Raw genomic sequence first — 144,179 nt, forward strand, 5'->3', positions numbered from 1 at the left:
GTGGACATTTTTGTCCAGGACATAAAGATGATAAATCCCTGACCTTTGACTTGGATCCAGATTTTGGACCTGGCAAGAGGGCTTTTCAGGTAAGAGATTTTGTTGTGCAAGTATGAGGACCTGAATTCAAATCTGCAGGAGCCCACATAAAGAATTGGGCATGGCTAGAACCCCTGTAACCCCAAGCGCTGTGAGGGGCAGAGATGGTATTGCTGGCCACCACCATAGCTTCAGGTTCAATGAGAGAACCTGATTCAAAAGAATAAGGTAGAGAGATGATAGAGAAGGCTATCTACTATCTTCCTCCCACCTCTGTGTATGTGCAAAGGCACACACGTGTGCACGCGTACACACACACACACACACACACACACACACACACACACACACACCACAAATAAACTGCATGATAAATAAATAAAAAATAAATGTAATGTAAATCCTGATCTTCATGATTTAAATGGCAGAACTCTGAAACACTGGGTCCTCTTAATCTATTACTTTGGTGCCTATGAAAATATCAACGCCTCTGATTTCTACTGAGTATGTGTCAAGAACATTTTCATCTAACATCATCCTCAATCAAAGTGGCTGGATTTGAGTATACAAATCAGGCTTTCTAAGCACTCATGTAGACAGAATTAACCCACACTTATGAATCAACATGAAAAAGCACAAAATCAGTCCCTGAGGGGGTGACACATACTGGCTGGCTAGAAAGAATATGTTTTGATAAATGTGTTTCTGATGAGTTAAACTTCCCCTGCATGGGAGTTGGAGAAGAGCTGTCAACCTTTGATTCAGCACCAAGGTCTTGTACATTGGACAGCCCTGGGTTCTAATCCCCAGTCTACCTGTAGTATAATCTACCACTTTACCTGTTGTGTAAGTCTGCAAAGGCAATTTATAGCTGAGAGCCTCAGTTAACCCCTCAACAAATTGCAGATTAAAATCACTCCTTCTTAGAATGGATTGTAATAACTAAAACCAGATCCTGGGCATTAATAGACTATTCCATGATGTCTTGGCTTTTTTCTCTTAAGATGCTTTCCTCACTGCTGTGACCAAATGCCTGATAAGACTTGCCTGAAGAAAATGTTTATTGTGGTTCACAACTCTAGGGCATACAGTCCATCATGGCAAGGAAAACATAGAAGTAGGAAGATGTGGCTAATCACATAGTATCTGCAGTCAGAAAGCAGAGCAAATGGAAAGTGGAGCTGAGATAAAAACTTCAAGCTCCATCTCCAGTGACCCACCTTCTCCAGCTAGAGCCTACCTCAAGCCCCACTACCCACTGGGGACCAAATACCTGTTCAGACACATGAACCTATTAAAAAATTCTACATCCAAACAACAAGACTCTTGCAACTTCATCCATTATTCTGCAATCACATAGGTATTTGTGAATAATGTGTTTCATAATTGTTTCCCTTGTGAGTCTGAAAGTTCTGTGAATGAGAGACCTTGTCTCTTTTATTGTTCAAGATCTCCTCTGGCTCCCAGCTCAGTTAAAGTATGTCCAGTGAACATAAAAATGTATTTTTATATACTCTTTCTGTATTCTCACCTAATACAGTGAGTATCCAAATAGTAAAGCATTTAAACAATAGAAAAATTAGATTCTCTCTTCCTCTATGCTTGTTCTTCTCATAGCCCTTTATGATCATCTTAGCTCTTGTACCTATCACATTGTTTTGTAATTACTGTTTCTATGGCAATACAATCCTTCAGAGCTAAATATCTCATTTTCCAATCCCTTTAATTTTATTCCATTACCTGTACTCAGGGTGTGATACACAACTGAGTCCAATAAGTGTTTATAGAATAAAAAACAAAGATGCCTTAGGGATATCTGTCCAATAAGTTAGAACTCAGACAAAATTACCTTTCTCATATCACACAACTCATAAATTCTAACTACTGACAATTCTACCTGTACAACATCTGAAAACCAAGAACCAATGGGGGAAGTGGAGTTATTTTGTTATCCCTAAAAAAAAAAAATAACCAATCACTAATTCTGTATTAAAATAAACTGCATGCTTTAAAAAAAAGATGTGTGAGCCAAATTTCCATATCCAACCAGTATCTCAAGAGTTGTCAGTCTCAATTGCATAGGCCCTTCCCCATGTGTCTAGGTTGAGAGAGTATCCCTCCATGGGAAAATGGGCTCCCAAAGTCTATTCATGAACTAGGGATAAATACTGGTTCCACTGCCAGAGACCCCATTGACTGCCTAGTCCTCCTAACTGACACCCACATTCAGGGGGCCTGGTTCAGTCCTATGCTGGTTCCACAGCTGTCTGACTGGGGTCCATAAGCTCCCATTTGCTCAGGTCAGCTGTTTCTGTGTGTTCCCCCAGCATTGTTTTGACTCCTTTACTCATCACTCCTCTCTCTCTACAACTGGGTTCCAGTAGTTCAGCTCAGTGCTTAGCTGTGAATCTCTACAGGGTGGTTGTTTAAGAGGCATGAGATGCTTAACATTCTAGTTAAAGTTTCTTGGGTCTTTGAAGACCTCAAGAATGAGGCTGGAGAGATGGTTCAGTGGTTAAGAGCAGTGGCTGCTCTTCCAGAGGATGCAGGTTCAATTTCCAGCACCCACAACATGGCTCACAAACATTTGTAGCTCTAGCCACATGGTATCTAATGTCCTTTTCAGGCTGATGACCTCTTCTGGCCTCCTAGGTTGTGAGACATGCATGTGGTACACATACATACATGCAGGTAAAGCATTCATACACATTAACTAATTCTCAAAAAAGTAAGCTTAAAGGGGGATTGTTAGAGCAGTGTTCTAATTGACCAAAAGTAAATCCCAGCTGTTTGTATTGGATTGCTTGGAGCAGCTGGTGCTAAAGCCCTTAAGAACCTGTGTGAGAAATTCCCCTTCTACTGGTCTTGGAACCGTTGGGCGAGGGGAACTCTGATACACAAAGGAAATGGTAGTAAATAAAGTTCAAAATGGAATGCTTAGGAGCTAGAAAGATTGGTACACCTGTAGGTATCATATCCCTGACCAATGGAAACATCTCTGAAAACAGGAAAAGCTGCTACTTCATCTGTTACTGTTCTCCACAGGAAGGAAGAAGGAAACTAGCTATTGTTGCAGCTGGTCTAGCCGTAGTTAGGAGTGTTCTACATGGAGACCTGTCATGAGTTCATTCTGACACTAAGAGCAAGATGGATCTAGTTTCTTTGCTTCTGTTCATCATGCCATTTTCTTCTGAGTTTTCTTCTAAGTGGTGCATAGTAAGTTTACTTTCACTTGTGTGATGAGTTGTCTCCTTTGCCCACTAGTTTATTCAGGAATCTTAGATGGTCCAGGACATTTAGGAACCATTTTCTGCCTTCTTCTGCCCTTACCATGTCAGAAATCCTCATTGCCTGGGCTGTAAGTCTAGAATTAAGCAGGTCTGCTCCCTCCATACCCAGCTATGATGTTAGGATTTTGGCAAAACCTGAGAACTCCCCTTATAACACAATCTCAGGATGCATTACACTACACACACATACACACACACACACACACACACACACACACACACACACACACACACACAAAAGCCTCCTCACCTATCAAGGTACTCAATATATTGCAAGTATATTGCAAGAAGATGCCAGCTCCACATTTCATAACACCTACAATTCCGCATACACGCTGCCACATGGAAAGTCTGTTGAATAAATTTTGCCCATGATCATGTATGTTACAATATGATATTAACTTCAGGCCTATCCAATGTGAGCTATTTGATATTTGTCACAATTTTCGTCTTTCTAGCTGATTGCTAGATTAGCATTATTCAAATTTGGAACTAGTGACATTTTGAACCAGATAGTTCTTTCCATGAGATATCATCCTGTAGATTACAAAGTTTTAGCAGAGTCTGTCCACTTGATGCGAAAAACAACTCAAAACTGTGGCAGCTAAAATATCCATAAGTATCACTGAACATCACTGGGGGCCGGTAAACCCCTTGTTGAGAAATGTTCTTAAAGATAAAATTCACAAGGAAAGAGATTGTGTCTGTCATGCCTGAAGCTGTGTTCTCAACATCTACTAGGAATTGTGTGTTCTCTCCATGTGTATAGACTGAAGACACAAGTAAGTGAAAGAATTAATCAATGAAAGTATTATTGTGTCCTCTCCCAGTTTTCCTCTCAGAGAGAGAGTTGTAACTAATGAAGACATAGATAATATTTAGGAAACCATAAGAAAGGGAGTCCTACACAAAATGAAGAGTTTTAGGTCCTCTTCATACAACTGACACCAGCTATGGTTATTCTTTTTAGTCAAGTAACCTCTCTTCCTTGGGTCTTCATTAAAAATAATAAAGATATTTATTTATAAATTTGCTATGAAAAGTAAATCAGTTTAGTGTAAGTAAAATTCTAATAATAAAACCAGCACATAATAAATAACTAAAAACTTAGTATTAGAAGTGATAAAGAAAAACTACTTTCCCCTTTTGAGAGTCCCTTTCTAAAGCCACTACCTTCACATACTTCTGAGTTTTCCCCTTGCTCAATGTTCATCTCCCTGGCTTCCTAGAGCCTATGCCTGTCCTTTATACTCAATATTACCTTGTAGAATCTCCTTGATTAGTGTACTATTAGTATCTTCACATCATTATAAAAAGATGTGGCTGACACAAACTATTAATGAAGCAAAGAGACATTTATCTTGGTTTATACTTCCAGAATTGCAAGTCCAAGACTAGACAATATCTTTGGTTTGGACATATACCCAAGATGGATAGGATGGAAGAAAATGTGCAAGAAAAGGACCCATTATCTGTGGCTATCAGAAAATTATTAACCAGGGCACCTCACTGGTTTTTTAGAAGAGTACCATGACAAGAACGAGAGTGGGCAAAGTCTCAAAATTAGTCAAAGTCCAACTGTGGAATTTAACTTTGTCACAGATTTGTTGATATAGCTCAGAATATACTAGGTCTAACTATGTTCTTATGGGTCAAATAAGGCTGTTCAAGAGTAATTTCATATGAGTTACTTATTAGATTAATAGTAAGGTCATAGCTTGCAAAAGAACCAAAGTTCTTCCAGTTGCTTCAAAAGCAATCATTTACTACTGACTTCAGAACTTTATACCAGGCTCTTAGCGGGTCTTGCCTGGCAATGCTTTTCCACTTAACTGAGCCCCTGATGGAATCCACTTCAAAGCAAGCCCCCTTCAGTTGTTCTTACCATGCAGCTGTCTCACTGATTCATCCTGGCCCCCATCCCTGCCTGTCCACAGGGATTATCAAGGCTTTGCTGTAATTTCCTTATAAAGTATTTCCACAAAGGGAAGCTTCTATCATCATTCTCAGTGAGTCATCTTTCTATACCCACTTCAGAGCACTCCCGTGTACCATTCATCCATTAAGTCAAGTATAATGCTGGCCTAGACAGGTGTTTCTGAGGATCCAGAGACTCTTCATACTCCCTGAATGAAGGGTGCTCTACAGCATGCAAAGCTTACTGAGAGTCTAGTGAGCTGATCCCCAGATACCACAGCCACATCTGCTGAGGTTGCTGATCACAGAGGAAATCAGAGAGAAACTGAAGAGAAAGATCAGACCTGTAAGCTATTTTCAGAAATACTAAGGGAACAAGGAGCCTGGCATGGTTCCACTTGCTATGCTCAAACCCCTTTTGATGTTTTCCCTGTCTATGTAAGGGCAGCCAGATGTGTGAGAAGTTCTGAAGCAATTTAATATGTCCATTTTATATACTTGCATGACTAAATCTAGACTCGGTTCTTTCCCCAGGTGGGATGCTGAGTCAGGATAAGCAGACTTGGGTGCAGGCCTCAGGCATCCCACAGTGTGTGGGACAGGCAGGCAAAGCTCTATGCCTCACTTTCTTACCTTTGGCTAGAGCATAATCATCTCCTAGCTCTTCAGTTTGACAAGGCATGCTGTAGATGAATCCTTACAGTTATTGATGAGCATCCATCTTGACAAAGCCTGACACATATTAGAGTCAGACTGCCCCTGAGATGATGAGGATAAAATGTATCGGTCCAGATTTCATCTTCTTTTCTGATCTGAATCACTCAACACTGGGAAGCTCCCACATCAACATCAAAAGCTGTCTGACTGAGGACGAAGTTTACAACTCCCAGGCAATTTTCTATTCCCCTGGACCACCCCACAAAATTAGCTTAAATCAGATGCAATTAAAGAAATGTAGAAATGCCATTCCAAATTTCAAAGATTGATACTATCACTCAATGATAATCTTAAATGATCAAAAAAAAATGACCAAAGCTCTGCTGTGCAGAAGACAGAAATAACATTCTGTCCTTATATTCATCTCTATTAGTGTTCTATCAAATTATCCCCAAAGTTAGTGGATTAAATACAACTGAAGAAATGTATTCCCTTGCAGCTATGAATGGCAGAAGCACAGAGAGAGTTTAAGTAATGAACTTAAAATGACTAAAGTCTTTCCAGACACTCTACAGAGAATCTCACCTCTTTCAGCTTCTGGTGACCACTGCCATGACCTGTTTTGTGACCACAATGCTCTATAATCTATGTACCCTTGCCATATTGCATTCTTATCTCATGTAGTCAATACCAACCCATCCACCTTCACTTCCTCCAGTTGGTACACTTGCAATTACATTAAGGGCAATTCTCCCATCAAAAGGTCATTCACTTCTCTACAACCACAAAATGCCCTTTGTCATACAAGGTAATACTCATGGGTCTCTTGGATAAAGTCTTTAGCCCCATGGCCTGAATACCTCTCTTTGGGTCCCATCTCCCAACACTGCCTTGATGAAATCAAATTTCAGTGTGAGTTTGGGATCAGGAATGAAGAAACCATATTCAGACAATAGTAGATAGGTAGGAGGTACAAATAAGGATTTTTTAGTCAGAATAGAGGGCCAGCCAAGGGTGCTTCCCATAAAGAAGAGTATTGAGTCATATAGCTATCTTCCTTCCTTTCTTCCTTTCTTTCTTTCTTCCTTTCTTTCTTTCTTCCTTTCTTTCTTTCTCTCTTTAGAGACAGGTTTTCTCTGTGTAACAGTCCTAGCTTTCCTGAAACTCACTTTGTAGACCAGACTAGTCTCAAACTCACTGAGATCTCTGCCTTTGCCTCCTAAGTGCTGAGGTTAAAGGCATGTGCCACCATCACCCAGTGAGTCATATAGCTATATGAGGCTAGTGCACCAACCCCCAGGTCCCGCTGAGGTAGCTTCTGTCTCTGAGCTGGCTGAAATTAGCTGACTCTAATGGGAGATTCATCCTACTTGAGAAACAGAATGTGCTCTCTTAGAAAGCAATGAAAGAACGTTGATATTCTTCAACATGTGATGTTGGAAGGCAGGCAAAGGGAGTTCTACTTTTTGAAGGTAATTAATAATATTCATTCCAAGCATTAATCTCTCAGAACAATATTGAACATCCCTGCATGAAAGTATTCATTTTTAGAAGTTCTTGCCTCTGGTACATTGTGTGAATAAGCATGAGCCCATGAGAGAGAGAAATAGAGAGAGAGAGAGAGAGAGAGAGAGAGAGAGAGAGAGAGAGATCTTATGTGTAGTACGAAATGTAGTATTTCATGAAAGCTGTGTGAGCAGAGTGAGTACTACAAATTGACCAAGCAGGGACTTCCATATCCTGTCCCAAAAGGAAATAGGTATTTTTTCTTGTTTTTTTTATTAACACTTCTTGCTTGAACGAGCACACTTCTAGAACATATGTCCAAGATTATCTTTTCTCGTTAAAAATGAGTAAAATAAAAAGAGAGGAAACACTCAGAATAGACCAATTCCCTGATTTCTAGTGGCAGACAGTACCAGAACGCAACAAGAAACAGCATAAGTATTTGACAAAGGGTTGTTCCTTAAACATTGAGGATAATGTCAAGAAGTATCAGTCATTTCTGTTACATTTACATCCAAGGAATTCAGGAAAGATGACTAACTCATCCTATGTTCCCTCCTTACTCAAACATAGTGATTGAATTAGGATTAGAATCAAGAGCATGATGGATAGCCATTCAATGTCAGAATTAGCACAGTCATTTCACTGCCTCCAGCTGCTACAGAAGCCAAAGCAACATATCCTCAAGGCATCCTCACGTCATTCTCAGCATCACCATTCTCAGACTCCATAATCACTCAGCATAATCCACTTGAGTCTAAGTTATTTTTGCTGCTGGGTGATTATCAATGAACATGACCAAAACCTGAGTTATGGAATACATAACTCAGGTCTTCTGACTTGATTTTGGCCAACACTGGTCTACTAAAATCTCACTCTGTCTCTTCACTCTAAATAAAATGTTTGTCTTAAACTGTGATCAACATAGTACCATGGGACATCAATTCCCTTCTCCCCACTGCTAATCCATGCAGACCTCAGAAATATTTCAGATTGAAGATTGTACTAACATTTTCATACCACAGCTATGCCAGATGGTGCCTCACCTGAATTTTTACAAGAGGATAAGAGATTGAACCATCACTCAGCATCAACATCAAGAACCCAGCATAGGGCATCAGTACTCGGGGTTTTAGTTTTTATCTGAGTCTCAGTTTTGTCTTGAGATGATTCCCTTCTAAGTATTTGAGCTTAATGGAACTAAATACTGACTGTTCCAGCCTTATTTCTTTACCATATTTGCTATCACGAAGCCAGCCAATTGGTGTGCCAGTCTTTTTTTTTTTTTTTGGAAGTATGAATAGATGAATGGACTTCTTGTGGTTTGGGCATGTGCTGTAGGAAAAATTCTGCCTGCCTTCGAGGAGCTGTCACAGAATGGTTGAGAAAATGGAGAAGGAAATCAGTGATAAAATTCAAGGCTATAATCATCAAGGAAGTAATTTAAAGAATGATTTTGTTGTTTGCCTCCAAAATATGTGCTATTTTGAAAAAGAATGACATTCAAAATTATTAACCAATATCAAGGTAAATGCATTGACCATAAACAGATGCTAGCTATAAACAGTTCTGCCAGGAAACAGACATGAAGACACAGGACCAGCCATCAGGTGCCCATTGCCTAGTTAGAGCAAGGAGGCCAGGGAGACTTGGGGTACAATGTACTAACAATGAAAAATGGTAGAGTAAATGAGCACACAGGAGGATTCCTTCTGTCTGGATGTGAGAATTCTGGAAACATTCTCAGAAAATAACACATGAAATAAAACTTGAAAATATAATTTATCATGATGGTAAACATAGCTCCTCTTAGCAAATTGGTTGGACAAAGGTATTCAGGCTTCTAAAATGTTTCTTTAATTCCAACTTTTATTTGAGCTTGTAATATCCTTAGTAAGTCCCCACTTGATATCAAGACACAGACAGCTAGAAGGTGGAAAGGACATGTCCAAAGTCACACATTCAATAAACCACCCCTGGAACTTGAGTTCAATACCTAAGTTCTTTTTATGCAGTTTAAACCACAAAACTGACCTGGTTAACTGTGTACCTGACTTATCCTATTGTGCCAGGCAAGCTCCCATCTGTCTTGTTTTACATTCAATAACATCTTTAAGGATGGGGGGTTTCTTTTTTATTGATTGGTTGCTAGTTTTCTTATTAGAGAAATCAATGAAGATGGTTAGACATGATGGGAAAAGTTCACTCTCAGCAATGACTCTAATTGACTGACACTCTGTGTTGGATCTAAGCTATTTCAAATTGTTTGTGAAGACTTTTGGCCACTGTAGAGTCACATGGGACTTTGAAATGAGTTCTGGCATGTTAAATGAACCTCAAGAGGAAGAGGATGAAGATAGGGGAAGCAGAGGACAACATTATCAGAATCAGAAGCCAGAGATGCTGACAGGAAATGATCATTCGACTTCTTCAAGAAAGCTAGTCCTGGCCAATATTCTACTCACTGTCTAGTTCATCTGGGAAAAAATGTACTACATGTAATAGACCATTAAGAAAAATGAGAATGATCTCACCTAGGGCAATCCTCTATACTCTGGCCTCCAACCACAGCCTCCACCAGCAACTCATGAATGAGAAGAGCAAACAAGCAAGAACAAAGTCAGTCCTTGGCAGGAGCTGATGTGTGGAGGTGGTGTTTACAAGCCTTCATTCTGCCCTTTCACATGGGAAAAATTGCTCATGGTACCGAGAAGGATATACCCATGCAAGATCAGATGCCAAAAACCATGATGCACTTTGCCAAATGGGAAGATGATTGGCTATTAATTTATAAGAGCAACCTCTGCTTTAATGCCAGGTAGGTTTCAGAGGCCCAGTTCTGACTGCAATGACCACCTGCATAGGCAGCAACCATGCTGGCCTATGGCTAGTCATTTCTCCTTGCTGAGGCCTGATGGGGGAGTCCTTCTGTATGCTGTGAATATATGTTTCTCTTATTGGTTTATGAATACATGCTGATTGGCTAGCCAGGCAGGAAGTATAGGTGGGGCTGCCAGACTAGGAGAATTCTGGAAAGAGGAAAGGAGAGGAGTGCCCAGAAAGACACCATGTGGTCCCTGAAGGAGTAACACGCTAGAGCATTACAGGTAAGCCACAGCCTCGTGACAATACATAGTTTAATAGAAATTTGTTGTTAATTAAGTGAGAGCTAGCCAATAAGAAGCCTAATCCATCATCCAACATTTTATAATTAGTATAAATATCTGTGTGTTTATTTGGGACTCAACAGCTGCAGGACTTGGTGGAGCAGAAACTCAGTCTTCAGAGGGTCCCTTCCTCATCAGTGCAATGTGTGTGTTGGACATTATAATCCCATATTCCCTTAATTTCTGTTTATATCCCTTACAATAGAAAAAGAAAAAGACTAATTCTAAAACACAGCATGTCAAATATTGATATCCACTACATCATATATTCAACATTACATCATATATTCATCATATATGCCTGAGCTCCTACAATGTTCAAGTATCTTTACTAGGCATAGAGACAAACAGCCCTCATCAGCGGCCTACAGAAAGTCTAAAGTCTAGGAGGGAAAATTAGACATACACATATAAAACTACATCTTGTGGAACTGATGAATATGCTAACAGAGCTGAGCTATGTGCACTGAAGCATTTTTGTTGTTGTTTATTTTCTTTTGTCTGTTAGTCTTTAGAAAATTTACTAGTTGGTTTTGTCAACTTGGCATAAAACTAGACATATCTGAAAATCTTGAGACAATTCTTCCATGAGATTGGCCTATAGGCAAATATTTGATATGTTCTCTTAACGATTGATGTGGAGGACCCATCTCACAGCAGGTGGTGCCAGTGCTGAGCTAGAGGTACTGTGTACTATTAAGAAAGCCTACTGACCAAGTGGTGGAAAGTAAGCCATTAAGCATCACTCCTCCATGGTGTTCAAGTAAATTCCTACTTCTGTTCCTGCTTTGACTTTCCTCAGTGATATGAGTGTGACCTGAAAATAGTAAATAAAATGAACCCTTCCTTCCTTTTAGCCATGGTGTTTTATTAGAGTAACTAAGACAGGCAGAATCTCACTACATAGCCTAAACTTGCCTGGAACAGTGTAGACCAGGCTGGCCTTTAACTCACAGAGATTTGTGAGTTTGTGCCTCCTGAGTGCTGGACCAAAGGGATAAGACAACATACCTGTCTTGGAAACATTTTTAATAAATAAATCTACACAGGAAACTTCAAAGTGAAATTGTATCAGAACGAGATGACAAATGGTTGTAAGAGATGGGCATGAGCAGATTTAGTAAAGTTCAGCATAAGCAAAGCTCGTGTCTTAAAAAGCACATAATCCATATTTCCATAGCAAAGGCTGCAAAAGGAATTAAAGGCCACTAGATTACCATGAAGAAGCTCTGCATAGCAAATGGAACAGTTAGTTACCCAAGGGAGTAGACGACCTATGTTGTGGGAGAAAATCCTCACTAACTACTCATCTTATAGGAAATTAATATCCACAATATATGAAAATCTTAACCATACATGACAATTTCAATCAGCAAATGAGCAAAGGAGCTAAACAGATAGTTTCCAAAAGAAGTAGCAATAATTGGGACTGCTTCACCTCCTTCACCACCAGGAAAACAAACACCCAAACTGCTCTGAGAATCCCTCTGACCTCAGTCAGAATAGCTATCTCAATAAAACAAAACCCAACAGATATTTGCAAGGGTGTCATATACCTAGTGGGAATGTGAATTCAATTGTCCAGTAACCATGTAAATCAGTGTGTGGGAGGAGGTATTCAACAAATTGAAATTAAACCTGCCATGTGAGCCATGTGGCATGTAGCACAAAATATCAGAGTCACCTTACTGTGGAGATACTAAAATACTAGAATAGTCACATTGATCATGGAACTATTCACAATCCACCTAAGTGTCATCAACAGATGAGAGAATAAAGAAAAGGTAGTAGGTATGCCCAGTGGAGTTTTATTTAGTCGTAAAGAAGAATAGAGCTACGTCATTTGCAAGAAAATGAGACTGGAGATCACCATGCTAAGTGAAACATAAATTAGGAGAGAAGAAACAAGTAAAAGAGTAATATCATGGATATTGGAAGACAAGGATAGAAAAGGCATAGAGGACTAAATATCAAAGTATATTATATGTAAGATAGAAACAGCATAACAAACACATTATTTGTATAATATGCAAATAAAATGGTCCGAGGAGACTGAACAAGGTTTAGCTTGGGTGGTCTTCCTCACTTCAAGGGCAAGGTATAGCTAGAATAAAGATGTTTCACTTTTTTCATGACAACTCATTTTGTTGGTGGTGAAAGGGTTTCTTGTTTTTGTTTGTTGTTAGGGGTTTTGTTAGATTAGTTCTGTTTATTTGTCTTTGAGAAAAGGTCTCATTCTGTAGCCCAGGCTGGCCTCAGACTCATAGTGATTCTCCTGCTTGAACTTCTTAAATCCCAAAATTACTAAAGAGTGAGCCTCCACATCCAGCTGAAACACATTTTGCAAGTAGACCACACTAAAGTTGTGTGTGTGGTGTCATGATGTACCTCTGTGGCAGATGAAGGTTATGTTCTATGTGTCAAGGTTACTGGCCTTTTCCCTCCTCAGAATGAGCCTGGTCACATTTGGTTTTACTTTTATGTTATTGGTTAAATAATTTATAGTAGCTGTGAACCAATAATTGATTATAGAAGACTAAGAGTAGTTGGAGGGCATGGATCTGGGGTCTGGAACATTCTGAAAAGAAGCCTATTAATCACGTAGCTTTGTTTTGTTTTGGTTTTGGTTATTTTTTGGCAGACTCTCTCAACTTGTTTATGCTCAAATATATGTAATTAATTACAAATAAATTGAGTATATATTGTATGTAAACATAGCATGTAGGGCACATGGCATAATACACTTCCAACACTTCATTTGCTGAGAAGATGTAGTTTGGTCCACTTAGGAAAATCTAGAGGCATGGAAGCATTCACTACTAGTGGAAGACAGGCTCTTGCCACTGAAATATGTTTTGGCTAAAATAAAGGAAGACAAACTCCCCAAACCAGCATTTGAATCAGTCAAAATGGCTTAAAAGTTCAAATGAGTTCAAAAGTTCAAATGTTTTATGACATGAAGATTTATGGGCTTTTTTTGCTGTCTGGGGTAGGGGGTGAGGGGTCACTTAAGCAGAAAAACCTAGAATCATGGAGTCAGTGGTAATGTAAGGAAAGCTTATTCTTGTTTGCCTTTTTCCACTGAGGAAATTGAGACCAACTCTTGTGATAAAGGCTGAAGGGTGGTATCAACCAGTGTTAAAGGTAAGTCGATGGCTGAAACCTCCATTACCAGTCATTAATTAAAATATCAGAAGTCTCTTGTAAATTACAGAACAAAGAGATTCATTCTCCATAGTACCACATAACAGTGGTGTGTATACTAACCTGTGACAGTCTCTTACTTAAGTATCGCCATTCACTATTTCTGGTTAGTAGTGTGTCATGGAGCCAAGAGTTGATAATCCTCAGGCAGAGACCACGGATGGCATTAAACCACTTCTCTGAATTGTGAGCTACAAGTGCTGTCCCAAACAAGCCCAGATATACTTCCCTTGAGATTGGCTGTTCCTTCTCTCTCTCTCTTAAATGCCCCCATGTGCCCTGTGGGTACTCTGACTTGCTAAACATCAAACCCAGAGATGACTCAGTAGTGATCTTCGACATTAAAGACGAAGTTGTTACCTTTGGGAAAGTATTACTGATTAATTTTTAAAGAAAGAAATCTATGGGCACTGGGAGCTCATGAGCCACCCCCAAGTAGAAGGCACTTAGTACTGGGCATGAACATTATCAAAAGTGACTCCTGCAGGACGGATCTGGATAATGATTCCTCCAGGTGGCTGGGCATGGCTGGCTCCCACTTCAGAAAAGGCCCCTCTTCTAAGCTTCCAGCATGGTCCCCACCTGCTGAGAACTGATCTTGGGTTATCTCCATGGGGCCAAGAGAAACCTGAACTGCCTTGGGCTTGTGCAGCCCCCTATCTCCTCTTTCCAGGAACTGGGTTCAGCTCTGGGGCTTTCTCTGAGTGCCACCCCACAGCTGCTGCCCAGAGCCCAAGGGAACCCAGGTCAGGTTTCCAGCTTGCTAGAGGCCAGGAGTGGAGCCAGGATCTAGTTCCCTCTTGCTCAGCTCCAGAGGCTTCTGTTTCACAATTAGAATACTTGTTTGTGGAGCAATACAGAAAATCACACTTCGCTAACAGCTAGTCTGCGGGGGTGGAGGGAGCTGGAATTCCTCCTTTTTTGTTGTTGTTCACAATAAATTGTATGCAAATGGTCCGTTAGCTGGCTGGGTGCCTGGAGTGAGTGTGTCTTTCATGAGCTAACCCTGTTCCGCTGGGAGGGCTGTTCCTTTAACTCGCTAACTGAAGAGAAAAAAAAAGTAGGAAAGGATGTCTGGAGGCGAGGCGTCCCATTACAGAGGAAGGAGCTCCCTATATAAGCCAGCCAAAGCTGGCTGCTCTGGCCACAGCCTGTCTACTGCCACAAGCCTCTCCCGCGCTCACACACACACCCCAGCCTCTTGCTGGACAAAGACAGTGGCTGGGGAGACGCTAGGGACTGAGCCCGTGGGAACTGGCCAGAGGCTCAGCCCAGGTACTTCACCGGAGCCTGTGCCCCCAGCGACCTAGATTTCCCGGACCTGGAAAAGGTGAGTTTGTTGATCCCATCATCCAGGGTCTTTCGGTGTGCCCTTGGCGTTCCTGGTACCCAGTAAGTTGTGGGTTTGTAACTACAAAACTTGTTTTATTTCCACTCCCGGTAAAAGAGTGTTTGGGGGTGTGTGATCTGAATCACCCTGATTATTCCCAGTTTGCCCTCCTTTTCTCTTACATTTAGTGTTGATCTGTCAATAATCTCCACTCAGAGGAACTTTTTAGTAAAGTTTTTGTCTCTGCCTTTTTTTGAAGGAAGAGTAAGACTTTTTCTCTTAACCTTTTACCTAGCTGATTCACACCTTGTGGGTGTTTCGCCTGTTGAGCTTTAGAAAAGCAGTGTGTGAAAGTGGCGTTCATTCACAGCCAGGAGTGAAAAGGTAGAGGATTGTGGCAGGAAGAACGCAATTGTATATCCTAAGGGTCTCAGCACTTGACAGTTTTCAGCCACCCCCATCCCAATTTGGTCCTCATGATGTGCACTCTGTGGAAAGGTAAATGTTGGAACACCAAAGTTCTAGGCATGGATGAACAACCCAGAGGCTGCAAGGTGACTGGTGGGCAAGCCCATGGGTTCTTGGAGCAGTGTCCCAATCTCTGGTGAAAAGCTTCTGATTCACCGACCTCAGGTGGGGCCTTTCTGTGTTTAGAAGTTTTGGGGGCTATCCAAATCCCATATTGCTCCCAGATCAGGCTCCCTCTTCTTATGTCATAGCCGGACTCACTGTTAACATCTTCCCTAGATAGGGGAAGCTAACGTCCCCTGGCAAACTTTGAAAAGAACACAGAGATTCTTTGATGCCATCTGTGAAACAGGGAAATTAAGAGGTCCGATTTTGTTCTGAGAAATAACTCGGGCTTTCCCACTAGTACCACCACAATACTTTAGCTCCAGCAAAATATGTAACCTCTGTGGACCTTAGTTTCCACTTCGCTAAATTGGGGCAACAGTAGCCCTTATAATGAGGACCAAATGAGGAACAAAAAGAGAAAATTAGTAACTGGGCAATCTCTGCCATCACCCTGGAAGTGAACAGAACAGCATTCCAATTTCAGAGTATTTCTGCTTACACCACCTCCTAGTCTTTGTCTTTTTATCTTGCACAACATGAGAGTGCCTGCTAGCCTGGCAGGTATTTTAGAAGCAAGGGGTTATGTTAGCACCACTAAGAGCAAAGGTGGCAGCCTGGGACTGGATATGAATGTGGAGTTTTGGCTTCCGAGCACCCTAAGGCTCAAGCACTTGGCAATGGAGTGCTGTGTGGCTGGTGATTCTTTGGAAATGCTTTGCATCAGAGAGCAAGCTGGACAGGGCACTCTCTTTAAGGATGAATGCCTCTTTTTTGTGTTTCTGTGGACCTTTTTCCTTGCTTTTTAGAGCTTTCCCATATGCACCTTAGAAATGAAAGCTGCTCCCCACCCCAGCACCTTGTCCTGGGGCAGAACAAGCCATGTTGGTACTGGGGAGAGGCTTGTTCAGTCTAAATTAACTGATGGAAAGTGTTCCTGTTATACGAACCAAGCCCTTTGCAGGGCATGGGAGGCAGTGTGCCTTGGCCCTGTGCATTCCAAGAAAGAGACCACATCTGGGGAAAGGAGGGAGTACAGAGTCTGAATATTCTCTGGGTTGCTCAAGTGGTATGAACAGGATAGAGAACTGAAAGGGATGTTCCAGAGGTCTCTGATCACCCACCCATCCCTTGCTTTGTTCAAAACACCCAGATTTATGCTCCTATCCACTGGTTACCCTCTCTCAAGAGGTGACAAAGATTCTCACCATCAGTTTTGTCATTCATACAATGAGGGTGAGGAGTTCCCTCTATGGCAAGAGGGGTCTTTCTGTTTACCTGATCCTCAGTTCACAGACACCTTCAAGATTAATGTTCTAAACAAATGTTTGTCAAGTTTAACAATGGAAGTATTTATTGATAGAATGTGGAGAATAATGCAAGTTGCTAACAGGTAAACATGAGACTGCTTGAACTGATGTGGGCTAAAGGGGCCAAACCTCACCCCATTGTTTATCCCCTGAAATATTTTCACCAGAATGCAAACCACAGGACACACCGCTCCAGATCTCACAGCCTGGCAGTGCTCATTCATATTGGGGTTCTAAACTCCAGCAGCTATGGGAGTAAGGACAGTTCCCCAAGTGAAACAATAGATAGGGATTTTAGAAGCATAAGAAAACCTGGTTATTTTAATCAATGTCAGTGATAGCCATCACCAGCATATTGTTAGCCCAGTGTGTAAACTATAAGCTCTTGATGCCTCCCTGGACATCATGGTACCAAAAGACCACAGCATATCTGAAACATGGGTGTACTTATGAGACAAAGAGAATGAGAGTGCAGAGAGATTGGGTCTTACAACTCAAGTGATGCTGCCACAATCTAAGGCTATATGCGCCTCTGCTGTGTTCCTTTTCAATATGTCAGCTTCTTGCATAGCCCTCAGAAGGAAAGCACTTCCTTTCTGACTAAACATGCTCCTCCAGTCAGACTGGCCACCCATAAATACAGCAATAGCCTGATCATATAACCAGAATAGAATTTGGGAAGGGTATTCAAGCTGACAGAATGAAAAGCACACATCTCCCCCCAAACCAAATCCTACCCTTTCTAATGCTCACAATGAACTAAAAACACCTTTTGGTCTCTCTTTCGGTGTTTCCATGAACTTACGAACTAGAGTTTCTGATGGAAAAAAATATATCACCAACTTGCACAAAGCACAAAGGCTTCTCCATACTGAGGCTATTTCAGTCTGAAAAGTAGAACATGAGCTACAAATATTTACTTGGTTCTCAATATAAAGCTCCTCTTTGACAATCAAACACAGATACAAAGTTGATAACAGTCAAAATAGCTAAAATGATGCATGTGTGATGGGGAAGACTGTCTATGGTGTCTCACCTAATTTTCTAATACTGCAAATTATGAATTAACACCTCCACTTAATGGAAGGAGAAATTAAGGCTCAAGGAATCTGAGTGGCTCAGCTCAGGTCTTTCTATAAAAGAGTCAGAATTGGCTGCAAACCCAAACTTTCTAAGTAAACCCCCACTGTTTTGTCTCTTGTGCCACACTGCCTCCTGACGTCAGGCTTGGCTAACCAAGTACAGAACCCTACATGGTGTCCTTTGGGGAAAGGCCAAAAGAGTACAGAAGACTCCAGCTGGCATCATTGCCTCTTGATTTCATAGAGAAGCCCTGCAGCTATCACTTTTCATGGTGCAGGAAAGGTTAGCTGGTGGTGGTGCAACTCACTCCCGAGAAACAGAAACACTCACATTTCAGCTAAGAGACAGAGAGTGGGAAGGGAAGGGAGGGAGATATGGCATTCATGTCATTTCTAGTGACTTGTAGATCAGAAAAAGTCAGCACACACTTTCCCAGGATGTGGAGGTGGGAATCTTTGAATGGGAGAATGGGAGAATAGAACACAGCTGAATCTGAATCTCCTAAGGTGTAGTTCTGCTGACTGTGTGCTCTGAAAGGGGCTGCAGGGGAGAAAAAATGGGGCTATGCCTCTAAGAAATGAATCCCAGGACAGTGAAGGAGTAGTTATAGGCTCCAAACTACAGCTTCTGCCAAAGCCTCAGGGAGGAAGGTTCTGATTCAACCACTTTTCACTGTGGGAAGATAGTTGGGAATCCCCTTGAATCCCATCCCAGACCAGTCTGAACACCTTCAACATGTGGGAAACATTAGATGGAGGCCCCTTTCCAAGAAGGAAAACCCCCTTAAAGTATAGTAAGACTAGCCTCCTCCAAACTCCAATTCTTTCCAACACAAAACACACTGGTGACTTTGCCTACTAAAAAAGTCTGCACACACTGTATGACTTCTCATGGAGGATAGACCACTACATAGTGACCTGATTCTAACCCTGGTGACCAGACTTTTGTTTAGTTATTCCGTTAAATCTAATACTCTTTGTTCTATTTCCTTCTCCTCTGCCACATACATGTCCTAGACTTTAAGAGCCACCTAGAGTTCAGGGCTCTCATTGCCATCTTTGACCCTCCACTATGGAACACAAGCAAAATGCCCACAGTGAAAATAGATTGTGAATGGAAAATCCTTTCCATGTGTATTTTCACTCTATTTGTGAGTGGAATTTTTTAAAACATTATTTCATTCCAAGTCATCTCAGATGTTTGAAATTTCCTGAAGTTCACAAGCACTAAAATGTGGGCACTATAACTCAAATAGCTTTGGCTGGCCCTTTAACCTGTCTTGAACAGAATGCCAAGAGACAACGGTGTTTCATGAGGTCAGCAAGTAAATAGATTGCTCCAGAATCAGCCAACGGTCACCTCTTACCCCAAAGGAGGGAAGGTGGCTTCTGCTAATGCTCTAAGAATATTCCAAAATGTCCTCAATGGAGACAGATGAGAGATAATTGGAAAACTAACTACATTAGTTTCTTTGTCCTTCATCACAGAGGCAAATAACTGTCAGTAAGAAACTTGGGAGAGAAGGATTTATTTGGCTTAAAATGTGCAGAGACATAGTCCATCATGGCAGGGAAGACATGGTGGCATAAGCTTGGGGGTGGCTGTTCACACTGTGTCCATGCTCAGGAAGTAGAGAGTGATCAAAGTTGATGCTCAATTGGCTTTCTCCTTTGTGTGAAGTCCACAAACTCCAGTTCATGGATGGTGCCACCCTCACTTAGAATGGGTCTTCCCATTTCAATTAACCTAATCTAGAAAATGACTCACAGATATGCCCAGAGGTTTGTTTCTAGACCAGTTTTCAAATTCTATCAAGTTGATGATCAAAATTAGCAGCATACTAAATGTTGCCATGTAATCTACCAATACTGTGCCATTTTACCACTGCCCATTATTTCCAATATCATTGTCATTCCTCTATTCAAATGGTAGGGACCCAGACCAAATCAATATCATGCAGATAATGATAGGGAAGACCTCAACCCAAACTCAGTTTGAAGTCTCTAAAAGATGGTATTGAACATTAAGGTAAGCAGGCTATACCAGGCACCATGCCTCTGTTCATCCTGTCTTAGGGAGTTCATTATCTCCAGAGTCTATGTGTCTTTCTCAGGCATCAGACCCTCAGAATGTAATGTCTATGAAGTGCCCTACTATTCCCAACACAACAGTGTTTGGCTTTTAAAGATGTGGTGTGCATTTCTTTCACAAGTCTGTTTCATGACTTACCAAGTTTCTCCGTGAGTAAGACAGATCTTCACAACATGACATACTCATGAATTGATACATTTATGAAGTACTTCCATGCACATCAACTTCATGAATTCCCAGCATGTAAATAAGAATTTGCAGGAAGGTAAACTGAGGCCTTTGTTTCTTGCATGAAACAAAAAGTATAGGCACTCAGAGTCCTTTCCAGTGTTTCCCTCCCTGTGCTACATGGATTTGAAGGAATGAATCCAAGTTTCCAGATAACAAAAACAGTTTAGAGACAACAGGCTATTTGCTAGACAATTATTTACATTTTTAAGATTTATTTTATTTTTAATTATGTATATGTGCATCTGTCAGGGTAGGTGCACAAGAGGACAGTTTCCCTTGGAGGTCAGAAGAGGGTGTCTGAGCCCTAGAGCTGGAGTTACAGGCACTTGTGACCATTCCTACTTAGACTCTGGGAACTGAACTCAGCTCTTCTGAAGAAGCAGCAAAGGCCATCTCTACAACCTCATATTCAATTATTACAGAACTAGTTAGGTAAAACAGACAATGCTTTGAGTAGGGAGTGAATTATGGATGAAGGACCTTAGACAAATCTGTGGATAATGTGCAATAGAAGAGCCAAATTTTATCACCCAGCGCATGTGTAAATGAGTTATGATAACACTTTATGGGTTAAAAAATGCAGGAAACTCAAGACTGTGGGAAAAGCATTAGTTTTATTCAAAATGTTAAGACTACAGATACAAGGTGGAGGAACACTGGATACAAATACAGTGTTAGGGGAGCCTGGAAAGCCATGCGATATGACACTATTGCATGTCACCTACAGAAGCAGCATACAGAGACCAGAAGGAGACAACTCAGAGCTCCACTAGACCATCTGCCAGCAGAGACTCTTGCAAATACTAAATGTAAGCACGACTATGTGAAATAATAATATTTAAAAAGTAGAAACATGTACAGTGGGTAATAAAGCCACCTAGGGAAGTAGGAAGTCTGGTGTGGTTAACTACAGAAGGTGCTTTGGCACAAAAGTGGGAGTCTGCTTACTGGAGAGGATAGGAAGCCAGAGAAGCTCCAGAAGTGGGCAGAAATGTTACAGGACAGTGCTCTTGCAAACAATTTACTTCACTAGAATTTACAGAATGTCCAAGCTGAAGAGTCTAATTGATAGGCATCCTCAAAACCAGGAGCTTACATAATGACCCTGAGGTGATTCAGGTTATTCCATGGAGAGAAGGGGAGGTGAGTCAAGGGGTCACATTCAACCTTATTTCAAGTAAAGCCTCTCTCCATTTATTTGTGTGTGCATGGAACTTCCACATGAGACATGATTTGGTGAAAAGTGCAAAAAGAAGAAATGGGGAGGAAGAGAGGGAAGATGAGGGAAATGTTTGTACAAATCGCTGGCCTAGTTTAACATCTTATTATAGATGGTGAAACTTATTAAAGATGGTGAAACTGATACATGGAAAAGAGAGAGATTTTCCTAAGATGCCATGCCAAGTGGCAGTGGGTCAGGGAAGAATCATGAGTCTTCTCACTCTGCTTTTAGAATCCAGGGACAATATAAAACCCTGCAGTTTAACACATTCTCTCACAAAAGAAAAATGAACTGTCTTATTCTCTAAACAGTATAGCATGTGTGGAGTGAGCTAATAACATTATTAGTTATTTACTCACCACTAATTTTAAAACAACAGTAATTGCCCTATGGTTTCTGTATCTCTAGAATCAGAGCACAGCTGAGCTGAGCCGTCTACGTTCAGCCTTCATTGCTGTTGGCCTGGGTTTGGGTCATATCTTAAGGCTTCACTAGGGAATGGTCAGCTTCCAGGCTATATTTGTTGGCTGGGCTCTATTCCTCAGGAGTTTCTAGACTGAAGGCTGAAGTTCCAGGCGGTCTTAATTCTTTCCCATATAGAGAATTTCAACAAAGCCATTTATCTAATCCAAACCAATGAGAGAAGAAGAAAGAGAAGAGGAGGAGGAAAAAAGAATACAGTCTTTTATAAATGGAGATAATTGTCTATTTAGATGTTTAGTTTCAGCTAAAAGAAAAATTGTTACGCTGGACCATAGGGGCAGTATCAGTGCAGTAATTTTTGACTCAGTCTGCTACAGCCTCTAACGATCCAGTGTCACCATTCCCTGCATCTTATTACAGATGACAAATTCCCTCATCCCACATGCACTTCCATTAATGGGTAATAAGTAATTGTGGTAACTACTAAGGTGAATTGTATATTAATTTTCCAGCCATTAATTATGATAGATCATTTAAGTAGCACTAATTTCCTTCAAGTGTCACACAAGCTAGCATTTTACCTGACAGTATTAGTCAAAGTTCTCCAAAAGAACAAAACTGATTCAGTATCAAAAAGAGATTTGTTATATTGACTCACAGGATGTGGTCTGAGTGGTCCAACAATGATTATCTCACTGTAGAGAGGCTGAGAATCCAGTAGTTGTTGAGGTCATAAGACTGGATATCTCAGCGGTCCCAACTGGTACTGAAGGCCTGGAGGATGCCTGGAGAACTTCTGGGTCTCTGTCTGTGTTGGAATCCCAGAGAAGTAGATTCTACTATTGGTAAAGGAACGCCTCAGCAGCAAGATAGATGTACGTGCCGGGAAGAGTGAGGACATGCAGGCAAAAGCCAAGTTTTCTCCTCCCATGACCTTTCATGTGGGCTGCCACCAAAAGATGATGCCCAGATTTAAGGTGGGTCTACCTGTCTCAAATAATCTGATCAAGAAAGTCACTCACAGGAGTGCCTGGTAACTTGGATTTTTAGTTGATTCCAGATTCAGTCAAATTTACAAGGAAGATTAGCCCTCACACTAAATATATTTTATCGAAAGGCAAAGCATTCAATGTGACAAATTACTTGCTTTCCTTCTTGTCAGCCTAGGCCTTTCAGCATATAAATTAAGACTAAAATGTGGCATAATTATTTGGGATTGGAGAAAATCCTGTACCAAGGACAGGGGACATCTGTCCAGGGATTTAGACTGAGTCAGAGATGGCTGTTTCAACCACACAGATCAGTCAACAATTACTGGGAGAAATGGATGTTCTTGGAAAGAGGTGAAGACAAGGATTTCTTTATCTTTGAACATGAAAAATTCACAACCCACGTGAAGGAATGACTAAGAGTGTGGTTTTAGCATCTGAAAGCTCTGGGTTCAAAATACTTGTGTTCAAAATATTTGTTGCAGAATGCAACAACACATGTTTTAGAAGATCATGGAAGTTATTAAATGATACTGTGTATTATATTGCTTATCAAAAAAACTGGCATGTGACATAGATTATCATGGTCATGGAGGTTGACACCTGTTTTTGAGACGTTCTTGGTACTAAGATCCCATCAGGTAAGCAGGTGAAACAGATATTTATGATAGTCACTTAAAGAGTGTTCTGTGGACAGTGAGTTTGGGAAACACTTGACAACATCCTGGAAATTAAGGGCTCATGTAATCATTTCATCTGTAGTGCTAAAGACTGATGATACAGTAGCAAAAACAATAGGGCAATATCCTATAATTCATTATAAAGGTATCCTATTCTATGTGGTCTTCTATGACAAAATTTTGTTTACTAGGTAGTGTAGAAACAACAGAAATCTACTTTCCTGGAAACTTGGAAATCTTTAGAACAAAGCACTGGCAGATTCCTTATCTTGGAAGTGCCCACATCCTGGTGCATAGATTAAGATTTACAGCTGTGCCTACTCAGAGTGAAAGAGAGTAGGAAGCTCCCTGGAGCATCATTTTGAAGGACATTGAGCCCTAAACTGATGGGACCTCTGACACCCTAATCCATGTGACATCTGCCTTAAAATGTGTTGGACCACAGTCTGGAAAACCCTACACCTAGAGTACCAGGCTCCACATACTCTTAAGGGAACTGTAAATTTGCCCTCCCACATCTAAATTGACAGTGAAAAGCCAAACAACCACTTGAGCCAAAACAGGCATGCCCGGGTCAGGAAACCTAGCTGGAGAGGCAGAGACATGCAGAGTGTCATCCCAATTAGCAACTCTTTCTGGCTAAGGTACCCAATGAGCACAGCCAGACCTCAGCAGATTCTGGAACCCTGTCTAGGCCAAAGGGAACTTGCCAACACGTACCCAGGAACTAATAATCACTTGTAAACAGTGCACCTTGGCTTCAGTGTCCTCTAAAGAAGTATACAAAATAGAATTTCCAGCCAGAGCTCAAAGAGAAAAGCAGAAGTCAAATGCTCCAGGACTTACACGTGGATAACCAGTACATAGCTAATGGGGGTCTGGGAGGCAGAAGATAAAGGAATCCTTTTGCATGTCTAATCTCTTTGCTTACTGAGCAGCTCATATTTTAAGTTTGCACATTTTTAAGAACTGTAGTAAGCTGTAGGAGGAGCTACCCAGTGTAGCACAATGTTGAAATTTCATACATGAGAGCCATGGGGAGGGCTTCAAATGCTGCTTCTGTTTCATAGGCTAGTTCTTGAGGTACCCCAAGTCTCAGTTTGACTTCTAAACATACATAGTGATACTCACCTTGCTGTATGCTTAGAACAATGATAAGATCAATAAGAAGCACTTAGGCATGATGTATGGAACAAGACAAGTACGGGTGTGGACACATGAGCAGTCACACACATTTGTGGAAGTCAAAGTACAACAAGGGAGTCAGTTATCTCTTTCATGTGGATGTCAAGGATTGAGCTCAGGTCATCATGATTGAAGGCAGGTGCCCTTATCCACTAAACTATTTCACCAACTCATAAAAAAAGGTTTATAGTAGGGAAAAAATGCTGGCTTTCCTGACTATCTATTTGGTTTTATAACAACAACAGTGATAAACACTATATTCTGGCAGAAGTCGGCAAACAGAAGTAACAGCCTATTTTTGTAAATAGTTTTGTATTAAAACAAAGTCATCTTCATTTGCCTATTTTCTATAACAACATTCTCTACAGTAGTAACGTCAGGTACTTGCAAAGCCTATTAGTCACTTTTCTATCTATGCAACCAAAATATTTGACAGAAACAACATATAGTCAGGAAAGTTTATTTGGAATCATGGTTTCAAAGCCATAGTCTAGGATGGAAGGATAGGCCTGGGGTTTGCAGCTCAGGGCTCAGTCTGAGGTGTCAGAAGCATGCAGGCCTGACTTGAGTACCTGGACGACACAGGGCATAGGAAATTAGACTGGAAAGAGAAGTGGCTATGAACCTACAATGGTCCCTCTCCCTAGCTTCCTTCCACCAGCCAGTCCTTGCATCTGCAAAGGCTACACAGCCTTCAAATTAGTCCCACAGTTGAGGACCAAGTGTTTAAACTAAACTAAAGCAGATAGTTCAGATTACAACACAAACCCTAGTAAAAAGAGGTGATCACACAGCACATTTACCCTCTGGTCACTTAAGGCAGTGTGACGGACCCTTCCAATTAGTATACTGAACTTCTATGCACAGTTCCAGTCGCTGTAACCTTGGTGAACTGTATATTATTACACACACAATAAGAATAGCACAAAAATAAAAGTTTGATAAGTCTTCCTGAAGAGGTAGAACACAATGCCAAACTCTATACCAGAAGGAAGTTCAGATGAGTGATTGATAGACACTCCTGTCACCCATCCTCCCTTTATCCACTTTGTGCTCTCACACTCTCTTTTGTTCTCTTTCCTCCCTCCCTCTTCTCCTCCCTCTTTTACCTTCTCCCTTTCCTTCTTCCCTTCCTTCTTCCTCTCCCCTTCCTTTTTCCTCCCCCCTTCCTTCTCCCTATGGTCTTTCTCAACTCCACTTCCTTAGGTTAAATATTCTGGCTTCCCCACCATGTGGCACTGAGAAGAAGGTATGTTCTTTTGTATTTGGATGGAATGTTCTATAAATATCTGTTAAACCAATTTGGGTCATAACTTCTGTTGGATCCTTTGTTTCTTTGTTAAATTTCTGTCTGGTGGTCCTGTCTAGTGGTGAAAGCGGGGTGTTGAAGTCTCCTACTATAAGTGTGTGTGGTTTTATGTGTGGTTTGAGCTTTAGTAATGTTTCTTTTACAAATGTTGGTGCCTTCGTATTTGGGGCATAGATGTTCAGGATTGAGACTTCATCTTGATGGACTTTTCCTGGGATGAGTCTAAACAATCTCTAATTGAGACTTTCTTCATAGGTGATTCTGGATTGTGTCAAGTCAACAAACCTAATTTAAAATTTCTTACTTTCAGAAATGTTTTGTTTTTGTTGTTATTTGTTTATTTGGTTTGTTGGTTTTGTTTTGTTTTGTTTTTGAGACAGAGTTCCCCTGGGTGTCCTAGCCTCAAACCAGACTGGCCTGGAATTCACAGAGATCTGCCAACCTCTGCCTTCTGAGTACTGGAAGCTTGGATTAAAGGCATGCACCACCACCACCCAGTCCAGAAAAGAATCTTTTAAGTGTCAAGAGTTTCTAAAATACTCTTATAACTTGACTGACTTCTTGACCATACATAGTGTGAGGTCTAGTTTTCCAGAACTCTTGGTTTTGAAGCTCTCCTGTCTGGTGCTTCCCATTTTATCATCCTCTCATTTATTAACCACCTCCATGAACCAACTGAAGCAGGGCAGGCTGTTCTCAGCAGCTCTAAAGATCTACCGGAGATTTCAACATTTTAGTTCATTTGGCTTCCTGCCTCCTCCTCCAGTCCAAAACGGTAAATGAAACCACCATATGCACCCTAGTTTCCCAAGTTCATTCTCCCTCTCTATGACTCAACAAATGCATTCACATTAATGAAACTGGGTTTTCCTCTGATACATATTACATGAATGTCACTTCCTTAAACCAAATAATAAATATTGTTTCAAAAAATCACCTGGTAGAACAAAAGGAACCTAAATATTGGCATCATGAGACAGTGCCCTTAATTCTGATTCAAGTAGCACTGACCTGATACTTCACTCAACAGTCTCAAGCCTGAGCTTCTCGTAGCAGGAAAATATGAATAGTGTTCTCAGATTGCCTAAGCTTGGATCATGATGAAAAGGTATTTGTGAAGGACCAAGAACCGAATAAATAAAACTGATGTGTCCCACTTTAGTTTTAGTTGCTTGGGATCTTTCATCCTGGAGTTCTACCTTTATTGATAGACAGGTTCTGGCTAGGAAAGAATCATTTCTAATATATGAGGGACTAAAGGAGAGAGGGTCTGAGTGTGTTATGTCCCAGTACTTGCCTCCCTTGTGTGCCATCAAACCCAGTCCTGTGACGTACTTCAAACACAAAAGAATCAAGTATGTTTGGGAAACACACTATAAACTATCTTCTTGGAGGTTTCCACAAACACATAAAAGACCCTGGAAAATCCTGAAGCACGATGTGTAATTTGCTTGGCTTAAAACAACATTGGCTTTAAAAATAGCCTTTTCCAAACATGATTAACGAGGAAATGCTTTTTGCTCAACATTAATACCTCTCAACATGCCACAGATTACACATTAGGAAATCAGCTCCTGCGTTTAGTGAGCCTAAGTCTGAGCTTAGACTTATCTCTGTTTTTCCGGTTCTCGAGTAGCTTCATAAAGGCCTTTTCCACTGTCAATAGTTATTTCGGGGGTGGGGGCCCAAACCCTGGGTTCTTTTGAAGTTATTCCTTTGAACTTAGACATGCAAACCAACCTTTGGCATCACTAGATTGCTGCCGGAAAACTGAGGGTTCAGAATGCTGCTCCTGATGGGTGAGCCACTTCACCTGAACTAAACTCTGCTGTCCCCCTTTCTAGCTGTGTGACCTTGATTTTCTCATCATTGAGGAGTGAAAAATAAAGGAAGCTATATCAGGGATCTTAGAGAGGGGCCAATGAAATAACCCATATTGGGCACAGGAAGTACAGATGCTTTCAATCAGTGCTGCCGGTTATTATTGTAGCTTTTAGGTGATCCCATTTTGAGAGAGGAAAAGTAGACACTGTCTGTCTCCATACCTTTTCTGGGACCACACTGATTAATTACTGGAGTGGACTTAGTTTTCCATAGTGTCTGGTTTCTTGCTATCAATCTTAGAGTGTATCAAGGCTGGTAGATCTTAATGCCTGGGTTTGGTCATTGTCAGTGTTTCTCTCTGAAAGCAAACCTCAATCAAGCAGAATTCTACTCATTCAAATACCAGGACTATTATTTCAGAAAAGGTTTCTGAGCAGTCTAGTTCCCAAAATGCCAAATAACTAGCGCATGTGTTCACACTGGCCTACTCCTGTGTCACATTCTGTCTATAACCCATGCCTCCTGAATAAATATCTTTCATTTTTACCCTTAGCTCAAGTATTTGAGACCTGTGAAAGAGCAACTGGATTTTTTAAAATTCTGGTGAAAATAGAAAATAGAAGACCCTATTGTTCCAGGAGAAATGAATTCAAATTTGATTTTGAAATGATTTTCCAGTATTTTATAGGAATCTATAGCATTGCCATTTGGTCAGGCCCGGTTATTTTCTTTTATGTCTAGGCAAGAAGCAGAAGAGAGAAAACTACTGCTCTGCAGAAATTTTATTTCAAAAATTAAAACCAGACCATAGCAAGGTTGCTTGTGGTCTGAATGTATCAATGGATCTAGTCATTTTTCATCGGAGCTGTTCTTAGGTATACTAAACCACAAATATGAACCGCCTTATTGTGTCTAGATGGAAATACTTTATAGATTAAAATTTGGGGATTTAATTTGGTTGGTAGTGAAATTTCGTTTCAAGGAGTGGGAGGAAAGGAGCCACAAAATACCACTAATGAGTCGTCCAAATACCTTATGAAAGGAAAAGTCAATATAATATCTAGGTCCCTTTGTATTTAATATCCATTTTGCTTGAGTCTAAAGTGGAACGCTAAATTTGGGTAGACAGAACTATTGGCAAATTAGCAGCAGTTCACAGATCATTACAACCAAGAGCACTCTAAAACTGGGGTTGCCTTTATTCAAGGTATAGTCTTTGTTGTTGTGTATACAGAGCTGGATGCATTATATAGCGGCCTTGCCTTCAAGGAACCTAAACCCCAGATAGACTAACTCTATATTGACAAAGCATAACTAAATCAGCGTATTGTAAAAACAAAATAGAATTGACACATTTCTAAAGACACTAATGTCTCTCAAAATCTTTTAAAAACAGTACTACTCAGTTCAGAAGAGTGGATGGAAGATAACTAACTTCCAGTAATGGAGGTTACTTGAATTTCACTTGAAGGACAGATTAAGTCTACCCACTCAAAAGTGGGGCAAGTGCGCTTTCTAGAAGTCTTAAAGACACCAGGAACCCTCTCCAAAAATAAGTTAGATTCAGCAGCATCTCAAAGGTGTCCATCAGCTTGCTTCACTCCACAGTTGCACCATAAGTTTCTGATTGCAGGGGACTGACAAATTCCCCTTCAGCCTGCTGTCGGAAAGTCAGATGGTCAGAACATCAGCTGCTCTCAAATTCTGACTCCTTTCTTTGGCCTTCAGTTCAAAAGGCAATGAAAGATGATGGACTCTGAGGAACTTGGGTTCATACCGCCACTCCTTAGTGACAACCCAGTTTGCAAATGTGACATAAAATTATACTTCAGTTTCTTCATCTGCAAAATGAAGATAAAATTTTTGCTTTGTGTTTTGGAAAGAAATTGAAATTGTATATTCAAAATGCATAGTTCAAGCTCTATAAAAATAGAGCCAATAGCTAAAACAATCATCCTGTGTACTTCTATTATCATCATTGGTATACCTCTTTTTGATCTTCCAAGGCTGCTTCAATGAGTATTTGATTCATCGAGGCCTTTCCTCATCCAGTAAGCCCTCCATGAGCTCCTTAACCATGAGTACCACTTCCTTAACACTTTCATTGAGGCCACTACCCTTATTCATGCATAGTCTCCTAATTTCCATGATGACCTCTGAGAACAGGACACAGTTCTTTACTCAGCCCTTCTTCCCCAGTATCCTCCACACTGTGAAGCCCACGATGAGTAAGAAGCAATTATCACTGGAAAGAATCTCATCATGCCTGCTCTTTCTGTTGGCCTAGGACCATCCAACATGTTCCCAGTTTGTAGCAGCACTTGATAATAGCATGACCCTTTAAACCAGCAATGCGTGGGTTGAAGGGTAGCTACAGTTGTGACTGTTCAGGAGAAGATTTTAAGTACTCTTATTATAGAGAACACATTTGTCTTGGCTACTATCATCATGCTTCACTAGGGGCATGGCACATAGTGGGTATTTGATGAGGAAGGGTGGAAGGATGGAAGGATGGGATAAAGATATACAGAGTCAGGAATTCTAGAAAGTTCTTAGCACACTAGTCCTCCCAGTTCCTTTCCTTGATATTTCTCCTGGAGACCATTACAATAGACTCAGGCTAGGCATTAATGGAAATTTTTCATTGTACTTCTTTGTTTTCATTGTTTTTATTGTATTTTTGAGATACAATGTAATTATATTATTTATCCCTCTCCTCTTCTCCATTTAAGACTTCTCCTATACCTCTCCCTGATCTCTTTCAAACTCATGGCACTTTTTCACTATTATTATATATATATATATATATATATATATATATGTATGTATGTATGTATGTATACATATAAATTCCTAAATATAACCTGTTCAGGCCATATAATAATATTACTTATATGTATGTTTGCAGCATGACTTTTTAGCACTGGACAAACAATTGGTGCATTCTTCCCTGGGGAAGACCACCTCTTTCATTCCCAGCATTCTTCAGTTACTTGAAGTTTTTTGTGTAGGGTTGAGGTCTTGTGGGCTTTCCTGTCCACTTTTTCATGTTCATTGGTGTCATCTTTATTCAGCTCACATTTGGTTAGTCATGCTGATGAGACTTTATGGGGTATAGCCTCTGATACTACTAAGGGACACAACCTCAAAGCAAAGTTCCCTATTCTCTGATTCTTACAATCTTTCTAACCCCCACCTTTCTGCAATGTTCCCTGAACCTTATTTGTGGGAATGTTTTGTAGATACATCCATTATGACTGGAATCCACAACTATGCATTTTGATTGGTTGTGGTTTCCTGTAGTGGTCTCCATCTGTTGCAAAGAGAAATTTCCTTGGGCCTTTTATTTTCAGTTTTACTGAGGTAGAACTGAAAAGCATTGATGTAGAATATGATCATTAAATAGACACACAGAAATGTTACCAGTTTAAAGGTAACAAACAACATATCTACCACTTCACATAGCTGCTTTGTTTATAACACCAAAGATCTACTATCTTAGCAAATTCCAAATACTACCAATCAGTTTCAACATAATTGTTCTCATAAAAAATATATATTTTGGTAACTGTATATGGCTGTATATGGCTGTATACGGCTTCTTAGAGTAATATTTGCAGTAGAGTAATATTTGTAATCCTACAGTGGGACTTCCCACAAATATGTCACTATTTGTCAGCAATATCTGCATCCACACAATGCCCATGAGTACCAATGATTTCCCACCTCTGGCCTCAGTGATCCTCAACTGTTGGTTGTAATCCCTACTCAAGTGTGATTTTGATTCTATAATCTGATTTCTGTCTGCATATGGAAAGCACTGTGAGTCTGGGCCAAATGTTTTCCATTAAGAGAATAGTTTTGAAAGACTAAACCTCAGACAGTCTGTTATGAAGAAATCGCTGGCCCAGTATCATGGACAGCCATCCCAGTAGCAGCTCTCTGCCTCAGAGAAGCCTTGGCCAAATTTCTGGCCTCCCAGAAAAGAGCTCCACCCAACTCATTCACTCTCTTGTTCCTGCTACTGAATTAGACTAAGGCTTAGGGAATCCTGGGTCTGTAGCCACAGTCTTGCTACTCTCTTACGGGTTTCAGAATGTTGCTGATACCAGGCTATCCAAAACCCTGAGGATTGTGCACTTCCATAGAGGAAGCCACAGTGAGCGCTAGAAAGGTGATCCAGTAAGTAAAGGTGTTTATACAATAATCTCGGTGACCTGAGTTCAAGTCCCTAGAAACCATGTAACAGCAAGATGAAACAGCAACAGTATGTAACCCCAACACTCCTTCATCAGAATGAGAAATGGAAAGAGAATCTCCTACAAGTTCATGGACCAGCTAGTATAGTATGTTCAGTGCAGCAGAGAAGCAAGAAAAATCTTGCCCCTACAAGATGGAAGATGACAGCTGGCTCCTAAAAGTTGGCCTTTGCCCACCACATGTGCACATATGCATGCATACAGGCACACATGCACAATTAAATATTTTTAATGAGGAAAAGGAGGAAAGATAAAGAAACAGTGGTCTTAAGGAAAAAATGAATAGACTTTTGGAGAAGGAAGGACTTCTCAACAGTTCCTTAAGAATTTGAGAGTAGCCTTTTGCTAACCTTCTCCAAACAAGACACAAACAATCATGCTTACTAGGTTTAAAACCTATTTTTCTTTTACATGATAACTAAGAAAGAGTTTTGTATAAATTATCTCATTTCTTCTCACTTGAGGTTGTTATTGATGTTGTCATTTCACAGATGTTAGCATAGAGGCCCAGACAAGCAATGTTTTACATCCCCTGCCATAGATGCTATTCGGAATTATATAGAATTGCTACCACCCAGTCATTTTTTTTTATCTAAAGACAATTTCTAATATCTGTGATGGCCTCAAGAACAGATGCTCTCAAACATCATATGGTCTTTTCTAGGATATTTTCCCTTTTTATCATTTGTAATTCCTTCCAGTAAAGATCTGCTTCTATGTCTGTTTCCTTGACTGACCTATGACTTCATTAATGGCAAAAGAGCTGTCCATCACTGGTCTTTGACACTCTGTTATCCCAAGGCTTATTATCACACCATTCAACTCATCTCTATTGAAAGAAAGAAAAAAAATACAAATCATTTTACATGAATTAAGTGACAAGCCTCTGGGATGATTGGCAGTCCCTCTGACAAGTTCCTGGGCACCAATTAAGGTGCTGAGACCCTATCTCAAATAGATAATGACTAGACAATGCTGAAACTGAGACCCTCAGGATTCAGAAAGGTCTTTCACTTGTCAGTTCAAGTTTTTTCTGTATGATTTTTCACCCAGAGTGTGCTGGACTCACTCAAGTGAGAGGGTCAGATGTCCTTGGAAAACAAATCCACACTTACGGCTGTTTCCTGGCTCCTGATTCTTCCTGACACATTCCAGGAAAGAATTTATGGATGTTGGGAGGGACAAGGGGTGAGGAATTTGTAGACCATTTTAGAAACCTGTGTTAGCAGCCCCATGCTTGACCGACTGAGTACAATAAAATTCTCTTCTCTGTAAGCCAGAAGAAAATTTTACTGTAATACCTTAGAGTTGCCAAAATGATGTGGAAACAAATTTCATCTGCATTAAAAAATGGTATCATTGTTTGTCTATCCAAGTCAAAGATATTCCATGTATGTACCTAAGTCAAAAAAATAAACACATTCCATGAGTTACTAATCATGATGTCATCAGTATTAATTCAGAAGTATGACTCCAACCACATAAGGCTATCCACAAAATGAGAATACACGTCTAAAACTGAAATCATGTGTTGCTTATTCTCCAGCTGTGACCAGGGAAAATATTCAAAGATTAAATCCTTTATCTCACAACAGTCTCTAGCCTATGGTGAGATGTCTAAAAATAACCCCTTAGATTATCTCATGCTGCTTCTTAAAGGTTAAAATTTCCATGTGCTAATGTGTGCATTCTTGTCATCAATTTTGTTATCCATAAAGTACAACAGCACTTGTTCTTTTGGAGACATGAAGACAACCCCACATCTGCTTCCGTGGGATTGGTATGTGATAGTGCTGCCCCACTCAATGTTGGTCAACACTGGCATTCTCAGCTATTAGTAAAGAAGCACAAGTCATCAGTCTCCTACAAAATAGTTTCAGGCCCTTTATTACTAGTCATTTCCCATAAATACAGGAGTCTACTGGGCTGGAGAAATGACTCTGCCATTATAAGCACTGGCTGCCCTCCAGAAGAGCCAGGTATAATTCCCAGCACCCACTTGGCAGCTCAGAACCATGTATAATTTGAGTCACAAGGAGCATGACTCCCTCTTCTGGCCTCCACAATCAACAGGCATTCATGTGGTATACTGATTCATATATGTCATATTTTTTCAATGATAAGAATCCATGTTTTTAAATGTCTGTCCTGAAATTATAAAAGTACAGTTATCTGAACTTGACTCCCCATTAGCCAAAACTAAATCCCTCAAACTGTAATATCAACTACTTTCCACAAAGTCTTCCCTCAAAGGAGACATAAACCAGCCAGTTTATGGATGCAGGAGAATATTTTGCATTGCTTATGTCATTAGTTCTCTCCATTTCAACCCTCCCTAGAGCACGTTTCTACTTCTAGTAAATCGATCTTCTCAAACTTTACTTTCTCATACTCCAGAGATTTCTATGCCTTCTCTGACCTAGGTCCAAGTTGCCTCTGAATTTGGAACTGGATTCCATTGAGAGGTCAAGTTGTTGCTTAAGCCAAAGGAACTATTGGCATATATTCTTGCTAGGTTGTGATCCCAATAGTGCAAAAGAATGACATGTCCTGTTGATTGCCTATAATGGACCAGACAACCTACTCAAGCTCTAGTATAGATCGCTAATCCTTAATTCCTTCTGGTGTGTGTGTGTGTGTGTGTGTGTGTGTGTGTGTGTGTGTGTGTGTCTTGTTGTTGTTGTTGTTGTTGTTGTTGTTGTTGCTATTGCTATTGTTTATGTTTGGTTTTCGTTTTGGATTTTTGTTTTCTTGTTTGTCAGTTTTTGAGACTTTGCCTCTTACTTAGTGTGGAATTTGCAGATTAGGCAGGAGCCTCAGGTATCTACAGGGATGTGCTTCTATGCCCAGCCTTTTATATGGATTCTGTGGATCAAACTCAAGTCGCTGTGCTTTCATGACAAGCACTTTACTAACTGAGCCATCTTTGAAATTGTTTTGACCCCTATTTTATAAATGAGTCATGGATTAGGGGATCAAACATTGCCCAAGTTACTGAGCTGGAAAGTGATTACATGTGTCTTCTCCAACACTGAAGAGGCAGTTGATCTTTCCCAAATCACAGAAGAATCCGCAGTCCTCAGAGCACCATGAGCTGATAGGAAAGGTAACCCTCATGATATTGTTCCTCCCTTGTGTCTCTCTTAACTACACAATGAAATAGCTTCCTTCTTCCCACATCATCCTTAATTCTTATTTTGGGTCTCAACCAACCAACAGTTCAGGCAAATGACTTACTGAAAGAAAACCATAGGGAACTTTATATTAAGAATAGATTACTCTCATATGTATGTAAGTCACTATTTTGTAAGTCTTAAAATCAGCCTGAGTTTAGCAAGGCACTCATATTTTCACTCAGTAATTTATCAACCACCTTTGACAGTTCCCCTCTCCTGTCTCCTGTCTGTGCATATGAATGCCTATGTGACAGGTAAATAAGATAGCTTAGCAATCAGAACTACTTGGATGTACATCTTCCCCATATAATCCTATTTAAATCTCATCCTACATTGCATCCTTTCCAATAACTCAGACTGCCATTCTTTGGATACTGTCTTTGCTTTTTAAAGCCATAAGCACCTGACTCTTATACCCAGGAAACAAATCATCTGCATTCTTGGTTTTTTTTTTTTGTTCCCTAAACACTGAAGGAATTATTCCATTTTCTCCTTAGTTCTGTTGATAAGTCCCAAAAGAGTAGACACTGGTCTTGTATTTATTTCTACCACCCACAGACTTTGGTTGATAAAGAAAATTCAGTATAATTTCTCAGTACTGGTCAGTCTGAAGCTCATGAAGCTCATGGGCATCTCTTAGTTTAAATAGCTTATGTAAAGTATTATGTCAATTTCTTCTAAACATGAGACTGTGGAATGTTATGGATAGATAAATTAAGGAGAAGGGGATCTGGGGTGCAAAGAATGAATAGTAATAAAAGCCACATGACTAGGAAGAAGCAGTTGGAATTAAAACCTCATTTTTCCTCTGAGTTCTTCCCCTTCCTCTCTGTCTCCCATGGTAGAAACAGCAGTGCTTACCTCAGCTTGGAGACTCGGTAATTATAGTCAGGAGAACATTTCCTCAGGTGACAAGCCTTCACAGCATCATAAACATTCCCTCAGAAGGCTTGACTAGTAAATACTGAGAGACAATGAATGATTTCTACATGATGTTTTCATTACATCAGTCTTTTAACGCCACCATGGGCCATGATTTCACTGTAAAAAGTGAAATGAGGAAAATTAAATAACTTACCCAAGTGCCTGGATCTGAAGGGGAGATACAAACCAATGCCACCAGATTCTAACACTTTGCCATGTTTTTCTCTTCTCTACTGTCTCCCTATATTTCCAAAAGCTTAGTGATGAGTAACATTCCTTCAAACTTGCAAGATTCTTCTAGAGGATCTAAAAAGCTTCATACAGAGAGACTTTACCCAGAATTACAGCCACTCCACATTATGCATTAGTAGTAGACACAAATAACTATTGTTTTTCCTTTATTTATAGATTTGTCTTCCAAGAAGATTGGGGACATACACCTATGTTCTATTAAGTACATCTAAATATCAAATTCTACTGGAAGTTAAGACACAATACAGATCTAAAGACACCTAGCCAATCCAACCTCCACGATGGGGGCCATGACCTGGTTATTGCCAGGCATCTTTCTAGCTTTGCTTGCCCTCAATTCCGAAGGTGCAGTCCTCAAGAAAGTCATCCGGCACAAGCGACAGAGTGGACTGAACATGACCCTTCCAGAGGAGAATCAGCCAGTGGTGTTCAACCATGTCTACAACATCAAGCTGCCTGTGGGCTCTCAGTGCTCAGTGGATCTGGAGTCAGTGAATGGGGAGAAAGACCTGACCCCGACGCCAGAGTCAAGTGGAACCTTCCAGGAACATACAGTGGATGGGGAAAACCAGATTGTGTTCACACACCGCATCAACATCCCCCGTAGGGCCTGTGGCTGTGCTGCAGCTCCTGATGTGAAGGAGCTCCTGAGCAGGCTGGAGGAGCTGGAGATGCTGGTGTCTTCTCTACGGGAGCAGTGCACCATGGGTACAGGCTGTTGTCTCCAACCTGCAGAAGGTAAGAGCCAGAGTTGGTTGCCTCTGATTCTGTCCAAATGGGAAAAATGATGAGCAGAAAAGAATCCATGAGTGGTTTCTAAGGCTGGTTTTCTGAGATACTAGACAGTCAAAGTGATCATTTAAAAAAAAATTGAGGTCAAGTAAATGTGGAGAGTGTAGCCATGTCTTCTGTTTTTGAAAGAGTCATGGTAATAATAGTTCTAATACCAATTTTCCAGCTTTTGAAAAACTATGCTCCTTAAAGCCCCATTTAGCTTTAATTGTATCTTTCAGATTTATTGGTCTGAAGAGTTGGTTCAGCAGTTAAGAGTATTTGCTCTCCCAATGGATTGAGGTTCCATTCCCATCACCTACATGTATACTCATATCCATAATTCCACTCCCAGGGGATCCAGACCTTCTTCTAACCTCAGCATTCACCAGGCACACAATATGCACACACGTAGATAATGCACTCATATATACAACATAATAAAATAAATCTAAATACTTTAAGATTTATTTATTTTACTATTTTTGTGTCTACCAGTGAGTGTGTGCACATGTGTGTGTTACAGGCATGCACTCTTGTATACGTATGCTAAGGCCAGAAGAGAGCATTGGGAATCTCTCTCTATTATTCCTTTGAGGCAGTACCTCTCCTTGAACCTAGGGCTCTCATTTTCTTAGCTAAGCTATCAACCATCAACTCCCAGTGATTCCCTTGTCTCTACTCATCCAGAAGATGAAATTATAGGCACATGTGAGACACATAGCTCTTAGGCACCGGGATCTGAAATGCTGCACCTCATGATTACACAGCAAGACTCTTAAATGTTGAGCCATTATCTCTCATTGCCCACTATAATTATCTTAGTCAAACATGTTTGACCCTGAAATCTAATTCTTAGTTACCCTAAAATGTCTGAGAATAACACAACATTCCTTCTCCCGAGGGCACTCTCTCAAAGAGACTGCTGTAGCCATGTCGATTTGTTGTACAATTAGGGTAGCAAAGGGCCAAAAGGGGGTGAGATTCTCAGTGCCCTGCTGAGTTAGGTCTTAACAGGAAGGACCTTCCAGTTTTGTGTTCTTACAAATGCAAGTTTCTGCCTGGGTGGTGCTGAGTCTGCGGAAATCAGAGAATATTGGAATGTGATAGAACACATTGTGATAATGTAAAGGTGGTCTGGTCAAGGATGATACATACACCAAACACTGTGGTTGTCTTGTATGACCCTCCAAACAACCATTGAGGTTACGGGTTAACATTCCTCTCTAAATCTAAGAACTGGCATTTAAAAGTTGGCCAACTATCACAGGATAAAGGAGGACATAGACTTTGGATGTACCTGAATATCTTCACTCTCCTTGAGGGATATCCTGGACCCTTGTGCATCCATTCCAAGAGTTCTGCATCATTGAAGTTACATTGTCTCCATTCTTTGAGGGCCATAGCTCTACCAAAGCTTTAACTTCCCATCAGAAATGAGTGTCTGTTTCTACCACTTAGAAAATACTACCAGAAAGAATCTTGATAATGACTTGAAGAGTGAACCTGACTGCCATATGCAAAGATAGCTATGGGACTCTAGGCTTCCAAGGAAATCTTAAAAAGTTTATCTTTATTAATAAACCAATTCATTTTCTAGCTGTCAACTCTCTTGGGGGAAAATGTAAGCGAGAAGACACATCCACAGTAGGTTTAATGATAGTGTAGGTTGAATGTGAATTCCAACTTATTTCCTCCACTAACCACCTGCTCTCCAAGCCAGGTGATGACTCAGATGAAGCTGAATTTGCATTCGTGTTTTTCATGTGAGTACCAAGAAACTGCTCTGATAGAACTCAGCTAAGTACTTTTATCTTCACTGCAGGCCGTCTGGACACTAGGCCCTTCTGCAGTGGCCGAGGCAACTTCAGTGCCGAAGGATGTGGCTGTGTTTGTGAGCCAGGCTGGAAAGGCCCCAACTGCTCTGAGCCTGAATGTCCTGGAAACTGCAACCTACAGGGCCAGTGCCTTGATGGACAGTGTGTCTGTGACGAGGGTTTCACTGGTGAGGACTGCAGTCAGCTAGCCTGTCCCAATGACTGCAATGACCAGGGCAGATGTGTGAATGGAGTCTGTGTGTGCTTTGAAGGCTATGCAGGGGTTGACTGTGGCCTGGAAGTCTGCCCCGTGCCCTGCAGTGAGGAGCACGGGACCTGTTTGGATGGCAGGTGTGTGTGCAAAGATGGCTTTGCTGGTGATGATTGCAATGAGCCCCTGTGCCTCAACAACTGCTACAACCGTGGGCGATGTGTAGAGAACGAGTGTGTGTGTGATGAGGGCTTCACAGGCGAGGACTGCAGTGAGCTCATCTGCCCCAATGACTGCTTCGACCGCGGTCGCTGTGTCAATGGCACCTGCTACTGTGAGGAAGGTTTTACAGGTGAAGACTGTGGTGAGCTCACCTGCCCCAATAACTGCCAGGGCCATGGCCAGTGTGAGGAGGGACAGTGTGTTTGTGATGAGGGCTTTGCCGGTGCAGACTGCAGTGAAAAGCGGTGTCCTGAAGATTGTCACCACCGTGGCCGCTGCCTCAATGGGCAATGTGAGTGTGATGATGGGTTCATGGGGGCTGACTGTGGGGATCTACAGTGTCCCAACGGCTGCAGTGGGCATGGCCGCTGTGTCAATGGACAATGTGTGTGTGATGAGGGCTACACTGGAGAAGACTGCAGTCAGCAGCGATGTCCCAATGACTGCCACAACCGAGGCCTGTGCGTACAGGGCAAGTGCATATGTGAACAAGGCTTCAAGGGCTTTGACTGTAGTGAGATGAGCTGTCCCAATGACTGCCATGGCCATGGCCGCTGTGTAAATGGCATGTGCATCTGTGATGATGAATACACTGGGGAAGACTGCAGAGACCATCGCTGTCCCCGGGACTGCAGCCAGCGGGGACGCTGTCTGGATGGACAATGTATATGTGAGGATGGCTTTACTGGCCCTGACTGTGCTGAGCTCTCCTGCCCCAATGACTGTCATGGCCATGGCCGCTGTGTGAATGGCCAGTGCATCTGCCATGAGGGCTTCACTGGCAAAGACTGCAAAGAGCAAAGGTGCCCCAGTGACTGCCATGGCCAAGGCCGCTGTGAGGATGGCCAGTGCATCTGTCATGAAGGCTTCACAGGCCTGGACTGTGGGCAGCGCTCCTGCCCCAATGACTGCAGCAACCAAGGGCAATGTGTTTCAGGCCGCTGCATCTGCAATGAAGGTTACAGAGGGGAAGACTGTTCTGAAGGTGAGTATGATCAAGCAGGCATCAATGGTCCTGATGGTGTATGTACTTGATGTCTATCAAAGAAGGATATTTGGATTTATTAACACAACAATTCTTTTTATGCATCCTGTTAGTGTATTTCTGATGAACACACACTCTTTCTCTGACCCTTTGAGGGGGTTGTGGTCAGTCTCTTGGAACAGGGCAATATGGACTCAAAGGCTCAGAGAAGTGATGTTATTGTCCAAATGACTCAGGACTGGTACTTAAACCTGTCTACCATCCAATGCCTGAGTATCAGCTTCTTTTCCTTCTCCGCTTTGCCTTTAAAACAACAGCAAACAAACTTCTTCCATTTGAAGGGAAGTGATAATTCAACTAGACTGCATAGACATTGCTATGAAATAAGTTATTAATGCAGTCTGCTATAGAATAACTGCTGGTCACCTGGGAATTAGACCTGTCCATTAAGTATTCTTTTCATGCTATCTTTATCCAAGGTCTGTGAGCATCTCCCAAAGGAACAATGTTCCCAGCAGTTAGCTCAAGCAGAGAATAGAGTATGTGTTTGGGAAACATTGGCTAAATGAAAACACAGAAAAGACAAAAACAGTCATGTTCAATGGCAGTATTCTCTGTATTTCTTTCATTCTCATATCATGATAGAGAAGGTCTGCCAAAGGTAGATAGGAACCAATAAACAGTCCCAGTGTTTAGTATGGCTGAATTATGCAAGCTTAACCAACAGATGTGAGTTCCAAACCTGACGTGGGCAACTTCAGAAAAACCTCTTGGCATCACTCAAATCTAAGGAACAAAAGAGTCTGGTTAGATTAACCTTCTAAGACTCCGACAAGGAGACAGGCTGAGATGATGCTTTCCTGTACCTATGGTCTTAGTCTGAGCTAGGACACAAAAAGTGCAAAAGTGGGAGGGACCAGGTCACATGCAGTGTTGAAAGTAACACTATTGGCTAGGGACTTCAGCATGAAAGCAATGGACTAATGGATTACAAAGCTACTTCTGATGGTAAAGGTCTGCAAACTCAGCTACAACAGAGGCAGGAGGAAGAAGATCTCAAGCTCCAGAAATAGAGGAAAGGGATTTGGTTATAGGGGAAGTCACAGAACTTTAAATATTATTTAAGATTTCTTTATTTCATTTTATATTTATTAGTATTTATTTTGCATGTGTGTATGTGTCCCACATGTGAGCCTGTGCCTGCACTTGTTAAAAGAGGGCATCAGATCCCCCTGGAACTGGAGTTATGGGCAGTTGTAAGCCACAATGTGGATGCTGGGAATGGAATCCTGGTCCTCTGCAAGAGCAAAAGTGTGTAATCTCTCTAGCCCCTTGACTGATAGAACTCTTACCTAGTATGCACAGGACCCTAGGTTTGAACACCACTAAAAAGAAAAAGATTAAGCACAGCAGGGCTCTGGCTGAGTTCAGAGTGTTAGGAAAAAAACATGTTCCAAAAATAGACAACTTCAGCTCTCCATTGCAAATAGAAGAGACTTGTCAATGGAATTAAACCTATAGGGCACTATAGGTGTACTCTTGACCCCCAATATCCTTTCTTATTCCTCCCAGTGTCTCCTCCCAAAGACCTTATTGTAACAGAAGTAACAGAAGAGACCGTAAACCTGGCCTGGGACAATGAGATGCGGGTCACCGAGTACCTCATTATGTACACACCCACCCATGCTGATGGCCTAGAGATGCAGTTCCGTGTGCCTGGGGACCAGACATCCACCACTATTCGAGAGCTAGAGCCAGGGGTGGAATACTTCATCCGTGTGTTCGCCATCTTGGAGAACAAGAGGAGCATCCCTGTCAGTGCCAGAGTTGCTACCTGTGAGTAGGCAAAGGATTCTGCATAGATTCACCTGGCCTTCGCCTAGTGCTGCAGCACAATACACACTCTATTTTACTAACAAATGTCACCCAATGAAACAGAAGCATTTTTATGAGGAAACTGAGACTAAATAGTTTGTCATCTCATCTCAAACCCCTCAGCTAACAAAGATGAAGTTGGGCTTTGACCTGGGCAAGCTTGGAAGAGCAGATCTTAACCATCTTACCACCATTATATGAAATTCTGTTCTTCCAAACACACTTTGTTTCAAATTGTTCCTTTAAGTGTCTAGCATCAGCATAATTATTTTCATGCCTGAAAATGAAGCTGTGGCTAAAAACCGGCCCTTACTTGCTAAGTAACAGCATCAGCCTCTCCTTACTGCATGCCAAGAGCCAGGCCAGCAGACTTCATGGAACATATCACTCAGTCCTTGGTGCATTCCCAAGGGCAGACACAGTTAGTTACCATCTTCTCCTTGGAAAGAAATCATCTCAGTGCTTTGTGTAAACCTTGTCCATGGTCACAATGTTATCAGTGGTGGAGTTAGATGCTGGCCTATATCTGTCTGATTGCAAATCCTATGCATGCTTTCTTAGTTTAACCACATAATACTGCAAACAGACAGCCATATGATTGTTCATAATCGAGATTTTCATATTTTCTCATAGTACACAGTATGCCCGAAGAGCCTTTAAGTAGACTTAGATCTGGTTATCAGCCTCAAAGTGACTGCTGCCCATCATAGGTTTAGTGGATCCATAGCTGCATGGCCTCTACCAAGGATCTTAACCTTCCTTGCATCTTATTTGTACTGTTCCTTACAGACTTGCCTGCACCTGAAGGACTAAAATTCAAGTCTATCAAGGAGACATCTGTGGAAGTAGAGTGGGACCCTCTAGACATTGCTTTCGAAACCTGGGAGATCATCTTCCGGAATATGGTGAGGGGCTCCATGGAGGAGGAGTATTTGACATAGAGGATCAGCAGGATGGTTAAAAGCTCCTGTAGACATTCATGTCACTTGGCTTTCTTAGCATTGTATGGAAGCGTGGGCACTATCAATTTGTGTGTACACACACACACACACACACACACACACACACACACACACACACACACACATATATATAATATATATTATATATATATATATATATATATATGTTGATTTTCCCTTTCTGTTAATAATTGAAAAACTATAGCACTTAGGAATAAGAGTTCAGATGAATGTAAATTAAGTCATCTATATGAGTCATATTGAAAAATCTATTTGTAGGCAACAGAAACAGAACCAGTCTATCCCATACAGGATCTCCTGGCATGTCTCAAATTTCAGTAGATCTCCCCAAGCCCCAAAGAGTAGCTAAAGATGGTTGCTGGTTGTAACTTAGGCCTTGTTCCCTATTATCTGAGACCACAGGACCATCTGACAACTTCTGTGATGTCAACTGCTTGTTTATCAAAGGAAGGGTTGAGTAGTGGCTCTCACTATATGCCATTTGATAGGGTAAGTGCAGGTGTGTGTAGGAGGAAGGAAGGAACTCAAGAAGCAGCCTTCACATCTCTGTATTCTGAGCATCAAAGTTCCCAATCAGCTGTGAGATAGGAGGGATACCCAGGGAATAAATGAAACAGAAAAAAGACATGAATAAAGCATGGGCATGAAGTGCTGTCACTGCCTCTGAATCTTAGCACTGTGCCTCCATCCTGCAGAATAAAGAAGATGAGGGAGAAATCACCAAAAGCTTGAGGAGACCAGAGACCTCTTACCGACAAACTGGCCTTGCTCCTGGGCAAGAATATGAAATATCTCTGCACATTGTGAAAAACAACACCAGAGGCCCTGGCTTGAAGAAAGTGACCACAACCCGTGAGTATCCCCCAAGATCTGTGATACAGCCGTGTCTCATTGTGCCTTCTGGCTTATAACATGGCCTCTGACACAGTTTCTGCATCAGTGAGAATTTGCTTACTAATACAAAGTCCATACAGAGTGCCTTAAATGCTAATGCTGCAGGTTTGTGATTTGGCCTTGGGTTCAGCTGTGTGGTGTTTGTCCTTGACTAGGAGAACTAGTTCATCATTGTGGACTGGGACTGTTCGGCCTAGGATTACCCCAGTCAATATACTCACCTGTAATCCTAGAACTCTGGAGGCTGAAACAGGAGTGCTTACATGAGCTCAAGGCCATCCTGGGCTCCATAGTCATAGTGAGGTCCAGGATACTGTAAGCTACAGAGTGAGACACTGTGTCACAAAACCAAAGCAAAGCAAAACATAACAAAATGATGATTTTCTATTCTGTGGGGTGTTAGTATGGCTGTGGAGTAGACTCCAAACTGACATTTCTATAACTCCTGTCAGAGCAAATTCTCAGGCTAGTCCAAGTGTGAGAGACATAGAAACATGCATCTCCTCTCTGAGGGTCCCCAATGTCACATTCTCAGACAGTAGGTGCAGAGAGAGAAATCACTTAATACTAATACCAAGTCTCCCATGACAGAAGCGAGACATGCATTTATGGTATTGTGTATGATGAGTAATGACTAAGCCTTGGAGAAGTTGAGTCACTTTAACGTCATGCAGTCCAGACAGTCAGGGTCATGACTCCAAGCATGGCTGCCTTTAGAGCCTTTATTCCACCAGCCTTGACTACACTCTGGTTTTACAGAATGTTTATTTCATGTCTCAATAGAAACCTAAATAAAATTGTACTTGAAGAGCTGGAGAGATATTTCAGTCCAAAAAAAAAAAAAAAAAAAAAAAAAAAAAACACTGGCTGCACAGGCATGCAGGCTTGAATTCAGTCCACAGCAGTGACAAAGAAGCTAGGCATGTAGATAAATAATGCAATCCAGAGCTGAGAGGTGGAGAGAGGAAGATCCCTAAGACTTGCTGGCCAGGCCAAGGCTAGCCAGAGCCCTGTCTCAAAGAGCAAGATAGATGGTTTCTGAGGAATGATGCCTAAGGTTGACTTCTAAGGTTGACCTCTGGCCTACAAACACACACACACACACACACACACACACACACACACACACACACACACACAAAACTCACACACATACATTCACATACATATAAACACACTCACACACACACACACACACACACACACACACACATATATATATATATATATATATACTCACATGCACACACTTTTGTAAAGTCACACACAAATGCACGCACACACTTGTACAGACTCACAAACATACATTTTCAAACATATACATAGCTTTCATTTAGTAGTAATACCCTTAGAAATTCTTGGTGTGGAATAGGACTTAATACAACTAGAGACTTCTGTGGGCTATAACTGAATTTGGAATCATCCTAAAAGGAAACATTTTTTAAAAAGATAAAGGAAAAATAGCAAAAACAATCCTGCATTGCTGTTTAGTAAGAAAACGTCTTATGTTCAAGAAAACAGATGTGCCAGCTCTTTGAGAAATTAACTCTTGTTGGCAGGGGGTGGCTGGGAAAACTAAATCTGTTGACGAATGGCAAGAAGAAACAGCTTGCACTTAGACACTTGCACATTCTGCATAGCTCAGGGCCAATTCATGGGACCATCTCCTTCCTAAGCAAGTGTTCCCATCAACCTGACAAGAGTTCTCTGTGGTAGGTACAAGGCAGGTACTGACAGGAAAAAAATCATTAGCTCACCAGCAAGGCAGCGAAGAGATCAAGGAAATGCTTATCCACAGCAGGGAAAGCACACTGAAGAGACACATGGCATTTCCTTTACCTGCTGTTTGCTGTTTACTCCAAATTTGAGGCTTGGCAGCTTTCTATTCTGCCTATTAAAGGGCAAATTCCCAGGCTTTGAAGTTCCAGAACATGTAAATACCAACATTGATGGACACACACTTTCCTGTTCCTTTTGCAGAAGTTTCTGAGATTTTTCCAGAATTAAAGGACCTTAACTTTTTGTTGCAAAACTCATTTGACTCTTTCTCTTTGGCACCTCAACAAGGTTCAATTGCGATCATTTTTAACACGTAAATGCCGAAGAGATCTGTTGTCCTATGAAAGTGAAAGGTTGCTGGTTTCAATTCCTTCTTCACCATTTTCTATCATTTTAAAATATCTCAGTTCTTTAAGTCTTGAATCCAACATTTGGAAAGTTGGGTTCATAGCATCTTTCTCAGATGGCCCAGCACCATGAGACACGACTAGCACAGAGTGATGTCAGTCTTCACTACACAACGGATCCAAGTTGGGATTGTCATTATCCTTAGCCACAACCCAACCTTAGCAGTTTAAGTGGCTTTGTGGCTGACAACTATAAGAACACAAGGCAGTGTCACCATCCATTTGTAACATTATTTTCATGATTTTGTAGATTCATTAACCACTGAATGACACATAACCACTTAAACTTCAAAAATGGAACATAAGGTATCCTCATAATCTACCAGAAACTGGTCCTTCGCCATACCCTACATGAATACCAGCTGCCTCTGTTCAAAAGTGCTTCTTAGATGGATGCTGAAAGCAAGACTAAACTGCTTTTAAAAATAAGAAACACACATTAAGTACCCAGGAAGACCCTAGGATAGCAAAGTTCAAAGATCATTTTCTGAATGAATAAATGAATGACCCTATCTAAATGGTTCCAAACTGTGAAAACATCTGTAACAAGATAGTGAAACAAGTGTTCTGTCACAAAACTCTGCAGGGCGGTAGCAGATACAAGGAGGGAGGATGTGTGTACATAGTTACAAGAGGGATGATGAGGCTCCTGGCTAGGCTGTGACTTATAAGAGACATTTGAAAGGATGAACAGGAAAGATTTAGAGGAAAGGGGCAATCTCAGGAAATGAAGCAAAGGAACAGCTTTGGAGATACTCAGACGTGAGGAATCATTGAGTCAAAGTGGATGGAGCAGGAAATGAGTTTAACAGGGCCACATAGGACACCCGGGATGAGGAGACGAAAACGGGTAAGGCTTGAAAGAGCAGTGACTCCTGCCCTAGTTCTTTTTGTCAAAAACACTTTGAGGCTGGCAAGGTGGCTCAGAGAGGATAGGGGGAATTGTCAGTGAGCCTGATAACCTGAATTCACATTCAAGTCCCACCCAATGGAAGGCAAGAACCAACCCCCGGAAGTCATCATCTGAACTCTACATGTGGGTTTTGTATGTGTATGCAACACACACACACACACACACACACACACACACACACACACACACACACACACACACACACACACACACACATCCTCAGTTCATGAGAACAGTAATTGCTAACAGTAATGGTAATGGTGACACCACCAAAGAAAGGACTTCCATCATGGAACTGCTGTGTGCCAGGCTCCATCCCAGATGCCTTATAGGCTTCATCTATTTTACTATTTGTAAGATGAAAAGAAAAGCCCTTGAGGTAGATGTCACGGTCCCTCCTTGTAGCTTTCCAGACAGAAACTGAGACTCTTAAGGGAAAAAGAAAGTAAGGGATCATTATGAACCAACTGTCTGCCATGGTCTGCTGTAAAGCACTCTCCACCCCCATGTTCAGCCCCTGCTCCTGCCCTTGACCTCTGAAGTTGCTGTTCCCTTTTCTGGTCACAGGCTTGGATGCCCCCAGCCAGATTGAGGTGAGAGATGTCACAGACACCACAGCACTGATCACCTGGTTCAAGCCCCTGGCTGAGATTGATGGCATCGAGCTCTCCTATGGCATCAAGGACGTGCCTGGGGACCGCACCACCATCGATCTCACACATGAAGAGAACCAGTACTCCATTGGGAACCTGAAGCCTGACACTGAGTATGAGGTGTCCCTTGTCTCCCGAAGGGTGGACATGGCAAGCAACCCTGCCAAGGAGACCTTCACCACAGGTGAGGCCTGCCCCACCCACAGACAGGTGTAGAAAAGACAGAGTCCCTTCCCAGAGAGTCCAGCCGCACTCTCTCTATGAGTCCTCCAGGATCATATGACACTGAAGACGGTTAAGAGGGCCTTTCACCTCAGTAATTGGTGACCTTCTCAAAGGGAAAAAAAGGCTCAAATAACATTACAAAACATACCCAGGAACACATATACACCTGTGTACATGGGATTGAGAAGGAGAGAAGAGAAAAGGGGGAGGAGGGACTGGTCTGATCCTCCAGACAAATTCCTAGTTAAAATGTAGTGGCTCAGTGGGTAAAGGTATTTGCCCATACATTAGCAAATGGCATCACTTCAAAGGTGTCCAGTGTCAAGTATTCATCTCACACATACTTTACAGGAGCTTAGTAAGAACCAGGCAGATAGCACTAAGTTATTGAGGATACACTGAACCAACAGAGCAGTTTTTATACTCCCAGTCTTATTTGGGGGACTTTGTGTTGTTCTTCAGATACAAAAAAAAAAAAAAAAGAAAAAGAAAAAAGAAAACAATGTGGCTGATTAAAATGCCATTTATCAATCATTAAGAATGAAGCCAGGTGTGGTCTCCAGAGTGAGTGCCAGGATAGGCTCCAGAGCTACACAGAGAAACCCTGCCTTGAAAAACCAAAAAAAAAAAAAAAAAAAAAAAAAAAAGAATGAAGCCATATCTGTGCACTTTGTTTAAATTTGTATATCAGCTACCAAGACAGTGACTGTGAGGAAATGCTGACATTTCCACCCATTGGCAGGGGCCCCTTGAATCTCTGATAGAAACATCAAATCTCCTACCCTCCTGGTGCCTGGCATGATGCCAAGTTTCCTTTGTCTTTCTAAACAGGCCTGGATGCGCCCAGGAATCTTCGCCGTGTCTCCCAGACAGATAACAGCATCACCCTGGAATGGAGGAATGTCAAAGCTGACATTGACAGTTACAGAATTAAGTATGCACCTATCTCGGGAGGTGACCATGCTGAGGTTGATGTTCCAAAGAGCCAACAAGCTACAACCAAAACCACACTCACAGGTGAGCTGTGACCAGAAGGACAGGGGCCTGCTGTCAGATGTCCCTGTTTTTCAAGCTGCCAAAGAGAAGGAAATAAGGGCAGCTTCCATCGTTTCCTCCCCAATCCTTTCCTCTCACTGTAAATGAGTCATTAGTTTGTAACAGTTGATGGGTGTACAGAAATCACACAGGCCAGCGTCCAGTCTGTGGTCACCCTTATAGTCCTCCAAGACCCTGCTCTCTTCTATACTGATCCTCATCTGCACATTCCCTTTCAGGTCTGAGGCCAGGAACTGAATATGGCGTTGGTGTTTCTGCTGTGAAGGGAGACAAGGAGAGTGACCCAGCAACCATCAATGCTGCCACAGGTGAGGTACATGAGAGTCCCACCATTGCTGAAGTAGACTAAGCAGGCAAGATGGGTCTGATGAGCGAAGTTTATGTACAAATTAAAAGTAGGAAGCCAGAGGACAAATGGGTCTCCAGTACCATGGAGCACACGGGAACTATCCCAACTCTCTACAGAGGAAAAAGAATACAGGAATTTGAAAGAAAACTTGGAATCAGACCTTATAAAATGCCTATATTTTTATTTTGTCAACATACTCTTTTAAAATAAGCCAGTTTAACTGGTATGTATATGAAGGTTTTCCCTTAGAACCTGAGAAAATATCTCCATCAGGCAAATATTCAAAGAGCCACATAGACACTGCAGCCCCAAAGTTCTTATCGTATCCTATAATGCCAGCCTTGGATGAAGACCAGGAAGGGCTAAAGGATTAGGGATCATTGCTTCTTTCCTAAAGTGTATTTCTGAAAAATCTGTATTTTGCAAAGAAAACTAATCCTCTACCTCCCATCAGCTTCCACCAGATCTCTCCTGGCACCTTGAGGAAAGGAGAGGCTATTGGGGGAGAGATTTAGATCAGATATGGTTGGGTTTCATTGGGATGCAAAATTTAGTGCTATACAAATGCATGCATTGTCTTTATGTATGTGTATTTATTACATATTCATGTGTGTACTATGATTTTAAAACAATTGGAAACTTATGTGAAGTTAATGAGATATCATCTAGAGACACTCCTGTGCCTTTCACTCAGTTTCCTTCCAAGTAATAGATTGCGTAGGTTTGTAAAGACATAGACAACAGACTCAGAATCATTGCATTGCACTCAAGGTACCCCTGTTGGAATACCCCACAATGGCCACTTCCCTCTTGCCATTTCTGTATAACCCTTGAATTCTATTAGCATCCTTCATCACAGCTGTAATTTCACCATTTCACAGTTAGTAAATAAGTGGAATGAGGCTGGATAGATGACTCAGTCATTACAGAATAGGCTAATAAACAAAAATATTAGTGAGATGTATCCATCCACCTGGGCTACAGCAACAAAATAGCTTAGACTAGGTGGCTTTATGAAGAAAAAAGATCTCTTTCTCACAGTCTTGGCTGAGAAATAAGGTTAAAGGGTTAGAAAATTCAGTGCCTATTGAGAGCACTTTGCTTTATCCATTGAAGTGTCTGTCTTTGCTGTGTCTTCAGGTGACAGAAGGGATTGGGGTCTTCCTGGGATCTCTGTGGTTAGGCCACTAAACCTACCCATGGGGCCTGATGATAATCCTCCCATCTGAATAGCATCCTTTTGGACATTAGTTTTCAATATATTAGTTTTAAGGAAACATACTCTACAGTCCATAGCAAAATAGATGTCATATTTTGAAAATGGCTTTTGTCCTGTAGCATTCTGGGGATCAACAGTCTGTTTCTTGCAAGTGCTTTGTTAAGTAGCACTTCATAGTTTGGATAAATCACTACATTTTAATTTCTCCCAAATTCCAAAAGGTAGTATGTAAAGGCACCTGTCTATGAAAGGTTGGTCACCTGTCTATCTGTCCTGCAGCTACACAACCCCTTTTGCCTTGCAGCCTAAAGCAGATCCCTCCTAATTCTCTCTCCAGAAATTGATGCACCCAGGGACTTTCAGGTATCTGAAACCACACAGGACAGTCTGACTCTACTCTGGAAAACACCACTGGCCAAGTTTGATCGATACCGCCTCAACTACAGCCTCCCCACAGGCCAGTCAATAGAGGTCCAGTTGCCAAAGGATGCCACCTCCCATGTCCTGACAGATCTGGAGCCAGGGAAAGAATATACTGTCCTCCTCACTGCCGAGAAGGGCAGGCACAAGAGCAAGCCTGCACGTGTGAAGGCATCCACGGGTAGGTCACCTTGAGCTCCCCTGAGCCCTCTTCTGACTCTGGGTGACAGAGCTTTGCATCAGCCAGCTGATCTGGAATGCGATGCCCAGGGGAGAAACATGCTCCTTTCCCTCCTCATGAAGCACTCTCTGCCACACTGAAATGGCAGCTTCCTTGTCTTTCTCAAAGATTGACTTTTCTTCCTGACAGTCAGCTAAACCCAAGTTTTTTTTACCCAGACCAGCTAACTGTTAAGCCTTTCTAACTGGGAGAATGTGAAGCATCAAGAGCTGTGTTTGCCTTACTCATAGTGCTCTTCTTAGGATGGTGTGCTCCATGGAACATCTTAAATTTCTTAGTTCTCTTCTTTAACCTAATGGCATCTTAACTTTTCATTACCTTAAAGATACCTGGATGTCGGAAGTCATTGTTTGGACATCTTCCTTGGAGTGTTTTTTATTATAGGTCTCTTGTTTTCCTCAGGGTAGCCCAGGAGAGTAGCACTTTTTCCCCAAGCCTGCCTCAGCATCCTTCTCACTTCCCCTTTATTTTCAGTCATGAAGAGGCTCCTAGCTCTCCTAGGCTGATCCGGAGTCCCCTCCAGCCATGTTAACCTGCTCACCAATCTTCCTTCCCATCGTATTTCTTCAGGAACTGAGCTGAAGAGAGAATCTGGGGGAAAAGTTTTGTTCTATTATGAGAAATGACACATTCAATTTTAGTCATTAAGTTTTCAGGATTGTTGAAAGTTTGGCAAATGATAGTCTTAGCTTCAATTTTCATTAGCAAGCATGTAACAAGCAACCACTGCATATGTTACACTGTGCAGGTGTTAGAGGGAAAATGTGTCACATGATCAGCATGGCCTGGTTGACTTCCACATTGCTTCTCAGAGTCTTTGGACAAAGGTAGAAGCTGAGAATATCAGAGAACACAATGGAAGAAAGAGATCAGGAGGGCTCAGGAGTCATTAGTGTTGGTCACATAGCATGGATGTCACCAGCTGGGCCCCAGTAATCTGAAGAGGAATGACAATGGGACAATTTAGAAATGGTTTGCAGGACCTGTGTTACGTATCAATATCTTCAGCAAAATACAACAGAATTCTCAAATGTCAATCCCTCCACTAAGTGAATCTGCTGTCAGATAGTACAACAGAGGGCATAATAATTTCAAATTGTTGAGGATTCAGACTGCTTCTGTCTTACTGTTCCACCATTTTTAGGTCCCTTTCTCGAAGTGATGTCAATGTTGCAATATAGCTGCCACAATACCACCATCGCATCCATGTTTTAAGCAATAGAATAGAGGTAGAGTCAAAGCTCCAAACCATGGCTCTCTGGAGAGATTTTATCAGTCCTTTTTCCTTACAAGCCATTGGCTATTCTTAACTCTAAGAAGCAATGAGAACTCTGTCTCCTATCAGAACATGTCACTGTAAATCAGTTATTTTTAAGGAAAATGGAGAGATTTGTGAGACCAAGGAATGGTCTCTAGCCCTGTGAAATGAGTGCAGTGGTTAATTCTGTGACCAATGAGAAGTGCTCCCCACAGAGCTATGAGAGGCTGATGCTGTCAGGGATGCTTGCAAGGGAAAGTTAATCAAAGAGATGGAACTTATAGACCAACTTTAATAATTCAGATTTACATGAACTTATTATATTGTGCCAAGGGATACAAAATGAATCAGAAATATAAGAAGGAAGAAAAATGCTCTCCTCTTTCCTCCCTTCCCAGCTTCTCTACTCTATCCTCTTTCTCAGAGTCATTATTTCAACCGTCAGCAGAAGGGAACTCCAGCCCTGCATCTCTAGAGTCAAAGGCAGATGTAGAAAGATATCACATCTTATATGTGGATATTGTGGGAAAGCAGAGAATTAGTGGCCCTCATGTGTTTTCTCCAAGGAATCCCCCATGTTCCGGACACAGGAATGGCCCATGTACAAGCCTCTTCCATGATACAGCACCATATTGAAAATATGGTTAATCTTTCTACACATAGTACGACCTGCAAGACTAGCTTGCTCCACAAGAAACAAAAATTGTGCATAACCTTTCCATGGGCTGGGTGGCCCTTCAGAGTCTGGCCTCTCTGGCCTAGCTTCCACTACTTACATCCTTGGCCAATACATGATTATCATCCTGTATGTTCACTGAGCCTTCCTCCACCACCAAGCCTTTGAACCTTTAGTTATACTCCTCTCCCAGTTTTCCACATAGCATTCACTCTAGTCTCATGAATTTTATGTGCTATTTGAAACAAAGGCATCCTCTGAACACTGTGAAAGTACCCAGTCCACCCCTGCTGTTGCTCCAAGGTTCCTTGGACACTACTGACTTGAGAGTGAGCACTAACCACCTCATTGTCCCTGACCTCCTCCCACCCGAAATCACAATGTATGGACAGTTTCCTTTGTCTACTGCTGCCTGCAGTACTTGGAACACATCCAAAGTAGGGTAAGTGTCACAAACATCTGTGGAGATCCGACTGCCCTGGGGCTAGCATCACCACATTTTGTTTTCTCCTTTTTGTCCTTCTCTGCTTTAGCAGATGTTTGACACCCTTCAGGATGGAGGGGCAAGGTAATTATTCCCTTGGAATTCTTTAAGTCAGTCTAATATGGATTTTACAAAGAGAGAGGATGAAAGAAGGAAGAGAAGCAAAGAGATAAAAGGGAGGAGGAGTAGGAAGAAAGACATGCTCCCTTTCAGCACAGAAGAAACCTGGTGTGTGCTAGCCATATTCTCTTCTCCCTCTTCCTCCTCCCATCTTCTCTCTCCTTTTAATTTCCTCTTCTCTTTCTTCTTTTGCATTCTCATTGCATTCCACCTAAAGCCAAGGCTATGAATTCATTGTAAGCAGTAAGAGACATTAAAAAAAGGATGATAGACAGAGCCAAGGACCATGAAGCATATTTCCAGAACTCAGTAGTGACACCTCAGTGACTTGCATGAATTTGGGAGACAGAAACCTGAAATCTTGTTCCTAACCACAGCTTCAGGTAGAGAACATTTTGCTTTGATATGCCATTTTGATTTTCTATGGAACAAACTGAATGTTTGTTTACCCTATCAATGTACATTTATTTAATATGCTGATTATAAGCATATCAGACAGAATAAGGGTACATTCAGGATAGAAGGACACTAGAAACAATGCAACTCAATGAAAAAGATGGAACCAAAACTCAAAGGATGTAGTTCTACTGCTGCAGAGATAGAGAAGAGGGGGGAGGCAGGTCCCCATCACCCACCTGCCATGGGGCACAAAGAGCTCAGAGTAGTCTCAGAAGAGGTGCTATTGGGCTGAGTCCTCACTCACAGAGCAAAAGGAGAGGACAATGAGGATGGTGCAGTCTCATTTCCAGGAGGTTAAACAGCATTTGTGAGACTCAGATTCATGAGATGCTCTGTAGTCACAAAACAAGCTTGGCCCTACTGTGTGCCCATGTGGAAGAACAGTGGGGCCTAATGCTTATGGCAACATGGGGACAGCTGCAGAGTGTGGATGTTCAGGGGCTTTAGCTTTATTCTTTAGTTACTGAGAATCAACAGAAAGCTTCAAAGCAGTTAAGACTTTGTATTTCAAGTATGGTTTCTCTAGAAAATGAGTTTGGAGCCTTGTGGTCTTCCGACTTGTATTTAACTTTCCCTTTGCTGTGGGAGAATCACTCTCTCACACACACAAAGAGCTACCAGGCTGCCAGCAGGTGGTGACCACCATCTATACAGCAGTGGGAATCTGAAGGGCTGAAGACATGGCCAGAAATTCCTCACTGCAGCTGCTCAGTGCACCATGAGCACAGATGACACAAGATTGGAAATTCTAATTTTCTAGCCCCACTGACATTGTTCAGAGGGTAGATTCCAAAGCACAGCTGTGAGAGAATAACAATAGCCTTTTCATCATGGGATTCCAGGAAATCTGGGGTACAAGTAGGCAATGGGAACCCTTGGCTGATGCTGCAGTGAGCCCACAAGTACATCATTCATATTGGAAATAAAGAGTCAGCATTTACATACAGTTTTCCGGTCCCCACTTCAACAATCACTGATGCATCTTTATTCAGAGTACCCACACACACACCCTTGTCACACCCACACACAACTGTCATTCATCTAAGTTTATTGGTGGAAGTTTCAGCTTTTACTTATTTGAGCATGTGTTTGGTGGCCCAATCAGGTGTGGTCTGCCAGCAGCATCCATTGTAGATGTGACCACACACCACTCACATGTAACAAATCACAGGTCTCTACTGATGCACCTATGAAAGAGAAGGGGGAAAGTAGAAGAATGGGTAGCCAAACCAGATGGAAGCCGAGGACCACACCTATTGCTGTTACAGATGTAAAGAACAGTGTGAGAGTTATGAAGGTGGAGCATCAGTGACACAGACAAAACTGAAGTCCAGAGAGGAAATAAGTTTCATCAGGAAGAGCTGCACTCTAATGCATGGCTCCATTTCTCTTTGTTTCGGTAGGCACTTTAACAGGTTCACCTGTGTGACCCAGACTCTCCTCCTCCTCTTCCTCTTCCTCTTCCTCTTCTTCCTTCTCCTCCTCCTCCTCTTCCTCCTCCTCCACTTCAGGCAATTCTCACTATGCTGTAAGCAGCCTCATATTTGAAATCCTTTTCAGGGGAAACAATATGATTGATGTCATGATGAGAGACAAGGCTTAAGATAAATATCTGGAGAAGAAAGGTAGTTTCTGATTAGGGGTTTTAGACAGCAGAAGAAGGAAAAAAAGAGGAAAGTGAGCGAAGAAAAGCAGTATGGGGAGGCAGAAACGGGAAGCTTGGATTTCTGTTTTTGTTTTATTTTGCTTAGGTATCATCTTGCCTTGCATATCTTTACACATAAGGACTTTTAGAATACTTGAGAAAGGCAGGCTGAAGGTTGAACTGGCTTAAACCCCAAATCAAAGATTTAACTGTGTTTGGAGACCCTGGTCCTGGCCTGACAAGGTTTAAGGGTACTTGACCCTCTTCATTTCTCCCAAATCCATACATACCACCTTGAGTTTGAGGTCTCCCTCATAGAAAGCATGTATGGTGGTTAAGAACTTGAACATGTCCTCTAAGACACAGATTTGCATTAAAAGAAGAATATACAGATTGTAGTTCTATATCAGGTGTTGTAAGTAAATGTTTTCTATACAAGGCCAGATGATACTCTAGACTGGAGTCCAGGCAGTCTCTATGACAGTTCCTCAGCCGTGGTGTCTCAACACAAAAGCAGCCATCAGTCACGTAGAAGTGAAACGTATGGCTATGTTCCACTAAAGCTCCACTTCTAGCACACAAAAAATGAATTTCATTTGACTTCTTTGCATTGTGAAATATCATTCTTTGGATTTTCTATTTTGACCAATGATTTCAAAATGTACAAGTTGACATCAGCCCTCTGACTCTCAAACTAGGCATCAGGCCAGATGTGGTCCACTAGTTTGTCCTAGTTTATGTACCCATGTTCTAGGCCAAAACATTTAAAAAAGAAATTTGAAGCATTGTAACTTTAGTAATATGGAATAATTCTAAAAATACTGAAAGAAATATATTCTAGAAAAACAATAGGTATTTCTTGCTGACTGAATGACCTTTGTCAATTCACAGACTGGCTTTTTCAATTTAAAAGGCTGTTTTTGTGGTCGTGTAGGGCTCATTTGAAATCAGCAGCCATGTAAACAGGAAAAATGATTTGTTTTTTCAAAGGAGCAGAGGGAGTTCCTACCCTCCCATATCCAGGATCCATTTTCAGAGGGATCTTTGTCTGTAGGTCATTTAAACTCAGTGCAAGCAAGTGACCCCCTTAAGGCAGATTCAGACAAGGGAGACTGTTGCATTTCTGTGCTCTGGAGACAAAGATGATGCATCCAATTATAGCAGAGTCTAATAAATTGCTTCTCTCAGGTCTCAGCCAACAAGGAACTACATTTCAAAAGCATGTCAGATGTCTCAGTTTAGCCTTAGCAGTAGTATTCACTTGTCTCTACTCTTCACTGGAGTGGTTTGTAAAATCTGATCTGAAAAGTCCAAACTAATCTGCAGCAGTCCTTTTGGGAGAGGTCAAGGCAACACAAAAAGAATCCTAAGCAGATCTGAGGGGATGCAAATACAGAGTACTGGACAGAGACCCAAGACCAGCTGAGGCTAGCTCATTGTAGTGAAAACTACTTTGCCAACTGGAAACCGGGGTGTGGAGTCTAACTAACACCTGTCTAGAGATTTCTAGGACATTTGCCAATAGGAAAATGTATTTCCAAAATAAAACTCAACTGTGTACAGAGGCAAAATCAGTACTGTGCTAACCTATTTATTGCGTTTTATGGGGACAGCATCACTGGGAATACAGTGACAGCAGCTTGGCACAGACTCCATCGCCTTTGTCCAGTGGATGTGCTGGATTCTTCAAAGGCAAGCATTTGAAGAATAGTATAATTGACCTTGTCTCTGTCATTGTTCAGAACAAGCTCCTTCCCTGGAAAATCTCACCGTGACTGAGGCAGGCTGGGATGGCCTCAGACTCAACTGGACTGCGGATGACTTGGCCTATGAGTACTTTGTCATTCAGGTGCAGGAAGCCAACAAGGTGGAGGCTGCTCACAACTTCACAGTGCTCGGCAACCTCCGGGCTACAGACATCCCGGGTCTCAAGGCTGCCACTCCCTATAGAGTCTCCATCTATGGGGTAGCCCGGGGCTCTAGAACACCAGTGCTCTCTGCTGAGGCTTCCACAGGTACTTTCTACCTTCATACCTAAAGCTTCTTTTTCCCAACAGGAAACTTACCAAGGATAATTACACACCATGAACTTTGGAATGGCCTTGTCAGCCACATGTTATAGTGCCCTGGGATCTGATGCATGGGCCAGCCAGTGACACAGTTCCAAGGCCACCTTAATATTTCACAAACAGCACTTTGCTGCTGTATGGAAACCATCATCTGGGACAATCCACATAATAGTGATAATGGTGACCCTACATTAAGGATGATTAAGTGCTACAGACAAAAGGAAATTAGCCACAGAGCTGATTCCTAAATTCCCTGAAATTTAGGACAATTCCTACATAAGCTAAAAAAACAAATACTTCCCTACACCCTCTTCTGCCCCTCCCCAAGCTTAGAAAGTTGCATGGTGCATGTTTTTCTAAAGAAAGTCATGTTTTCAGGGGATATAAAGCCTGTTTGTGTTCAGGATTCCCTGGATATTACAATGCAGTTTAAACTCGTTCTTTGTCATTCTCTAGGGAAAACTCCCAATTTGGGAGAGGTCTCTGTCGCTGAGGTGGGCTGGGATGCCCTCAAACTCAACTGGACTGCTCCAGAAGGGGTCTATCAGAACTTTTTCATTCAGGTGCTAGAGGCTGACACGACCCAGACCGTCCAGAACCTCACAGTCCCTGGAGGACTGAGGTCAGTGGACCTGCCTGGGCTCAGAGCAGCCACTCACTATCACATCACCATCCGAGGGGTCACTCAGGACTTCAGCACAGCCCCTCTCTCTGTTGAAGTCTTAACAGGTATTCTAGACTCATTCACTCCTTTTCTCCAACCCTTGTCTCTACTCAAGAGGAGTCAAGTCTGTAAACAGGGCTTGTTCCTTCCATGTTGGGGAAGCACCAGTGAATCACTCCTACATCTCGCCAAGTGTCTTATCCATGATTTGGGCAGGTCCTGCACTAACCCTAGTAGCCAGTTCCTTGCAAAATTCTACCTACTCCTCTTTGTCAAAAATGACAGGTGACTTTTCTTGCAAAGTAAGTTTCATTGTAACAGATTCTTGGGAAGCTGGAAAGCACAATTTGTAAGTGAAAACTAAAATATATCTGAGCTTATTTAAGAAAATACTCAAGATCTTCATTTAGCCCTATTTGTGTGTCAGGAATGGAAGTTCTGAGCAATTCTAAACACTGCCTTTCAATCCCAAAGGCTGGAAGAAAAACATAGCTTTAATACCAACCATTGGAGTATGTGCAATACTGCAGTAAATCATACATCTGTAGTCAACGCCAACCAAACAGCTCATCCCAACTTCAAACCCCATCTCACCTGAACCCCAGGGTGCGTTACTAAAATCCCCTTTTAGTAACTCACACAGAGGAGGTTCCATCTGGGAAACCTCACAATGACAGCTTAGCTCAGATTCTCTCAGACTGGACTGGACCACAACAGACAGGAGTTATGACCAGTTAGTTTATCACTTGAGTCCAGGAACCTGGCCAAGCAAAAGGAACTCATCACCTTACTATTCCTGGTAGCCTTTACTCCACAGAAATCCTAAGCCTCAGGGCTGGTGTTCCCTTCACAGTCTCCCTGCATGGAAAAATCAGGGACCTCAACACTAAACTTGTTGTAGAGGTCATCACAGGGACATACATCACAGGGATATAGTGATATATGCCAGCCTGTCCTTAGATTAGGAAAAATCCCTCATAGGTTGGAAATCTTATCTGAATATGATTGGCAGGGGACATGATCTATGACTTAGCAGGTCTGGGCTAAAATTCCATATTACAGGTTGAATATTATTTCTGGATATATTACTTTGTATCCCTGGGCCTTCTCATCTTCAGAACAAAATTAATATCCCTGCTTTAGAACCCTGCTGTGAGAAATAGTTAAACTAAGAATTGAAAGCACTTGACAAAGTGTCTACCATTCAGCCAGTGTTGAACAGTGAACAACTAAGTTTATAGTTGTGTTATTCAGGGTCCTCCAGAGGAATTGAACTTATAGAATGACTATATATATGGAATTCATTAGAATAGCTTACAGACTGTAATTCACTAGTGGCTGTCTATCACCAGAAGGTCGAAGAATATAGTAATGGTTCAGTATATGAGGCTGAATGTCTCAGCCGGCCTTTAGTATACACTAGAATCCTGGGGAAGTAGGCTGTAATGCCAGTGAAGAGATGGATTTGCCAGTGAGAGTAAAGCAAGCAGGCAGAGAGGAAACTTCCTTCCTCCATGTGCTTTATACAGGCTGCCAGCAGAAGGGGTGGCCCAGATGAAAGCTGGATCCTCCCACCCCAAAAGATCAGAATTAAAATTGGGTCTTCCAACTTCAAATGATTTAATTTAGGAAAAAAAATCCCTCACAGGTGTACTCAGCTGCTTGGGTTTTAGTTATTACAGATGTAGTCAATTGACAACCAAGAATAGCCACCACAGTGGTAAAGCTAACCACGGTAAGGAATAGCAGAGGCAGCAGGTTTCCATCACAGGAAAACAGAAATTTCTAGAGAAATATTTTCATTATTGCCCTCAGAGGCACAAACTGATACCCAATTCCTAGTTGGACCTCTTCAGAGCTGGGAAGTGATCTAGTCATCTTGTGCAGACATTATCCAAGACTCTCTCTATGAAAGACCCATGGGGCAAGAACATTTCCAAGGAAAAGCAATGCATTAAAGTTCAATGGTTTTCATTTAAGCTGAAGAAAAGCAATTCGTAGCAATTTGTTCCTTGAAAATATGCTGTTCCATGTCTCACAGAAAGCTATCTGCTATTATTCATAAGGGGTCCAGAAATAGATTTCAAGTAGGCTGTAATGATGTGTGGTGGTAAAGTTTTGATGCTGGCCCCTCTCTGCATGCCTACTGTTTTGATAATGCCACCAAATTACCCAATTCAAACCATCAGTTTTCCAGCCTAACCCCCCCCCACACACACACAGTAAATTTGGCCATTGCTGTGAAGTACACACATGCCAGATATAAGGAAGATGATAACAATAATTTACCTAAGCTGGCCAGGTTATCATTTTGCCTTAATTCCTGTATTGTGTTGAGCTAAAGTACAGAGCCTCTGGGATGTACGATCTGGGTGGGGGTTGCTGATGACCTGTACTTGTAGTCTGCAAGCCTTGGTCTGAAGGTGCACAGATCCTTTAATAAGTGGAATTTCCCAGTGAAATCTTCCATGCAGCAGATAAACATGATATAAAGATGTTGATAAATAACATGTCACTATCATAGAACCTAATTAGATGGTACTATCATTTCTTTTTAAAACTGAAAGCTCAGAGAGAAAGCAAGATGCCCAAGATGACACAACTTGCCAATATCTGTGTCAGAATTCTATCCCAGGTCTCTGGACTGCCAAATCCTGTGCTTTTAACTACTCCTATTTTCTTACCCCTCCCCAATCCCATCCTTTTCCCTCTTGCCTTTAGCCACAGGCTGTGCATTCCTGGAGACTTCCATGTTTCTGCCCTTCACCGAGACAGGATGCAAATTGTCCCTTCCTGACTATTTTCAACTCTTCAACAAAACTATAACCAGATTAGCAAAATATTAATACAAAAGCACGCAGAGACCAGGAGTTACCAAAACCAAAAGAAAACATTCTTTCTCTCCCCTTTTGCTTTCCTGGAGTTGGGTTGTGGGGCATTTGGCTTTCTTGCTCAGTTTGCAGCACTGACAAAAACCTCTCTGCCTTCTTCAGAGGAGCTCCCTCATCTGGGAGGCTTATCAGTGACTGAGGTCAGCTGGGATGGCCTCATACTCAACTGGACCACAGACGATCTGGCCTATGAGCACTTTGTTATCCAGGTGCAGGAGGCCAACAATGTGGAGGCTGCTCAGAACCTCACAGTGCCCGGTAGCATCAGGGCTATGGAAATCCCAGGCCTCAAGGCTGCCACTCCTTATAGAGTCTCCATCTATGGGGTGATCCAGGGCTATAGAACACCAATGCTCTCTGCTGACGCCTCCACAGGTATCTTTTCCCATGCCCACATCTTCATGGTTCCCTGTGTTCTCCCCTCTGTTTCTCTCTCTCTCTCTCTCTCTCTCTCTCTCTCTCTCTCTCTCTCTCTCTCTCTCTCTCTCTCTTTTCTCTCTCTCTCTCTTTCAAGAGATGGCAAGAAAATTAGCATTTTTCTATGGCTGAATCCTTTCCATGCATGATGCATGCTCTCTGTGAGCCCTCTCTGTGAACTAGTCCTTCATCCCAATGCCTTGGCCACAGCAATGACAAGCTGAGTAAGATACTGCCCCTTCTAGCCTCCAACACCCACTCTCATGATTTACCTGGTCAATCCTGCAATGACGTCTCTGCATAAAGGTCTTTGGGGAAATGGCCTGTTGGTCTTTATTCCCATCTCTAAGCCTGACAAAGAAAAGGCCCATCTTCCCACACATGAATTCTGATAGAGTACAGATAATTTATTTTAGAGACTCTTGCTGTTCAAAAATGATGCTGCACTATTTCAAAATCCCTCCTGGAGATTGGTCCTACAGTGCTTACACTTAACCAATGACTCTTGTAAACATTGTGAGCAGAACAAAAGAACTGAATTATCCTCTTGTAGGCAATTCTCTCAGATACAGTCATTGTTAGAATACCAAATTACTAAATAGCTGACCAAAGAAAGGAAGCATCATACAGTTATGACTGGAGAATATACCAAAGAGAGTGTCTTTTAGCAGAAGGGCAGTCAGTAGCCATCAGAGAAAGAGTCTCCCAAGCTATAAATATAAAAATGCTGATTTCCCCCTTTCACTCTGTGAATCAAGAGTTGTTTCTTGAAGCATTGGTGCTCAAGTAGCAAGTTCCCAGTCCCAACACCAGTGGTGCATTCTGGTTTACTCATCACACTATTCCAGTTATAAAGCATTCAATGATCCCTGGGAGTCCGCCCAAGTGAACAGCCCTCCCTAATCCTGTTTTCCCTGGCTTGTCTTATGGTGTGCCCTGATGAGTTGTTTTCCAAGAGGCTGCCTCCCCTTTATATATAGTCACTGTGACTACATTCTTACAGAAAATCTTCACATCTTTGTTTATTCAAAAGTACAGCTCTACGATTTTGCCTCAGTCACTAAGAGCACTGGCACTGATGCATACCCCAAACACAGGAACCACTGTGTGGACAGTGACCTCAGAATGCCCAGAGGTCGCAGTTGAGGCTTTCCTGAATGTTCCTATGGGCTCTTGTCTGACATCCACAAACCACTCCTTCCCAGAAGGCAGAGCAATCACCCACCACTTCTGATCTTTCCTGCAGATCTTGCGGTTTGGATGTCATCTGTATTCTGTTTTATGGTAGCAACATTCTTCTCTCTGTTGAGTTAGTCTGTGGAGGGGAAGGGCTGTAACTCATCTGTGTCTCTGAGATCAGGAGTCTTACTCCTCACCGCACAGATTTTACTAGTTTCACAAACACCTCCCATGCGCACACTGTGTGTGCTATATTGCTACCTCTCAGAAAAGCAAAAGCACTGGCTGGATGTCTCTTAGGCAAAGTATTATTTCTTGGCTAAAATGGCTGTCTGAACTGCTTGGCTCAGCTGTCTTGGCTGGCAATGAAGGACTAGCCTTCTTGGCCCACAGAGACACAGGGAAGAGAGAACATGTTATTTTAACAGATGATGAGAACAGCTGGCTGTCCCTTATCTAAAGTCTAAAAAATTGTCAAGAGTTACACTGAGAGATGGGTGGATCCTTTCAAGTGACAAAACCAGAAGCCTCAAGGTCCCACCCAGGGAGGCCCATGGTGTCAGAATTACTTAGCACCCATATAGATAGATGGGCACTCTATCAAAGCAAAGAATGGCTAACGCAGGAATGCAAGCAATCTTGGTCCCTGAGCACAGCTCAAGAGCCTAGAAGCTGTCAGCCCTCATATCTTTTGACTGATGGCCAATGACCCTGAGGCAGGGCTGTTGGAGACAAGATGAAGCCATTTCCACTGAGACCAGCCAGCCCATCTCCTGTCCTGAAGTGTCTTGCCAGGCCTGACCATGAGTGGCAAATGCAAAGCAGAAAAACCTAACAGCCTTACCTTTCTTTGTTCATTTTTCTCTTAATGAAACCCTTTTCTCTTTCATTGGCACTGACTTAACTAGTAGCATCGCTTTATCTCACTGTAACCCTGAACTATCAAATCTTTCTCCCCAGGCATGGTTCTATTAACCACCTCCACAAAACACAGCCAAACAACTAATCAAACTGTTTCTTTTCTTCTACCCTCTCGTTTTTCAGCCAAAGAACCTGAAATTGGAAACTTGAATGTTTCTGACGTAACTCCTGAGAGCTTCAATCTCTCCTGGACAGCGACTGATGGGATCTTCGACATGTTTACTATTGAAATTATTGATTCCAATAGGTTGCTGCAGATGGCAGAGCATAACATATCTGGTGCTGAACGAACTGCCCACATCTCAGGGCTTCCCCCTAGTACTGATTTCATTGTCTACCTCTCTGGAATTGCTCCCAGCATCCGGACCAAAACCATCAGTACCACAGCTACCACAGGTACTTGAGCATTCTCTAGTTTCTGACATTCTTTCCACAGTCTTTGTCAACAGGATGGAGCCACTTCATTTCTTTGGCCACTGGGGTACAAGCCATGGAATACTAGCTTTCCTAGGTTGCTGGAATGTGACATTGCCTAACAAAACTCTCTTCCAACAGACCCTAATTGGTACAATTGCATGAATCCATGTGTCTGTGTTATCATAAGCAGATCACTGTAAGTATAGTATGACACTTTATCCAGGTTGCCATACAGCATTTGAAGAAAGGAACTCTCCCCTTTGGTTACTTCAAAATTTTCATGAGGATTGTCCTGGGCTTGCAAAGATTCTCTTCCAGTCAAATTTAAATTTTTTGTTATCCTGAGTTCTTTTTCTCCCTAGAGTCTTAAACAGCTTCATACGGAATTATCGTAGTGATTTAAGGAAATTGTCAATAGTGTTCTGTTTGATTGTTGCTTTTTTTCTCCAGCTGGGAAAATGAAAAGAAAAAGTAGCTAATTCATCAGATAAGCAGGAGATAGTCACACCATATTCATCACCTCAACTTAAATACCAGCTGTAGAGGAAAAGATGTCCTCTGTCCAGAACACATAGCAAAATGGAGATAATAATTGTGTTCAAATAAGGAGAGTCCCAAAGGAAGCAAACTGTTCTTGCTCCAGGTATCTAGTAACATGGCATGGGTTCTGTGCCAGATGATTCCATTGTTCAGTAAGAAGGAATCATCTGTGAATTTAGGGAGAAAAGGTTTGTCCACTCTAGCAGTATTTTTAGCACATTTTAGGCAATACATTCTTCTTAGAGTTAAATTAGTACACCCCACACTAGAATTATATATTATGCATATATATTTACATACATATGTACTATATTGGTATGTAATATATTATATATGTTTACATATAATATATAATATATTTAGATATGTGTAACTATATATACATGCTTATATGATATATATTTAAGAAATGCAGCTTTTTCATTATAGTTCACAAAAAAGGGTCCAAGTTCTGGGGAACCCAAGAAAAGGATTCGTATTACAGCATCAAAATTACCTTCTACTTATGCTACCAATGATTGACAGAGACTTCATTCATATGCTATTTTAGACTTCAAATTGTTATCAGAGTTGTCCCTAGAAAAAGGAAGCCAGAGGTACTTGGTCCTCAGCCCATTCATGTTAAAGTATAATAAAATAAAAGGGACAAATATCAGTTGACCATATACACTTGGTTTGAATTGGTTTTCAACAAAGAACAATTCCTTATCTGAAAGGAGTCTTAAACCTTAAGGATTTAGTCTTCTGTCTTTTAATTTTGACTATACTGGTGATTTGGATGAACATATTTTCATATATAATCACTTTCATAGACAGTTCTCTTCTTAGCCACATCTGTACCTCAAATATGACCTCAGGAGTTTGCCCTTAGTAGCTTTCATACAAAAGTCAGTTGTTTTGATCATACTCTGTCTTGAGTCATCCTGAAATCTGCCATCCCTAGAAGCAAGTTTTCTTCTAATTATACCATTTGCCTGCACAGGCTGATAGGCAGGCAGAATGCTCAGATCCTGGTGGTCCATACTGCCAAAAGCACTTGCTATTGGGGTTCTTCAGTCTCCATTGATCCCTTCTGAGCAACATTTTAAAATTCACCTGCCGCCCATTTTTCATCCTTGTACTTCTACCAGATCCTTCTTAATTTTATAAAAAACCATCTAATCAGAGATTTACATCTTTAAAATAAACTTCATCCCAAAGTAAGGAACTTCAGAGTCTAAATGTTCTTCCCTAAATAGCTTCTCCCATCTGGAGTTGCTCTGTTTGTATTTGAGTTAACATGACTGGTTTTCTTTCAATTCCTAACCCATCTTTTCCTCCACTCTTAAGTTGTCTTTCCTCATAGTAGCCATACTCATCTGTTTGTGGTCTTTCTAATCAAAGTCTCATGTGTCTCACTCAATGGAAGGTCTGCATGTTTAAGGTCACAGCAATCTACAGTTTCCTTCCATCTGCCAGGAATTTATATATCAGGGCCTTTAGAATATTAAGAAGAGGCCCTAAACTGCAACCAAAAGGCCTCATTTGAAAACCTAGTCATGGCCGTCTTGTTCTTGCGATTTTCATTTCTCTGGATTCCTGACAACAGGCTGCTTGCTCTCTTTTGACATCGAGTCTGTTAAGCATGCACTGTCACCCACTGTTGTCTGTTCTGAAGCATGAGAACTTCCTTTCCACCCATCATTTTGTCAAAATTGCAGTGCATGTGGTGAATATTCAGAGCACTAAATCTTTAAACATGCCTGTCTCTCTTGGAAGCAGACAGCATGTCGAGGAAGTGTTTGTAAGGGTTAGAAGAGGTGGGAGAAAGCTGTCCCTTGTTTGCATGGAGCACTGAACACACTCTAACTAGCATTCTCTTCCTGGGATTTGTCTTACATCTCACATTTCAGTGTGATTTCATCCTCTGGGCATTGAATGAAGGTAACACTAATCTCAGGAACCAAAGCCCCCATCTCTCTGATGAATGCATTGGCACTGCCAATCTTCTTACAGTCACATGAGAAGAGTTACAGACTGCATCATTAATTCAGGAGATTGTTTCTACAGCAAAAGATGGTGGAGAACTGAGTTCCATCTGGAGGATCTTATCCTCTCTGTGGCTGAAAAAAAATGTCAGTGTGGTAGTGGAAACTATAGCATTATCAGCACCTCAAATTGACACGGGGGAAAAAGGCCATGCCAGTGCTATGGCTGTAAGCTGTTTCTCAGTCAGATTGGTTTGATCCTTAGAGACCTTGTAGCATTTACGCCATGTAGTTTTGCAGTTAAAATTTACTCAGATGAGCCCGTTCTTATCTCCAAATATTGGCATCGAAGTGAAACAACTGCCAGCGTGGAAAAAAATAGTCTGCCTCTTTCCCACCCTAAATCCTATGAATAGCTCCATCTTCTAAGACTACTGTTTGTCTTTAAAATGAAACCTGGTTTGACTTACTTCTCATAGTATCACTTAATAAATGACTAGAAGTCCTATCCCATATACATCTCACTTGGCACTAGCTGTGCAGGGCTATTATATTAAATGAGTTGCTTGTCACTGACGGTTTAAGGGACAAGACAAGTTTTGCCTAAACAGAATTCCCTTTTTGCAAAGGGCCCATTAAGTAAATTCCATAATCAAGGAATTCAGTGCTTAACTTTAAGTTTCCTACAGCTTTTGCACCTGCCAGATATTTATTAATAGAAACCATCTTCATTTTCATAGCATTTGAGGTGAGGTAAGGATTTTCCTATTATGCATACATTTAAGTTTCCAATGCCCTTGAAGAAATTCTACATAAGTGTGGAGGTTAGCCTTTAATTTGTGCATCTATATAAGGTCAGATGAACACTAAGGAAACCCCAAGTAGCACTTTCTAAAATATATTCAGTGGGACTGTAGCTTGTTGAGGAACTTGAAGCCATCCATAAAATAGGGAATCCATTGGTCACTAAGGGGGGTGAGTGAGGTTGCATAGATTTATTTAAAGAACAAGCCTTATCAAAGCCTTTGGAAGGAAGTGTGCCCCAGTAAAAGAAAATGGTCTCTGGTTATGGTGGACACTTCATCACAAAGCTGTCTTTCCCTGGGACATCTTGGAAGGCTGTGGACCTCAGAGATTTGGGGAAATGTAGCCACATTACCTTTTATATGAGTCCTATCTGTACTTCTGATGGCTGGTTAACTTTCCTTCACAAATGACTGCCGAAGCTCTTATACTTTAAATGAACATCTGCAAAAAGAGCAATAACTTCTTAGTCATACAGTCAATGCAAGCAAAGATACTGCCCAAGATTCTTCTTTCTCTCTTTTTTTTCTGCAAATGTTTGGATATATACATACATTCAAACTCAACGGTAAAATTATGAAGAAATCTACTACTTCCTCTAACAGCTCTCTCTTTGTTTCTGCCCATGTTCCTTCCCTTCAGAGCCTGAACCACAGTTGGGCATGCTAATCCTTAGCAATATTACTCCTGACAGCTTCAACATGTCTTGGACCACAAAAGCTGGGCTTTTTGCAAAGATTACTATCAATGTGAGCGATACTCATTCATTGCATGAGTCTCAACAGCTCACAGTCCCAGGAGATGCACAGCAAGCTCACATCATGGGCTTGGTGGAGAACACTGCCTATGATGTCAGTGTAACAGGGACCACCTGGGCCGGTGACTCCACCAGACCTGTCACTGCCATTGTTGTAACAGGTATTCAAAGGTTCTCATTATCTGTTTTGGATTCTGGGGAAAGGATATAGGCATTATAAAAGGAAAAATCCAATCCTAAACATAGTCTTGACTCCAAATGTAAAGGTCTTTATTTTTAACCTACAGGTTATGTTCATATATGTGTGTGTTACAAGTTTATATATATGGTGTAAAGTGATGTTTTAACATATGTATATATTGTAAATCACTAAAGCAAATCAATTACTATATCTGCCTTTTGTGATGAGGATATTTAAATTTTAATCTTCCAGCAATTTTGGGACATCCAAATTTTATTATTAACTGAGGCCACTGCTCTATGCAATAATTCATTCAAGCTTATTCCTTTTGTACAACTGAACTTTGTACCTTTTGACCGATGGCAATTGGCCAACCCTAGCCTCTTATACCATTGATCTCCTCTCTACTTTCATCAGTTCAATTTATTTAGATTCTCCATAACAAGGAGATAATGAAGTACTTTCTTTTCCTATGCCTGGATTATTTCACTTACTGTCCTCCAGGTTTACCTATGGAATCAATAATGACAAAATTCCCTTCTTATTATAATATATATTATATATATATATATATATATATTGTATTTGCCACATTTTCCACTGATGCAAAGACACCAAATATAAATTTCTAACCTTGAAAAGCAATGCCACTCCCGAGAATGAGTGGGCAGTCACAGGCCCTCGTGGGAACTCTTCACTCTTGCATAGAGCTTCAGGAATCTTTGGGCCCATTTTATAGGATGTTTTATCCATAGCACAGAGAGTCTGAATAAAGAGTGAAGTCTATGTCCAAAAATTGTGGCAGGTAGGATACAAAGTGCCTATCCTAATATGCTAGAAGTCCTGCAAATACTATAACTTGTCATAACAAAATCAACCCCAAGCCACACAAAATCTTACTCAAAACAGCCAAACACAACAAACTGACAAATTCAACCTAAGAAGGCAGGTCAATGCAAAACTTTACCCACTATTAAATTTGACCTGTGAAATTTCTTTGAATCACAAAAGACATAATGCCTATTTTCTGCCCTGAACTTACCTGAGTCAATGGTATAGAAAAGCAAATCTCTAACTTGACAAACCTCAAAAAATTCTTACAAATTCTCTTCTGATAAGGGTAACTTTCAGGTGACAGATGTTGTCAACTGTCGTTACCAAGCCAGTCCCTCCTAGAGTCTAAATTACTATAAGTGAGATATGTGAGCATAGCTAAATAAATATTTATGGTAGCTGGGAGCAAGCCTGATTGATTTCTAAACCTCTCTCACATCATCTTGCCAACATAGTCTTGGCAAGTTGCAAATTTATTTAAACCTCAATTTCTTTTTTTTCCCAGTTTTTATTTAAATTAGAAACAAGATTGTTTTACATGTCAATACCAGTTCCCTCTCCCTCCCCTCCTCCCCCCGCCCCCCACTAACACCCTACCTAACCCAGACCCTTTCTGCTCCCCAGGGAGGGTGAGGCCTTCCATAGGGGATCTTCAGAGTCTGTCATATACTTTGGGATAGGGCCTAGGCCTTCCCCTGTGTGTCTAGGCTGAGGGAGTATCCCTTTATGCGGAATGGGCTCCCAAAGTTCATTCCTATGCTAGAGATAAGTACAGATCTGCTACAAGAGGCCCCATGGATTTCTGAGGCCTCATCACTGACACCCACGTTCATGGGGTCTGGATCAGTCCCATGCTGGTTTCCCAGCTATCATTCTGGGGACCATGAGCTCCCCCTTGTTCAGGTCAGCTGCTTCTGTGAAACCTCAATTTCTTTATTAGGGAAGAGAGTATCCACTGGTGCTCCTGGGTACCTATACTGGGAACCTAGCAGACATGGGTGAAATGTCACTGCCTGGCATCCTCTAGATATTCTATCCATGCTGTGTCCCTCTGTTGTTTCTGAAAAGTAAAGTGGTCTTGTTAAAAGTAAACAAGGCTGGGGTGTAGCTCAGTGGTAAAGTCATGCCCAGCATGAGTAAGGTCTTAGTTTTTCTCCTCATCCCTGCACATAAAGAGCTAAAAGAACCAACAAGCCCATATGAAACAATAGAAACATGCATTACAACCTCCTCTTAGTAGAACATTGGGTGTGTAGCATGAGATTTTAAATGGTTATTTTTTTTTTTTGCTTTTCAATCATCAAATGTGTGTGAGAGGAGAGTCTTATTATCCCAAGTACACAGGTCCCATCAGGCCCTTACTTGTCACCTTCTGAGGACCTCCCACAGAACATAGAGAAGAGAGGGAAGCTGAAGCAGAAGCACTCAGGAAGGAAGCAAGATCCAGTTACATTATTGTTTTTGCTAATCCATACTGTGAAAAAACTCCACATTTTGAAAGAGGCAGAACAAAAAAAAAAGAAAAGAAAAAAGAAAAGAAAATGAATAGGAAAGACCGGGGGGGGGGGTCAGGGGAAGACTAGCATTTGACTGACTAGTTAGCCTGAAAGTAACCTGTTTTCTCTGGAATTCACTGTTTTAATGGCAGAGAGCTACAGAGGCAGCTATAAAAGAAAGTCAGCATTTATCTAAACAAAAGCAACATTTGAGACCTTTGTTTTACAAACCAAGACTGTTTGAACAGTAAATAAATTTTCATCTTTGCTTTGATAAAGCTACAATTCTTGGGAAATCTTCTCATTAAAGAAAAGAATCTCACAAAATAAACATTAACTACTTCCACATCAGCACAGGAAGTCCAAGTCACAGCAATATTTAAGTCTCTGTTTCTGGATGAAGGCATTCATTCACTTATGCAGATACCAATGACTTCTTTTTAAACATATTCTTTACATCCCTGGAATTTTAGCTGGAAAAAAGAAAGACAGGAAGGAAGGAAGGAAGGAAGGAAGGAAGGAAGGAAGGAAGGAAGGAAGGAAGGAAGTTCTAAATTAAACTCTGCTAAAGCAGATTTGAACATGGACTTCCTACCCCTCTCCCTTTTGATATAGAGCAGATAGATTCAGCATGGCTATATGCCGTTGTAGTAGAGAGGATACATTTGGGCTTCTCCCCTAGTCTTCTCTATGTCTCAGAATGTGCCAGCACTGATGGGCTGAGGATGTGGAAAGAATACTGAATTCAGAGCAAGAAGCCTATGTTGGATTCCAGCTTACCCATGTACTAGATCTGGAACTTTGAAAGAGTCTTTCTTTTCCCATCAGTGTAATGAAGGTTAGCAGGCAGGTGGCCACCCCTCCATTACAGTATCATTCACTATGCTACACTGGATCAAGAATGTGCAGCTTTCTCAACTAGGAGTTATTTTCAGGAACTTGGCTACCATAAGATCACTCATTGGGAAGCCTAAGCAGTGTGTGAAATGACCCATTGGCAACTAGGAAATAAGTGTGTCTGGGACACAGATATTTGATGAATGGAAAAACAAAGCATGATAACAGGACACCCAGAAAAATAAACAGCACAAAGGTTGTCAAGCCTTAGACTCTATTCCTGGATTATAAACATAAACTGTTAATTTGGACAAACAGTAACACAACAAATCTTACTGGTTGTTCCTGTGATCCCAGCTTGTGAAGCTGGGTTGCTCACTAATTGTCCCAAATGACTGGATTCAAAATATGAACCAGAGTAAGATATAAAATATCTTAGTACTAAAAAGGAAGTATGCTTGCAACGACAATAAAAAAATCTGATTTGCTTCAGAACCAAGAACAGAAAAAAAAAAAAAAAAGATAGATAAAGGTCCCAAACTGACACAGGGTGTCATATTTCTATAGTGAGAAGTGCATGGCCTGGGTTAGTCTCAGCTGAAACTTAGCTCTATCACATGCTAGGGTGAGATTTGAGCCAACTCATTCTACCACTTAGAAACTTTTTTTTAATCTATGAGTGGGAGTGATACTTACTACACTGTCTTGTTGAGAAAAATCACTCTATATAACACTATCAGGTACCCAATACATTATTATTAAATGTTCCTTTTCTGAGCATTTAGCTCATGGAATGATTGACTGGGAATCTATCAGTCTCCTTGGAGTCATGTGTATTAACTTATGGGTTGACTGGGACTCTGTCAGTGTTCTTGGAGTCATGGATATTCACTCATGGGATGACTGACATAGAATCTGTCAGTGTTCTTGGAGTTATGGATATTCACTCATGGGATGATTGACTGGTAATCTGTCAGTCTTCTTGCAGTCATGGGTATTCACTCATGGGATGATTGACTGAGAGTCTGTCAGTGTTCTTGGAGTCACGGGCTGCTCTAGACAAATCAGTGCTGCTAACCTGAGTCATTTTCACTCCCCCTTCTTTCAGAGGCCTTGCCCCTTCTGGAAAATTTAACCATTTCCGACACTAATCCCTACGGGTTCACAGTTTCCTGGACGGCATCGGAGAATGCCTTTGACAGCTTTGTAGTTACGGTGGTGGATTCTGGGAAGCTGCTGGACCCCCAGGAATTCACACTTTCAGGAACCCAGAGGAAGCTGGAGCTTAGAGGCCTCATAACCGGTATTGGCTATGAGGTCCTGGTCTCTGGCTTCACCCAAGGGCACCAAACCAAGCCCTTGAGGGCTGAGGCTGTTACAGGTATTTCAATTCAAGAGAGCCATACTCTCCTCTTCCTGGTCCCTTTTCATGTAGTCTGTCTACAGGATCACTGTGATTTTAACATTTTGTCTGTATTCCCCATTTAATCCACAAATGTGACTTGTTCTTTCATGCTTTTCCTTGTTTCAAACATTTAATGAGTACTTGCTCCTCCCATCATAGAAAGGAGAAGGTCGAAATGTTTCCCTTCAATGTTCCAAGTCCTTTAGTCCATGTCTTGCCCATATCTCTTACAAGCTTACTCCACTGACCTTCCTTTGTGTTCATCCTGGCTGGTTCCCAGCTACATTTCAGCCTTCTCAAAAGAAATATACCAATGAGTATATTTTGAAAAAATATTTTAAATCTTTGCTATCTCAAAATCTCATCCTGTGATCTTAACCAACTTACCTAGTTATCTTACCATTGGAAACTAAATGAAATTTATTAAACTGGTCTTGTATAAAAACTAATATCAGAGAGGTTGTCCAACACAGACTAAATTCATAATGTTCTCAAGACTAATACCTCCTATGGAAATATCACATTAACCAGCTTAACAGTCAAAAATCTGTGTTTCCCAAAGTATTTCTAGAGAAGACAAGATCTAGAGACTCTTCACAGACCTCATTTGATGACATTTCATTTTGAGATAAATTTGGAAACAGGATCTTTGACCACACAGGCTTTTCGGTATATCTTATTGTGTGTTAGCAGGGAACAGTATTCTCCAAACTTCTTTGACAAGGAATGCTTTGTAAAGGAAAGTGATAAAGCAGGAATAGTTCGTTAGGAACACACTTTGGGAAACCCAGCTTCAAATTTATTTTGACCTTGAGTTTTGTCTAGTTGTCAAAATGAAACCCTGGGTACAAAGGATGTGTAAATATATTTCAAGAGGTCCCAAGCCTCATTCTACCACATAACACTTACCTAATAACTAAACTAGCAAGGAAATAAAATTGACAGAAAAGAAAGTAAAGAACAGCAGCTTTCTTCTGTATAACAGCTCCTGTTAACAAAGCCAAAAGACCAGAATATTTTAAGTTATTTTGCTCAGGCTACAGGGGAATATAATCATTAGAATCACTTGGGACAGTTCCACAGATCATTAAAGTTGGTTTATTTGTCTTTTCAAAAAGAAAAGAAAAGGCACTCACAGACGATGGGCACTCAGCCACTGGAAGAAAGAGCAAATGTAAACAAGTTATAGCTTTGAACTTGTTTAATAATGCATGGGAGGGGCCAACGCTAAGTCCAGATGTGGTTTTATGCAGTTACTTTTAGACAAAACTCACAGATGCAAGAGTATGCTTGTCTTGTATTGAATGTGTCAACTCAATGTTTCCCCTGTCCTTGTCCTACTAGACTTATTAATATGGAATGATTTTCTTTCCCAGTATCTCAGGACACTCTGTCCAAGGCATCGCTGCACTCTGATATCCCACCAGGAAGGAGGTTTATGGACTGCTGATTAATGCTCTGTTTCCTCCTTCTTCCATCCATCTTCTCTCCCTCTAGAAGCTGAACCAGAAGTTGACAACCTTCTAGTTTCAGATGCCACTCCAGGTGGTTTCCGTCTGTCCTGGACTGCTGATGAAGGGATATTCGACAGTTTTGTTCTCAGGATTAGAGATACCAAAAAGCAGTCCGAACCACAAGAAATAATCCTCCCTTCCCCTGAACGTACCAGGGACATAACTGGTCTCAGAGAGGCCACTGAGTATGAAATTGAACTCTATGGAATAAGCGGTGGAAGGCGATCCCAGCCAGTCAGTGCCATAGCAACAACAGGTACTGTAAACAAACAGGTGCCATAGCAACAACAGTTACTGTAAACCAACAGGAGAGGAGAGAGGAAAGTTAAGAATCCTCTTCTTGTAGAGATATGTAATTACAAGAGCTCTGTGCAGACAGGACCCTGGCTCCTTCAAGTATAGACTGTTCTCCTATACTGGGTGGACAAGTCTTTACACCAAAAAAAAAAGAAGAATATGATGACAGTTACCTAGCAGGTGGTGAGGAGTCAATAAATTAATTCATGTAAAACCCATGACATAGGACCTGACATGTAGCAAAGGTCCTGTAAAGGAGAGCTAGTCACAGTATCTCTCATATATCATCATCTTGGCAATTATTGGACATTATAATTCCAAAAACTCTTCCTTCTCTCTCATGGTATATATCCAGGAAAACAATCTTTTGTCTTTTGGTCAGATGTTCCAGTTGCACTAGGTGAGGGACAATGGAGACATAGTAGTACCTAGACCTGCAAAGATTAATATTTATAAGATGTCCCATAGAATCGCTCAATACCATGGTTAGCAAACTGAAAGTTGGAGCTGGTAAGACTAGCAGGACAGTCTTCCTGAGGTTCACAAGCTTGAATGGGCACTTTTAACACATGTAAGTGCCCTCTGTTCCCTATCAGCTATGACAAGAAGAAAGGAAAAGATGACTAGATGCAAAGTTGTTATGGTCATAAAACCACATTTGACTCTTTAAAGGGAGAAAAAACGACCTGAAAGTGTAGCGATATTTTTAGAAAACTGAGGGAAGAGGCAAGATGTCATCCCATAGAGACAGCTACCTCAAAGGGATTAGAGGAAGAAATCAGAAAATCCAAGGGAAAGGATAAAACCCTGGAAATGATGAGCTACATACAGAGGAACTTGGCCTCCTCTATTGATGTGTCAAGGATCTGAGACCCAGAAAGCTAAAATGCTGTGCCTAAGGTCATTCTGCTATGATGGGCTTATATGAATGTTTTGTATTGTTATTTTAATAAGCAAACCAGATGACTGATAACCAAAATGGGAAATGAATATAGTCCCAACTCCCTATTCTCTACGTTAAGACATGTTTTGTTGTTTGGGAGTATAGAGGTGGGTTTGTGGTGAGTGTGTGTGTGTGTGTGTGTGTGTGTGTGTGTGTGTGTGTGTGTGTATGTGTGTGTGTGTGTTAAGTGCAGAGAGACAGAGGAGAGACAGAGAGACAACATAGACAGAGATATACCATGTGCCCATTGTGTATGAGTGGTATGGAATGTGCACAAGAGTAAGTATGTAAATGCTCATGACTACATGTGCACAGAGGCCAGGAGAGGAAGTGGGCTGTCTTACTCTATCTCTCTCTACCTTGTTCTCTTGAGACAGGGTATCTCACTGACCCTGGAGGCGGACTTGCAACCAGCAAGCTCCAGAGATTGCCCACCCCTCCCCGACATACACACATGCATGTGCATACAGCACTAGAATTATACTCACATGGCCATGCCTGGCTTCTTATGTAGGCACAGGAGATTTCAATTCAGGACCTCATTTCCTACCAAGCCATCTCCTATCCCACCTCATTTTTTCAAATGTTACCTCTGACTAAGACCTGGGGCTCACCAATTCAGCTAGGCTGGCAGGTCAGCAAGTCCCAGGGATCCTGTCACTATCTCCCCCAACAATTAGATTACAAGTGTGGCACCATGCCAGTTCTCCATATGGCTTCTGGGGTTGATCTCGGGTCAACATGCTTACACAGTATGCACACTACAGACTGAACTATCTTCCCAGCACAAAAAAAAAAATATGTTATTGTGTCAAGAGACAGGACATAACAAGCTGCAAGGACCTACCCACAGAAACTATAACCAGTACTTGCACACATGGAGGTCGTGCAGTAATTTAATGAGAGGAAAAGCACTAATCCTCTTACATAGAATGTGTCCCACTTCATGCATTGGTGACACGGTGGTTAGCATAGCTGCCTTCCAGAGTACCCCACCCCAACTTTGATCTCCTTCTTCCTGTGGCCGCCACAGAATGGCTCCAGATCAGAGACCCAGACTGATCTTCGTTTATAAACATTGCTCTTCAAAGTTTACTTCTGATCACTGATTTGGTTTTGCATATCTTTTTTTCTCTAGAAGTAATGCAGTTCTGAGGGGGATAACAGAATAAGCATGAGCTGATTTGCTTTCTTAAGAACAAAGAAAATACAGAGCTTGCTTCTTTTGGGAAGACCCCCTCCCCCTCTTAGGCTCCTCTCTATGGGGTCTTAGTTCAGAGGCAAAGAGAAGAGCGCATATGTGCATTTGCACCATGTATGTGTCCATGTGTGCCTGCACACCATGCTTTGGGAGTAGCAGATGCCAGGATAGGTGATCTAAGCACAGCAAGCACATGCCTGACTTCACCTTCAGTCCCCAGCTGCAAGTTTCCCTTGTGTTTGTTCATCCCCTCTGCTCTGCTCTCTCTTTCCTGAAACCACCGTGAAGCCCCCTCAGTGGCAGGCTGTCCCCCTTACCTCCTGATAACGGTCTGCTATGACTACTCTTTGTAAAAGAACTCTGTCTGGCTACCAACTGTCTACACTTGAGTACTCAAAGCAGCATGGAAGGAAGGCAGTGCAACCTAGTGGTTAGTCAGTGGCCTGTGAGCAAACTCTCGGAGCCTAGTCATGTTTCTCCCACTTAGCAGCTGTGTAACCTTGGGCAAGTCTCAAGACCATCATCTGTAGAACTGAACTTAACTCCAAGCTTTGTCAGCATAAGATTTAAATAGGATACCAGTAGTGAGTGTTGACTCTTTCCTTGCCTATTTTAACAATGCTAGATATTACATGCTTGGTAAGTTGTAAATTTTATTTTTAATAGATGACAAAAAACAAGAGATGAAAAGAATGTAACAATGGAGTCCTGACTGGGTGACTGCACAGTGGTTGTACCTAGAGGCCATAAACATTATCACCTTTTCTTCTCTCCAGAAATATACAAATACACAAAATTCAACATATACTGAATTTTTGAGCACTGTGTTTGAACTTTTCACTCACTCCTGGTGTTTTATGCTGTGTGTGCATGTCTTATCAATAGACCTGAAATGATCCCATGGTCATCATTTAGTCATCCTATTTATGGACATTTAGTTCCTCTGTACCTGCACTTGCAATAGCTTCTTCTCCCCACTGTAGTGAGACCTCCATAGAGAGATGATTCCTCCTTTAGGAAGATAAATGCTGCCAGGTCCTGTGCACAATCCTGAAAGTCCCTCCAAATTAAGCAAGTAACCCATTAACAGAAAATTGTGACTGACCTTTTCTTCTATAGACTCCAGAAGCCCACCAAAGGTACTCAAAGTAAGAACCTGAAAGTATTTCCTTGGTCTACCCCAGTTTCTGTCAGTACACATGTTTCTGGAGCTTTCTTCCAGTCATAAGGCCTAAAGTGTAATGGACACCTCTTTTCCCATCCTCCAGAACAAAGTCTGCACTGTAATCTGCCCACATTTCCCTATCAGGCACCCTCTGAACTCCTCAGCCCCGTATCAATCAAGATGGACAAGAAGCCATACCACAGAGTTACAATTACATAATTTTGGAAGCCCAATCGGCATATTTCAGAACTACCTGCTTAGCAAATCTCCCTTTGATAGAACACAGGCTTTCCATGTCCAATGCCTCTGATTCAGTCACTCCTTTCCCCTGGAAGCATAAAGACAGAAACCACTGACTGAAAAGCACAAGCTTGGTGCCGCACACAGCCAGGCATGTTGCTAAATTTCCAATCCACAGGAAGACCAAGGGAGAACCATCTTCATCTCCATTTCACAGATGTAAATACTGAGCCCTAGTGTGCTAAGGTGTTTGTAGGAGGTAAAGTCAAGGTGGAACTCTTACCAAGGTTATTTAAATTCCAAAGTTCTTGTCCATAAACCCACCAGTTATCCTCTTAACTGAGCATAAACTGAATGCATATTAAGTGATCAATACAAATTTGTAGAAAAAGACTGAGTTTCTAAATGGTTGACAATTGCTACTGATGAAAGGCGTTCATTATAGATTTTGAGAAGCAAGATTTTACATGGAGAGCAAGCAGAAGAAGCCCTTTGAGAGCTTTTTAAGAATCAGCTCCATGTATTTAGCTAATGGCAATTCTTTTTTTTAATTTAGTCTAATTGTAAAGAAAGCATTACCTAGGTCTCTCCTAAGTGTGTGTGTGTGTGTGTGTGTGTGTGTGTGTGTGTGTGTGTGTGTGTGTGTGTGATGAATGTGTATTCACACATGTAGTCACACCATAGATTCTTGAGAGATACAGATGCATGTGTGTGCCCACACTTACGGAGTCAGTGGTTGGATGTCTTCCTCTGTCACACTCCACTTTGTATGCTGAGTCAAGATCTCTCACTAAAACCAGAGCTTGCCAATTCAATGGGTCTAGCTACCTGAAGCCCTTAGAAGGGAAAGGGCTATTTTGCTCCCTGAAAACCAGGTTATAGGTGGGTCACTGTGTCTACCCAGCTTGCATGTGGATGCTGAGCATCTCACATTTGGGCAGTTAAGGTCTACCAACCCACATCCCCAGCCCCTCTCAGCTTTTTAGTAGATGTGATTTCATTGTTCTGTGCTTAGCTATCTATTGTAGGACCCTATTCAGAGCAGAAAGTTACACACTGAAGTAACAAACACCTAGGAAGTTCTTCAATATGAAAATATCATACCCTCTGCTCCTCAAATTCCACCACTACTGGGACACTGCTACACATGATGCCTGGCTGCCCTCCTACCACCTCTTTCACCAAACGCAGGCCCCTGAGTATATAATGGAAAAGGCCAGTGTTTCTTACAGTGTTTAAGACTGTAGATATTGTCGTCATTTTCTGGATGAGAACCTGGGATCTAGAGAAGAAAGCTTTGTCTATATGACACAGCTTCTAAATTGTGGCATAGCCTACATCAACCAGCAAGGTTTCTAGTTAGAACAAGTCAGTGAATTAAATAGACAAAGGGAAATCTTCCAAGGCAGAGTTCATGTATTTCAGTAGGGTCTGCTCTCAGCTAGACTCATCCAGATCTTTTCTGAGGGTACTTTAAAGTTCAGGATAGCCTGTGTAGGAAAGTGTTACATTGAGGAAGAAAAGAGAAAGGACAATTAGTGAATTCTCTGCATGCCAGAGGCAATGCTAAGGGTTTCACATCCATTATCTCCACTAATCCTCAGGACATTCCTGTGGGTACCACTTTCCCCACTGGAGGGATGTAGTAACCAAAGCTCATAGAAGGGAAGGTACTTGCCCTGGATTGCCCAGCCTCTCAGTGGTATTTGAACAATTAAGATCTTGTAGGTTCCTAGGACCCTGAGGTTTAAAAAAGAAAAGACTTGCCATGGACAGGGTGAAATTTTTTGAAAGCAACCACAGAGACTTGGGGCAATTTCCAGGTCAAAGAAGCAAGTTGTAGGAAGAAATGAGAAGACCCCAATAAGAGAAAAAACAGAAATGAACAGGAAAAAAATTCTCTCCTCAAATCTCTATTTGTTTCCAGACTTAATGATCAGCATGAATTGAAGCAGGGAAGTGAAGAGGAAGCAGGCTGTCTAGAGTCCAGAAATTGTTCCCTGAGTTAGCATGTCAGCTGAAGCAGGCAGAATCCTAAGCCAAAAAATACAGAGACAGAAGCCAAAAGAAACCAAATTTGGGGAGGAGAAAGTAAGGCAGCAGAAATGCCCCTGGGGCATGGGCTTCCCACAGGTGGACCCAGTGTCCACTGGTATAAGCTTTAGTGATGACCTGACCTTGCTTCTTGGATTGGATCTCCTTGAAGATTCTTGAGTGGGCTGTCAGGGTTAGTTTCCAAGTGAGCTTAATTTCTAGATGCCAGGCTGTTCTTGGCTCAGCTGCCCAATCCAATGATCCAGAAATGTCCCATTGGAAGAATGTTGGTTAGAGAAGGGAGGCTTAATTTGGTCTTCTGTATAATGGCTACAACTGCATTTTCATCCAGGTGTTTCCATATGAGGAATAGGCCTTGTAATTTGGAAAGAACTATAAGTTTAAGACTTAAAACATTAAAAAAGAAACAGAAAACAAAGACCTGAAAATGCTAAATACAAAATCAAAGAAAGTTGTTTGGATCTGTGGAGGCACTCTCCTCACCTCTGTGGAAGCCAGCAAACATGCTAACATTTGGCTTTGGGGAAGCCAAATGACTGTAAAGCTCACAGTCACTCCTGGTCTACACAGTCACTGTATCTCTAGTGGATTTTCTTTCGTCTCACAATGTGACCATGAATCACACACTCTCTGTTCCTAAGATTTGGCTCAGACACCAACTCCAGACACTAAGTGCTCCTGGGTGAGAAATCCAGGAAAAACTACTGATGGGCATGATAGGTGATGTTTTAGAGTTTTGTCTTGTTTTCTCCTTGACAGCCATGGGTTCTCCGAAGGAAATCATGTTCTCAGACATCACTGACAATGCAGCCACAGTCAGCTGGAAGGCACCCACTGCCCAAGTAGAGAGCTTCCGGATTACCTATGTGCCTATGACAGGAGGTAGGGAACCTGCAGATGAAAGAGGGTGGGAAGGGAATGCACGATTAGAGTTAAATAGTGAATGAGACCCTCATTGCTCTTATCACCCTCCTCCCTCCAAAATACCATGGCTAATGAAAACCACTTTCCCTCTTTCTAAGGTCATCTAGAAAGACTTTCTTTGTGTAGTTCTGTAACACATTTTGAAAGACTATCTTAGGAAAAGTCACTTATTAATACTTTTTCTGGTCTTGAAATTGTAAAAAGTCTTCAAGGAAATGGGTCCCAGTATTGTTTGAACACAAGAACAAAGGAATTTATATCTGCTTTCTTCTTTGGTGACAGTCATCTGGAAAGCTGGTCTGAGATATGTGTAAGGTTTTGCCCTTGGGGGCCACATCTGCCAGGCTCACTACAGACTTAGGAAAGTTAGAGCTCAGAACACACAGACTTTAGCAAAGACCTCAGGGAAGTATAGTCCAAACACAACTTATCACGGTTACTCTCAAACTCCCTAGTGCTGTGACTCTTTAATACAGTTCCTCATGTTGTACTGACTCCCAACCATAAAATTATTTTTGTTGCTGCTTCATAACTGTAATTTTCTACCTTTATGAATCACAGTGTAAATATCTGTGTTTTCTGGTGGTCTTAGGCAACCCCTGTGAAAGGGTCTCGGTTGAGAACCACTGACCTCGTAGGTTCTGTTCTTAAAGGTTTGTAAAGACAAGGGGGGAGTTTGACTAGCTGCTTTGAAAACTCCTTACCAGTCCTGAAATTTTAAGAAATATAAATTCCAGACATCCTAATAAATTTAAGAGCACAAACTTCACCATCTTAATATCATGAATATAAGTTATCAAATTAAGGAAGAGATTAGCATCTTAAATAAAGTCAATAACTTAAGTAATTTGGATATACGCTACATTGTGAGCTTCCCATAGAGTTCATGAAGGAAAAAATAAAGAAAATAAAATTTGTGCATCATGCCAACACCTTCCCGAAAGGAAACATGCCATTTTTAGTATGCTGTGACTTCATGAATTTTTTTCCTTTCCTGACTGAGTTTTTGGCATCTGCACCAATGGAAAAAAGCATTATACAAAAAGTAAGATCTTTTCCTTCATGCCAGAGGGTGGGAGAAAAGGAGAGGAAGTCAAGAAAATGAAATTGCATGCAGATATCATTTCATTTCTAAGCTGGATACACTTATCTTGGAGGCCATGCCAAACAAGTGAGAATGAGTCTCCCCATGCCTGATCTTGCTTTGCTGGTCTCCAGGTGCCCCCTCCATGGTGACAGTGGATGGAACTGATACTGAGACCCGTCTGGTGAAGCTCACCCCTGGGGTGGAATACCATGTCAGCGTTATTGCCATGAAGGGCTTTGAAGAAAGTGATCCTGTCTCGGGGTCACTAACCACAGGTGTGTGCAGTGATCAGCACTTCAGCCTTGCCCTCAAAGTGATGACTCATGACTGAGAACCACTAAAAGCTTGCTCTAGTGGAAAGTGAGCTGGAATTAGAATATCCAGAGCCTCCATCTGGCTCATTCTTAGCCTCTAATAAGTGGGGATGCCCCAAAGACTTCCTGAATGTCCTCTGGCTATGGTAAAAAAGAGTGAAGGGTAGTAATCATACTGAGCTGAGTTGAAACTCTAAATCTTCGTGTTAGCCACATGATCTGTCAGTGAACTTCTCTGAGGTCCAATTAACTTCTCTGCAAAATGGGTACAATTATTTTTCTTCATCAGTGTTGCAAGGATCAGAAAGCGTAAGTGTGACTTCACCTATCACCTTATCCCTGCCCCCGGTTGCCTGGACACGTTTTGAACACCCCAAAACATGCACTTCCCTGGAGATGGGATGCTGAGAATTGTGATGTAGCTGTTCAAGACACTGCTGGCAAACCCTTTGCACTGCATCCTCACTGCAATTTTCACTCCCAGCTTATAGGAGAAGCACCTGAGGCATGAGGAGATCGTAAAGTAACATGACTAGAAATGTGAACCAAACTCAAACACAAGTCACTCGGATCAACTCTATCAACCATTTAAAATAGAGGTTATTTTTCTATTGAAATCTAATTTAAAAATAGTGGATTTTATTGTGGGAGAATGAAGTGGAAACTTTTCTCCTCAGAAGTCTCTGTCTCTAAACAATTTGTCCTTTGAGATATGACAAATTGTCCAACCCAGTCAGCCCATTCAGTGATCCAAAGAATTGCTCCCCCCCCCCAGGAAATTTCAAAAATATACCAGTTCCAAACAAGAATTGATAATGTTCAATTAAAACATCCAATCTGGACTAAAAGTCCTGTCTACTCTCCACTTGGGCTTCTATTTTCCCAAAGAAATCTTGCATTCATGATTCTCCACAGTAACAGACACAAAAGTTGGGTGTGTCTCATCCCAAGGACTCATTGTTACCACCAGTTAAAGAAGGGTCTGTACACACATGATAAAGCAGGAAGATTAGTTGGCTTCCAGACGCTGGTTTGTCACTCTCTGACTCTCAAGCCAGTTGTCTGAGGCTCAGGTGCCAATCTGTGACCTGAGCTGCTGATGATAGTAGCCTTCATTCAATCTCCTAGGCTGTTGAGTGAGTAGATTTGGTACAAAAAGTAAGAGAGATTCCACATTCAGGTCAACTTTTAAGAAAGAAACACTAAGCAAGAGATGAGCACCCTTAAGATACACAAATGTTGCTTGGCCAATGACTAGGATTTCTCATCTGTTAGCTCAGTCTTAATTATCATAAATTTATATATTATATAAGAATTATCTTATTTAGGATGCCTTCCATAGGCATCCTCATCCCGGTATCACATGATGACTCTGGAGGAAGAGAGAAAGGCCCCATCTGCTTCTTGCCCTTGTATATATGAGTCTCCCTGCTATGTCACTTCCTGTGGATCATCACTTCTTTACTACATTTCCAGAATCCTCCTTGACTCCTAGTCCCATCTAACTTGCTGCCTCATTGGCCAAACAGTACTTTATTCAACAATCAATAAGATAAACATACATAGAAATACATTCCCCATCAAGTATTATCATCCCCATTGTACAGGTGAAAAAATAGAGACCAAAACTAACACAGCAACATGGGAAAGAGTCATGATATAAGCGAGGTGAGCCTATTCCATGTGTGCCAGACTCTGTTAACCCACGCAAACAGGTGTCCCCTGATACTGTTCTCCAATATGATGAACCCTCTCCCACATTTCTTCCCAGCTCTGGATGGTCCGTCTGGCTTGCTGGCAGCAAACATCACAGACACAGAAGCCTTGGCACTGTGGCAACCAGCCATTGCCACTGTGGATAGTTATGTCATCTCCTACACAGGGGAGAGAGGTAAGGTCCTGTCCTATATTCTCTACACTTTGATGAGGGTTTGTCTGGCTACAAACTCCTCCTATTCTCCCTTCCACATGCTACAGGATGACAAAACTCAGTGGTGTGCTGGAAAAGCCAGTAATATCCTGGCATCTCTCTACTGCATCCTTGAGACAGTTGGGTGAGCCATTCAAGGGGAGAAAAGCAGGTGCATTTTGTGCTTCTGCGTGTTCTTCTAATCCATCCCTCCTGTCCTACTAGACTCTTCAGTGTTAGCTCTTTCTATTGCTGTGATGGGATACCTGACATTCAGAGGAATGGAAAGAGGGTTTATTCTGCCTACATATTTAAGAAGATAGTTCCCATATAGCAAGAAAACCCTGGCTGCAGGAACAGGAAACTACTGGTTACATTGTATCTATAGTCAGGAAGCAGAGAGTAAACTGGAAATGGAGCAGGCAATATTAACCTTAAGGCTCACCTCAAGTGTCTCACTTCCTTCAGCAGGTTCCACCTCCTCAAGGTACTACATCCTTCTCAAGCAAGGAAACAGAATCCTTTCCTATTGGACACAAAGGATCCACTAGCCCTGAAAGCCATCATCAGGGCTTTGTCACCTCTCAATGGTATTGGGAGGTCTTTGGGAGACCTAGTCTCCTCAGAAGCCACTAGAAGACCTAACCAAAATGAATTTGATTGAAAAATCTGATTTTCCCTTCCCTTGGCAATGATCTGTACCAGCTTAGGCAGTGGGCAAGTTAAACTCTTGCTGAGACCATCAGCCAAACACAGCCACCAGGAAGCATATCAAATGCAAATCCCAGAGAGGAAAAAAGAACCTCTTTCAATAAACCCATTCACACTTTTATGATGAGCTATTCTCTAAAGCACTCTGTTATTTCATTTCCCACATTTCCTATCTTATGGCTCATGATTGTTTGTCTTCCCCTGACAATATTACATGACACCATAATCTAGGCCTGGGGGCTCTGAAAATATTAATTTAGCCCTGGCAACATCCTAAAGAAATTCTTCGTAAGAGCAGAAGTGAGGCAGGAGGGGAGAATTCGGTTTATTCACTTTATTCTTTGTTATTCCATGTGTGGAAATTCTTCTGAAACAGCGGTGATGGTGTTATATCCCAAAAAATATCAGCTAAGGGTTGGAGGAAATTGCAGAAGTTTTAGATCAGGAGGAATCAAGAGCCTAGCCAAACAGAGTGGGGCTTGTTGATAATGAGGCAAAGTGGTCAACTTGTGCAATTTGCCAGCGACTCCCCGAGTATTAACAGCTAAAGGTCCATCCCTGGGAAACCCCAAAATTAACAAAACAGAATGGGTATCCCCTATGATTATAAGCTGGATAATTCTGAAGGAAATATAATTCTCCCCCATTAGACATGAAGGAACCAATAGGCCTCAAAGCCATTGTCAGGCTCTGGGTGTGTATTATTGTCACCCCTCAAGCTTGAGGATTCCGTGGTCCTTGATTTGGCAGCACTTGGTGCTTTATAATAAGAAGCATAAGCAAAGAAAAAGGAGAGGAGCTCTAAATGGGACAGACTAAATTTGAGTTTGAGTAGCCCAAGGCTCAGAGATGCTACATGCAACTCTCCTATTGCTTATTCCCATATCTCAAGCACAATACTTTTCCAGTCAATATACATACTACATGGCAAACATCTCCCCATCTTTCTGTCTTTTGAGTGAGAAAATGTATGATCCATCTAGTGTCATGTGAGGGCTCAAGAGAGAGAAAGGAGTGAGTGTCTTCTCAGAACCCAAATCTATTTGGCTGTGAGGTCACTGAAAGGTTCTGTCTTCAAAGGAGGTACAGACACTGTTTGCCAAGAGGTAAAAGTGCCACATATCTATGTTTCACACTTAGTGCCAGAAGTTACACGCACAGTTTCTGGGAATACGGTGGAGTATGAGCTACATGACCTGGAGCCTGCCACAGAATACACACTGAGGATCTTTGCAGAGAAAGGACACCAGAAGAGCTCTGCTATTACTACCAAGTTCACCACAGGTACTGAGACAGCCAGAGTGAAAGTCCTCCTTTCTGAATTAGCCACCCACAGCCTGCATCTTACACCACATTCCCTCCCCTGCTCTTCCTCCTTAAGTCAGGCCCTTGCAATGTAATGACATCAGTAAGAGTGAAATTCACCAGTGCCCACTCAATCAAGACCCAAAGAAGCATACTATTTCCTCTTGAACTGAAGTGACCCAGCAGATGAGGAAAGGATATTTAAAGAAGGGTTTTTTTAAGTGGAAAAACATTCTCTACTGGCCCTGAACCCAGCATTTAATGATCCATGCTCCAGGCAGGGAAATAGTTTTTAAGAAGTTTTCAGGCTAGTTTTCTTTGACATCATTGGGGTTTTATGTATTGAGTTCTTTATATAAGGTTTGGGAACGTAAAGGATTGTCCCTTCTGTTTGTATGAGGGCCAATATTAGTATTCTTCAGTTCTCTCAGTTAGAAACAATGGGTCAGTAATGACCTTCATAGCTCTGACTTTTTCCCCAAATCCAACCAAAACTAACCAGGAATGTGTTGGGCTTATGGACACTTGGGGTGATAGGACTTATATAAACTTTGACTTTGGAGATCGTGAGTTTTACTTCCTCATCTACAGTCAAGGAGATTCTTACCCATGGTCATGTTCAATGTTGGGGAAGGGATTTGAGCCCAGTTCTCTTCCTGCTTTCTGCTCCACATCTGCTGACTTGCTTGTTATACACTGCCTTCTCCAGACCTTGATTCCCCAAGAGACTTGACTGCTACTGAGGTTCAGTCGGAAACTGCCCTCCTCACCTGGCGACCTCCCCGGGCATCAATCACCGGTTACCTCCTGGTCTATGAATCTCTGGATGGTACAGTCAAGGTATCTGTAAATCACACGTTGCTGTGCAAAATGTCTACATAATTGCCAACATAGCAAAGAATTATCTGATGCTATTTCTCCACTCCACTCCAATGCAAGTGGGGACCCAGAAAAAAACTAGTAGAGACTGGATGTGGTACCAGACCTTGTGAGTCATGCTCTCTCGCCTCACTCATTCTAACCAGACCCAAGTTATCTGAGAGGCAGCCAAGATCAACAGCAGCATTTTATAAGATTTGACATTTTAGGTGTTGGGCTCAAGGTCTTTTGATGTTTCATTGAGAAAACACAAACAGCATCTTTGCCATATACAGTGTCACCCACATGACCTACTGTGATGTATCCCACCACATCCTTGCAATGTCACTTGTCAATACCAGCTACATCTATTGTTGATATTACCTATGTTCTCTCTCCCATGAACTTTTCTGTATCTCTAAGCTATCTTACTTATTCTATTCATACTTAGCTTTTTCCAGCATCTTATTTCTGTACTGTTTATCAGCTTTGCCTTACCTGAGAAATAGGTATCACTACTACTGTAGTCTTCAGCTATATTATGTTTTATTTCAAATTTCATTACTTTTGTTGCTGCAGTTTGATCTGGTATGATTTGGTCTGGTGTGGTTCGGTCTGGTGTGATTTGTTCTGGTCTTTCTTCTTCAAGCTAGAAAATTCTTCCCAGTGTCTCTTGGTCCTGGTTTACCCTTTCATCCTTGAGCCAAGAATGAAGAAACTGATTGGAAGTTGAGCTGCATATAAGAGTTTGTCAATGATGGGGTTTAAGGTAGAGATCAGATGTGTACCTGGTGATTTGTGGGATCACCCATAGAGGTTGAGTTTTTACTGTGTACAAGTTCCACTCAACCTTGCACTCCCAGTGTGCTACCTTGACCTCCTCGCCAGCTGATCCTGGTAGATGTGAATCCAGAGCCTCCACTCTAGTTCATGTGCTTTAGAGAGTGAGCCTCACCCTTGCATCTGTCCTGGGAGGGGATAGGGAGAATGGGGAATCTAACTATTTCTCATGCAAAGCTTCTAAGCTTATCAAACCTTTGTTGAGTCCCATCCCACACTGACCGCAAAGGCAGCCATGCTATTGTACACGTGCATCAGGAACTTGCTGGATACTTCAGAGTATGTTAGCCAGTCTCTGCCCACTCCAGTTAGTCCCAAGATCTCTCTGCTCTGGCCCTGTGGGAATCATTTGCTCTACTATCTACCTTCTGCCCAGCAAGGTTCCTTGGAACTACCTCTTTCTATCCCTTACCTCAAAGCCTTGCTGGAACTGGCATACAATGAATGATATCACAATATTAATTGAAGCTGGCCCTTTATCTTTATGTTGTCCCTGTTCATATATTTAATATACATGCAATGCCCTCTCAGACCCTTGAGGTCTTCTCTAGATCTGGGGTTCTAGGATCATGCTTCCCTGGATCATAATTCTATCATTTCAGGCTATGCTATTTGCTTAGAAGACTGAACACAGAAGTATAGAGCAGAATGAAGTTCTATCCTCAGGCAGTTCAGTTAGCCTGGCCTTGTACTTGAAAGTTGATCTCTTCCCAAGGACCAGATCTGAGATCCACACAAAGGTCATAGGGTTACTAGCATGAGGGACCACCTATGAATCATGGATAAAGTGTTAGGAGACCAGAAGGATGTGACACCACCCACTACCACCAAAAAATTATGGATTGGGAGCAAGAGTCTCTGCTTCTGTGAAATTCAATTCCCACATTGTGAAACATGAATAACATACTTCCCCAGTTCTAGGAAGTGAGAGAACCTTCCAGGGGCTTCTACACTGACATATTACTGACTAAATGCAACCAGCTATGCTGATAGGTTGTAGAGAGTAGAGTTGTGTTTGGGCTGCTAGGATGGAGGTTGGATTCCAGTCTCAGCCACCAAGCTCATCTGCTAATAAGAATTGGAACCTAGTGAAGAACAGACAAAGTAAATCTTCTACAAACTGATCTCAGTCACCAATCTAGGCAGCAACCCAGGGATCCTTCACAGGCATAGTGTGGGTCACACATCTGTCCTTCCTGAGTCAGCTCAAGCCTAAATCCTTCCCCATCTACTGGGCTATCATCATCATCATCTTCTGACTCAAAAGCTCCTAAGTGTGACTCCTACCTTCCTATGTATATGTGATAATCTTGTTAGTCTGGGCTAAGGCCCAGATGTCAGCCTTTTTTGAAGTTGTGATAAGGCGTGAGCCCTCTTTAGAAACTGCTGACCTAAATGATCTCAATGACTCTTGCCCCTTGTGCAAATAACCATCAGCTTAAGCTTCTTAAGCCTCAACAACTTAAGCCTATTCAAAACCCTTTCAGACCTCACCCATTCTTTGTTAGGATAAGCTCCAAACTGCACAGCAGCCCATTAAAGATGTTTTGTAATTCCTCTTTGCCCATTTCCATTAACCCCCATCTGAAACTAAGTGTAGTTGAAGCAAAGAATAGCTTCTATATTAACTTTCTCTACATTTCTGGTCCCAGAAACTCCTCCTATCTCTGTAATTCCATACATGCAAGTGGACTCTAGCATGTAAAAACCACTCTGGCAAGTGGGTTTTTTGTTGAGTTAATTTATGATTGCATGGGTCAGTTAAATAGGGCATCTCTACCACGAGACTATCTGGGACCAAACTGAATCTTTCTCCTGCCCACAGGAAGTCATTGTGGGACCGGATACCACCTCCTACAGCCTGGCAGACCTGAGTCCATCCACCCACTACACAGTGAGGATCCAAGCATTGAGTGGGTCCCTAAGGAGCAAGTTGATCCAAACCATCTTTACCACAAGTAAGGGGTCCATGGAGGGACATGGTCTTAAGGTCTGATCTTGTGGCAGTAAATCAACCTTCCACTTCCTCTTCAACTTCTATTTTACATTTTTCAAACAAAAATCTCTAAAAGTATCAATTCCCTACTAGGGCTTAGAAGCCTAGGGAATGTGATTTATGCAAGAGGTTGCAGGTATCCCGGTGAAAGGCACAGAGGGCTTATTGGAGCTCATCTAGATTCAGTCCTTATCTCCATTACTTACTGGATACAGCTCAGAAGTCATCGACACTCCATGCGCCTTAGATTTTTCATCTTTACAATGTGATTAAAATCCATCCCTTTTTCACAAGAACATTATGTGAGATGATGGGGTATTATATTTGAATTCCTAGCTCAGTGTGTTGCTCTCACACTGATGAGTTTAATATGTACTCCCTCTCCTTCAGTATGAAGGAGCACAGACTTAGAGAAACAGGAGCTGTTTGCCTTTAGGAACCTAGCCACTGCACAGCTGAGCTTCAGAATGTTCTGGAAGCACCCACCCCCTCCCTCTGCTCCCAGAGTCACTCTTTCTCTTCATCCTGCAGTTGGACTCCTGTACCCATTCCCCAGGGATTGTTCTCAAGCAATGTTGAATGGAGACACCACCTCTGGCCTCTACACCATCTATATAAATGGTGACAAGACTCAAGCTCTAGAAGTCTACTGTGATATGACCTCTGATGGAGGTGGATGGATCGTAAGTACCACAGTAGTTTCCAGAGCTCCTAGACAGGGGCTTGGGTGAGGGTAAATGGAGAATATTCTCCTCACTGTGAATGATAACACACTTGTGCATAAGATACTAGAAGATAGTCCCTGTCACATGGAAGCCCTTCATAATTGTCTATTTAAATAGAAAGCAAGGGCTGGAGATGTAGTTCAGTTAGTAGAATGCTTGCCTGGAATGCATAATGTTCTGAATTCAATCCCCAGCACTACATAAAACCAAGGATGGTTGGTAAATGTCTACTCCTACTCAGGGAGGTAGAGGCAGAAGGCTCAGGAGTTTAAGGCCATCCTGAAATATCAGTTTGAAGCCATTACTATTTGAGACCCTGACAGAATGAAAAAGAGAGAAGTGGGATAGGAAGATAGAAGAATGGTATCTCAGAGTTGTTTTGATTTGCATTTCCCTGATGGCTAAGGATGTTGAACACTTTCATATGTATCTCTTTCAGCCATTTTAGATTCCTCTATTGAGAATTGTCTATTTAGTTCTATACCCCAATTTTTAATTGGATTGTTTGGTGTTTTGGAGACCAGCTTCTTGAGTTCTTTGTATATTTTGGAGATCAGCCCTCTTTCAGATGTGGGGTTGGTGAATATCTTTTCCCAGTCTGTGGGCTGCCGTTTTGTCTTGCTGACTTTCCTTTGCCTTACAGAAGCTTCTCAGTTTCAGGAGGTCCCATTTATCAATTGTTGACCTCAGTGTCTATGCTACTGGTGTAATGTTCAGGAAGCACTCTCCTGTACCAATTAATTCAAGGGTATTTCCCACTTTGTCTTCTAATAGCTTCAGTGTAGCTGGATTTATGTTGAGATCTTTGATCCATTTTGACTTAAGTTTTGTGCAAGGCAATAGGCTTGGGTCTAACATCAGTCTTCTACATGTCTGCAACCAGTTATGCCAGCACCATTTGTTGAAGATGTTCTCTTTGTTCCATTGTATAAATTTGGATTGTTTATCAAAAATCAGGTGTTTATAGGTGTGTGGGTTAATATCAGGGTTTTCAACTCTATTCCATTGGTCTACCTTTCTATTTTTGTGCCAATACCAAGCTGTTTTCAGGACTATAGCTCTGTAATAGAGCTTGAAGGTTAGGGTTCAATGACCTACAGGGATGGTGATGCCTCCAGAAGTTCCTTTATTGTACAGGGATGTTTTGGCTATCCTGGGTCTTTTGTTTCTCCATATAAAGTTGAGAATTTTTCTTTCAAGGTCTGTGAAGAATCATGTTGAGATTTTGATGGGGATTACATTGAATCTGTAGATTGCTTTTGGGTGTGGACTTTGGGAGCCCATTCCATATAGAGGAATACTCCCTAAGCCAAGATACATGGGGGTGGGCCTAGGCCCTATCCCAAAGGATACAATAGACACTGATGACACTCTATGGAAGGCCTCAACATCCAGGGGGAGAAGAAAGGATATGTGATAGATAGGGTTTTAGTTGGGGGAGTGGTAGGGGAGGACAGGTGGGAGAAGGGAACTGGGATTGTCATGTAAAACAATCCTGTTTCTAATTCAAATTTTTAAAAGTTGGAAAAAAGAAAGATAGAAGAATGAAGAGTGGGGCAAGAATTTGGAGTTTAAGAAAGTAGCATAGGAAATAATTGTTTTATAATTTATTTATTTTGTCCCTTCTCAAACAACTGTGATATGAGTGACACTAACAATCAAAACTACTAGTTATATTAACCAGCACTGGCTGAGTAGTTACTCTCTAGCAACCATGTGTTAAGAATTTCAGGATTTATTTCAATCCCATGACCATAGTGGCTGTATAGGGCATATTCTTGTATTAATAAATGTTGTTGGTAGGTCATTGATCCCTAACCTTTCTTTCACTGTCAACATCAGTGTGATATATCATGAACACCGATGAAAGGTGATGATATATCACTGTCACCAGAGCTGAGTAGTATTTTGAGTCCCTAGTTTTCAGAACACCTAAACTCTGGGCAGGTAGGGGATGGCATGACATGATGAAGTCACACAGCAAATAAACAATGAACAGAGCTGGGGATGGGTGCTCTTCCTATACTCTGGTGTCTCTCCTTCCGGAAAGACATCTTCTCCTCCCTTCTATCATTTAAGTGTACTCATACATTATGTTGTAGGTTTTCCTGAGACGCAAAAATGGACGTGAGGACTTCTATAGAAACTGGAAGGCCTATGCTGCTGGTTTTGGGGACCGCAGAGAAGAATTCTGGCTTGGTAATGGAGCCCTGAAAGTTTGTGTTAGATATGCCTATTTCTGTCTTCCTGGCCATTTGTAGTGATAAATGGGGAAAGAAAATGATTAGAATGAAAAAAGTTTTATGGGAGACACAGAATGTTGGGATAATTAAATGTTCCAGGTCATAGAAACAAAAGTGTTATCAAGCCAGACCTTGTAGATTAACCTAGCATTAAGTCATATACTAAACTAGTTATGAAACCAACATCATTACTACCATAGACTACTTCCCTCTTGAGCCCCAGACACTCAGATGGGACTCATGGTCATAATCTCTCACCCAGAACAGCCCTGCTAAGAGCAGAATTCCCATCTTGCTTATGAGGAAACAGACCCTCAAAGAGGTTGTATGGTTTATCTATGGTAATTTATCAATATCAGATATACACTGTAATTAAAATTTTCCAAGTCTGTATCATAGTGCCCTCATCCATCATGGACACTTTCCAGCAAGCTATATACACAGAACATTGTTCTCTGCACCATTGTCTGACTGAGCATGAGACTTCCCATACCAGTGCTATCCATTGCTTCACACCAGTTAGGAATTTTAAAGTGTATAAGTCATGTCCCTGGGCTTATCACCTTTGATCTTCACAGTACAATAAGAAGTTGATAAGCAAAGGTGTTGAACTGTTTTCTTCTGAGGTTCAGAAATATGACAATTGGGGGGGGACCTGGCATCTTACCAGCAAACAGAGGTTTCAACCCCAAGACTGTGTGACATGTCCCACTCTTGAGTGTTCCCCTGCTACCTTGATCACCTGTGTTTCTTTACCAGCCCTTGTCTGTCATCCACAGGACTGGATAACCTGAGCAAAATCACAGCCCAAGGGCAGTATGAGCTCCGGGTGGACCTACAAGACCATGGGGAATCAGCCTTTGCTGTGTATGATAGGTTCAGTGTGGGAGATGCCAAGAGTCGCTACAAGCTGAAAGTAGAAGGATACAGTGGAACAGCAGGTATGGGGCAGCTACACTGTGAGGCTCTGAAGTCATGGGAGATTTCCTATGTAATCCTTCATCCACCATTCCTTCATGTCTTCCCTTCCTGACCCAACTTTTGGGCCAACATTTGCAACATCTACTCTGAGATGTAGAGTAGATCAGGAATCATGTCAAGTATGATTGCATTATAATGGCTCATTTATTTTTAAAAATGTGTTTCATGTTCTTTTGAAGTTAGTAGTTGCAGAGTGATGGGAAATGTACATTCAAAGGCCTCCATCTTCACCGGAGCCTTCTCAGTGCTTCTGTGTGATAGGCATGTGATGTCTCTGAGGATCTGCTAATGTGCAAATTCTGACATAACCAGATGTCAGGGGGCATGGTGGAGATAGTGTTTCTTGTCAGTTCCCTGGTGATGCCCACAGTCCTGCCTAGACTCTTGACTGTCAAGTAAACTTTTGTTCTTCACCAAAATCATAACCCTAGTTTTGAAAATGTCTTTGACTTGAGGTAGCCTTTTTGGAGCTTTCTGGTTCCACTTTAGAGCAGCAACAAATAAGGAAGCGATTCTTAGCAAAGCTATGAGGTGGTACTCTCCTTTGCAGGCATTTTCAACTCAGCTGCCACATCCCCCAACACATTGTACGTTCACTGATGTCTTTTAGGGAAATGATATAAAGACGAGGAAAATGACATGGAAAAACTCAGGGATTTGCCCAAGATGCAATAGCTCACGGGAGTGTGTGTGTGTGTGTGTGTGTGTGTGTGTGTGTGTGTGTAGAGCAGTTGAAACAAGGAAGGGCTAGGTCAAAGATGCAGACCACCTCATGTAAGCCCCAGCCTCTTTGGGTGGTCTTATTTTACACTTATGAAAACAGGAGACAGATTTGCTACCCCTCTGAGAGTCTTCTAAAATAGGGAAAAGGCTTCACCTTTAACTAATGGGTGCCAAAGCCAGGCTGGAGTGGAAAAAGGACACAAAGCTCCTTTGAGAAGCAATTTTTTAGGAAGGAAGAGAAATAGCCAGGAGTGGAAATTATTTTAGTGCTTACATGCTTCAAAAAAATCTAACTCTTTATTGCCTGACAATAAATACCTCCTTGGTTGAGATCGCTTCAGGAAGGAAGGATCTTATTACATGGCCAGAATATCTGCCAACCAACAAAAGTGTGGCCTATGTCTACTCTTTATATCTCTGATGAAGGAGAACACCCACTTTCCCTTCACCCAGAGTATCGTCTTCAGGTTGTAGCTTCCTACATGCTTTGGTGGTAGTACCTCTCAGGAATATTCATCAATATCTGCCTGCTTTCTGTATGTTTTGGGAGGTGTAGGGAGACACTGTAGCCCCACCTCCTAGTAGCCCTGACAGGTGTGTTGGGACATGCCCCTAAGAGCGTGGTCAGGGGAGGTCTAAGGTGACTCGGGAACGATTCTTAAGGGACCCGGCACACGTGAATAGCCCCTTCTTTCTGGCCCCTCTCTCTGGCCTAGCTGCCTTACTGCCCCTGGCACGCTCTGGCTTGCGTTTGGGCTGGTGTTTATCTGAATAAAGAAATCTTAGCCTTAGGGACTATGGATCATCTTTGAGCACACTCGGCACTCAATAATCATCAGGGCGGCATCGCATCATTAGTTATAAAGACTCCTGAGGTCCTTTGACAGCTTGAGCCAGGATCTCAGCATCGAATACCTGGATGTCTTAGGATGTCTGCTCATGGTTCTGTGGCTTAGGAGTAAGGTGGACCCAGACAATATTCCCAAATAGCACTATATGTAAATGAGGTTTTTGTATAAGAATCAGATAAAAAAAACACCCTGGTAAACACTTTTATAAAATGATTATGTGATATCCAGACTATCTTACAATATGTAGAGACTAAATGTCTTAATTATGACTATAACCAGATATCTTTGTATATGAGGGACAAGCCCACTATCACTATTTCTTTTTTCTTCTCACTATGTAGCCCATGCTGGCTTAAACATGTGTACCGCTTGCCTTAACCCACTCCACCCTCATGCTGGGATTACAGATGTTCACCACCATGCCTGACTCACACATTATTACCAAATGCAAATACATCAGCTCATCCCCATCCATTTTTATGCAAAGAAAGTAGAAAGAAATCACAAACAACAACCCTTGCATGCCTGTCTCCTGTCCAGAAACATTTTCACAGGCAATGTTAGAACAGCGCTGTAAGGCAGACAGAATCCATGGGACAGCCACATTTTATAGATGAGAAAACTGAAGCTTAGAAGCACACTTGGCTTATATGTTGCACCAGTTAGAAAGCCAAAGATATGGGATTTGAATGGAATCCTCCAGAGCCATCTGCAGCCTTCTTTCTTACCATGTAACAATGCTTTTTGTCAGAGATAAGTGACGAGATAACATTCATGTCCCATGCTTCAATCCTCATCCTGTGTCTGAGGTTCAGTGCCAGCATATCCTTGTATTTTTCAGTTGTCATCTTTGGTTCTGCCCTTGACAACCTTAGGGATACTTCAGCCATGATTATTGGGGCATCTTTATTCTTTCTTCTCTTTCTCTCTTTTACTCTCAATCAGGTGACTCCATGAACTACCACAATGGCAGATCCTTCTCCACCTATGACAAGGACACAGACTCAGCCATCACCAACTGTGCTCTGTCCTACAAAGGAGCTTTCTGGTATAAGAACTGCCATCGTGTCAACCTAATGGGCAGATATGGGGACAATAACCACAGTCAGGTAAGTAGTCTGTGACGGCCCACAGACAACAAGGCTGGGGAAACAAGATGCGTGTGGGTGAGCAAAGGACACTTCAGTTAGAAAATGTGCTGTCTTTCAACACAGTGAGAAATCTCAGTGACATGTCAGATCAGCTGAGGTAAAAAACTGCACATATTAACTCTTGAAGAACCCATGGGGAAATAGCCTCTGTCTGAATAGGTCACAAGTTTAGAAATTCCCTCTCAGATAAAATTACTGTCAGCTGATGAAAGTGAACACTATTCCAGGGAAGCAGAAGTGATGTAGACCTCAGCAGAGCTCAGGCCCACAAGCATCTCCATAGTTCCAAGAAAAACCTGGGATGAAGCCATGAGCTTCAAATCCACTTTGTTTTACAAAGGTACCCACACCCTGTGACAGATGACTCTCCTGAACTTGGAAGCACGCCTAAACCTCTACATGCCTAAGCCCCCTGATTTTTCCCTGAACCCTCTACAATTCTAGTACAACTCCTACCATCACAGACCTATGAGCTCTTTAGAAGCAAGTGAAGGAATCAAACTCAGAAGCCCACCTTGCTGAGCGCTGTATGCACCAGCAGGAGCCCAAAAGTGTGCAATGGCAAGTGGAGCCAGATAATCTTGCCCCTTCTGAAACACTCATCTCCTCTCCAGGGAGAAGGGACAAGTATAGGCTCCAGGTCACATCTGCTTAACCCTAACCAAGTCTGTTCATCAAGATCCCAGCAGCTTTATAAAACTATGATGGCCCAGGTTATATGTTACAATCAAGGTGGAGTGAAGCATAGCAGCCTCCTTAATGTTTGTGGTTTTGTTGCTCTTGATTTGCTAGTGAAGCATTTTGGGGTATTCTCCACAGATAATTCTTGACATACAGCCGGTACTAGGGGTTGCTAGATTTTATTATTAGTTTTGTAAATGTGTTTATGACTTAGGCAGTTGGATACTAGAAAATTATCCCCATCAGCTTAAATGTAGATCTTACCTTGACATAATATCAAACACTTTTCAAGCTCTCTCTCTCCTTCTATATGTCCTGTACTTATAGTCTTCACCCTATGAGAGAATCAGGGAGTGGCTTTTCATGTCTGTTACAGAGGAAGCAAGAATGGAAGAATACCTCTTTACATCAATCTTTGGCTCTATCCATCTCATTGCCTAGTCCCCTAATACCAGTGTGACACAGAATGCTAGGTAAACAAAACAAGAAACTTCAAGTCACAAAGGAACACATTATTTTTTCTCCTTCCACCCAATTTTCAAAGCAAAGGTGGCATCAGAGGTCACAAAGAACTCATATGAGCTCAGACCTGTGGCTCTGCTCAGACTACCATGTGGCTTCTGTGAGGTCTCTTTCCCTTCATATTCCACATTTATACAAGGATTCTTGGCTTCTAGCCAGCCTTGAACTTGTGTGAGAGGAAAAAGAAGGCCAGCAGGTGGAACAAGCTGTCAGTCTACAGGACCCTACTGAACTAAGTGGTTACAAGGACATTAATGCATGAAATGAACCAGTCATTCTCAGATCCCACCCCCCCTTCAGCCCTTCAGGCTCAGAATAGATGGCCTTCTACCACCAAATGCCAAAAATTAGGATCAAACTTAAAAAATAACCTTTTCGTAATTTCTCTTGTCTCACTAGCCATTACTTTGTCTATGGACATGTTCCTTGTAGCTCTACTCATTTTGCAGGGGGAAAGGTAGGTGGCAATGGGTGGTGGCCTCCAGAAATACAGCCTGAAGCTGTGGTGACCTAACCTGGAATGTTGGCTACATGATCCCTAGAGCAGACTCAACCATCTCTAGACCCAGTGAAAGAGCCACAGGTGAAACCAGGAAGCCTGGGCACAAATATTGTCTTATACAAAAACCTTTGGCAACATCTCAAAGATATATGTATTTCCTTGAGGTGAGGTCCATAAAGCTTATTCTACAAAGTCCCCAGCACTGGGACAGTACATCTACAAGCTCATTTAACCTGCAAGGATTTCAAGGTGGACAGTGCTGTACCTCAAGGAAGACAAATTACATGTGCTAAAATTGAGGCCCACAGGCCTTGATCACCTGTCCAAGACCCGTTGTCTCTCACACAAGTGACTATTCATATGTGTGAAAGTCAACTCCAAATGATTCTAACTATGGGTAAAGAGTTAGTTTAGATTCAGTTTGCCCTTTTGAAAGTTTTCACAACACAGACCAGCAAAGACAGAGTCAAGAGGCAGCAGCCTGTGAAATGCAGAGTAGTTATAAGTTCAAACAGAACGCTTTTTGTTTGGATAACTAAATGGTGATAATCCACAGACAGGTTTCCAAATGGAAACTAACCCAGAGGGCTCTTATTTTTTGCAGGGCGTTAACTGGTTCCATTGGAAGGGCCATGAGTACTCAATCCAGTTTGCTGAGATGAAACTGAGACCCAGCAACTTCCGAAATCTTGAAGGCAGGCGGAAGCGAGCATAAATTCCAGGAACAACTGGGTGAGAGAGGAATGAGGCCCAGAGAAAGGAAAGAATTTTTACCAAAGCATCAACACAACCAGTCCAACAGTCAAGCTATCCCCGGGCATCTGGTGGGTGTCTCGTCGGACCATGGATCACTGAGGCCCTCTGCAGTTACTTTTTTTGCACCAAAGACAACAGTCTGCAACCAGTTTCTGCTTTCTTGTTTGGTTGAGCAAAGTCTTCCAGTGACAGCAACACAGTGATATTTTTTACTTCTCTTGGGTGATTTTGGGAATGGGAGAGGGGTAGGCTGGCTATACAGTGGATGTAGTCATTTTTAGAGCCAGCCATGTTTTACACAATGCTGTATAATTAACTGTCATTGTTTGGGGTAGCAAAGACGAAAACATGTGTCATTGAACGTTACCCCTTGCCCCCTGTTGTTTTGTACATTTCATACAACTGAAGCCAGAAAAGTTATACTGTTTAAATTTCAAGGACATTAATATTATTAATATAATAATGGTGATGGTGATGATAAAATTGAGAACTTTTTAAGAGATGCTCCCTTCCCAAATGCATCTGGACAGTACCTGATTGTATTTTTTTTTAATAAAAGCACAAGTACTTTCGAGTTTTGTCTGTTATTTTGTTTTTTGTTGTCAAGTCTGAATTTCACCAGTGTATCAGAACAAAGGGAGGAATGTTGGCAAGGGAAGGAAAGGAGGCCAGTGTTCAGCTGCCAGCGAAGTGGAGAGAGGAGACAAGAGGCACAGAGGGAGGTAAACAAAAATTTCACAAGATTGAAAGAACTTACACATCAAGATCTAGCTTGATGCTTGGAGTTTGGATGATTTGCATATTCTTTGCACATTATGATTTGTGTTTTGAAGACACTGTGATATCCATTATCTAATGCATCCTACAAACTCTATGGTAAGGAAAGAATTAATAACACAGGCACACTTCCCAAAGTCTACCATTCCGAGGTCCCCTAACTTCTCTGAGCCTCAACTTCCTATCTGTAAATGATATGTCCACAGTTTGTAGTATTTCCATGAGGAATAAACTATGCAGCCATGCAAGGACTCTAGAGTGGTGTTTGATATATATATATATATATATATATATATATATATATATATATGCCATACGTGTGGGCTATCTTTACTATGAGTTTCTCTGGAATGACTCAGGCTTGGCTACAGCTGCTTACCCTATTAGTAAGGAGAACTCTGTTTAAACCCATGCCTTTGACCCCAATGTGTCTGCTCCCTCCCTGGTCCCTGACAAAAATCTTTTCTTCTTGGTCCTTGGTATGCCACGACAACAGAGTTCTAGTTATAAATTAAAAGAATAAATGGCATTCAACTGTCCGGTGTTTCAGGCACTCTTGAATTCTTAAATCTAGAAAAGATGCCTGAAGTCTCTCCTACTCCCCCTACACCAAAGAACCTAAAAGGAAGAGAGCTCCAAACTCAGCCCAGACACTTACTAGTGCCGTTCACTCCCCACCCTGCACTCCCCACCCAGCCCAGCAGGCTGGTGCCTGTTCAGCAATGCAGTGAGTCAGGATCATGGGCAGCAGCAGCACTTCCCTTCAAACCAGGGCAATTCACAGAGCAATTCCTAGGTCATCGTCTTAGAGATGCTTGGCAAATTGACTTATTTAATGGAAGTGTTAGGGCTGCTGGGCCTCGTTCAAATGGAATGTGGTGGTTCAGAAGCCAGGATGAAAGGAATTCATGGCCCCAGCCAGATCCTCTGCTGCTGAGTTTATCTTGCTTTAATAAATGCTGTCATGTTATATACACAATTTGCTGTTCCAGATCATAAGACCCATCACCTGAGACCCAGCCATAGCAACGTTCTCCTGACTGCACAAACCCAAATAAATGGCTCCCTGTAACAACCAGGCCTTAAGTGGGAGGCTTAACTCTCCCCTGGCCACTGACTTAGAAGATTCTAAGCTCAAATCCCATCACTCTTCAGGACTGTGTGTACACCTAGCTGCTAAGATGCCTCCTAGATCTCACACAAGAATAAAATACTTATTAGTAAACGGGCCAAGACAGACAAAAGTCCTTAGTTACAGCTTTGTGGAGAGTTTGGATGCCCTTAATGAGAGACTGACTGATAGAGGGTTCTGAGACCACACTGTTCAAAGCCCAACACTTCCTTCAGTCTCTGACCCTGTGGCTTTTTCAAACAACTTTCCCCATCTGAAAAAGTCTCTTAAAACTATACTCCACACTCAAGGTCATGTCCCCCTGACATGAAGCAGTCACTGCTGAAATTAATATCCAGGGTGTTCAGTTGTTCTTAAGATCTTCACCCCCTCCACTCTCCTGTTTCTCCCTGTTACATGCCACACTGAAAACTCCAAAGTTGTTAGCATAAGTTATACCAAAGCGCTTCCCAGCTTCTGCTAGAGTATGATAAATGGGGGCGGGAGGCACAGGATTATGTTGAAGGGAGGTAGAGGGTCGTGGGCAAGTCAGGGGACTTACCTTTCCTCTCCTCTGTGTCATCACTGTAAGCTGACATAGTCTATCCTAAGGTTCAATGATAGTCAATTGACTGTCTGAACAAGTTCAGATAGCTGACCTTTCACATTTACCCTTTCTGACCTAGAATGCTGCTGCACGGACACAAACCTGGGTATCTGTGCTGTCCTTGTGGCTCTGCTCCACTGGCAAGCACTTTTGCAAGAGTCCCTTGCTCTGATTTCTCAGAGACCCTGACAGGTGACTCACTCTTGAGACTGCAATGGGTGCTTGGTGCCACTTCTATTCCCTTCCTTCTCCTATATATTCTCATTTGTCTCTCCTATCTTTTTCTGTAGTGACCATTGGTCATTTAATGGATTCCCAGCACCCAAATTCCTGTCTATATCTACAAGAATTTCTGGTGGGTAAAGTCCCAAGTGTCCACCATGAAGAAGAAAACACTTCTTTGTCCTTCCAATTGTCAATTAGATACTCACAGAGGAACTTCTATTATTCATCAAGAGTATACTAATAACACAAAAGGCACCTGGGATTGGCTTCCCCATAGTGTTTAGGAACAAGGTCACCTAAGTGTTGTCTGGGACCACCCTCCATGGCAGGGTATTCCACTGGAAGGGCCACAAATGCCCAGCCCAGTTTGCTGAGTTGAAGCTGAGGCCCACCAGCTTCTCTCTCGAATGTGGAAGGCAGACACCATCATCATTAGAAGTAGACAATGCCCTTTGTGCTTTGTGCCTTCTAGAGCAGTGCTTTGGGAGACCTGATGGTGAAGACTCCCCTGATGGTATAACTAGCCTTGACAAACATGAATTGGTTGGCCAAACACAGAAGATTGGTAAAGCATAAGGTAGTGTGCCTTTGAGGACATTTTACTGATGACTAGATACTAAGGATCCTAACTCATCAGTAATTGAATCCATTGATGGATTCAGACTTTGAGCAGATAATGAGAGAGAGTACAGCAGTAGAAGTGAGAAGCAGATGGGTATGCCTTTGAAGGATATATCTTAGCCCTGGCCCCTTCTTATTCCACTCTTCTTCTGAGCTTCCATCATGGTATCCTTCCTTCCCACAAGCCTGGAAACAATGGATCCAGAAGACTGTGGATGGTGCTTGAATATGAAATACTCTCCATGGGCCCATAAGTTTGAACACTTAGCCCCCAGTTGGAGGTGCTGTTAAAGAAGGTTGGGAAACCCTAGGAAATGAAATCTCAGTAGAGGATGGAGTTCACCAAGGGGCAGGATTTGTGTTTTCATAGTCCATCCCTCTTCCTGATAGCTCTCTGATTAGTGATTACAGTTTTTCTGTGCATAGATGGCCTTCTCTTGCTGACAAGCCTTCCTTGTCATGATGGAACGTGTCCCCTGAAACTATAAGGAAGAATATAAGCCTTTCTTTTCTGAAATTACATCCTGTCAGGCTTGTTGCTGCAGCAATGAAAATTAAGAAACTACTACAAATGGAAACCTCTCAAGCAGTGAGACTCTGCAGCATCTTTCTGCCTTTGACTTGTCTCTTTTAGGTATTGCTACATTGATAAACACACCTAAGGAAGGAACCCATAACCTGTGACCTAGATTCATAGGAGTTCACCAATTGAAAGAATCAGGGGAAGTAAAGAGCAGAGCATGTCTGCAGGACCAAGGCTGCCCTGTTGCACAGAGATCACCCCAGGTGCTGGGGCAGAAAAAGGTACAATATTAGCTACTTTTGCATTGCTGTGACAAAATACCCAACAAAAGCAACTTAAGGAAAGTAAGGATTATTTTGGCTCATGGATTAGGACCGTGGTCTTCCTTGGTGGGTGGGGAGGCTGTGGTACCCAGAGCAAGGGCAGCTATAAGGCAAGCAGGTCACAGCACATCCACAAGTGACTTGACAGCAGATCACAGCAAATCCACGACAAGTGATCAGACACGGATGCTGATACTCTGCTAGTTTTCTCCTTGTTTCTACTTGGTCCAGTCCAGAATCTCTGGCCATGGGGCAGGGCTGGGTACTTTCAGGGTGCTTCTCACTCTTCAGTTGATTCTCTCTGGAAACATTCTCACAGACACACCCAAATGTGTGTCTCATTAATCCCCTATGGATTTCTTAACCTAATCAAGTCAACAATGGAAATTAGTCATCATAGACATGTAACAGAAGAGGTACAGTGGGCAGAAGGGACCCACCACACAAGCCTCCCTAGGCCAGAATAAGGATTTTTAAAATCTGCTTTTGCTGAATTCAATGAAAAACTGCTGGAGGAGGACTATTATGTCCAAGCCTTTTTTTTTCCCACTAACATCATTTTGTGGTGCATCTTGGAAGTGGGCTGAGGGTGTGGTGGATGAGGGGAACATGCAGGATGAGTCAGGCGCTCAGGTAAAGGGTGATGAACTCTGGCCGAATGGGCTGTGCAGATGAAACATGAGATTCTGAGAGGTGTTCACCGGTAGCACTCACAGGTTTGGGACTGCGGGAGCCTCTCCATTTCCCACCCCTCTTCTGGGCTGCTTGTAGTAATTCCCAAGGATTTAGTTTTCAGTATTCAGGTGTTAGATTCTACTGGGGAAGCTCAATTAGGGATGTAAGAAGCAGAGTGAAGGCTTCATTCCCTTGAAAACAGTGAGGCAGTGGGGTCTGGAGGTGCTAGAGCTTTGTTTCTAGGAACTAGGTTAGGTGAGAACTCTCTTGTGGTGACTATGCTTAGCATGAGGCATAAATAAGGTCAAGGTGAGGCCTGTGCTGGATGGCAGGGCTGAATTTGGTGAGGAACAGAGGTGAAGGTGTTGGGAGGACCTTGACTCAAAGGCCTAGCATCCACAGACTGCCACTGAGAGTTACTAAAGACATTGAGTACAGGCATGCACAGTTGGCCCTGCTCTCTGAAAAGTGCGGGTTTTTCACTCGTAAGGTGTGTGACCCATCCATTCCTGACCTTCCACCTGGGAATGCCATCTGTACTTGCTGCCAGGGGTTGTGTTGGTGACTGACTACTACCAGTGTCCAGCAGAGGGCTCACTCTCCAGGCCCTCCTGCCATCGTGTCCCAAGATGCCCACAGATGAATTCAATCTCTGGGAAGGAAGCCAAGAGAGGTACGTGTGGGAATTGCCCCAATCACACCAGGACTAAAGGGTAAAGTTTAATGATTTCAGTAAACACATATGACTTTGGGGGACTCCAAGTAGCCCCCATATGCACACACACATTTGGTTGGAAATACAGGTTGGAAAGATGAGTATCTGAACAATGAAATGACCTCCCTCAAGTTCACCCAGCCTCTAAGTGCCAGAGGTTATGAGTGCGTAGAGACCCCTTTGCCCCAGGCACCCCGAGGAATGCCCATATTCATCTATATCCCTTTATCCACTGTACAATTCTGAACACTCAGAACACCTGCCATGTGCCTACTCCCTCATCTCACTTCACAGTTTGCAAAAACAGCACAAGCTAGTATCATGGTCCCTTTTGTAAGGTGATGGTATGATGGCCCCCTCTGTAAGGTGGTGGTATGATGGCCCCCTCTGTAAAGTGGTGGTCATCATACAGAGACGCATACAAAGCTTGCATCCCAAGCTTTCCCTATACCAAGTCATTCTGGAATGCCAACCTAATTTTTCTAAATATCTTATAAGATGAGAATTAAGAATGTCTATCTTGATGAAATGGGGAGGGGTGAGATGAGGTTGATAGTATGAACCTGTCCGTACAGGTTTTTCCACACTAAAATTGAAAGACAAGCTGAGAGCCTTGGGTAAATACTTAAATTAACCAGCAGGTGGCAGCGTCCTCCCATTTAGGAGGGGCACTGACCCTGGGTGTTCCTTATAGAGATGTTTGATGCCTGTTGGGGCTCAAGGCAAGGGGACTAACTACGCTGGCAATTTGCAGACATCTTGACAAACAGTTTCTTCCCCTTCACAATAACCTTCTCCCAGAAGTTTATAAAAAGCATGGCTGACCACCAATTCTTTCCCAATTCCTCATCTGCTTTTTTACCAGCAAATGTATCTGGGATACAGGAGCACTGACCAGGAGGTGTTTCTGGCCCAGTGACTAGTTTCCATTCTGATTCGACAAGGTCTCCAGCATAGCAAGATGCACCATCTTTACAATCTATTGTACGACTGACTCCTTTGTACCCAAAGCCCATTTCTGCTTTCCTTTTGTTAGTTAGTCCCCTCTTGTTGGTTATAAAGGCAACCTGTGGAAATTCCCATGGTCCTAGCCTATCTCTGACTTCTTACCAATGAGATATCTAGCCCCTTTTCCATCTCTTTGACTTACAGCACAGAGAGAGACCTGTGGGTGACTATAGGCCTGACTTGGCCCCATTGCTCTTGCTATGCCTGTTGCTGCTGGTTTTCTCTCCATCTGTAAAGCCATGTTTAGGCATTGGTCTTGAGTAGCATGAGCAGCAATCTTGGCTTCACAGTCAAGAGCCCTAGGTCCTCAGTACCTGCCTCCTAGAGCCAGTCTCTATCCCAAAGAACTGGGTAGTGTTCTCTTAAGATAGCCATTTTTGCTGCCCTGTGGCTCAAATCCTCCAATGCTTCCCTTCTGGTCCAAAGAGAAGCCCAAAATGTGACAATGGTTTTGAAGACACCTACTTCCCTGTCATCTGATGCTCTGGCTATAATGGCATCCCACTGTGCTACTCAGCAGGTACAGCCACTAGGAGCCCTTGACTAAGAATGCTCTTCCCTTGGCACAGGTACATCTTGTCTCAGCTTTGAGGTATATTCTAATAATACCTTCTTCCCCCTCCACCCCCTCACCCTCCCCCCACACACACTATCTACAACACTCCTTTTTTCCACAGTATGTATTTCCACCTGTTTGCTTATTTGTGTATCCTCTCTGGAAATCAGTCTCTGTCTGTGTTTCCTTTTCCTTGTCTCTAACGCTGAGAACAAGGCTGCACTGTCATTTCCTAGCATCACTTGTTTGTTGCCTGAACACATGTTGCTGTCCCAGGAGGAGGGCCCAACAGTTCTATTAGCTCCACTTACTGTCTATGCCAGTCAAGTGTGACTGCATCCCATATCTCCAGCTCATGTTTTACAGCTGGAGCAAACAAACGTGATCTTGATGCCACCTGTAATCAGCGTGGATTTGAATTCAGATGAGGCTCACCCATGCCTTGAACTTAACAAAAGGGAATGGAAGGGTGTGATGTAAAGAAATAGTCACGAAATTGCTCTGTGAGAACTTCTAGAGACAGTCTTTCCCACTAAGAACTAGATTGTCCTCCAATGGACAGATCTAGCAGAAAATCAAAAACGGAGCTCAGTGATTTCTAAGACAGAGAACATTATACATCCAACCAATGTAAAGCAGCTTCTCCCAGGGCTCTCCATCCACGTGGTCCCTCAGGAGCATCCTCCCAATTTCAGAACAGGGAAGCAGCATTTCTCAAGGAACAGAAGAAAGAAGGTGCATTCACTGAGTTCTCAAACCTTCTACTTGATGCTAAAGGCCGATAAGAGGATGAGGGGAGGGAGAGGGGAATTTCCCAGGCATGGTGGGAGCAGCATCAACCTGGTTTCTCTTTGTTGTATGCTCAAGAGCTGCTCAAGAGCTCCTTTGGTCAAAGGAGGCCTTGACCATCCCTGGAGGCATTCCTCTGTGCTCTGTATAGACTCTCTTGCTTCTAGGCTTTCTAAATAGCTATCAGAGGAGAGTAAGAAGCCCTGGGTTTATGAAAATAGCTGCAGAGTCAGAGAGAGAGGGAGAGGGAGAAGGAGAGGGAGAGGGAGAGGGAGAGAAAGAGAGAGAGAGAGAGAGAGAGAGAGAGAGAGAGAGAGAGAGAGAGAGAGAGAGCCAATTTCACAGAGGCTGACAACCGTGCTCCACTGGGTGCCCCTCAGATAAGCAGGAGGTCCAGGTATGGAATGATGTGTCACCCAAAGCCCAAGTCAAACGTATTAGAGCCTTCTACTCAGTGAAACTTATGAGGCCTCAGAGAAGACTGAAGATGCATGAGTGTGACATTTGCTGTGCTCGGATGGACACTGTAACACCATATCACTGTTACATCTGCAGGACTGCCATTTGTGCATTGATAGGTTTCAATTATCCAGCATTGGATCTCCAATGTTGCACTTCACTAAGGTACCAAATCTTCAATGCTGCATCTCCAGTTGGATCTAGTAGCCTTCCCATTAAGAAGTCTTCACTGAAAAAAAATCAATTTATAACAACTTCCTGGAAGGTACTTGGCAGAATTAGGAGATCAAATCAGGCTTCATGGGAAAGAGGGTTACACTTAATTGACAGATGTGGTATTAAGTTTGCCATCCTTAGAATGAAGTATATTTAGGCCTTCAGGAAAGTGGAGAGTAGAAACTACCTCTTTTGAAAGAGGTTGATTAAACAGTGAAGAGAGAAGTTATGTTTGTTTTCAAACAACCCCTGTCATGGAAAGAGCAGACTCACCTGTTGAGCCACAGAAACAAAATTTAATGCCATAGGAGAAAAGCTACATGAAGTGAGGAAGATTTGAAAGGACCAAAGTCACCCAGACTCTCACAGCATGAGTGTGCCCTGCAGCTGGCACCACAAGGCTCTTAGGGGTTAGTGATGTCTTGGAGCAGAGCGGGTGAGTAGGCAGGGGCCTCATCCCCAGCCCTACAGTCAACTCCTTGTGAGCCTCTGGTTCAGCTTCTCAGGTGCTGAAGATGTTTCTGCTGCAGATTTTCAGCCTCCAGCCTGCTTCCTGAATGCAATGGACTGACAGACAGACAGACAGAAAGACAGACAGACAGACAGACAGACTGGAGACACCTGAAAATTCAGGTGCTCTTTGGAGAACAGAGGATGTGAGCAGAGCCCTTCCTCCAGAGACCATGTCAGCGGGAACCACACTTACAAAGTGATAAACACTATCACTTCTGGATTTAATCTATTTTCCACGAGCACGCTTCTTACTGGTGCAAATATCATGAACATCCCCATCCATGAAGGGTTCCTGGAGCATGTCTCTGTCTCCTAGGTCAGAATCACTTCTTCAAGAGATTATTCTTGGTCAAGTTTCTCTGTTAGGTGAGCCTTTCCAAACCCCATGTAGGAAGCTGCAATTATCTTACGACATAGTCAAAGATTTGGGTCTATAAAGGAGATCTTTCCTCCCACCCTCAGTCAGCACATAATCCTTTTTATTCTCCAACTAATCCACCAGGGATTCAATAGATATTTAAGTCACTTGATGCTTGTCTTTGTAGAGATGCTTTTAATGCTAAGACTTAAGTTTAGGTAGAATAAGACAACGCCATGGAGTCGGGAAACTCTCTTTCCTGCCTGACAGTGAATATGTTGGAAGCAGGAATTATTTTTTAGAGAGCTGTGTGACAGCCATCATTCATGAGAAAAGTAGCGTTATGCTCATCAGTGAATGGATCCATCTGTTTGTTTCAAATTCCAGTTCTACTACAGAACTAGTCATATTCATTTGATCAAACTACAGATCTTCTTTGGGTCTCAACTGTTTTCTTCTATAAATAAGAAATAATAATAGCAATCTCATGTGACTGCAATAAGTACAACAATATACACACACTTTCTTCCATAGAGTTGTACTGTATCAAATGGCAAATAGTATCTCGCCTTTACTCCAAGCAACCATTCTTCACACAGAGTAAATGATTGATAACCATTTGACCAACTGGTCAGTAGGTGGAGCTAATGGGAATGCTCTCAGTCAATTTAAGGGGAAGCCTAGACAAGTCAGTCAAGTACATTGTGCCTCATAGCTGCTTTGCTGAAGAACATGAAGCAGGCAGGGAAAAAACAAAATAAACTGTAAATACACCTCTGCTAAGTGTGAGAAGCAGCCAAAATTATATTTTACTCCCTCTGTGACTTCTGATTTGGTGTTCTAGTCTCATGAGGCAAAGGCCCAAATCCTCCAAAGGATCATGTAAGATATTCACTCCTAACAACTTGTCACAATAAAGCTGAATTTGATAAACTATACTCAAAGTCATATGTTCTTAAGGGAGGCACAAAGCAGATTTCTGCTGCATCTGGTTCCCACACCCATTTGTCCCTACAGATGAATATACACACTCAGTGCCGCCAAAAGTCAAATGGATACCAGCCGATATTTCCTTTGCTACAAGGAGAGCAAGGACAGAGTCATCAGCTGTTCAGTCATTGTGGCTCAGGTCTGTAGTGTGCTCTGCTCATTCTAGTTCCTTCCACCAGTCTCTGTTCTCCTTTCCATTCCAGCGATGTAATTTTGCTCTCTGTTCTATACATAGGCCACTAAAACTCCTTCCACAAAGACAGAAGAAAAAACGCTTAGAATGTGCAATTGTGCAGATTCCCATTTTGAAAATGCTCCCAAGTGTTTATTGTCTATATTTGCCATCCTGACAGGAAAGATAGTGCTAAAAATAAAGCAATGCCTGATTGACAGTACTCACTGTTACAGCTGCTTTCCATGTCAAAACTCATTTGACCTTCATCACCACACTATAGTCACCACTATACAGAGCAGGAAACGGAGGCAGGTTAGGCCAGTGCCCCTGAGGTAGCAGTCTGCTTCATGCACTCAGCATTAAAATGAAACACGGTGACTTAGAACCTTATTACATAAGAAGTGGTCATGGCTGTGAACATGATTAACACACAGCTAGTGGTGGAAAGATCATCCACCTGCACAGCACTGGCACTGATGACAATGACAAGGGGTCCAGTCCTCTTTCCTTTGGCTATGAGCATTTCCTCTGCCATGAGGAGGCACAGAATCTGAATGCATCAGTGATGGAAACCAAGAGATTATTTGTTGTTATAAGTCTATTTGGAGAAGAAACAAATGCACAAGGCAAAGGGACAGATGCCTTAATGATTCCTCTGCCTGCACAGTGGGCATGTCACTCTGCAGCCTCTCCTGCAGGGTGAAGATGGTCCCCTGCAGAGGGGAGAATTGAGACAAGGATCATGAGGTCTTTGTAAAGTGAATTCTGAATCCTCAGCTCCTGGGATATGTCACACTGTATTCAGAGACGCTGGCCCTGCTGATGGAGACATGGCTGTCTACCTGATGCCTAAAGAGTAAGTTCTGGTAGAAGATAGTTCACATTAATGTCCATTCCAGACTGTCCAGAACACCAGGACAATTTCAGGCTGCATAAATATATCTACAGAGGCTGCTGATTTCACTTTGAGCCAAGACTCAAAAGCCCTGCTGTTTCAGGTCCTGGATTGTCATTATGTTTAGGTTTGGAGGGCAAACTGCAAGCACACAGACAGGACTTTGCATTAAGGCTATAAGGAAGCAATCACTTTCCCCAGACTCCAATGACATCATGCACATGGATACACTAAGGAACGGAACCCAGAAACAGAGAAATACTATCAAGCTGCTCTAAAAACCTCCATGCCAGCCTACCTCTGCCTGTATAAGCCTGGCTCTGTTTGCTCTCTGACAGATCTCCTATACCTGTTTCCACTGACTCTTTGTTAGTTGGCTCTGTGCTGTCTTCAGTTGGCTCTGGAGAATTCCTTTCCCTCACCTTCTGATGTCTGCTACCCCACACGTAATAATCATTTGAACCATAGCATGCCATATTACGCCTGCTTCTTAACCTGGAATCTGACCTCTTTACATAATTACCCAAGCCAAGTCTGCCATCAGTCTTGTTTAAACCCATCCCATGACCTGGGCACACTGTGGGCTGGTAGGTTTTAAGTTAGTCTGACCCAGATACTAGATAGATAAGAGTCATATGAAAAAAACTGCTGTGGGATAGAGGAATCATGGCAGCCACCTTCTGATAGGATGTCAAGATAGCTGTCTTTAAAACTGGGACATTTGAGTCTAAACTTGTGGGATTGGAGGCACAGTTCTGGAGTGAGAACCATCTCACTAACAAGCCAGCATCTTCAGACATGTAATATCTTCAGGTGTTATGCATTACGTGTGACATGTGATATTGTCTCCCTTCAAGCATGTGTCTATGCCTCTCCATTTCCCTGCCTTGGGGCTTTCTAGAGAGCCTGGAAACCCACTGAGCTCTAAATCAGAGTCGTTTTAAATGAGATGGAAAATTAATGGGAAGCCTTATCCAGTTGGGGAGAGGAGCAATGGAGGAGTGTCACAGGGTTTTGTCCTGTAGCAAGACAATTTGGAGGCATTGACAACCTGCTCTGGCGAGACAGAGCCATGGCTACCCAAAACAGGAACCAAATGATTAATGACTGCATAGCCCATGTCAGCCCTTTTGCCTTCCCTCTCTCACTCTACCCACTCCCTCAACCTGATCTTGGGACTACCTCCCATGCCCTGGTCTCAGGCTCTGCTTTAACACCTAATGAGCTCAGGAGGAAGCTCACTGTGGTTGGAACATATGAGACTCAAGATCAAATCAGTGAGGCCACTAAGGGCTAAACAGTAAGCAGCCCCTGGAAAAGCTTTAAGCAGCCCCTGGAAAAGCTTTAGACTCCAGACCGCAGTGCCTGGGTGGTCACCACAGAGGAGTCTTCCCAGGAACTGAGCAGACAGGACTTCAGATGGAGTGGTCACAGGGGAAAAGGAGGAAGAAACATCGAATCTCTCAGCACCAGGGCTAGATGGAATTTAGTAATCAGGTAAGCTGACCAAGGTTCAAGTTAAGAATTGGGACCAGCAAGGATAAGACACTAAGTTCACAACTACTCATAGAAACAGGGCCAACAGGGAAGCCACAGGATGAAGGTCTGACTCAGTCGTTATGCAAGCCCAGCCCTCATCTCTAGTGCGTTGGATATGCTATGAGAATAACCGCAGCTTTCCTGGGTGCTACCTGCTTACAGGCAGCATACTAAGCAGTTTTCATAATGAGCTCATGTAGACCTCAAAACAGCCATGTGCGTTATTCTCCCCATTTTATGGATGGAAAAGGTGAGGCTGGGAAGTGTTAGAACTAAGAGTTACTGGATTCCAAGTGCCATCCTCTGATCCAACTACGCACCAGGGTCTAAAGGTTGTGGCCCCGATGTAAGGTCAAGGACTGGCTGAACCTGTAAAACTGAAGGCAGTAGAGAAGGCTTGGGGGGGGTGGCGGTAGGAGCTGATTCTCAGTGTTGCCATACAAATATAGCATGGATCTGAGCAGCCTCACAGTAGGGGAGATTTGCACATCGGGTGTTTGCTGATCAGTCACTTTACAGTTGTCCTTCTGTTCATACGGAATGTTCCTCAGATGTTTTTTTCATCTGACACCCACTTTAACAAGAAAGGGTTGGATGCTCAGTTTCCATTCCTATAGAATAGAAATTAAACTATCCTTATGTTCATGGGTACACAGCCATTTACAAAACACACTCTTGTACCTGAATTCGTGATCCTGAGTGGGATCAGGGCCATCTGTGAGATTCCCATTTCCTAGTGCTGCAAAACTGAGGAGCAGGGATGTTGAGACCCTGGGCCATGTGGTAGAAGTAATGACCACTGGAAATAGAACCAGAAATACCCATTTCAGTTGTTCTGCTGCCAGCTTGTCTTGACTCACCTTGGGCTCCCTGTTCTCCTGAAACACTGAATTTGAAGAGTGTGTGTTAGGGAAGGAGGGAAGAAAGCCTGTGTCTTTGAACAGCTGATCAAAGGAGAGATCAAACTCACCAGTAATGCTGGACTATGGCGTGAACTAGCGGTATTTATAGTGTTATAGTACCACAGCACTGGGCTTACAGAGTTCCTGGTTGCAACAGCTAGTACAGTCCTCTAACTAGTACAGTCCTTCGTTCCATCTGCTTTCTCCTCTGACCTGCTTCCTCTTCTGGTCCAGGCAATTCTTTATCATCTGGGGCTTCCATCGGGCTCTTTCCAAGCTAGACTTAATCATCAGCATGTTCTTTGCTTTCTAGATGCTTCCAACTTCTAGTCTTTACCTAATGTGTTCTTTCATTACTCCTAAGATTGAAGGATAACAAAGATGTACACAACCCAGTTATCTTCCTTACTAGAGAAGTTGCCGCTATCAGAAACACCAGCATCTTATGGGAGACCTAGTCTTAATTTCTCTTACATGATATCATTCTAAGAACATTCCCTCAGCTTCATCTATGAAATTAAGAGTTTGGCCTCCCTAGCATCAAAGCATCCCTTCTAGCATTTTAGAACACTGATAGCTAGACACCGACAGAAGGATGTGCGTCAAGTCACTGAAGCTGTGGGATCATCAACAAAGGTGATTTCCCCAGACTCAGATGGGGAAATGGCTTACTAAATGGGGTGACAGTGCTGAAGCTGATGTCACGTCCATATAAGCCAAAGATCAGACCATTTCCATAGATCAGAAGCTCTGACTGAGCACTGGCAAAAGAAAAGAATGAGGCTACAGGCTCTGGATTTGGGTACGCCTGTTTTCCAATCACGTCTGGCTATGTGATGGAAGCATTGCAAACACCTGTGAAACACTGCATCCTACAGTTCAGCAGTAAGTGGTAGAGAAGCCATGAGTGACAGGCACGGCAGAGACGGCCAGGGGATACCCTTGATTCTTATCATGTTAGAATAAGAGACGAAGCTAGTCGGGAAAATCAAGGTGAGAGACAGAGATGTCTCCTTTCTTCACTTATCTCAGCATCATGTGCCAGATGCTGACATTAGAGATGAATAAAACATAGCCTTTGACCTCCAGGAACTTGACATCTGGGTTTAGTGTACACACAGCTTACTGATCCCCTGGTGTGATAACCTCCTCAGGCAGATGAGCAGAGCAGCACATCTCTTCTATTCTGAAAGCATGGCGTGAAGAGATGCACACAAGGGTGCCTTCTGAACTTGTGAATGATATTTTTAAACAAATAGAAAAAGATCAATAAGAGAGTAAATAGGATACAAAATCTGACCATCTAAGGTTATTAATACGCAGTCTCAAAAGCCAAGATTAAGGGGGATATTCAGCAATTGGATGAATGTACAATCAGGTATCACAACTTTAATTATTTGTGTTTTTCATGAATGTACATATTTGTGAGCATAAAAAGGTATTTGTGGATTAGGAAGCTCTCAGTCATGTTCATCGACCTGCAGCATCTGAGAGAAAGAAAGAAGATCCAGAGCCAGAAGAGGAATATTATTTACAATGTTCAACTGAGACTTACAAAGGCTCATGGGAACGAGGACAAGCCCCTGCATGTGTCAGTCTCAATGGCGGTGAGATGTGTGGCACCATTTTTTTTTTTGCACTTTCCAGTGCTTTTTAGCATTCTCACACTTACAGGGATGACAGTGTGGCAATGAGTTGTCCAAACAACTGATGAAGATGCCCTCTATTCATTAGCCTAAGTTGGTCAGGGAAAGAGTTCCTAAACTGTGTCAAAGGGTGGGTTGGATAAGGCTTGGGGAAGTCACCAGAATAATGGGAGCATGTTGACAAGGTCTGGGAGGCAGCACTGATGTTTGTTGTGAAGCTGTGGAGACTTGGGTTCTAAAGTCGTGGCTTCCCTGCTTACTTCTGGGGAAAATCCACAAATACAATAACACTTTGCTTCCGATGACACTACTGTTTATCTTGTCAAACCAGCACTTATCTGAGCTAACTGATTAAAAAGAAACTTGGAATTCTATAAAACTGAAGAAGAGGAAAAGTGGGGAGGAGGAACAAGAAGATGATGACAGCCAAACTAAAATGCTGATTCTCGGCATCCACTCCAACTCCTCCCCAAGGCAGCATCTGGTACTCTGGACTCATGAGTATGCTGGGATGCAAAGCCTGCTGGATACTGATAACCTTGACTTACATCACTGTAGGCTTCCCTGCTGGTGTTTGGAACTGAGGTTGGTGACAGGTGAAGCTTGACATCCTCTGCCTTTCACTCTTTCCCTCTCTTCCTCGAGCAAAGCTCAGCAGCTCCCACCTAACTCTGCCCCACTGTTCTAGACCTGTCTGAGGTATGGCTGAGGATCCTCTTCCTCTCCCCAGGAAGCCAGCAGTCTTTGCAGCCTTCTCTACAGAACCATTCAGGCCACGAGACTGCTCCAGCTCCCAACTCCTGCTAGTCTGAGCCACAGTACACAGGTTTGAGAAGGTAGTCTGAGACAGTTGAACCTCCGCCTTTGCTGTGGAAATACAGCTGACATTAGGAAAGCATCTTGTGCCATGGCAAACAAGAACCACCTTCTATCCTGAGGCCTCATTTGTTTACCTAAAGCTTCCTTTCCTGGACAAATTGCCTAGGCAAAGAGTAACTAAAAGAAGGGAGGGTTCAATCCCCTATGCATTCCCTCCAGCATCCCTGTCCCTGTTTCAAAAAAAAAAAACAGTAAGCTAGTAAGCTGATATAATGGTTCATTGTATGGATCATGGAACCCAAATGTGATTAGGTTAGCATATCTGGATGTTGCTTTGAAAGAACAAACATTTAGCATGGGTTAACATGTAAGCCAGCTGACTTTGACTCAAGCAGACTGGCCTTCACAGAGTAGGTGGCCTTGTGAAAGTTGAAGGCATTAAGAAAAAGACTAACCCTTTCTACAGAAGTAGAAATTCTGCCAACAGATGGATTTCTTGCCCAAAGTGCTCCATTAACTCTTCGAAAGCCCTCCACCTGCCAGGCTATTCTGCAGATTTGGAGCATGCCAGCTTCCCCAGTCTCTCTCCATCTCTCTCCAAGATCTGTCTATCCATCTGTCCATCTGTCTGTCTGTCTGTCTGTCTGTCTATGTCCCCTCCCTCCTCACATACCTCTCATACACTCAATATTCTATTAGTTTATTTTTCTGTATTTTTATTTAGTTATGTATCCAATGTTTGTATCATATGTGTATGTGGAGGCTAGATGTCAACATCAAGTTTCTCCCTCTATCACTCTCCACATTATTTGTTTGAGTGAGAGTATCTCACTAAAACAGGGGCTCACTAGCTGCAATGACTGGACAGCAGACTCTAGGCATTCCTTTGTGCCTGTCATCAGTGAGTTAAAATGAATGTCACTATGATCAGCTTTTATATGGATGAGGGATCCTTGCATTGTGAGGTGGGCACGTTATGAACTTAGCCATCTCCCCAGCCTGTATTTCAATAGATTCTATTTAACAGCTGATGGTTCTGTGTCTCCAGTGATCTCCTATTAACATAATTGAAGCCAACTTTGTCTTTTAATGATGTACAAAGGTATGTGTCAAGCTTGTATCATGGTAAATGGAAGATAAAGGAATTTAGCACATCTTAGCACTCCTTCTCTATACAATACAGTTTTCAAGGCTATCATCTTAATAAGGAGATTTTCATGGTTAGTGCTAGCTCTTAAGTTGATAAATCTAGAATTGCCTTTAAGGAGATACTCTTTAAGTGATGTGGGAAAACCATCTTGATTGTGGACAGCGGGATCTTGAACAATATAAAATGAAGAAAGTGAGAGCTAAGCCTTAATGTGCATTTGTCCCTCTCTGTTTTTTGATTCTGGACGTAGCTTCAAGCTCCTGTTGCCTTGATGTCTCCAACAAGACAAACCTTGAACTGTAAGCCAAAACAGCAAACAAACAAAAATCCCTTTCTCCCCCTTGTTGCTTCCATTTGGGCCTTTTATCATAGAAGCTAAGATAGAGGTCTATACTCAACTGAAGGGAAGGTCTGGATATTTGCTATAAATTGGTATTATGATATTTTTTATCATCTTGGACAAGTCTTCTCAAATCTCTGAGCTATACATTTTACAAGATCAGAAAAATTCAGTGAAGCTATGCATGCAAAGGACTGCCTGATGCATGCTGAGGACTTCATTAACCTTAGGGAGAATTACTAGTGTTTGGAGACTTTACCACACACCAATCAGAATGTCAAATTTAATTATAATCACAGGTGTTGGTGGGGTGATTTTTTCAGTAGGGGTGATGAAGTCCAAGTTCTGTAGCCACAGTTAGAGCCACATGGAATCTGTATGCACAAGGTAAATTTCAAATGCATAAATCTCAGCTGAATTCTAAGAACCCAGTGGGGGTGAGTTTGGAGCTAACATGTAGTTATCTACTGCAGGCCAGATGTTTCATTGGAGTCTCAACATGACACAAAGTAACAGCTGTCACACCTTCCTCCATCTAGCACCCTAAATGTGATGACTCTGTTTAAGTTTGTCTTTGATCCAGAAAGGGTCTGCGTGGAACCAGCCTCTCTGTCTGTGGTGCTGGGTAAGGACTGAGCAAACCGAAAAGCAGCATCACCCTTGGACTCTGGGGAGGATGGGAAATTCCCCTGGAAGCCCAAAGTGAACAGAGGCCAAACAGTGGGCTTTTTCTGAGCAAATATTTTGAGAGAAACCAAAGTGATGATGATGTGCAAGGGTGAGTGGGGCTGTCCCCTCACACAGAGGCAAGTCGATGAAAACAGGGATTCGCACAGATGAATCATTGTCAGTCCTCTCCCTGAGAGCCTTTGCTTGTGGCAACACAATAAATACCAGCTCTCCAAAATGCTGACAGCTGTTCTAGAAATTGCTTCCGAAATTGAGGAAGGAGAAATCAGTGTGGAAACTCGGGATTCGTGCCCCTGCCTTGGGTGAGAAATGCCTACTCTTCAGAAATGTGGGTGACTCTAAAACTTGGATGAACTGTACCTGCAATTCCACCCCTTCTTCTTTCACTTTGTGGGTGAGGGATTCTCAGCCCTCCATGATTTATGCCTTTTGACAACAAGGAAGAGGACACTCAGAGAGGACAGGGAGGCCTGCCTTGTCTCTGATCAGAAGGGAGAAAAAGTATTCAGTGTTCTGTTTTACAGAAAATCAAGGGGTTACAGAGCTTTAAAACACACAGTGTGCTCTTCAATATTTTGACCAAGAAAATGTACATGTGTAAAACATGGAAAAAGAAAGAAAATAAAATCATACAAATACAAGCAATGTGTAGCATCCATTTTAGCATCCTGGCTTCAGTTGAACTACAGATAAAACAGCACCATTGTGGCAAGGGTACATGGATTCACTCCGTTAATTCTGTTTTGTAAAATAGGTTTATTGATAAGTTATTTACATACCACATAACCACCCATATTGTGGCTATTAGCATATTCACTGAGTTACGTGTCCACCACCATCATCCATATATGAACAGAAGCACTAAGAGAATCCATACCCCTGACCCATCACAACCCAGTCTTCTCAGCCCTTTAGCTCTAGACAACTATTAATCAAACTTTCTGTCTCTTCAGATTTGTCCATGTTATAAATTGCATTAAAGTGGCATCATAAAAAATGCACAGTCCTATATGATTAGATTGTCTTATCTAACATTCATTACAGAAAGCATCAAATACTTCATTTCTTTATATTATTGTATAATAGCCCATTGTACAAATAAACCATATTTGTTCATCAATTCATCATTTGGTGAGTGTTCAATTTTTCCTCTCTGGGGCCTATGCTGTATTATGCCACTATGAATATTCATGAACAGTTTGTGTTTATATCTCACTGTGTATGTGTGTGAGAGACAGACAGAGAGAAAGAGATTCCAATTCTCTTAGGAGTAGAACTTCTGAGTTCTTAATCATAACTCTGTTTAAACCTTGGAAAAAAATGCCATAATATTTACCAAGAAAACATCTTCATCATTTTGATCTCCACCAGTGGTATGTATGGCTTTTGATTTCTTCATATCTTTATCAATAATTTCTTTCAGTTATCTTTTTATTATAACCATTTGAGTGAGAGGTTTAATGGTTTAAATGTGCCGTTCTCCCATGACTAATGAAGTTGGGCATCTTCTCATATGCTTATGGGCCATTATTGTATTTTGTGGGAGAAATATCCAAATAATCCTTGTCCACTTTTTAATTGTATTATTCATCTTTTGGTTAATGATGTCTATTATTTCTTATAATTATATGTGTGCCTAGAATTATCTTAATGAAGATTTGAATTTGAATTATAAAGTTATTTTTAAACACTAAAAATGGAAGGGAATCCAGGAAAAAAATCTAAGTAATTTTTCATTGAAGAAGTACCAATGACTCTAAGCACATGAAAATATGTTTAACATCATTAGCCATAGGAATTTCAAGCTTATCAGCAGAAAGAGATAATTACTTATCAATCAAAACAGTTAAAGTAAAAGTGAATAAAAGAACAAAGAATGGGAGGATACAGAAAAGCAGGATCATCTGCACATTGCTAGGGAGGGTGGAAAATAGTACCACTACCCTATAGAACCGCTTATCAGGCTATTTGAGAAATATCAAAATATACAACTACCATTCATCCAGCAGCTCCATCCTAGTCACTGAGAATTTCATGTGCTGTTCACAGAGCCCCCGTTTTCCTTGTTCAGAGGAGTTTTATTCCCAATAGTCTATGCATCACTCATTTTTCTCATCACTGTGACCACGCACCTGACAGAAGCAACTCAAGGGAAAGGTTAACTTGGGCTCACAGTTCAGCCCATTGTGGTTGGGAAAGGGTGGCAGAGTTCACAGTAGCTGGAATAAGCAGTGGAGACCATTTGCATTGGCAGACGGGAGAGGAGATGGTACCTTTACTTCCAACACCACCAAAGCACTTCTGCTAGTAGTCATAGAACCAAAATATCCATAACTTTCCAAACAAAACCTCCAGCTGGGGACCAAGAATTTAAAGTCATTAGTCTATGGAAGACATTATGTGTGTGACCCACAACAGCCTCAAACCAGACATTGTTCACATGTTCTTCAACACTAAATTACTGGATGCACTGTGAGGCACACCCATACCATACAGCACTGCTAAGTCAACTGAAGACGTTACTGCTGCAAGCATACCTAAGAAATAAAGCTGAGTTAGAAAAAGTGAGTCACAAAAGGACTCATGCTGCGTGTCCTTGCTTATATAACATCTTAAATGATGAAATTGCAGAAAGTGGTAGCGTGCTTGCCAAATTCACAGACCATGGGATGGAGAAGTGAGTGTGGCTATAATGGATGTACAACTTAAGGAAACAGAACTGCAGCAAGTTTCTGCACCTCGAATGCCAAGGCCTCCTGCTGCCTTTTAACTCCATAAGATAACAAAAAATCAGTACATTTAGAAATGCACCAAGTCTCTCATATTATTTCTAAAAAGCACACAAATCTACAATCATGCCAAAATAAAATGTTAGTTTTGTGGCTTGTGAGATGAGTCAGAAAGTAAAGGTCATAGTACCCAGGAATGATGACCTATCTAAACTCCATTCCGCAGAATCCACATGGTAGAAGAAAATAACCCACTCCTGAAAGCTGTCATGTGATCTTCATTGTGCACCCCTATATCCCAGCCATAGATAGATAGATAGAAAGAAAGAAAGAAAGAAAGAAAGAAAGAAAGAAAGAAAGAAAGAAAGATAGATAGATAGAATATTAATTTTGACAGAAAGACAAGCAGCATATTTTGATTCTGTGCAGCTCCACCAACCTTTGATTGTCAGTTTTCAGTTTTTTGGCTTTGTTAACATGGTCAGTTCTCAACTGTAAAATGGGAATAATCCATATTGCTGTGATTATAATAAAAATAAAAATGATACAATCTTAACTACCAAGGGACTCCAAATATTCCTATAACTAATTCTCTAGGATCTCCTCTCCCCAGTCCCTTAGTAGATGTCCCAATATCTCAAACATCCACTCATCTTTCGACTTCTCTGCTTGTTCATACAGCTGCTGTGTGAAAGGCAACAGAGCCATGCATGAGGACAAAAAGAGCCTGCGATTAGAAGGAACTAGTGCAAGCAGCACTTGTAATGGCTTCCTGGAGAACAGCGATTTAGGACAGCCAGCACCAGCAGCGATTCACCAGCCAAGTGGGCTTCTGAAGACTGAAAGTGGGAACTCTGCCCTGGATGGCTGAGCTACTCCTTGTCTATAACCATACTCACATGGTAAACTGAAAGAGTAGGACTGTCCTCCAAGGCTGGTGTAAGGACTACACATGACACCATTCTGTTTCCTTCTCCTGGCTGTGCTGGTGCCAATTTCATCAATTCTGCCAGTTTCACTTAAAGCTGAATTGTCACTCTCTTACTCTTCCCACCAATAAATCAGTTCTTTCTTTGTATTTATTGAACGGAAACAGTCAAAGATAAATATGTCTTCATACCCTAACATCTTTAAAGAAGCATGCTTCTTACAATCAATGGTGTGTGATGGCTTAATTAGTATAATTATTTATCTTTCTTAATGGAATATATAATCAGGATGTTTTTGTAATCAGTGACATTTTAGATTTTATTAAATATGGAGCGTCACTTCTTTAAAAAGGAAAACCAGCTTTGCCTATTAATAATAGAAGGCACCATTTAAATAAGTACCTTTTGTTAAATTGTATTTTAATTAAATTTTCAACATAATTAAATTTCAGCTAGAGTGTGCTGCCTGCAAATAATTTAGCCCAGAGCTTCATTTTTATCTAATAGAAAAAAATTAGCAATGGTAGACAGGTAATAATGAATACCAAACTGAGGGAGCTTGAAGTTTCAGGCACTAAATAATGTTACCAACAGTGATGCCCATGAAGCACCTCTAACATTCTATGTCCATGGCAAGTGGCTTGTTTTAAAACAACGGGAAGGGGTCAATTAAGGACAGTCACAGGGAAGTCATTCAGTACTGCTTTCAGTGGCTGAGAATGGGAGACACTACCCAGAGGACCCCCAGGAGAAAGTAAATGTGTGGTAACATGGCTGCATCTAGAAACAAGTTAGACAGCAGTTAGAAATGCGGGTTAGAAGTCCACCCAAGGATGTGAATGGAATCTTAGAAAGTTGAGTGATATAAAAGAAAACTAAATTTAGTATATATCAACGCATTATTTAGTAATCTGGTAAATATATCCTTATCTATGGATCATGTATATTGTATAACATATATATTCTTTTGATAGAAGAGACTGAAGGTTTATAGATGAAAATAATATTTAAAAAATAAAAATAAAGCAAAACTGGCTATTTGTACCAATAACTGCACTGTCTGTTATAAGTTACACAACTATCCATCCAAAGTATAAATGCAAGTGCAAACTTCCCAGGAGAGTGTCAGGGTATGCCAGCTGACTCGTGTCTTCAAATTCCCAAGCACTGAGCTCCCAATGGCCTCCCAGGGGGAATACCACTCTCCTATCAACCACAGCATTCTTTTCTCCCCTCTGTAAGCATCTCAGATGCCCCAGCACATGACTCACTCATCCTCAGCCCCAGGAGCCATTGGAAGCCTAAAAGACTCTCCTGATACTGACTCATAGACACTGGGGCAGACACAACTGTGAGTTGCTTAGTGACTGAGACACAATGGCCCATTGTATAGATGGGAACTTCAGCCAAAGAGGGGACCGAGACCCAGTAGAATCATTCAACTCCATAACTAGAGTCAGGTTATTTTTCTTCTGTGTATACATACACTCTCCCTTGGATGATAATGACCCTCATCCGACTTGCCAATTAAGGCAATATACTAGTACTAAGAGTTTCTATCCTTGAGGGGCCAACTGTTTACATCTATGATGCTGCCCAGTAGGTATGGATAGGATTGAGTTGTTGAAGGCCAGAGAATTACTATAAAAGCAAGGAGTTTCCAAGCTGACAAAGTGAAAACAGAAACATCCCATCCTGTCTCTCACAATATTCCTATTGCTGAAGATGATCTGCTCCCTGAAATCTAGGTGGCAGAAGTTGCCTGTGGCTGTCTAGAATCATTTCCTCATAGAGCATGAGAGAGGAATGGGAAGATGTCACAGAAGTGGTACTAGGTCTAGGCAGGGACAAGTACCATTGTATGAAAGTCATACCAGACTAGCAAATTACATGCCAATTTTACCCTCTTAGCTGACAGAATACTCAGCAGTCACTGCAGTGAAAGTGAGTTCCAGATGCTGTGCACATAACCTGAACAGGACCTCATGCTCCACCTGGGAAAGGACTGGGTCACCAGCATGGCTTTGAGGGTCAAATTGATTAGAGTTGAATCCTTAATTTTGGCAGGAATTAACTACAATATCCAGCATGAGGTTGATCCTCTTAGATGATGCTTAGAATAGCCAATAATATAGTTCAGGCTCTGTTGTGTGTAAGCAAATGATAGCAGTGATAAGGAGGAAAGTGAAAATGATAACAACACAATGGTTATGATGACAATCAAGAAGGAAGGGGGGAAGAGAGCAGGAAAAGGAGGAGTAAGAAGATAAAGGAAGAAAGAAGAGATGGTATTGGCAAAGGGGAGGAAACTTTGAAAAGGAAATGGGAAAGGAGTTGAAGAGCTTTGGTTATGGTACAAAGAGGAGGATGACTCTGGGAATTGGGATTTACTCTGAGTATTTAGACAAAAATCCCAAAGTCACACTCAGAAAGCTCTCCAAGACAAGACTCTTGCCTTCCTTCTCATCTGGTCTGTGCTTTGTCAAGCTGACTAAAACCAACAACACTAAGCACCTATTGAGAAACCCATTACTACCATCATACCAGGTGCTGTCAGAGACCTGAAAATCAATCAGTGCCATGTTTTCCCTCAGAGGGTTTACAGTCTATTGGACAGGGACAGGCTTATGGGAAGTTACCCAAAAGAAAAGAGACAACTGCCCTCTATTCTAGACAAGTTTTGAGCAAAGAGTTTGGTCTCAGGGACAGAGGACACTTCTGCCAGAGACACCCTGGAGGAGGGGACAGATAATTTGGCTCTAGGGATCTGAAAGAAAGCTCAAAACCCAAGCCAAAAAATAACTGAATCTAGGCATGCGTAGGAAGAAATAGCATCATTTAGACCAAGCCTTGGAGTGACTACCCCCTACTGTCTTGCCCACTATGTGTTTTCTGCTCAGAATGCTTCTTCTGAAATCCTGTTATTTAATTTTGGAAATGTCAGAGATCAAGAAGTTCCACTGGAAGCAAGCTTCCTTCTAAAAGAAAATTCAGTCCGGTAGCCAAAAGAGAAGGGATAAAGTAAAATGAAATGGAAAGGAAAAATGAATTCAAAGGAAAAGAGCCTTCAGCTATAGGCTGAGTGGACAGAGCAGTTATCCACCCAGCCTGCTAATGCCTATAGCCTTACCCCAAGCTGAGGTCCTTGCAACTAGGAACAGTCCTGGGAGCAGTTCTGGACAATGCTGAGATGTAGACAAAGACCTGTGAATCCTAGGGTCCCCTGCAGAAAGCAGAAAAAGTTTTCGTGGCTCCAAATCTGGGCCACTGTGCATTAAGTGCTCACCAAGCCACATCAAAGGCTGAGGGTGGGTTGCTAGGTCTGCACTGAAAGTCCTCAGTAGCCACAGCTCAGGAGGGGAGGAAGAGGCTCCCAGTGCAGCCTCCTGCTCCCCGGGGACCAGGTACTTTCCTAAAGAGAATGCATCACTTGGTTCTTCCTGTGCTTTTACTGTAAATTCTTGGTTTATTGTGCACCTCAGAGGAAGGACAGAGTAGAGATACAGAAGCAGAAACAATGAAGGAAAGATGGCTTTGGCTAAAAAAATACACAGTAAGTTGCTAGAGATGTTTATACATTTAGAGCTATGAATGAGAGATCTGTAGTTGCAAGACTGAGGAAGGCTCAACTAGAGAAAGTGACTTGCCGATCTGTGGTCCAGGAAGCTGATAGAACACAGATGAAAACCTCAGCCTTCTGATGCTTTGCTCTATACCTTTTCCAGAAAATGTGTGTAGACACTTTTCTTGAATCCCCATAGAATACAAGGTCTCAGTATAGGGGGCAGGGGCTCAGAAAGAAGGGATGAGAGCTATAGGTACTGAGGCTCTTGCATGCTTATGGAATATTATCAGACTCTGATGCTAGCCATGCACCAAAACAGAATGAAAAGAACTGGAATATTCCCTTGTAATTCTTCCACCTAGATGGGTGAGACACTTGGTCAGCTCCATCCATTTCCTGGTAGAGTAGGAGATGGATTAGAAATCAATGATCAGAATGGAGGAGATATTGTGGGAATCAGTGATGACATTCTGGTCTTCAGGTGAGCATGTGTTCACTGGAGGAAGAAATGTCACCATGCATAAAGGTGGCCAAGGCTTGGGTTGAGAAGTAAATTGTATGATCCTGGAGCCAGCCCTGTGACAGGTTTGGCATATTAGGGACATAAATGATGCGAAGTTTTACTTACTCGTTCCTATGCCATAATGTTTTTCTAGAATACAAAAGCAATGCATAATGATTATAGAAAACTTGGAAGTGATAAAATGGGAATTTGTTTTGAAAGGCTAGCTATTACTTAGAGAAATTACTTAGAAGACAGTGACAGCTTGGAATGAGACTCTGAAATCTAGGAACCTGGCCCTGCAAACAGTGGGCCCAGAAGAGCTACATACTAAGTAAAACGCATGAGGTCCTAACTGCAGGTTGAAACCTTTGGGTCCTAATGACATGGGAGAACATTAACGACTCATTTCCTATTTGTGAGTTTGTGGAGGGCCACACCCAAACCCATGAGCAAAAACAAGGCCTATCCAATACTTATATTCTATATAAGTATTGGAGCCCTAGGCAAGCCCAGGGAACAGTGGAACAGCATAATCCCATCAACCACCCTACAGCTTTACAAGAAGTATTCCAGGTTATTCCTCCAGAGAATGAAGATATAAAATACACAAAGGCTCTCTAGAGACAGACATCTCATGTGGTACTGTTTTCCTCCCTCCCTCTCACCTTTGTTGGGTAGTGAGAGGGTGTGCAGGTTCCCCAAGTCAATCCTTAAGGAAGACCCTCAAGAAAGTACACCTAGAACTTTGTCTGGGCCCATAGAGCTTGGTGGTTTGAACTTGATCAAATGAGAGGACACTGATATCTATTGGATCCTCTAAGTCTCAACTTTCCACTGGGTATGGTGGTGATTCCAGCACTTGGGATCCTGAGGCAAGAGGGTCTAGAGTTTAAGGCCATCCTGGGTTTCATAGTAAAAGCTCATTTCAATAAATAAATCTCAATGCATTTTCCTCTTTCTAGTCCCCAGAGTAAGCATAAGCAGAGGCATTAGTATGTATCCACATCATGCAATTTATCTTCATTGCCACCTATACAGATAGATACAGTTCATTCTTATTCACCACCATAAAGAATGTTGTCACATTTCACTTATTCATTCCTGTGCTCTAATGTTTTTCTAGAGTAGAAAAGCAATGCATGATGAATACAGAAAACTTAGAACTGATACAAAAAAGGGGGAATTTGTTCTGAAAGGCTAGTTGTGGTTCAGACAAGTCACTTGGACTGTCATACACAGTTTGGTTAGGTGGAGCAGAAAGAAGACAAGAAGAGAGTCTGGCTGGAAATTAAAAAAGTGAAAAAGAAAAATAAAAACAGGTCCTACACATGAACATGGTGGCTGGAAGCTGGGCTCTAAAGCCCAAGTTGTGTTGATTGCAAACACCAAGCTTTTGGTCATGATGTCATATACTATATTGCTATTAAGGTATTTGTCAAGACAGCAGGTAAGTCTCTGTTGAGGGGGCGGACTTAAGGTACATGCCAGCCAGTATTCTGTTTCAGTTTGGAAAATGTTATCACCTGTATCATACATTCCAGTAAGCTCCTCACATTGCATAAACACATATGATGGCTTCAAAAGGGCCAGGGGAATCTGAAGTAGAGTCTTACATTGTTGCTTTCAGACCATCATTCCAGAAACTGATGACATACAAAGCAGTTCCCCAAGAGAAGAGTTGCTTTAAATAAGGGATAAAAGGTGTGTTTGTTTATTTTAGTAAATTTCCCTGCATCAAGCATGTGTCATTCAGTTATCACTGGATGATGAAACCTTGAGACATCAACATATAGGTAGGTACAGAGAAAAAAATATTTATATGGAAACTGCCTGACACACAAGTCACTCACTTCCATGTACTTCCGTATACTTAAGCTTCCTGTGTAGTCGAGCATAAATGGGCTCCCCTCATGAGAAACATAAAACAATCTGTTAAAGCACCAATCCATTCTCTTCTTTTCTTACAGCAGCTATATTATTATCTTATTATGTTCCGCTTGTTTCTTATTAGTGTATACATTTTATACATTGTATAAAATGATGAACTTAATTACATTTTTATCCAAGGCCATCACGTACTGTGACCTATTTTATCATACATTACTTGTTCTTGCAATGTCCTGATAGGCCCCTTCTACCCCAAAGTCTTCCTTCTGCTTTCATATCATATTTCATATGTGTATAATATCTAAATTTTATATGCATAGGTATATGAGTCCACAACTGAGAATAAATATATATTTGTCTTTTTGAGTCTAATTTTTTGCCTTCACAGTATGATAAATATCTGTAGCCATTTTTCCAGAAAATATCATGTCATTCTTGTCTCTTTTGTTTTTGCCTTCTTTCTTTCTTGTCCTCCAGCCTTCTGCCATCTGCTGCTGATTGAGTAAATGAAAACCAATGGGAGTTCCCTCATCAATGCTGGTCTGCCCCTCCATGATGAATCTGCAAATCTGCAAACACACAATGAGGCAGAAGGGAACTTGAGCAGTGAGTGTAGATTCTTACTCTGCTACTGGACTCTGGGCCCTGGATCAAATGATCTGAGCCCATGTAGCCTGTGAATGGACACTAATTGCTTTATGCGAGGGCTGCTCTGAGTAGTATGTGAGCTTACTAAAAATGGTGTTCATAAAATAAACAAACAACTGCTGATGCAAAGGTCAAAGAAATGTTTATCTGTTTATACTTCCTCATTCCTTTCATCTTCCATACACCACCCTGAAAAATGCAATTGAAGGATTACATGCTAGGGCTAGTGGGCAGCTGTGGTAATCAATCCTAAACATTTCTCCTAGGTGTGTGTTCAGGAGGCATATCTTACCACCCACACAGGCCCAGGGGACTCCATAACCCAAGTTGAGAGCCTCCAGCTAGGGCCCTGGTACTAGGCCAGGCTAGCACAAGATGGAGATCCCCAAATTCCAATGCCTCCACCTCAAGCAATCCAATCTCAAAGATTGTAACAGCACATCTTGGATGTGGGTTAGTCCTAATCAATGTTAATAGTCTTCTGTTCCCATGACACTACTATGCATTCCAGCTATTTCTGAAGCATGCTTATAGCTATTAACCCTTTTGCTCTTAGAAAAAATGCATGAGGTTTACTGGTAGAGGGCAAGTACTTCACCTTCACAGGTGAAAAAACATCAATTAAGAGGTGAAGCATCTCGTTCATGATCATGAAAGTAGTGCATAGAGTAAAAAAAAAGGCCAGGGGGTTCATCATGTAGGTGGCCTACTGATTCAGGGCACAATAGATTAGATTCTCTTCCATGTCCCAGAGTATCGAACTGCACAACTTACTTTAGTACCTAGGTGTTGCTTCCTGTTGAGTATGCTCAGCCATAGTGTCATGGCTTACCTCTCCTATCTCATTCCCAAGTTATATGTTACTAATGATGAGATTATTGAAGAAAATGTGCCTTTAAGAGAAAGATAAATCTAACCTGTATTACTCATACTTCAAATATACACTCAGTACAGAGAGCATGTACCCAATACTGGAGGACTTTTCCTAAGACTTGTTTGAACTGTGCAGAAGGCAGAAGATTCCTGGGACTGTTTTTCACTACTCTGGGAATTCTTTTAATCCAAAATCCTGGATCTCCTGCCATATCCTAGTATAGAATTATACCAACATATGATCTTACCAAGTTATGATAGTAATAATGTTGATAGACAGAAATAGATTTTCATTGAGAGAAAAACTATGTAACTAAGTCAATTACACATGTACATATAAATACATGTATGTGTGTGCACCCTTAGACATTTGTATCTATGTAGAAGTGTATAATTCAGTGATTCCCTTTTACTAAGCTTGTAAGACTGGCACTACACCTACTGTCTGTTTACACTCATGTTTCCTAGCCAGCTTGATGGCAAACCCTTTCTCCTTAGACAGTACAGCATGAGAATATCAAGCCCAGGAATTCTGTTTGGCCTAAGACACAGAAAACCTGATGTTTCACATTTTCTTCCTGTTCTTTTTGTGAGCCTCACATACAGGACCTGTAGGCTACCAACAGCCCAAACAGAAATCTGCTTATAGGGAACATCCCAGTATTACCAGACAGATGCAACAACCCCTTAACTCTTAGCATGTACAAGTAAGGTAGTGTCACACATGGTGTTTATAGGGTTGATTATTTATATTTAAATGTTCTTGGCAAGTATTTGTGGTCTAATATTTTAGGACTGCTAAAGGCTAGGAAACTAGGGTCTAAGGAATTATTCAGTTACTATATATTTGATAAGGAAGAAGGTTTCCCTGATGACCAGTCCACTGCCTTGGGAAGGATAAAACATACTGGGCTCAGTATCCAAGCTCCCAAAGCAAAATAAATAGGTTTATATGAAGTACTCCATGTTAATAATTGATATATTATATATATATATATATATATATATATATATAGTGTGTGTGTGTGTGTGTGTGTGTGTGTGTGTGTGTGTGTGTGTGTAGATTTATCTTGCTGGGAAAGGCAAGATAAATGCTAAAGTCATGGTGGGCCTCATTTTCTAATCCTAATCACTGAACAGCTTGAGAAATATTGTCACTTTTTATGCTGATTTAGAACAAGAACCCAAAGAAAGATAATCTCCCTGATTACCAAAGAGTCATTACCATGGAGAACAGGAATTCTAAGGAATACATATTCCTTAGAAGTAAATGACCACTGTACATGTAGCTGCCTTAGAGATTTACCAATTTCACTAATATGACAGTATGATGATCTTTGTGTAGACCTATTTGTGAGAGAGAGGCAGAAAAGTGGGGATAGAGAAATGGGAACAGGAAGACAGGTGGTATTTATATGTTCTACTTCTCAATAACACAAAACATGGATACAAGCTCTTGATGATCAGACTGGAGGAGGGGGCCTGATAGCCCCCAAGGGGACATTTGTCAATACTTCCTGGAAGTTTGGTTGATCTCAACTGGAAGATGGTGCAGGTAGAACAATCATGCTGCTCACAGTCTGACAAGATTCAAGGCCGTCCCCATTCTCCTGGCAGCAAAAGATTATCAATATACAAAGTTTATAAATCCTGATCTGTAAGAAAATAAAAATTCATACCTGGAGATACACTTGAGCAAGGAGAGGAGAGATAGGAAGAGAGAGTATATCCAACAAATTTCAAAAAGAGGCCTGGGAACAAACCATACTATGCATGTTATTAATTATATCAGTGGTTTGGCAATGAGGTGAAGCATTTGTCTGCAGCATTAAGTATGTCAAACAGACATGGGTGTTGATTACTGTTTGATAATATCCTTCTATGGTTTTTGTTGTTGTTGTTTTTACTAAGTCCTTATTTTATAGCCAGTACATTTTTAATTTTCTGATGTCATCAGCAATTAAAAAAATAAGCACCTCTAAAAATAGAACTGTATGAACTTCAGATTGTTCCCTTAAATTCTCAGACACAAAACTAAACTGTGACAGACAGGATGTATGTACTATAAGTTGTTTAGGATATGTTGCCAAATTGGCTTCCAGAAAAATTCCTCAATATACACTTCTATAGCAGAGACGAAGAGATAAAATACTGATGCTGGAGTCAGTCAAAAAAGCTCAAGAAATTGTCTCCCTCATCCCTCCCACCCTTCTTCCAGAGATAGTGTCTACGAAGAAACATTATGCCACTGTGGTGCTCCAGCCTTCCAGAGTTCAAACCACCCAATAATAAAATTGGTGGAATGATATGTGAGGTGAGAAAGGAATCATTTACCCAGTGCAGCCTTTAAAATACAACTTCTTAGGTTTACTTTTCTCTCAGGAGGTTGTCCTAAGAAAAAATTAGTACAAGTGATATGCCACCCCCACCCATTATAATGGAGAAAGTAAGATCCAAAGAGGAACCCATAAGGTTTTCCTCAAGGGAGTCTGGGACAAGTTCAACCTAGGGTTCAAATACTTTATCCTGCATTGTGTTAGCTGAAAAAAATAAAAATCAGGGAAAAATCAGAATATAGGACCTTTCTACAGAAAAGGAAATAGGACTCAGGGGGTTAAGATGCAGAACTGGTGCCAACCACTCTATGTGACTTGGCTAGCAGTTAGGAGCATTTGGTTAATCTTTGATGAGCCAGAAAATTAATAGTCTAAGATTGCTTATTCATAGGAAGCCCTGGAGGAAAAATAACATTATCTTTTTTATTGGTTCAATCTAAGTTAGTCAGAGGCTCTTTAAAATAATTTATGATATATACATGAAAGCTGGTACTCTAGCAGACCCAGCACTAATGTCCCATAGGATAGCCACAAGCCACCCATGGCTGTTGAACACTGGGAGCACAGCTAATTAAAACTGAGATGTGCCATGAGTGTCAGCTACCAGCTAGATTTCAAACACTTGGCTGTAAGATATCTCATTAATAATTTTTACACTAACAATATGATTAAGTTCAGTAAAATGAATTAGTAGGCTAAGATCAATTTCACATGCTTGCTCTTTGCAGTCTTTACTATGGCAGCTAGATAGTTTTATATTTCTCTTCAAGTCAAATCATGCTTTTCTCAGATCATGTGGGTTTGAGCTACTTACTAACTCTGAGGCATACTGGCAATCTCTCAATGGACAGGATCTTACGGGTGAGAGGGCAGATAATTTCCTAGCTACTCCTCCATTCTGCTGACCCTGCCTAGATCTATGATTGCTAGTCTATGGGAAGACCCGTGTTGCAGGTTTCTCACTCATCTAAATGCCTCTACTTCAGTGTCAGCTTAGCAACTTAGCAGTTAAGAAAAATGGCCCTATTTCTCAATAGGTGCTTAGATGAGGCCATGTGACAGTCTGGCTGATGGGTGTGAATGAAGGGCTACGGAGGCTGCATATTTAAACACTAGATATGGTATGCTTTTCTTGGCTCTTTATGCTTTCCTACCTTTTGAAAAAAAACATGAAAGGCTCCTGGACTTTTCAGAGTTTCTTAGAGTAAAGATACACTCCTTGGCTTCCTGGAGTTCTACACAAGAAAAGACATTTAAGTCACTGTTTCATGGAACTAAGTTAGCCTTAATCACTATAGATGCTGGGAGTCATCTATGTTTAATGCACACACCCTTTTATGCGTCTCTAGGCATTAAATTCACACACCCTAGGAAAAAGTTCTGTGACTGAGCTCTGTTCCCAATCCCTGTTTACCAGGCTTATTTTAAGCAAAAATATAAAAAGGGCTAGGAAGCAACCAAATTCAGGTAGCAGCTTAGCACGGGAGCTAGGTCTTCAGCCCAAACCACATATTTCCCCTCCCATACTATGCATGACACTCAGCTATCTTTTCCAATTTACAGTCTATAAAAATACATTCCAGATGATAAGGGCATAAATAAACTTTTCCCCTTTGGATTCCAGAGATAAGAATCTCAATTTGCTCATGTAATTGGTGTCTTCAAGTGCTCTTTTATAGCATTGTCTTGTGTAAATGTTCCCTGGTGCAAAATCAGCTTCCTCAGCCATCAAATAAGCTTATCAGTGGCATCTTGTTGGAGGCACACAATGAAATGTCATGCTGATGTCACTTGCTTCTTCCCTGAACTTTCAAACATAGCTGGAGTGGTTCAAGCCATCCACTCCATGCTCCATTGAAGACCAAATTCTCTAAGACCTGAAGCTTTCCTAGAAGATACAGGCCTGAAGTTTTCACAAATTGATTCCAGGCTGCTATAACTGGACCAGGAGAGCTAGCCCTTCCTCAGCTTCTGCACGCACATCCAGGCATCTCACACAGATGGCTGAGCAGTACAGTGCACCATTTCTGAGGAGCTGGGAAAGGAATGATTATCACTACTTCAAACTGAATATTAGGTGCACCCCTTGTGAAACCTTCTATCTCTCACTATGCAGTCAATCTAAACCATTAAGACTGAGCATCTTAAACAACATTCATTTTCTCACAGTTCTGGCAACAAGGAATCCAAATCCAAGACCCCTGAAGATCTGGTATCTGCAGACAGTAGCTGCAACAAGTAGCAATCTTGTTGGTGTTCAAGCATGCCTTAGTCTTTTATCTTCACACACCAGAAAGAAAAATACCTGATTTCTCCTCTAGCTATTTCCAAAGGTTCTGAACCAAATGCCATCACATAGGAATTGGCAATTCAGTACACAAACTATGGAAGAGATGGGGATGAAAAATAGTCTATAACTATTTGAGTCATCACTAACCACAGCCACACTTCTCCAAGGGATGATAGACTGAGGAAATATAACTACAGGAGTGGAACATTGGTTTTATTGCAGTCTCAACCAGTCCCATTGGCCATCCAGCTTGAGCAAAGGCAACCTGCAAAACCCTATACATGATGTCTTCAGCTTTGGTCCTGAGGAATCCTCAGTCATCTACCTGGTCCCCCTTCCTGTAAGGCCCCTTGTTCTCTCCTCACTGATAGGAAGGCAAAGCCATGACTTGAAGCCCTTTATGTTCTCAGACTGTATGACTCCAATATGGTTTTTCTCTTGCTGGAGTTCCTGTTGCATCTCCTTGAGACTTGATGGATGATTCCAAAGTAATAGGATACTTTGGTCTCTAGATTCTGTGTGCTGTTTGTTTCTTTTTCCCCTCAAATTCACATGCTAAAGCCACATCCCTGGTTTTGGTGGCATTTAGAGGAGCTGCCCTTTGGGAATGATTAGGTCATATGAGGAGAGAGGTAATGAGTGGAATTAGTGCCCTTGTAAAGATAATCCCAGAGAATTTCATTGCCCCTCCAACCATGTGTTAAAGCTCAGGAAAAAAGAGCAGGAAGACAGGGAGGTAAAGTGGCCTTCTTAGACTGGACATAGCCATTGCAACCATTAACTCACAATGACTGTAGATTCATGCATTGGGATCCCACAAGACTGGCCCTTTCAACAATTGTTAGAGAAAGAAGGGGGATCATGGGCCCAAATGTTTACCTCTGAACTATGGCTATTCATGGTATCTTGGAGAGAGGAATTATTAACTGTAGCTAAGTAACAATCAGGTGCAAGTCAATACATAACTAAACAAGCCCATAATCACACAGATGGTCCTAGTTAATATCAGTGGATCACAAAACAATAGACATGAATTCAAGCAAGATGTGTGAGGAAGAGGGGTTGCACAAGGTGACAGAAAGGTTGGGGGTGAGAGTGATTAACATGTATTTGGTACATGTGCTAAATGGTCTAAGAACATATTTTATTATAGTGACACCACACTGTTTCTTTTATGGAAAGAAACACTTGCATACTCCTCCCTATAGGATACAGGCTGAGACTATGACTTGAGGTTGGGACTCCTGTGTGTCACTGTTTCTACTGAAAATCCTTTAGTCATCTTTCTAAGACAGAAAAGTTCTGTTAAGTCTTAAAATCCATTATTCCATCCTCAGACAATGTGGATCACTCAACCTTTCATTACCTTAGAGCTTTTTCTGTATTGCTTTATTGTTCTGCATTTCTATATGGTAGTGTGAAATAAGACTATACCAAATGCTTTTGTAAACCCTCTGTCGTGACCTACACAGAAGATCAGCATCACTGATTCTCTCACTCTCAGCACCAGACCTAGGCTGTAGCCCATAATGTACATTGGTCTGAAGCAGCTCATGTTCATCGCTCTTCTCCATGGCAATTCTAAACACATGGAAACAGTGGCCTTGCTCATCTTTGATCATCTCTACCTCTTAAAAAGACTCAGGTTCAAGCTGCCTTTATACCCTCTATGATGTTTGTGATCCTAAGCAATTCACTCAAGTCCTGTAAGTTACTAGGGAGATAATGTTTGTGCTGCCTGAACATACATCCCATATGACAAGTAAAGAAAATGATTGACCGATGTGATTTAATGCCAACATAAATCTCTTTCTACCCAGGATCTTCTGAGAGCAGGTGAATATCTGCAAACATGGGCATCTCCTAGAATTTCCTCACTGGCCAGAGCTAGTTTACCATTTCTCTACTAGTCAGCAAAGGGAATATACAACAGCTCCAATTTCCCAAAGACACATAATGATACCAAACTTTTAAATGAAACACACACACACACACACACACACACACACACACACACACACACACACACACACACACACCATAGATAGGCAATTCTGGAATTATTGACTGAAAGGCAATTTCAAACTTTCTCAAAAAGGAAAAAATGGCTGGTGATGAAAGTCGTGCTATTGTATATGTGTATGCATGTGTGTGTGGTGTGAATACATATATGTATATGGATGCACTCACCTATGCATCTGTTTGGAGAGACCAGAGGTCAACTTTGGATACCTTCCTTTATTGTGTACCACCATTCATTCATTCATTTGTTTGTTTGAGACAGCATCTTTCACTGAATATGAAGTTTGCTGTTTGGATAGACTGGCTAACCATCAAGCCCCAAAGATCCTCTCATCTCTAGTACTACTCCCTAGCACTGGGATTGTAGCCATGCACATCAAGTCTGGCTTTTTGTGTGGGTGATGCTAATCTAAACCCAAGTTCTCATGCCTATTCAGCAAGCACTTTACTGCCTGAGCCATCTCCCCAGTCTTCCCATCCTCTTCTCTACAAGTTTTATCCACCAAAGTACTAGACTACAACCACCACAGAGTAGAGCCTTATCCACAGGTAACACATCTACTAAGAGATTCCACTTGTGATCCAGAGAAGAAATGACAGCTCTCTGGGCAGCAGTTGGCTCACAATGAAAAAAACCTTAGTCTCACCTCCTATAATCAATCCCAATTACAAAATATAAGTAATGTATTTCCCAATCTGAAACTATACTAAACTGAAAAATTAACAATGGCTGGATGTACCATGTCATTTCTGTTTCCAAGCCCAGTAAAGTGCCCTCATCATCATTACAAACTCAGATACTTCCCATCATGCTTACCACAGTCTCTATCTTATAGATAATACACAATACACTATCTGGCTCTCACAAGCCAGAGATGTGAGGACTCCACAGAACTGAGAGATACAGCATCATGTCTCCCTCACTTTCAGTGTACTAACACATACAGAGATTTATTATATCAAATTAGAGTGATTTATAGAAGTTAAAATATAATTTTAAGGCACTAAATCCTCACAGTGGATAAGTAGCTTTAAAAGTTACAATATTCCTGCTTTTCAAAACTAGGCTGATATTTCAATATTTCAAACACAAGTAATGATATTTTTCTGCTTTAAGCACTGTTTTGTTTTCTTTTGTTTGACAATCATAAGACTAAAATTCTATTAGAAAAGGAGTCAGCCAAGAAATTAAGATGTGAGAAGATTATTTATAATAAGACTTCCTCAATCTTCAGCAAGGAACCTAAGCCAAAGTATATTTTGTTCCATATTATTTTTGCTAATGAAAGTATCTCATATAAATGAGTCATTAAATAGTCTCCTACAAAGAGACACATGCAAGAAATTTTTATATCTGATTCCAGGACATTCTCTGTTACTTTCAGCATTTTTTTGATGTGATATTTGTGGTGGTTTGAATAGGAATGTGTTTGAACTCTTGACCAAGAGGGAGTGGCACTATTAGGAGGTATTATGGCCTTGTGGAGTAGTTGTGGGCTTAGAGGAAGTTTGTGACTGTGGACGTGGGCGTTGAGGTCTCATATATGTTCAAGCCAAGCCCAGTGTGACAGTGTTGCCTGCAGATAAAGGTGTAGACCTCTCATCTCCTTCTCCAGCATTATGCCTACACAATCAATGCTATGCTGCTGAACCATGATGATAGTGGACTAAACCTCTAAAACTTTAAACCAACCCTAATTAAATGCTTTCCTTTATAAGAGTTTTCATACTCCTGGGGTCACGTCACAGCAATAGAAACACTAACTAAGATAGGGGGTATCTCTGACTCTTTTTCCTCATCGTGGTACCCTTTTCCTCCTACTGGGTTGATTCGTTCAGCCTTTATATGAGGGTTTGTGCATAGTCTTATGGCATCTTTTCATTTGCCTCATCTTAGTTCATCTCATGTTTTGTTGATATCACTGGGAGGCCTGCTCTTTTATGAAGAGAAACAGAGGAGTAGTGAATCTGAGGGAGAGGGTAGGAGGAGGGGAAATAGGAGGAGGGAAGAGAGGGGAGGTTGGAGTGAGGACTGGGAGGACTGGGGGATGTATTTTATGAGAGAAGAATAAAAAGAAAAACAAACCAAAAGGATCCAGAGACATTCATTCACACACTCAAAAATAAGAAGCCAAAATATATGTATGTAGAGGACCTGGTGAGATCCATGAAGGTCCTGGGCATGCTGCCTCAGTCTCTGTTAGTTTATATGAGCTTTGTTCAGTTAATGTATAAGCTCTTGTTTTCTTGATATCCTCCATCCAATATGGCACTTAAACTTGTTCTACTTCCTCTTCCATAAGGTTCTCTGAAGATTTGAATCTTTTTAGGACTGAGTGCTCCCAGGTCTGTCACTTCATAATTTCTGGCTGTGAATCTCTGTATATATTCTTATCTGATGCAAAAAAAGTTTCTCTGATGATGGACAAACAAGGCATGAGTCAACTTCCCTGGCTGGAATCTCACAACAACTCCTTTCTCTAAATAGTTATTTTATTTTTAAACTAAATGCCTGTGACTGTGTGGGTATTGTGGGTATGTGCACATGCATGCAGGTATGTACAGAAGCCAGAAGGGGGCATCAGATCTCCTGGAGCAAGAGTCAAGGAGGTTCGTGAGACACTAAATAAATATGAACTCTGAAAGTTCAGCCAATGCTCTTAACTACTGTGCATTTCATTATACTTCTTCAGTCTACAGATAAGTTTCTTTCACCAGTTTTGGAAATTGTTGGCCATTATCTCTTTAAATACTTCTTTTGACCCATTCTTTCTTACGTCTCGTTCAAAGACTCCAACCTCACAAATGCCAGAGTTTCTTGTCATGTCTACATGCCTTCCGATTCCTTGTTGTATTTTCCACCTTTTTTAACTCTTCACATTAATTCATTGATAATTTTTTACTCTACCCTAACCTTGATTATCAATCCTCTTTCTTGCTATGTCCAATCTTCTGTTGCATTTATGGTCTAATTGTTCTACTTCATTCTTTTTTATATATTTACAATACTTAGGTGTATTTCTTACAGGTTATTTTCTTAAAAGTATTAGTCATTTTATAATATGTAACTGGCAATGCATAGAATATAATCATCTGAATCTCTTTCATTCATTGTTTAATCCTTGGGCTTTTACCCTTTTTTTCTTTCTGCTTATTTGTTGTTTTGTTTTCTGTTGAAAATAAAGCATTTCTGTGTAGTACAAGTTAGCCTTGAGCTTATTATCTTCCTACTTGTATTCCAGGCATGCATGATATAGTCAGCAAACATGTATTGAAAATTATTGTCTATGAAATGGCCAAGCCTCTAATTGATGTAATCTTCCGGAGAGAGTTTGTCCCAGTATAAGCACCTAAAATGACTCACATCAAATTAGTGCAGTTAGGGACTGTTCTTAAAAGCTGATACTCGAGATTTGCTTCATCTTCCAAAGGAGCTTGGTAAAGAGAAGTTAGTATAAATGGCATGTGCTGGGAGGGGATCATGGGATGAGCATTTCCAGAGGGGAGGGACTCAAACCTGAGGAGGAAGAGAGCTTAGACAACCTTGCATGCTCAGTCATGCCCAATGGGAGTTCTAAACCTGGGGTGCCGCTTCAGAGAGACTTATACATATTTGTATCAGGTGCCAGGCTTCAGTTTCCCAGATTTGCCATTGACACTTTAACACTGAAAGGGAGTGTGATAATGACCTTGGCTAAAGTTGTTCTTTCCTTCGCTGAGCACCCACTGAAAGCATGGATTAATGAGTGACAGTATTCCAAAATTCTGAGGAAATATTTCTCTTCATCCTTAAAAGGCATTGGACAACACTTAAATATAAAATGTATGTGTGTACATTTCAGAATGCTGGGGTGGGAGAACAGCCCCTACCATACTTTAGGTTTTCTTGGAACCTTAGGTTTTACCCCTTGTGTCTAGTTCTGTGTATTCCAGATTCTCCTCACCATAAGCTAGAATTTCTGTTAGTCTAACTGGACAGCATGGACTAGTTTCTTGTTCCTATAATGTAAGACTATGGTCAGTGGGTATATCTTGAACTGTGACTATTGAGCTTATGTACATACTGTCAAATTGAAACAATGGAACACTAAGCAAATACCAGCTTCACCAACTGGATACCAAACATTCTACATGCTGAGAACACAGTGATAATACTAAGTAGCACTGGCCTAGAATGAACATTCTAGAAAAAAACATATCATGCTTACTTACCACCAGTGCCTATGAAGTGACCCCAATACCATGTTATTACTTTTTTAGTATATATATTAGCACAAGAGAGTTGTCAGTGCCTCTCTTGCTGTAGAATGGATCCCCTGATCTGACAATACTATAAGGCATCCTGTCCTAGTAAGTCAGTTTCCAGGTAGTGATACCACATGAGTCCTTATAGACAGGAAAAACAACCCTACAAGTCATTCTGGTCAAAATGAGCTTCTCCCCTTCAAGATGAGAGGAATATTATGTAGCCAACACACACCATCAGATGCAGGACAGTTGCAATGGAGAGATGGCAGTTTATCAGAGACCCACCATCTTTCCCTACCCATAGGTTCAACACTGATCAGTAGATACAGCTTGGCTAATGTTGGTGAGTAGAAGGTGAATAGATGGGCTTTTGTGGAACTTCAGTCCTCATTATCACTGCTACTTCTTTCAAGAGCCCACTGTGCCAACACTGAGGTGTCTGGTGACAAGCCATTGCCATCAAGTTGCTGAGTCATTTCATCTACTTTAATTTACATGTGATGCAAAAATCTTCTCATTTTCTGCCCATCCTCAGAGTCTCAGTCTCATGCTTCAACTCCATGCTTCTCATCTCCCAATATTTCTTCTTTCTGACCTGTTACCAAATATCCAAGCCATCCTACCTCCCTCCACATGTTTGCATATACTCTAACTTTGAGTCACTACTTTTCTATGTAATATGAACAGATGACAGTTGCTCAAACCTCTGAGCATGTGAACTTTCCCATTTTTGCAGGTGTTTTCCATTCCAGCTCAGATTCAGGTACCAACACAACATATCAGACAGTTTTTCCTGTATGAGACAATCATAAAGATTTCCTTCTAACCTCCCACTCATTTTATGCATTTGTTGATGTAAACTGGGCCAGGGGATGCTAGTCAGTGCAAGGGATGGCATGTAGATCTGAGCCACCTATTTGTGAAGTTTATTACATCTCATCACTAGTATATGCATTCATTACAAAATATCACTAAATGTCACTTCTGGATCACATTGAATTATTTCAGCAGTTATCTACCATATGGGTAAAGCCTACCAGAAATCAGACTTTCAGGTCATTATGGCAGTGCTGGCCATGGTCATGGTGACCTCACTCATAATAAAACATCCCCTTTTAACCCAGGCAGAAAACCGGAACTCATTCTCTACTGATAACATGAATTGCTATACTCAGTGGATAGCAGCTATACTTAACCCCACCCCATGCACTTTCTGCTACCTATCTCCAATATTATAACTCTTATGGGTTTACAGTTTTAGCAGTGAGGCTACTTACACTAAAATCTGGCTTGTGTGTGTGAGGGGAGCTATTCTGATGAATTGATACCAACACAGTATCCTTGGGATATTTACACATGGCTCTGATCTCTGTGCACTTTGTATTGCTTTGGTCATGAAAATAAATTAGAAAGTGTTTTAAATGAAACAAATGTCAACACTAATTCCATTATGTCTCTTTGGCCAGAATTTAATGACATCATCACATCTAACTGCAAAGAAGAGTGAGAAATTAGGTTTTCCCTGAATTACAATATTGTATATAGCTAATTTCAGATTTTGCATTATTGAAGGAAAAGATACAAATAAAGAAAAGATACAGGGGAGTAAATAGCCTTCTTGCATGCTTTACTATTTCTGTCAGTAGAACTCCTGGCCCATGTGTATATCATCCAAGATGTAAGTTGAAATATAAGATTAAATAACTCTCATAAACCAGTACATAAATAAAAGTTGAATAATTAGCAGCATGATTCCTCTGTTCTTTCTCTTATTTCAAATCATTAATGTGTTTATGGTATCGACTTGTTTGATTTCTACAAATGGCAATGCCATTGCTCAATGTCTGCCTAGACCTCAACATCACAATAGGCACTCAGAATTCTCCTTGAGTAGTGGAATGAAAAGCAACTTTAGAGATGACTTACTTTCTTGTCATTGTTAAGGAAACTGAGGTCCAGTCCAGGGAGAAAGGGACTTACCCAAAGTTCCTGCTTTCATCTCCCTGTTGTCAAAGATTTCATATCTCTGTCTGTGATCAACACAGAGTCTATCAAGATTCAAAAATTTAAGAAGTAAAAGTTGAGCATCCCTCAGGATTCCCCTGCTGTATGAGTCACAGGGAAAAACCCCTAGGGACAGCCACCAGCCAACAATACATGTATCTTCCTAGGCTCTTTGACTTCTCATCTTTCAATGGGCACAGAGCCCACCTAGATTGCTGAAGAGACTTTCAAATTATCCCCGGTGACTTTGCTTAGAAAGAAATTAGTCAGTTATGCATACTTGATTTTTCCCCTTCAATGATCACAACCCATCTTTGAGAACATTGCTTACCCTGGATGAGTTTTCAGTTATCTCTAACTTGGACATGATTGATTATGCATATGCTGTAGTATGAAAAGGAGCAAGTTAAACACCATAAAAATATCGTTAACCCAAAGCAGTGCCTGATAAATGTTATTTCTGTTCTCTTAAATCCATGCATTCGAGTGCTAAGAATTATGTCAGTGATCTGGTGTTTGGTAAGTACTAGGCACTGGGTTCCATTTCCAGCCTGTAAAGGAGAAACTAAAGCTACTCAGCACTGATTCCTTCCATCATTTTGGGACCTTTCCCTGAAATCAAGTGGGAAAATTTAACCCAGTTAATAGTTCAGTGGATCCCCAAAATAGGCAAGAAGTCCATAGCTTTTTGATGTCCTTTCTCTCTCTTTCTCTCTCTCTCTCTCTCTCTCTCTCTCTCTCTCTCTCTCTCTCTCTCTCTCTCTCTCTCTCTCTCTCTCTCTCCCTCCCTCCCTCCCATCTTCTCTTTCTCTTTCTCACCTTTCTCCTCTGTCTCCCTCACTCTCTCTCTCATTCTCTCCCTCTCCCCTGATGGGAGAAGTCTGTACATATGCTTCTCTTATTGGTTAATGAATAAAACACTGTTGGCCAATAGGGAAGAAAGATAGGCAGGACTAGGAGACAAGGAGGATTCTGGGAGATGTTAGGCACAGTAAGTCATGATGTAGGACATGAGAGGAGTAACATGTCTCTGGACGTTTCTCCAGTACGAGAAGATGATATGGAAATAGTTAGATTGATAGAAATGGGTTAGAAATTAAGTCAGAGCTAATAAGAAGCCTTAGACATTGGCCAACAATTTCATAATTAATATAAATTAATATAGTGTCTTGTGTGTTGTTTGGAGGCTCTGAGGCAGCTGCAGAAGTAGGCAGGAATCCAGTAACATGTCCCCCTCTCTCTGACAAAGGAAATGGTTCTACAAACCAAAGATGAAGCTAAAATATAAATCAGTCAATGAATCCCTAGGCTAAAAGTTATTGGTAAACACTACATTAAAAATTAG

General features: G+C 41.7%; 1 protein-coding gene across 2 annotated transcripts; it reads left to right on the forward strand.

Annotated features, from left to right (window-relative positions):
* Positions 1–36,835: 36,835 nt before the first annotated feature.
* Tnc (tenascin C) lies at positions 36,836–100,703 on the forward strand. Of its 2 annotated transcripts, XM_035439844.1 has the most exons (26): positions 36,836–37,379; positions 39,238–40,647; positions 42,220–42,483; positions 43,312–43,427; positions 44,201–44,357; positions 48,066–48,335; positions 49,208–49,393; positions 49,651–49,740; positions 51,338–51,601; positions 58,046–58,318; positions 58,829–59,101; positions 62,030–62,302; positions 64,568–64,840; positions 73,386–73,658; positions 75,180–75,452; positions 81,857–81,979; positions 83,240–83,383; positions 85,194–85,313; positions 87,183–87,326; positions 88,057–88,187; positions 90,871–91,003; positions 91,573–91,724; positions 93,869–93,965; positions 94,789–94,950; positions 97,510–97,673; positions 100,025–100,703. In XM_035439844.1, exons 1-26 carry the CDS (start codon positions 36,923–36,925, stop codon positions 100,133–100,135), a joined length of 6,333 nt encoding a protein of 2,110 aa, XP_035295735.1. In that variant the 5' UTR covers positions 36,836–36,922; the 3' UTR covers positions 100,136–100,703. The 2 variants fall into 2 exon arrangements, with proteins under 2 accessions (XP_035295735.1, XP_035295736.1); XM_035439845.1 differs by lacking the exon at positions 73,386–73,658.
* The last annotated feature ends 43,476 nt before the right edge of the window (positions 100,704–144,179 follow it).

The sequence above is a fragment of the Cricetulus griseus genome, chromosome 2 (genome assembly GCF_003668045.3).
Source record: "Cricetulus griseus strain 17A/GY chromosome 2, alternate assembly CriGri-PICRH-1.0, whole genome shotgun sequence".
Lineage (NCBI taxonomy): Eukaryota > Metazoa > Chordata > Mammalia > Rodentia > Cricetidae > Cricetulus > Cricetulus griseus.

Bases quoted from the DNA above. Each gene is read 5' to 3' on its own strand.
- Tnc (XM_035439844.1), top strand. From the start codon at position 36,923: ATGGGGGCCATGACCTGGTTATTGCCAGGCATCTTTCTAGCTTTGCTT. The intron at 91,725-93,868 runs GTAAGTACCACA...ATTATGTTGTAG, and splicing joins CTGATGGAGGTGGATGGATC to GTTTTCCTGAGACGCAAAAA. The intron at 94,951-97,509 runs GTATGGGGCAGC...ACTCTCAATCAG, and splicing joins AGGATACAGTGGAACAGCAG to GTGACTCCATGAACTACCAC.